The 144,179-nt window shown below is 28.7% G+C and overlaps 4 protein-coding genes across 22 annotated transcripts; 1 reads left to right on the forward strand and 3 right to left on the reverse strand.

Annotated features, from left to right (window-relative positions):
* Positions 1–8,003: 8,003 nt before the first annotated feature.
* Positions 8,004–42,955, reverse strand: LOC107439400 (pre-mRNA-splicing factor SLU7). 3 transcript variants are annotated; one of them, XM_071184388.1, is made up of 15 exons: positions 42,472–42,955; positions 40,556–40,703; positions 37,297–37,377; positions 34,661–34,825; positions 33,728–33,802; positions 29,459–29,587; positions 29,277–29,374; positions 27,949–28,016; positions 23,858–24,054; positions 21,814–21,918; positions 21,176–21,286; positions 20,690–20,773; positions 18,913–19,107; positions 11,355–11,423; positions 8,004–8,091 (listed from the first exon to the last, which is right to left on the reverse strand). In XM_071184388.1, the coding sequence occupies exons 1-13, from the start codon at positions 42,621–42,623 to the stop codon at positions 18,967–18,969; spliced, it is 1,554 nt and encodes a 517-aa protein (XP_071040489.1). In that variant the 5' UTR covers positions 42,624–42,955; the 3' UTR covers positions 8,004–8,091; positions 11,355–11,423; positions 18,913–18,966. The 3 variants fall into 3 exon arrangements, with proteins under 3 accessions (XP_071040489.1, XP_071040488.1, XP_071040487.1); XM_071184387.1 differs by lacking the exon at positions 8,004–8,091 and having other exon boundaries at positions 11,311–11,423; XM_071184386.1 differs by lacking the exon at positions 8,004–8,091 and having other exon boundaries at positions 11,311–11,423; positions 18,913–19,134.
* On the reverse strand, positions 11,625–17,542 carry LOC107454250 (reticulocyte-binding protein homolog 2a). The gene is made up of 2 exons (XM_016071374.4): positions 17,404–17,542; positions 11,625–14,088 (listed from the first exon to the last, which is right to left on the reverse strand). Exon 2 carries the CDS (start codon positions 14,084–14,086, stop codon positions 11,687–11,689), a length of 2,400 nt encoding a protein of 799 aa, XP_015926860.3. The 5' UTR covers positions 14,087–14,088; positions 17,404–17,542; the 3' UTR covers positions 11,625–11,686.
* A 7,020-nt stretch (positions 42,956–49,975) lies between the features above and the next one.
* Positions 49,976–95,568, reverse strand: LOC107439393 (zinc finger CCCH domain-containing protein 11A). Of its 16 annotated transcripts, none has more exons than XM_071184390.1 (18): positions 95,435–95,568; positions 94,736–94,872; positions 81,858–81,957; positions 80,062–80,181; positions 78,402–78,513; positions 74,723–74,878; positions 73,112–73,207; positions 71,521–71,619; positions 70,620–70,688; positions 67,416–67,457; positions 67,271–67,318; positions 63,966–64,016; positions 63,336–63,392; positions 61,651–61,857; positions 59,780–59,820; positions 57,547–57,595; positions 55,546–55,615; positions 49,976–50,368 (listed from the first exon to the last, which is right to left on the reverse strand). In XM_071184390.1, the coding sequence occupies exons 3-18, from the start codon at positions 81,918–81,920 to the stop codon at positions 50,092–50,094; spliced, it is 1,557 nt and encodes a 518-aa protein (XP_071040491.1). In that variant the 5' UTR covers positions 81,921–81,957; positions 94,736–94,872; positions 95,435–95,568; the 3' UTR covers positions 49,976–50,091. The 16 variants fall into 16 exon arrangements, with proteins under 16 accessions (XP_071040491.1, XP_042898742.1, XP_071040493.1 ...); XM_043042808.2 differs by lacking the exons at positions 94,736–94,872; positions 95,435–95,568 and adding exons at positions 82,646–82,827; positions 83,999–84,099; XM_071184392.1 differs by lacking the exon at positions 67,416–67,457 and having other exon boundaries at positions 95,435–95,526.
* Positions 95,569–95,756: 188 nt separating this feature from the next.
* LOC107455685 (endoplasmic reticulum junction formation protein lunapark-A) lies at positions 95,757–115,029 on the forward strand. Of its 2 annotated transcripts, none has more exons than XM_043042816.2 (9): positions 95,757–95,988; positions 99,341–99,382; positions 102,667–102,854; positions 103,821–104,001; positions 105,720–105,786; positions 106,549–106,644; positions 111,057–111,230; positions 112,092–112,229; positions 113,383–114,521. In XM_043042816.2, exons 1-9 carry the CDS (start codon positions 95,962–95,964, stop codon positions 113,619–113,621), a joined length of 1,152 nt encoding a protein of 383 aa, XP_042898750.1. In that variant the 5' UTR covers positions 95,757–95,961; the 3' UTR covers positions 113,622–114,521. The 2 variants fall into 2 exon arrangements, with proteins under 2 accessions (XP_042898750.1, XP_042898749.1); XM_043042815.2 differs by having other exon boundaries at positions 95,760–95,988; positions 106,549–106,737; positions 113,383–115,029.
* Positions 115,030–144,179: the final 29,150 nt, after the last annotated feature.

Below are 144,179 nucleotides of genomic sequence, written 5' to 3' on the forward strand. Positions count from 1 at the left end.
CTTCCAAAAAGAAATATTTCTTCGTCTCTCAATATCACACTAACTATCTGAACTATTTTCGATGCAAAGAATTTAAACCTAGAAAGAAGGTAAACAACCAGATTGTCGCTTGTTGTCAATTAGACATCCAAAATTGTAAAATGTAATCATAATTAATAGAATAAAAACGTGTTTGCGACTCGATCATCAAAATTCTGTGGTACTTTATTCGATTTAGTTCACGAAATTATTTGCTAAAACAGAACACTGACTTTTCAATTGTAATAATATATAAATTTTTTTAAGTAACTGAGTTTCTCTTTCTCTCTAAGTAATTTTTATAGATATGCTGAAACACCAGGGTGCGTAACCCAAAACTTTCAACAAAAAATACGCACCTTTTAAGTACTTTTGAAGCACTCAAAAATATTTTTGAGCACTATATACATTAACAAAATGATTTTCAAAGATTTTACATGATAATGATAAAACAACTGGCAATGTTTCTGGCAAAGAACTCTTTTTCTTGATTACATTAGCCACCATAAAAAGATCGATACATTTTTCGGGTGGAAAATGAAGCCTGAAATCGAGAATATCTTGCAAAATGCAGCAGAGTTGCACATGAGAGTGCTAGAATCTCACCGAACCCAGCTCAATAGACTAGCAAGTATTTCATCAAACACGAAAAATGATTGGCGCTTCCACACGCTATGAACCGACGGGACGCCGAAATGGATTGTGGTGGAATGAACTGTGAAAACGCTGAATAGAACAATGTGAAAAGTACGCTTTTACATAATACGTGGCAAAAACCGACATGGTTAACAAAAAATATCATTTTCAAAAAGGGAAAATTAAGCACTTTTTAAAAACACCTAATGAAAAAAGCACCTTTAAGGGCTTTTAAAAAAGGAAAATAAGCCCTTTTTAAAAAAGCTACGCACCATGAATACTTTAGTTTTTTCAAGGAAACTGGGGTACTGTATAGTTACCAAAAAGTACCTTAAACCCAAACCTACCTGGGGTTATTATTGGGTACCTAACAAAATACATAATGGGTATAAAGTTCTAAGGATACGTTCCTATTATGTTAACCCGTAAATGATTAAATGGGCACTTAGGGTCACATTATGAAAAGTCAAAAATACTTCCTGTAAGTTATTTGTTGAATATCATAGCAAAAAAAAGGGCAACAAAAATATAATAAATTTATATTGACTGCAACAGTTTCCGCACATATAATTGATATTTAAAGAAATTTTTTTTATATTTTTGAATTGGTAAAAAAAAGCATCAAATTCATTTCAAATTTTTATAAACAAGGATTAGGATATCGATTGTATTTTTGGTTATTTTTTTTCCCTTTATAAGACAATATTTATGCTTTATTAGTCATATTTTTTCTTTTTAAACAATTTTTATGAATTTTGAATCATAATTTTCATATTTCTTTTTCAAAACTAGTGTAAGTTTTACATTGAATCATGTTATTTCAAATAAATCCAATACTAAGTGCTACTGTTGAACAGAAAATTTCGAGATTTAAGAAAAACGTTTGATAATGCAATGAAATTTAAATGTTTGTTGAGATTGTAACCAAAAATTGAAAAATTTTTATCTATCTACATCATTTATTTATTAGCATATAAATTTACCCAATCACAGATTACGTGAATATTTTAATGATATTACCTCATTTTTTATTAAATTTATAAATACAAGTAAAAAAAGAAAAAAAAAAAAGAAATTATTAAATATAATTTTGAAAATTTTTATGACATTTTTTATTTTAAGGTCATTTTTGATGGTTTTAGTTTTTTTTTTTTATGTCAACATCCTAGCTTCGGTTATAAAATGCTCTTTAATTTAAAAATAGAGTTTTGAATAAAGAAAAATTACATAGTTTCATAATTTATTTTTTGGCATTTCAATTTATTCAATCACAAATTATGCTTATAATTTGATTATATTACCTTATTTCTCATAAATTTATAAATACAAGTAACAAATTACATTTTTTTATTTTACGGTAGGTTTTGATGGTTTTAGGGGCTTTTTTTTTTTGCTGTTGCTTTAGAGTTTTGAATAAAGAAAAATTACATAATTTTATAATATTTAAAAGGAAAGCTTCAAATTGCTGATTATAGATAAGGCGGCAGATTAGTAGTAAAATGTAAGCACAATCAAATAAATCTATTTCATAGGAAATTTTTTTCTCTCCAGAAAATGTCCCGATTTTAGGGAATTTTCTAAAATATATAAAAACAAAAAGAGACAATCGAGAGTTGGCAGCTATCTAACTAGTAAAAATCAATACGAAACAAAATTCTTTTATTTACAAATGTTTCAAACCTAAGATTGAAAAAATGATTGTGTCTAGTGCACAAAATATTTTTTTACCAACCTGCATATCTATCAAATGATTTCGTTGTAACACATAGTTTGTATTTTTGAACTGAACAATTCTTGTACTTNAACATTAGGAGGTTCGTCACCTGCATACATCCCACTAGTTTATTTCAAAATTGGCGAGTCACACTTCCCTAGTTTCCCTTGTAAGTGCCACTGTTGAACAGAAAATTTCGAGATTTAAGAAAAATGTTTGATAATGCAATGAAATTTAAATGTTTGTTGAGATTGTAACTAAAAATTGTTAAATTCTTATCTATCTACATCATTTATTTATTAGCATATAAATTTATTCAATCACAAATTACGCTAATATTTTGATGATACATTACCTTATTTTTCATTGAATTTATAAATACAAGTAAAAAATGAAAAAAAAAAAAAAAAGAAATTATTAAACATAATTTTGAAAATTTTTAAGACATTTTTTATTTTAAGGTCATTTTTGATGGTTTTAGAGTTTTTTTTTTTATGTCAACATCCTAGCTCCGGTTTATAAAATGCTCTTGAATTTAAAAATAGAGTTTTGAGTAAAGAAAAATTACATAATTTTACAATTTATTTTTTGGCATTTCAATTTATTCAATCACAAATTACATTTATAATTTGATTATATTACCTTATTTTTCATAAATTTATAAATACAAGTAGCAAATCAAATTTCTTTATTTTAAGGTTAATTTTGATAGTTTTAGGGGCTTTTTCTTTTGCTGTTGTTTTAGAGTTTTGAATAAAGAAAAATTACATAATTTAATAATATTTAAAAAGGAAAGCTTCAAATTGCTGACTATAAAGACAGATTGGTAGTGAAATGCAAGCATATTCAACTAACAAATCTAGAGGAATTAAATTCAAAGGAATTTTTTTCTTCAGAAAATGAATTTTAGGGAATTTTCTAAAATATATAAAAGCAAAAAAGAGACAATCGAGAGTTGGCAGCTACCTAAGTAGTAAAAATCAATACGAAACGAAATTCTTTTATTTACAAATGTTTCAAACCTAAGATTGAAAAAATTATTGTGTCTAGGGTACAAAATATTTTTTACAGACTTGCATATCTATCAAATGATTTCGTTGTAACACATAGTTTGCATTTTTAAACTAACAATTCATGTACTTATAACAAACAACAAAATTAATTTTTACAACACAATGGGACTATATACATATCAGAGTTTACATTTTTATCTTTTAAGAGGGTCCAAGACATACAAATTTTGAAAATCAAGAGCTTTGTTTCTCCCTTACAATTAATTATGTTGAAAAAATTATGTTTATATACCTGTCAATATTGGCGAAATAAAAAAACAGATTTTACTATAGTGACATTTTTCAGACTATGAGTAAAGTTTTGATACATCATGCATAAAAGAGAAATTCAAAATTGGAAATAATATGAGCACTTACATTTAATGAAGTAAAAAATATGTATATAAATCTTAATAAAAAGAAGAAATTTTAAACCATTATTTATAATTACTTAAACTATTAACACTCAACATAGTGCAGTACTGGCAATAGCACTATCTGTTGAGGAATAAGAGAAGTATTTTTGCCACCAGTGGATAATTTAAAAAAAAATAAAAAATTCGCCAATAAATATGGAGAAATGTGAGAATATAGGGGTAAACAGGAAAAAGTTGTAAAATACAGGAGTCTGTTTAAAAACTGGAGACTTGGCAGGTATGAGTTTAGTACAAAACTTTTTCAATAAAAAATTAAGTTAATATTTTTTATTCTGAATTTTCACTAGATATTCTGATTTTTCACTAGAATTATTAAAAAAATTAATGTCTTTTTAGCTTTATTAGACGAAATTATAATGAAAAAACTAAGATTTTAATCTCAGTGTTAATATGCAAGTTATGTACATACACTTATGTCTATAAATTAAGGATAATTCAGATTCACAAGAAAATCTAAACTAAACATTTCACCAGTACAATTATTCATGAACAAATGCAAATTACAGGAAGTGGCGTATAAAACAGTTTGAAGGCGGACACTAAAAAAAAAGAAGAAAAAAAAAGATATGAAATACAAATGTTTTTTTAATTAATATTTTAGTTTTTTTTTCTCGATTTACTTAACAAATAATAATGACCCATAACTAAACTTTGAATAGAATTATTCTAAGATGGTGAGATATTTTCTTATAGTATTATATTAATATAAATTTTATTTCAATGTGGTAAGTCTGTAAGTTAATAATTCTAAATTCTGCCTTCCTATCGCAATTATTAATGCATTATTTATTTGAATTAAAATAAATAAATTAAAATGAAATGATTGATTTTAAATATCCAAATTTCTCTTCATAGAGCCAAGTCTAAGATAGAGTCTATGTACTACCCCAGATAGTATGTTAAAATGACGAGGGTGTACGCGAAAATATATATAAGGAATGGTAGCAAAGAAGTAAAATTTTTAACAAGCATTCTGTGAGCTGGTCAGTGCCATAACAGCATAGTTAGGACACATGTGAATAAGTTTTTAAACGGTATAATTAGTGAAATGAGGTATAGAGGAACTTGGAATTGCCCATGGTGTCATCTTTAAGCTTTGGCAATAATTCCAAGATGATGAAAACGTCAGTAGATATTACAGTACCAGGGTTTCCAGTCAAATCTGGAAACAAAATTCCATGTGTTTTCCCTGCACGTATTTATCCACAGAATATATTGAAAGGAAAAAACACAATCAGTGTGCTCTATTATGAGCTTTATTGGGCTAAGTATACTAGTTATAATTGCGGAAAAAACTTAGAGAAAAAAGGAACAGCTGAACATACTTAAAACAAATAATGAACTAGTTTAATATAGCTGAAATATTACCGTTAAGTATCCCATAGATAGCACTTCGAGAGGTTACCAACTTACTCAAAATTTCCTGAATTTTTCCCTGTTATTTTAGGTGATTTTTAAATTCCTCGTGTTTTCCAGGTTTTCCCAGTGGAGTGGCAACCTACGAGTATGGATCACTCCTGAGTTACAACACCAAATGAAGACCAGTATTTGGCAGGGAGCACAGCATTCGAAATGTCTCATCAGTTACCTGCAGCCACAGGTACTAGTGTTTCTAGGCAAACTGTGTACAGACATTTAGGAAATATTGGTCTTTATGTTGGCAGGCCAATCATATGAACGTAAGACACAAAAAAAGCAATTTTTTTTAAAAATAAAAATGTCCTTATTTCCCTAAATATTTAAGCTAGGTTAAACTTTTGTGCAATTGTTACATATAATAACCAAAATAATTGATATAAGTTACAAATTTATTGCTACACGTTTTAGCGTAGGGCAGTGTTTCCCAAACTTATGACTTTTGTGTACCCTTTCTAAATTTTTCGTAACGCTGTGTACCACTAATAACAAAATGAATGTATTTTTTACTATAAAAAATTGCACAAAATTTAAAAGTCACACCTGACTCTTGACACCACTAATTATTAACTGATAACTGCAAAAAATAGCCAATAGAAAAATACGTAATCGTAAATTTTCACGGCTAGCTTTGTTTTTAAATAAAATTTTTTGAAGTTTTTGTTTGTTGCAAGATATTTCGCAAAAGAACGCGTACCCCTGCTAAACTGTTCCCGTACCCCTGGGGGTACGCGTACCACACTTTGGGAAACACTGGCGTAGGGTGTTTAAAAGCACTATTTTCTGTTTGTAATTTATTATTAGTCCCTAAAACCTCATTGGTAAGCATGCGAAATCGCATGATCTAAACATTTCTGAAGTTAAAATGATTCTTTAAATATTTCTTGAGACATATGAAAAAATTTTAGTATACAAGTATTTCTTCCATTATTTTGTCCATCCCCTGCACAATGTATGAGCCATAATACCAACCAACCCTTTAATATTAAATTTTTGTAACGAAGATATTTTTTATAATTGCTTCAGGAAGCAAAAATCATAGTTTTTATGAATAGTATCTTACACACACCATCTTTTATGTATTTTATCTCTTGGTTAATAGATGGGTTTTATGAATAAATCACATTTCCTGAACCTTTATTTGGTTTTATCTTTAATTTATGGACATGAGTACAGATCAGTTAGAAAATGAGGTTTTCTACCCTTAATTCCTTCCCCATGTAATATAGAAAAAATTCATTAAAATATGTAACATGGACATAAAAACATATATTTAACTTCTTGCAATTTTTCCTAACTTAAAAATAACAAATCTTAATTGTATGAATAGATAAGACTGAAAGATAACTATATGAAATTTAAACACACATATATTCATAGCTGATGACATAGATAGAAAAAAATCCAGTAGATTTTATGAAATATATATTTCATAATAATTGTTGCATAATGTACTAAACATTACCATTAGGGATTTTTATAGACATCAAAATAGATAAACTGCAATATTTTCCGCTCATGAACCGCATTAAATATGTTTGAAACGTTGTGAATGAAGTTTATTCATTATTTTAAATATTAATAGACGTTTAATTCATAAGAATAATGATTTTTTCATTAATTCAGAAAGGGAGTTCTGAATAAAGATAAACTGAACAATTTTAAACAAAACAACAACAAAAATTTATACTGATTTCTATATATGAGGTGCTTCCTTAGTAATACTTATTTAAATATTAAATCAAGCAATAATCTGTACAAAAATTCTATTTCAATAGGGATATTTTTAGGAAACTTTCTCAATTTTAGGGAGTTTCCTGAAATGTACAAAAACCAGGAGAATTTTTATAAAACCAGTAGACCAGGAGAAACTGGCAAAATCCAGTAGATTTGGCAGCAATGTATATTTTATGGTCTTCTGGAAATTTGTAAAATATTTTTAGACTATATTTTGCAATTATTTAAAAAAAAATTAACATAGGAAAAGTATGAAATAAAATTTTAGAATATTTTTTTTAAACATTCTTAGGGCTAGATATATAAATTTTAAAATAAGTCAAAAAAATTTTAACACTAGATTGCCAAAGTCATTTTGACTGCTTTTTCCTTTGCAAAAATGCACAAATAATGATGCATACATTATTTTAATTGTTAATATTTACTAATAACTGTAAATAATATTTTAAAAAAATTACATTTCTTGAGACATTAGTTATTCTTTCACAATGCGGTCATTATTACTGCTTTAGGGCAATATAGGTATATCAAGTTTCAGTCTTTCTAGTGTTAATAATGGAGAATATTCTCAGTTAAAATGAGAATTTTTAAAAATGAATCATAGTACTTTTTGTATGATTTAATAGTATAAGAAAAATACATGCATTTTTAAAAATAGTTTTAAAAAATGTGTCATGGACCCCTTTAACTTTTCTTCCTTTGTTTCAAAAGAGAAAAAAACTTTAAAAATGATATGTTAAAAACGACATATTCATAATAAATTGTGAAAAGTATGTACAAAAGATGGAAACATTTGAATATCAGCTTTCTAAAAACTTATTGATTTCTAGCAATATGTCGTCATCGGCAGCCATTGTTTCTTACTCCCCCATATCGTCACACAGAAAGTTGTCTATATCGTCCATGGAGATACTTTTTTTGCTTGATGATCCATTCTGACACAGTTCACTTTGATTTGCAGTCTGTGCAATTGAATCGTGTTTTGTTTCATAATTTTCTTCTTTCGTACCATCCTGAAAGTGATTGGTAGAAGGTGGATCATTTTGCCTGGGTTGGTGCTCCGGGCTGCTTTACTTGTGTTCTGAGAAAAAGTATTGCATTAATTAGACATATAATTCTTCAAAAGCAATGGATAAAGATTTAATCACTTAAGAGCGGGATTTTGAGTTAAATTTTTTATTTTCATCTCAGAATTTTTTCAGGGCCAAATTTTTCAACAAAAAATAAGCACATTTTAAGGACTATATATATTAACAAAATGCAAAATAATTTCTGACTAAGAACTCTTTTCTCGATTATATTAGCCATTGCAAAATGATTGAGAGATATTTCGGTTCGTTATCAGAGTGGAAAATGAAGCCTGAAATTGAGAATATCTTGGGAAATGCAGCAGAGTTGTACAGGAGAGTGCAATAATCTCACCGGACTCAGTTTAGTAGAAGCACACGCAGTATTTCATTAAACATGTTACATGATTGGTGCTTTCATACACTATGGACCACCTATTTGCCCAAATAGAATGGTGAATGAATTGCGAAAATGTTGAATATTTTAATGGCATGCTCTTGCATAATATGTGGCGAAAATCAAAAAAAATCACACTTTCTAAAAGGGAAAATTAAGCACTTTTTAAAAACGCTCAATAAAAAAAAAACTTCTTTAAGGGCTTTTAAAAAACGGATGTCGAAAATAAGCACAGGGCTGCCACTGGATGAAAACATGAAAATTAGTTGCTTTAGTCGCATCATATATAAAAAAAGCCTCCTAAATAGCCTCCAAGATATATAAAATAGTTGCCAACATTATATCCTCTAACATAATTTTAATTATTTGTGCAATAAAAGTATAAAATTCAAATAATATCCAGTTAGATACTCATATTTTATTAAAAAAAATGTACATTTATTTGTGGATTTACCAACAATATATGGATAGGGGAATGCTGAAGGAACTGCTGTAGCCAAACATCCAAAATTTGTGAACATTTTAAAAATATCTATTTTTAGTTTTATTCTTTACGAGGCATAAAGGCTTCAGATATCATATAAGAAACAATAGTTGTAATTAAAAAAAAAAGCAAGAGACTAAAAATTTTAGGCATTATAAAAAATGAAGTAGAAATAACATTTACTTTCATACATAAAGTTTTTTAACCTTATTAAGAAATAAAAATTTAGCATTCAAAATCTGCATTCTAAAAATACTTAAATAATTTTAAACAATAATATGAAAGGAAAATTATTCTATTGGCACAAATAAGTTAAAATTAAGAATTTTATGATTGATTGTTGTTGTTCATTTACGTCGCACTAGAGCTGCACAATGGGCTATTGCGGAGGGTCTGGGAAACATCCTTGAGGATGATCCGAACACATGCCATCACAATTTTGATCCTCTGCAGAGGGGATGGCACCCCCGCTTCGGTAGCCCGACGACTTGCATGCGAAGTCGAACACTTTATGGTAGCACAGTTTAACGAGGACCAATACCGCACACACTCAGTCCCTACGCAGACTAAGAATTCATGTTCTACCGCATTCTGCTCCTCACACCCCCATTCAAAATGAATTAATTGAAAAACAAGTGCAGTTTCAATACTTGACCTTGAGTCATTATTTCTGTCACTATGCTATTTAAAAGAGGAATAGCAGAAATGGGAGGATTTTTAAAAAATAAGAAAAATAGGATATAACAGGGAGGGAGGAAGAGTGCCGAAATAATAGAAAAAGTAGGGAAAATATGCAGTCCCCGTAAACTTCAATATTCCAAATCAAACCGAACATCGAAACAAACCAATCCGAAATTGCAATTAACTGCTGGACCCTTATTCTGTCACACTGCCAGGGGTGATTGTGAGCCCAAGTCGAAATTCCGGAAAATTTTTTGAGTTAAAAAAAAAGTTTAAATTAAAAAATTAGAAAAAAATTTAAACCAGGTATTTTTAATTTTTCTCAATATTTCTTAGTTTATTTAAAATATATTTAAAATTTTACACATACCTATGATAACCTGGAGAAGTAATTAAAATAACTATTTACAGATAAAACATGAATATTAATCATGAATGTAAGCTTATACAGTATCTCTCTGGCTCTCCCTTACAAACAAATCAAATAAATTGTGTTTTTAAGTTCTACCTTTGAAAATTTGATTTCCGGAAACTTCTGTGATCAATGATTTTTTTAAACGTTTGGACCTTCGATCCCCGGAAACTTCCGAATCACTGTTAGCGAAAAATCCGGAAATCCGGATTTTTTCCGGAGCACAATCAGCCCTGCACTGCGCATAAAAACAGGGAGTTTTATTTTTATCTGCTACAGAACAGGTGAATTTGAAACTCGAATTTCCTTTCTCGGCTCTAATTTGCAACTGCTTAGTTTAGACATTTGAAAAAAATATTTCAATTTAATTCATCTATCCAGTTTTTATTTTTCCTAAGTGATGCATTTCCAAATTTAATGCTTATCAAAAAAATTATGATCACAATTCAACAAAACGAATATCCCCCATGTACCTTTTTTTCGATTGTAAATCGCTCTAAAAAATGTAACTACCCATTTGGTGTAATTAAAGACAATTTTTTATTTTGCTACTTCGTTCAAATTAAAAGAGGGGAAAAACGTAATCCTTAGAGATATTACATTAGCTTCCTGAAACAGGAGGAGCATTCACGTAGTGCTAATTCTAATGGTTAAACATGTCTGTCTTGCTTTTGATATCAAACAGTGAGGAAGAATAAAGTTTGGATAAAAAGAAAGCGCATGGCAAAAAAAAAGTGGGGAAGAGGAAAACTCATGAAGCTATTCTAAATTTTAGTAGCTAATTGGCTTAAAAAACTCGCCGATTTTACTCTACTCATTGCAAATTAGTTGTTTTTACTCATATTTCTACTAAAATAGTCGTCCTAGTTGCTATTGCTTTAAAATAGTCGCTTTAGTCGCCAATGGCAGCCCTGTATATATATAAAAAAATTCATTTCGCAAAATCTAGTTGTAAGCGATAGGGTCATGGAGGTTCACAATTTCGTGGCCAACGGCTTGAATGCGGTCAGCACTGCCCATCGATCTGAAACTGGGTGAGAACTCGTCACTGAGGATTGAACCTCAGTTTTTTAGAATGACAGTTCAGTGCCTTAACTACTGAGTCATCGCGGCCTACGTAGGATAATGTCACAGAAAATTTTATGTTAAGTTTTTTCTTCTTGGTCAACTTCTGAAGGATTTAGAAGAGCATTCAATAACACTTTAAGACAAAGGAGAGGTTTTATGTGTGTGTTGCAAATGAATGCAGCAGTGTAATGTATGATTAAAGCGAATGAATTTTATTGTATGAAGTATGTCTTACAGATTGAGAGAATATCAACTGTTTTGGTGGAGACTCCAAATATTCTTCTCCCCCATAAGTATCAACGGGCTGCCACAGGAAAAATACCCCAAAAAAGTTGCTTAAGTAGCATAAAATTTTTAAAAAAGTAGCAAAAAAAGTAGCCTGTAAGCTAAAAAAAAGTCGCAAAGAAGTAGTATAATAAAAATTTACATTAGGTAATAATACAATAGGTAGGCATGAATAAGTAACAAGCCTGAAAAAGATAGATATGAATAAACAAAAATCAAATAAACAAATTATCTAGACTATTTATTAAAAACAAATACAATTTTTAAAAAATAATATACAATTTATGCTTTTGGCTTTTTATTGAAGAAAGATTCTATTAAATTAGATTTTCTCTTGTTGACAACCCTATTTAGCCTATTTTCTTCTTGCTCACACTCTCTCTCTTTTTCTTTCAATTTGAGACTACCTTCTATCATACCCTGTGCTATCCGAATGCTCTCAATATTTTTATCATCAATTGCCAGTTTCAACCTCTTATTTGCCTCTTTAAAAAGTTCATCAGCTGATTTTCCAATTTCCTTTCGTTCTCGGTTGACTATCTTTGCTTTCTCTTCCAATTTTTTGACTGACCCTTTTAAATTTAACAAATTTTCTTCCTGCTTTTTCTTTTCTTTAAGATTTTCTTCATTTTCTCTTTCTACTCTCAGCTCTTCTTCTTTCTTCTTTTTCTGATCATCAAGATAAAGTTGATACGATTTACGAGCACCATAAGCGAAGTTTAAAAGTTCTTTAGTTATTGGTATTTCCGAAACCTTAGAATGAAGTTTAATGGAATCTCTGATAAGTAATCGGTCATTCAGAACTCTCTCTGACATTGAAGATTTATCTTCAGATAAAATTCTACGGGACACTGAAAATCCTCTCTCTACCTCACTGTTTCCATGAGATAGCGATAAACAAACTTTAATAAGTTTACTTAAAGATGGATATTTTAAGTGCCCCAAATCTGTTCTTTTATATATGATATTCCGCCAAAAATGATCAATTCTTATATTACAACTGAGAGAACTAAAGTCACTTTCTGTTTGTAAGATCCTCCACTCATCTTTCACATCAACTTCCTTTACATCAATAAATGCAAAGCTTCTTGCGATTTTGCCTATAGCAGAGACACTTTTTTCAAGAGCTATGCGCCCAATAGATAAACAACGTAAATCTGTCAGCAAACTGTCTCTTTTAGAAATATTATTCCATATATAGTTATAAGAACACATATAATGCCTTTGAATCTTTCGATATACATCTAATTTGTCATTTTCACGCAACTTATTGATTTCTTTTCTTGTCAATTCATCACAATCCAAGGAAGTTTCCTTTCTTAAATTCTCAATAGCAATAGTTCCATTTATTTCTACATTAGGTTTACAAATACGACCGGAAATCTTCTTTAACAAAATTTTAATTTCAGTATCCAATACATGTATTAACGGTTCAGACTTCTGAAAATTTTCCAAAAAAGAACCATATAATTTTGAACTTTCTACGATGAAATTTAACTCAGCTTTTATGTCCGCAATTCTTATTGCTTTCATTATTCTTTTGTATTTTTCAGTTTGAGTAATTCTCTTCTCCTTCTCGGGTAGATATACAGAAAAATATTCAACTACTGCCAACCACTGTTCAAGAAATCTCTCAGTTGCTGGTCCAAGAGTCAACCAACGGTTCAAAACATGCTTTAGAAATTTTAAGCGTGAAACATCTTTTTTTACTTGAATTTTTTCATAGTCCTCCCATCTAGATGGGAATTTTTTGAAGAAATTATATATGTCGGTCAATAACTCACTGGCACAATCTCCATATTCCTCTAATCCTTTTAAAAAGGCATTATGTATTAGATGTATGCTACAAGTACCAATGTCAACCAATCCATGCTTTCTTTCATCGATTAGTTTGTCATTTAATAGTCGCCAAACTTTTTGATTTACACGAGGTCCATCAGAACCCAACATCAATAATCTATTAAGCGGCAAATTTGCATTGTTGAGGACATTCTCCAATTCCCTCACAATGTCATCAGCTGCAGCATGGCCTATAAAAACTGTTTGCAAATGTCGGCACACAACTTCTTTACATTGTTCAGACCAATACATAATTTGAAACTGAAGTTCCTTCTTTCCTGCATTATTCGTAGTTTCATCAAACAACAGGGTGAAGAAAGATTTGTCGATATCAATGCTAAGTTGTTTTTTAAAATATGGACCTAGCGCTTCTGTTATCAAATAACTCAGCTTTGTTCTTCCCAATTGGAAAGTCTCAGCAATCGAACCAGGAAACATTGCACTGAATATGTCTTTCAAATCATCAGATGTACCTGCAGCCATATTGCACTGAATAGACTTCATAGCCCATATGAGCTCTGCTTTTGTTATTGCTTCCCGATCAGAAACTAGTTCAAGATTAGGCTGTTCATTGCTCAAAATACTTTCGCTTATTTTTTCAGAGTTCACTTTAAATTTACATTGAGTAGGATCAAGTTTCGTTGAAGCATTAACTTTGTGGACCTCTCTCTTCACATGCTGTGTAATTGCTGCAAATCCTTTTGCCTCACAACCGATTTTTTTCTCACAAACGTTGCAAAATGCTTCTCTATCGTTTAATTTCTTACACCAAGCAGATATTACATATCCTAAATCATCTGTTTTTTGGAACCATGCTGAAAGCACTTTGTATTTTTTTGGCATTGCTAGAATGAACAAAAAATAAAGTTTGTAAGATTCTTGGAATTACATACCTATACTAACAATACAATACTTAGAATAACCTATACTAACAATAAAATAAAGAACTTTACTGCGCTATATTATTTTTTTCTTAATTACAGCTAGGAAACATGGTTTGAAGGTTGGCACAGAAGGAAAAAAAATGATAGAATTATGAAGAGGAAACTAATAAATAATCACACGCAGTAAAACACTTCTTTTAAAACGCGGAACAGTTGTTGAGTTATGAATTATAAACGATGTTTCTCAAAGGCATTACATTTGTTCATGTCACAGTTTTATTTTTATTTATATTTTAATTGTTCTTCTGGGACCTTTAGCTGAAAATGATGCACATTCACTTTAATCGAGATTGATACAGAGTTTATATTGGAAATACAGGAATTGATTCTGATAATCTATTTGAAGTTTTCCTATCTTTCTTTTTTTTACAGTATTCATTCTTTAAAATTAGTAAAAAAAAATTAAGCCGATATATATATATATATTTTTCCTTTTTACAAAAACGAGGTCCATCAATGAAGAATTTAAAGTAACTATTCTGAAAACAAATTCATTGAGACAATAACAGCGAGTACGGGAGATGTTTCTCCCGTACTCGCTGTTAGACCCCCCCCCCCTCCGTGCACCTTCTCTTTCCATTATATACAAAGAAAGCGTATTTCGTTTTGTGAAGAATGACTGTATTTTTCTATAGCAAAATGTAAATACTGCTAAAAAACATAATAAAATTTAATATCATGATCAGGACTGAGCGAGGTAAGAAATTTTAGATCGTAATACATCGTCTGTAAGACATCGCGATTTAACATATGTTCAAAAATTATCTATCATAAATCTGTAAATGCATCAAAAATAAATAAAAGGAATAAATCTATTACAATGGAAAATGTTAATTCTAGAAAAATGATTCTATAACATCAATAGCATTGCTTAATTTTTAAAATTGAAATAATGAAGATGTCTTAAAGTAAAAACAAACCCAAGCTTTATATATATTTTTTTTTAAAATTACAAATGATTTAAGATTTATTGGTTTAAAAATAATAATAAAACTGTAACAAAATATTCTTCATACATGCATTAAAAATTAAAAGGAAGAAAACCGAAAGTAAAAAACATACCAAAGAAATGTTCCCTTTTGTAAAACATTTTTTAATTCATTTGAAGAAAAAAAATGTGCTTTTGAAACATTGTTACACCTTCTATAATTTAAAATTATAAAGTTATATTAACTAATGGTCAAATTCTATACTTAATAAATGTAAAAATAAATTTAAGTTTTTTTATTCATTTATTATTATTTTCTTTTTTTGAAAATAAAATCGTCTAGAGATCTATTTGTTTAAAAATGACACTGACTATCTAACAAATTATGAAACAAACAAGTATTGAAAGAATTTTTAAGAAAAATAAAAATACTCTAAGTACCATTGTTAAATTATTAAACAGAGTCAAAACGTTTCGTAACTTTCCATTTAATCCAAAAAAAAATAAAAAAAATATTTATTTTAACTAGAAACCAAATTTTATTTTTTTTTAAAAAATAAAGCAAAATTTGTTTAAATTTTATTTAAAAAAAAAATAAAGCAAAATTTTTAAATTTTTTTTTAAAAAAAAAAGCAAATGAAATAAATGTAGACCTTGTTTTAATTTTTTTATAATTAGAAACGACTAAAGATTTATTGGTTTAATAATCACATTAGTATACTTACGCGCATTAAATAAATTAGAAAAAAAAANAATCTTAACTTGTTAGTATAAAAAAAATACTATATTTTACAGTATGTCAAACATTAACATCCTTTGTTAAAAAGCAGAATAAAATCATATAATTAAATTATATAAGATACAAACCTTTTTCAATGTTCAGCACGAAAATTTAAGACAACAGCGATTGCGCAAGGATCGCAGCAGGTTTTGTAATTGACAGAAATCGTTGAATCCCGACAGACCAAAAAAATAAATAAATAAAGTTAACGAAATAATGCACAACGAAACGATAGCTAAATAGCAAAAATGCACAACGATCGCAAAATAACTAAGTCCCGCTGAAAATAATCTTCAAGAAACGTACAATCCCAAAGACAAAAATGGAGCATAAAATTCAATTTGTCATTCAACATCAACATAACGAAACTAACATCGCCTTTGTAGCTTGACGCTATCAACATCTCCGCAGGTAGACGAAATCAAAATTGTCTTCGTCAGCGCGGTGACAGTGTTAGCGTAGGCAAGAATCCTCGTTAAACTGCGAACGTTGTCTTATACCGGCGCCTTAAATCAGATTTCTGATGCATCGCCGAAAACGAAAGTCACTATCTGTTGCTTAAATCAAATTTCTGATGCATCGCCTAAAACTAAAGTCATTATAACGGCCTGCCGATTTATGTGCTAAATCGATATTTCGCGATACATCAATTTATCGCCCAGTCCTAATCATGATTACATTAGGTTGCAAAAAAAAAATATATATATATATCATGGAAATTATTAAAACAAAAACTAAACCGCCTTTCTCCAAGGACTGTGGATGGAGCACCAATGAAATATTTTACTCACAGGATCGTTTTCACCTAGATGCAAACGCTAAAAATTTTATCTTAAATTCGGGGATATTTCTTCAAAAATAATTTAAATTTGTTTAAGCGAAAAATAAAAAGTTAATTAAGTCATTTAAAAATTGTACGATTTCTTTTAGAAAAAGCGCTTTAAAGATGCCACAGCAAAAATTTTAAACTGTAGGAAATTGTTAAAACTCAAATTTAGATTTGTCAAATAAATTAAACTTTTGTTGATTTATGAAAGTAGTTTGATTAGGATTTAGCTGCATATTACATTTCAGTTTAATATAATGGAAATTATTTAAAAAAATATCGATAAATCGTTAAAACATAAAATTTAATTAATAAGTAACACTGATAATAATTAATGAAAAATTATTTTAAAACATAATTTTTAAAGTAGATTATGTTTACTAATTAAAAAATGGTTACCATTAAACTAACCAATGTAACCTAACGGCAGATGCACGTGCAAGTTCTTGTTATAGAAGTATGTTACTGGAAATTTCGATCTCAAATATATATATTTTAGATTAATTTTAAAAATATTTTACTACTGATATAATGCAAAATGTTTAAATTAGAATACACACACCCCCTAAACACATCGATCGTATTCCCTTTTTAACCGAACCAATTTTTGAATAATTTGAACGGCATCATTGAAAATAATTAATTAAACATAAAAATAATAATAAATTAAAATGTACTTACCAAATAAAATGAATTAGCTTCCTCTGCAAAAATATTTTCCAGATGACCATACGTTAGCTAGCCTGACAATGATAAAGAATCTAGGAAAAGATGGCACACTGGCACGTGCGAAATTCGATATGCATCTAGTAAAAGCTGTAAAACTTCTAAGCAATCTCCAGTTACAAGGGTCAGGTCACTCACAAATTACTTCGAATAGGGGTGTGCTATTTTCCGTCTTTCTGTCTAAAGCAGGATGAGTTGATGGATGATGTTGTATATTGAATGAATGCAGTAAAGAAAGAGGGGAGGGGGATTCGCGGAACGGAGACAGAAAATGTGAAGCATGGAGGGATCATGAAAACACCTGTTGCAATTGGCGAGATCGCTAGAAATATTGGGGGGGGAAAGAAATTATCCATTTTGGAAAAAAAAGCAACCGCAAGAAGAAAAAGTCTCCAAAAAAGTATCAGTTGTCAAAAAAAGTCGCTTATTAGCCTCTTTTTAGTTAAAAAAGTCGCTAAAGTCGCCTAGTGTCAAAAAAAGTAGCAAAAAGTCGCCTTTAAGTCTCCTTGTGGCAGCCCTGTATACTGTAACCAATTTCTTAAAAACACTTTTAATAAACGTTGGGGGAAAAAAGTATGTTTATTCAGAAAAAGTACGTTTTTTGTGTCTGCTTTCATAACTGATAACTCTGCCTGCCTAAATTAATTAGCATGTTTGAGTTCTAGAACAGGAAGTTAAAAGTTATTCAGGGTGATCTGTTAATTCTTTTGCGCACTTTACAGTAAATTTATTAACTAATAATGTGGATGAAAAATATAAAATTAAGTAAGAATTTACAGCAAGTATATTAAGTGAATTTAATATAATATCACTAATAAAGCAAAAGGGCTGAAAATATGGCATTTGAAAATTTTCAATCTTTCATGTAATAATGTAATTCATGTAATAACTAAGCTTTAATCAGAAAAAAAAATTATTCTAATTCAAAAAATTATTAATATAATTATAAGAGACATGGATAGCAAACTTTGCCACAGAATGTGCAGCTGAATTGTCGAAATTTCACTAAATTTATAAATGACATCTTGACCTAATCATAATCTAAATTACATTTTTAAAAATAAGTTTTAATTTACCAGTTATATACAGTTTCAAAAACACAGTTCGATAAATTTTCTCAAGTGTAGTTTTCATAGTAAGGCCTTTTAACTTTGAAATTTTAAATAGGGATTGTGAGACTTGAGATACAAAACTAATTTACAAATGTACTAACTTTTAGGAAAACTGCTGGAAAAAATAGGCTTTAGTGGCCACAACAAAATACATAAGGTACATAATAAGTTGATTTTAGATTGCAACAGTTAATTTAGTTTTTGTAAGAACAATATCAAGTGCCTTAAAAATTAGAACACTAAGCAAAATCAATTCAATCTATGACACTTCATGTCAACATATAAAGAAAAAAAATTAAAAGGCTCATGTTTAGATGCTTTTAATCTTAACTTGTTAGTATAAAAAAAATACTATATTTTACAGTATGTCAAACATTAACATCCTTTGTTAAAAAGCAGAATAAAATCATATAATTAAATTATATAAGATACAAACCTTTTTCAATTTCTTTACTTTCTCTGCTTCAGAATCACCTTCGCTGCTCGAAGAATAGTGCTTCTTTTTTTTCTTCTTATCTTTCTTGTGCTTCTTTTTCTTAATTTGATCCTTAAAAACGATTAGAGCTTTGAAACACTGTATGATATAAAAATAAGGTTTTTGAACCACAATAACATAACAAACAGGCTATTTTTATTTAGATTTTTGAATTGATTAACTGCCTAAATATTGACTACAAGTTTTGCTTATGAACTTATTATTCCTTATTTGAAAAAAAATAATTTAAAAAAGAACTAATATATTTATTGTCGCGTCAAAGATAATAAAAATGTAACTCTACAACAACTAAAAGGCTACTACAAAAGGATAGTAAATAAAACTTTCATAAAATAAAAAACTTACTGCCGAAACTGCCTATTGTTAGACAGGGGTCGCGGATGTTTAGTCTCCATTTGTAACAAACAGAATGATTGTGAGAATGTAGTTACAAGCTGTTACCAAGGATCAAATCAAAATTCTTCGTTATAGAGTTTGATATTGGTAAAGATCTTCAATATAAATAAGGACTGCAAAGTAAACCTTAAGCTCAAAAAAATTGCTTTTGATCTGGGTGAAAGCTTTTTTTTAGGAATGATTCAACGAATCATTTTTAATTCAGGAATACTCAGCCTATAAACTGCAGGCCAAAATTGATGTTTCAAATGTCTTAAATAAAAATATGAATGGAAGAAAAAGCAAAATTTTTTTTCTTCCTTTAACAGTAAATTACTGATCAAACAATTCTCAGATTGTAACCCTTTTGTTTTGACTTTACAGTACTCCGCTATCGCTGCACCTAATTTGATATAAATTTGTACAAATAAAAAAGATGAGTGGATAGGACATTATAATTTTAAAATTCCAGTTACAACCAAGAAATTAATCTGATACAGTGTTTATAATATTAGCAATGGGAATTTGTTTTCTGACTTGATTCAAAAGTTGAAAAAATCTCTTCAAGAATGTACAGAAAATCTATAATATAATTTCCCCAAAATGATTGAGAATATTGTTTCTTGGATCCACCACTCATTTTAAATACAAAACATAATTATACTTAAAACCATACAATTCAAGATGAAACAGGATTGAAACTAATCGCTTTACAATGACTTGATTCAAGTTTACGAAATATCGCTATTTGCTTGTATCTCACAATAAAAGCGCAGGTAGAATGGTAACAACAGCGCCAAAACTTCAAGTTAAGAGTCAAATTCATTTAACACATTATACAACTCTTTTGCAAACATATCCATTTGGGCTACACATTTCTCTCTTTGAATAGTTAAATATTTGGTGCAAGGGAATTTTTAAAAATTTTTTTACCAATAAATATGCGTAGATAATTTTCTTTGTAACTTTTAGTTATATTTATTTACATTAAATATTATTTTCAACCACAGCCAAGTAAAAAATTTAGTTAAAAATGTTAATAATTCATATTACTTTCAAATAAAGAATATACTTCTTTGCAACTAATGCCTAATGATACTTAATTTGGCCAAAAACACGGTATTTTCTAGTTCTTGTGTAAAAATGATTGTGCATAGCTGTTTTAATTTTTTTTCCTTCTAAATATATATATAATATATATGAGTAATATTTCCCTGAGTAACAGGGAATATGGAGAATGCTGAGATGAAGAAATTACCTCTTGAGCCAAATCTTCCGCTGGTTCTAGATTACTTGCGGCTCGTTTGGCCAACTTTTCTGTCAACAAAGATATAGATGATACCTGAAACATAGACTGCATGTTTCGAAAACATTCACAAATAAATGAAGGCTAAAAATAAAACATTTATGTACCAGCCCACTGTGGCCAGTGAATTCAGAAATTATAAAAACAATTTTTAAGGAATTATGTAATAAATTATTTCAATTTTTTATTTCTTTGTTATGTAATTAGTTTTTCTGAAATAATTACAGACCATCTTGATGATTATGAAAATTTAATATTTTGTTCAACAAAGCAATTCAAAAACTTTTAGTAATATATTACGGATGTAACAGTTATGCAAAAAATACTGTTCTTAGTTTCAAATTAATTTATAAAAGAGAGAATTATTTTATTTAGTTACAAATGTATACTATATAAACAAAAGTTCAATTATACGGATAAGATAAAATTAAGACTCACTTCTTGAAAAGCTTCTTTCCCTGCAAGTCCAGTGCAATAAGAATTCTTAATAAAAGAATGGCAACACTTGTAACCCCACTGCATATCTTGCCAATAGGATCCAAAAACAGCCTGAAAGCCATTAAAAAAATAGTTATTAAAGAATTTCAAACTTGTAATTTAAATATAATCGATCACTGTTATAGAACTTCTAGGTGTTTGTAATTATTGATTTATTTAGCCAAAAATTGACAAAAATGCAAAGCTAACTTAAAAAAGGTTTATTTAAATATTTTGTAACTCTTGGCGTAATTGGGAGTAATCAGCAAAATTAACAGCTATGCTAAATAACATGCTCCCATAAATTATCATCATGTGTTTGGTACAATATATCAAATTCCACTTTTTGTGTCAAAATATTTTTAATAAAGAGCAAAATTTTTAATTATGTAGTTTATTTTTTTGCATGTATTTAGTTTAGTTTATTAGTTAAAATAATAATAATTTTTTAAAAATTATAAAGTGAAAAAAAAAAAAAACACTTAGTGGGTACAAAGATAGGTTCTATCAAGTGGGTTCAATCTGAAAAACCTGCAATATGCCATATGTTTAGGTTAATAATTTACATAAAAACAAAAGTTTGAATGTAAATTACTTACAGTATGATTATTAACGTGAACATCTTCTTCATATTTAGATCGGATGACAGGTTTTTCGTCTCCTTTAATAACATTTCCTTGCCTTGAGTACTCCACATAGTCTTCCTAGAGAAGAAATTATGATTAAAATAACAAAATATTGGTCATTACCATAATAATGATATTCTTAAATAATAGTAATTAATAAATTCTTCATGAAAAACCTAATTTCTCAAACATAAATCTATTTGCTACAAGTTTATAACAGGCTAATGAAATTGTATTTTGCAACTTGTTATGTCTGCAACATTAAAAACATGACCAAAATAATAAAAAAATTTAAAAATTCTGAAATAAAAAAAAACTTTTTAATTAAAGCATATTTATACAACATAGTAAATAAACTAAATTTATTTTTTAAGAAAATACATTCGTTAACTGCTTTGTTGCAATAAAATTTTAAAAACACATTAAAAAGCAAGCATGTCCTCTTATAAACATATTTAAATACTAAAAGTAAAAATGCAATGTTTTTATTCTTTAACTATGCAAACAAAATACATGTCTTAAAATACCATTTTTAATTACAAGTATTAATGCTACAATGGCAAAAAAAAAATTTTTTTTTTTTTCATTTGTCATGTCTGCAACTATTAAATTAAATTTTTTCACATTTCATGCTATTTAAAGAATTTACATTCTTATTTTAATAAAACAAACTTAATATTTATAAAATGTATTTAATTACCGTTAATTTGATATGAGATACATAGATATATTTTTTAATGCATTAGTGCAAAATCATCCTATAGAGAAACGGTAAATAGGAAAGAATATTTAAAATCACTCTTTAACAGAGATGACAACTTGCTCCGGACAGCAAATAAATATTTTAAAGTGGTAATTTATCAATTGTGATTCTCGTTTTAATAAATTAAATTTAGTACTTTACCATAATTAAGTAGTTTACCATAGTTAAATTAGTACTTTACCATAATANAAAATCATCCTATAGAGAAACGGTAAATAGGAAAGAATATTTAAAATCACTCTTTAACAGAGATGACAACTTGCTCCGGACAGCAAATAAATATTTTAAAGTGGTAGTTTATCAATTGTGATTCTCGTTTTAATAAATTAAATTTAGTATATTTTAATCCAGCACTATTTCTAAATAATTCATAGGCTTATATAATTTACCACTTTACCATAATTAAAGTCTGCTATACCTTTAAGAAAGCAAGCAAAAATAGTAAAATATTTGCAAAATCCTAGTTTGTTGTTACTTACCGCTTTTTTAAATCAATTTGGCATGTCCGGAGCAGTTGGCATCTTTGCTTTAATAGTAAAATACAGTAGGGAACCGATTATCCGGAACGATCGGGTCCGTCGCTATTCCGGATAACTGATTTTTCCGGTTTTCTGAATAGCTACAAAAAGTCGCTTTTTTTTATTGTTAAACCCAACTAAAAATTTTTTAAAAAATCGGAAATGATCTTAAAAAGAAGAAAAAACGATGAAGTAATACACTAATGATTATTTCCAAAATGATGGTAAGGTAAACATCTTTCAAAAAAGAAAGGAAAATCCTAAAATATTATGAGGAGGGGGAAAAAAAAGGAGTGGGGGGGATTTATCGAATTTTGTTCCGGTTTTTTGATTTTCCGAATTCCGGATAACGGGTTCTGTATTGCATAAGTTTCATAATTTTTTATCTAAGCATAAAAGCAATTTACTAAAAATTTATCTTAATGAGTAACTTAAAGTAATTAATTTTGAACAGAAAAAAATCAAGCGAGGTCTTATTTAATTAAGATATTTTCTTAACACTTCATTTACACAAGAACTGAAAACAAGTATGTTTCATTTTCAAAATTGGATTGACTGCTTGTCAACTGTTATAAAAAAAAAATTAAAAAATGGGTTGAAGTTGGAAAAACTATTTTGATGTCATTAAATACATTGTTTGAAAATAGTTCAAAATATAATTCATATTTCTTCAGGTAGTTGACGGTTTACAACACTTTTCAGACACCCTGTACATGTTTAGTAGAGTATTTCTTACAGATTGAGAGAATATCAACTGTTTCGGGAGAGCTTCCAAATACTCTTCTCCCCCATAAGTATCAATAATGCTTTTCTTAATGTTGTCCTTCACTTCTCCCTTCTTGACTTTGAATTCTTGATGAAGAAGTTCTGCTTTTGTGGGCTCTGCCAGTAAGTTCACCTCTACACCCTTTTCATAGGCTTGCCAGGCAAAAGCTGTGAAATAAATATTCCTTATTAATTTATATCAATTAACACCACTTACATTAGAGATTTACATAAGATCAGTTCGGGTGACCGCCTGGAGGCCCGGAATAAATAGGATTACTTAAAGCCCAAACCCAAAATACAGTAAAACTTTGCTACAACAGTATTTGAGGGACCAAATAAATATATTGTTGTAGAGGGATATATTNCAAATGATTATTAAATTAGATGAATGATGATGATTAAATAAATTAGATGATTAGATAATTAAATTAGAATTAACAATTGATTTTACTTAATATGTAGTATACCATACTACAGGGATATATTATTATATCTAAGGCATACATACTTTAGGGACAAAATAAGATTTTTTTTAATTATAATGTTATATATGTATTTACTATGAATCTATTTAAGTATTATATAAATATTTAATTAGCTGAGTGTTAATTATGGTTTAATATGAAATGAGTGACTTTTTGAGAGACAAGGGAGGCAATTCTAAAAATGGAAGGTCTTGGGGTGGTCTATGTCAAGGATGGGATATTGAAATCTGAATACAAAAGCCATTCACTGCGGTGAAAAGAAATAAGATAAGCACATAATCAGCAGTGAGTATTCTCTTCTCAGAAAAGATTGGAGGAAAAAAAGAGGCAAAATATGATAAAATAAGATTTTTTACATTATTTGTAAACCAATAATAATAAATAAGGATGAAATTTGGAAAAAAAATTGTTTTACAGGGGTTCATTGCTTCAGATAATATCGCAATATCGAGAGGAGGATAACATTAATTCATATGCAAGTTTGTCGGGATCACAAAACATTATTGTAATAGAGGGAGTTATTGTTTTGCATATCATAGCAGCGAGAGTTCAGTGCATATGTTGGATAAAAGCCAAATTTTGGGGTCTCACCACTCGGCCTTTTATGCCTAAACAAGAAAATTGGTCACTAAAACTTTCTTATCAAAATTGATTAATAAATTTTACGCTTTTTAAGCTTGATACCTGAACCAAATATTTTTTCAAAAGTAGTAAGAAAGTTTATGAAAATTTTATTGTGAGTACAAGTTTACCCGAAACCTTTTTTCAGCAAAGGAGCTCGAGTCTGTGTCAAGCCGGGTTTGAGCCCGAGCCCATCTCAAACACATAACCTACAATCCTATAATGTCCCCACATGGTCAAGTGGGACTCCAACCTTCTAGTCAAAAGAAAAAGGATTTCTTTCTAATGTGACAAATTTTGATACCATGAACTTTTTAATATCACAAAAAAATTAAATTCCTTTAGAGGTATTTGTTATACAGTGTTAGGGACCTTGATATTACAAATAGGTATCTGGATTCTTTATATAATGAATTTTGATTTTATGCACTTTTCAATAGCACACACACACACAAAAAAAACCTATGCATTTGTTATGTAGCTAGGAGTAAAAAAATCATTTTATATGAATCTCGATTTCACAACATAACGTTGATGATCATAAATTTTATTTACTGATTTCTGAAGAATTTAAAATGTTTTTCTGAATTTTAGGAAAGTTCTATTAATTTAATAAATTTAAAAGAAACTGGTACTTATGTAGTTACCCTAGACCAGGGGTCGGCAACCTTTTGAAATGAAAGAGCCAAAAGTTACAATTTTACAAAATTTCCCTGCTTTTAAAGAACCACTAAAAATTTTTGATTTAATACTACAGAATTTCTTTATGTATATATTTGATTTTTAATTTAAAAAACGGTTTTGAATAGAGAATAATTTTTTTTTTTTTTTAAATACGTTAATAATTTTTTTCAAATTTAGTTTTCTTTTAATTTTAAATTTTTTTGGGGGGGAAGGGGATAAAAATACTTAGGTCATTAAAATTCGATGAAAATTGTAAATTTTCTTACTAAATTCTTGTCAAATTTTCAACAGGAAACACGAATTTTTTTTTATTGAATATGCAACGAAACACAATCTTATCAGATAGATTTTATAATAATTCTTTTTAATTTTTCATAGCAATTCCGCAATAATTTTCATTTATATTATATAGTTGATATTTATTCAATATTATATCAGAATTTTTTCACTATTTTCCTTATTTAAGAAATGTGTACCGTCTATTCTTGTTATTGTTAAAAACAATTTTTAAGCACTTAATTATTAAACATTTAAATAAATTTTACATTTTTTTGTCAAAGCAAACGTTAAATCAACTTATAATGAAGTGCTAGAAATGATGACCACATACTTTTTATATTTGTTGTAAATATAATATAGTCATTATTTTGACTAAATAGTTTAAAAAAATTACATTCGATTAAAATATTCAGGTGTTATACATATATATATGCTTGATATCATGAAGTTTTTAGTATCTCTTATTAAATTCATAATATTGAGAAATGACTGTATATGTATATAAAAACATTACTTGAATTACAAAAATCTACAACTTTTGGTCAAACTCTTATTCTACTTCAAAAATATATTTTTTAGAAAAAACAAATAAATAATAACTATGATGCTGAAACAATTCAAGTGTAAAAAAAACAATAACTTTTGCCCTTTGATAAAAATATTTTTTGAACAAAAATATTTCTAATATAATAGTACATTTAGGATTGAAGTTCATAAGCTGCAAAATAAAGCAAGTTATGTAGTCATTAAAAAAAATAAAAAAAAAAAGCATGAAATTATTATCTTAAGAAAGAAAATAAAAATTGTCACAATTAATCTTATTAAAAACATTATTTTTATAACATGTGCAAAACTTATTTTTTCTATTTTGATTATGATATAAGCCGATAAGTTTGAGTGATTTTTGGTCGAATAGACAAACGAAGGTCGAAATGAAACAAAGTTGGAATCATTGAAATCAAGGTTTAATGTTTTCTAAATTTTGATAATTTAGAAACTATTTTAATCAAATTTGTTCCAATTTCGTATTTTATCATTTAAATATTAACATTATTTAAAATGATGTAAAAGTTTGTATACTTTATAAATAGATTATTAAATTATAAAAAATTATTCAAAATGTTTTGTTACATGAAGTTATCATAGGGTTATTAAGTTTTATAATTGCGTAAAAAATGTTTTGTTTCACTAGTTTCAGAAATATAGCAATTAATGAACTTATCATCAAAAAATTCCAAGCTTTAAACAGCTTCTAAAGACTAAACTATTGGGACCATATTTTCAGATATCACTTATATTTTTAAAAACAAAAATTACAATTTGTCAGGGAAAAAAAAGGAATGTTTATTGAGAGAAAGTGGGTTTTTGTGCCTGATTTTTTAAAATTTGAAATAGCACTCTGTGCTAACAAACTGACATACTTAAAAATTAACAGCTTAAGCCAGTGTTTCCCAAACTTATGACTTATGTGTACCCTTTCTAAATTTTCCGTAACGCTGTGTACCACTAATACAAAAAAAATGAATGTATTTATTACTATAAAAAATTCCACTAAAGTTAAAAATCAAAACTGACTGTTGACACCACCAATTATTATCTGTTAACTCTGCAAAAAATAGCCAACTGAAAAATACGTAATCGTAAACTTTCATTTCTAGCTCTGTTTTTAAATCAAATTTTTTGAAATTTTCGCTTGTTACAAAATATTTCGCATAAGAACCAAACCCCCAATAAACTGTTCCCGTACCCCTTGTGGTACGCGTACCACACTTTCGGAAATACTGGCTTAAGCCATTAAGATTGAGCTCTAGTATGTGATAATTAAATCATTGGATCAAAAGTTATTCCTGGTGTTGTCTATTTGAGCCTTATGCATAACAATTAGTTTTATACATAACTATCAGTTTTTAAGACCATTGATTAGAAAAAGTTTAAAGAGTTATTTTGCATAAAAGAAAAATTGAGAGCTAATAGATAAATTTATACCTACATTGTGTCTGACTATGCTTTGAAGTATCTCCTGTATAACGAACTAAGTTATCACCAGCATAAGCTAACCTAATAAATCAAGAACATATTTTTAGTCACTTATTTTATCATATGAATAATAAAGAAACAATGGGAAAAGAAAATAAACATCATAATTATTTTTAAAAAAATGGTTTAGATGCATTGGATTAAATCATGAAAAAATCTCAAAATTTAGTTAAAAAATTAATTTAAGTTCTCACAATTGTTTGAACTCATATCATTATGAGACAGAATGTCTAGATTAGTATTTACAGGTCAATGCTTTTCATAATTATGATAAAAAGAGATTTTCATATCGGTTTCAATAATAATAAAAGTTAAATTAGAAAATTCTAAAAGCTGACAAATAAACTACACAGATTAAAATGGTGTCATATTTTGCATACCTTGAAATTCAAATTTTTTTAAACACATTATTGAAATAAACAATAATAAATAATTATTTTTTTATTCACTTTGTTAGCTTGTTTTGATATCCGCTGAGTATCTGCTACATTTTAGATTTTCAAATCCATGACTAATTCTAAGAATTTGTTATGACTCAACAAAGTTACTATTTTCTCCCACAAACAAACAATAAATTTAAAAAAGCATTATAATAACATCAATGGAAACGAAACGTATAACCAAAACTGTTATACTCTGCATCTTCATATTTATTTTAAATTTAAAAAACAGAGTAAAGAAAGAGTTGAAGCAATAAAATAGCTGGGGAAAATATACAAAAGCAAATTTTTTCCCGCTTTTTGGGGGGGAATTACATTCTAAACATACTTTTCTAGTTCATCGGAAAGGAAAAAAATACTTCTGATTTTTCTGTACTTATTTTGAAATAAGAAAAATTCGACAATGACTGTTTTGCTTCAGCTAGAATTTTAAATTGAGAAAATAAAAAGTAACAACTCTCAAATGACAGAAGTTTAAAAGATAATTCACTCTAGATGATGTTTTTTCCTTCATCTTCTGAAAGAGCACCATAGTTTTTAAAGAACATGAATAAACATTTTATATTTTATTAAGTATGACTCTGAGTAGGGATTTCGTTAAAAATTCAGATATTCGGAACACCTTGAAATTTTCCATTTTAAATATTAGAATTTTGACAACCTAAATCTATAATTTTTTTTAAAAAAAAAAGTAAAAATCATGACATTTCAAAACAAATTTTGTTACATACTGAAAATTCATGACTTTCCAGGTGTGCAGATACCCTGAATAGAATTTAAACAAAAACATTGTTTAGAAGAAATCTATAAAAAAATAAATAAAAAAAAAAGCTTATCTTACTCTGTAGCATCTTTTCTAGTGTTTTTGTAAGGATTCTCTCTCATCGCTCTCGTCTTGGGATCATAATATGCAGAGTTAGGATCTAGATTTCGGAGATACTGAAAAACAACAAAAACTTAGTATTTTTAGCGTAAGAAATCGTAGAAATAATTTTTTTAAAAAAATTACGATTTTGTAGTTACTTTAGCAGTATCTTCTCGAATTCTAAGATTTCTGACCGTAATTCTTTGTTTGCTGTCTACTTTCGTACCTGGCATATCAGCATTGCCTGTATACTTCTCCTCATCATCATCTATATCAATTTTTCTTATCTACAAAAATAAGAAAAAATTATCAGCAAAAAAACTTCGTAAAATATGAAAAACCATTTTTTCAGTACTGATTCTTGGTCGCTCTCAGAGTCATTAACATTTGTGAAAACAAAACAACTATATTTACAAATTAGAAATTATATTTCGTTCTTATTAATGAAAAACAAAAATTATCATATTAATATTAATAAAATACTGCATATATTACATGAGTTGTACTACATATATGTAGCATTCAAATTCCGATATCTAAATTACCAGTTAAATAATTTTTTTTCAAAACAAAAACTTCATATTTAAATTATTGCATCAATCATAATCGATTAAGTATAATATTTACTAAACAACTTCTTGGAGGAGAACGTCTTTTTCCATCAAACTCTTCTTTATTACATGAAAGACATCAAAGGTGTTTAGATATGAAGTTGAGTTCTTTCATGTGTGAGAAAGAGAAAAGGAGCTTTTCTGTTGCCTAAATGCCTACCCATCACCTATGCTTTAATTATCTACTCTCTTTCCTGCAACTACATGGTATATATAAATATATAGAAGAGACAAAGACTAATAAGAAACATTCTATCGGAGTGGCTGGACATTGACAGTGCTTTCAACAATGCTAATTGAGACATTTTGAAAACAAACATTGATAAGCTTGACCTTTTTGATAATTTGAGTTCTATTATTAACAGTTTTCTCAACAATAGAGATGTTAGTTATATTGATGAATTAGGAATATTGTGTTTTTAATCACAATATTTCTTTGGGTGTTCCACAGGGATCCTCACTGGGGCCGGTGCTTTGACTCATTTATATTAACTCTGTTTATAACCTTTTTGACAATATTGACTTCAGTGACTTTGTCGATTTTAATATGAACGACGCCAAAATTATTGTGTTCGCTGATGACATCCTCCTGCTCTTGAGACATCCTATCCTATATAGGTTTCACAAACTGGCCACCCACTGTCTATCAAATTTGTCCGATTGGGCTAGGGATAATAAACTTAACTTTAGTGTCACAAAGACCCAATGTCACAAGACATTCCCTAAAAGTAATAAAATAGGACGTCACCCGAACATTAAAATGAGCGCCAATCATTCCCATTGTATTAAGCTAGTGCAGAAATTAAAATTCTTAGGAGTAGTTCTCGACCCGGGACTGACCTAGATTCCACATTTGAACCAGGTCAAGGACAGGGTCGGAAATTTTAACAATGCAATTAAAAGGGTGGCCAGAGCGACTTGAGGCCTCAAACCTACCATTCTCAAAATTATCTACCTCAGGGCAACTGAACGAATTATATTCTACGCAGCCAGTGTCTGGTACAAAAATATCAAGAAAATCAACGATAAGTTAAGATCAATCCAGGGATCCTCATTGATCATCATAACTACATACCTGCCAACTTTTACGCATTTGGCGTAAAATTTTATTTCTATATTTAAAGTGGTAGTAAAATGTATGCTTTCTATACATTCCTAGCATTTATAAACTTATTTTATAATCTTTTTGATCCACCACTATTTTCAAAAAAATTAAGCATATATATTAATATGTAATACTGGTTTTGTAGTCCGCATATGCTTGTTCAAAATACAGTGTATGACTATGCCTATAATTGTAATTCGAATTCCATATTACTACCACTGAGGAAAATCATCCTTGAAAGAATTAAAAGTTGGCAGGTGTGTAACTAAATCTTATTCGACTACCAGCTCTGAGGCACTCCAGATACTGGCGGAGGTAGTTCCTATCCACATCAAAATTTAAGAAGATATTTATTTTAAACGATCAATCTGGAACTGGAGGTTAAACGACTTAAATCCAATTATTGATACACATCTAACCTCAATTCAGCTCCCATCTCTTCCAGATATTGATCATCCATCAAATTACATCATTGTGCCCTGGGGTAGGCATTTACCTAACAATAAATGTATAGAGATTTTTACCGATGGGTCAAAAATGGAGGTCGCTGAGGATACTGCTCAGGGTAAACATATTAACAATAGGACAGGGTATGGAATTGTTGACAAGAGTGATGGTACCACAGTGACCACGGCCTCCAATCGGATTTCAGACAACGGTAGTGTCTTCCTGGCGGAGTTGATGGCCATTCGTGATGCTGTTATTTGGCTAGCAAATAGCAATTATCCTGATGCCACTGTCTTTACTGATTTGCTCTTCTTGTTACAAGCCTTAAGCGACCCCAAATCCAGACATTGCTATGTCGAATATATAAAAAGATTGTGGCGACCAAACATCAACTGTCACTGCGTCAAAGCACATGTCGGTATTATTGGTAACGAGGAGGCGGATCAGGCTGCAAAATTGGCCGTCGATCTCTGCCAGGTGGATATTGAAGTCCCGAGTTTCAAAAAACAAATTACGACAATTATTAGAGATAAAATTATGAAGTGCTGGAGATCTGAATGGCATGGTTCAGAGAGGGTCAACAAGCTTTCAGTTTTTTTAAAGACCCAGGTACTAATAGATTACAGGCCAGCTTTTATCTTAATCAATTCTTAACAGGACACAGAGTGTTTGGTGTTTTCCAACAAAAAATGTTTAGAAAAAACCCAAATTGCAGATATTGTGGGGAAATCCAAACCATAGATCACTTAATCAAACATTGTCCCCACTTCCAAACGCTCCGTCAAACTCATTTCTTTAATCTTGATCAACATCAATGCTTTTCTAAACGGGCCTGTAGAAAAATTATTAAAACCATTATTAAAATCACTCTAGAGGACATGATGTCATATCTATAGACCCCGATCTGGATCTGAAACTCATGTCATCTATTTTTCTCCACTTTTATCAACTTTGTCTTTTGCATTATATATATATATATATATTCATTTTAGATTGTGCTGCCGTTCCTTGTACTTTAGTCTCTTAATCTTTGGTTTGGTCTTGCTTTTGAGGGATTTTTGATTTTATACTTGGATTTAGTTATTTTTACAATGGCTTCTTAATTTTTAGTTATATGGTTTTTATCTGTTTTCATATTTTTAAGGTAATTCTATAATTTTATCCTTTTTAACCTTTATTTCAGGCATCTACTAATATTGATTTACACAACCATTCCTCTACTTTTTAACCTTGATTTTTTAAACTTTTGATATTTTTGATGATTTGTTTAACTATTGTTCTTTCATTTAAATTTTTTAGATTTTTAATTATAACGGACTCATGGCCCTTTTTTGTCATTGTACTTCTATTCTCTTTTTTGCTTTAATTAGATGTTGTACAACTATAATACATATTTAGTGGATTAATGTTTAAAGATAGTTATAATTCTGTTTGTTCCACATCATATCTGATTTTATACTTATTGTTGATATAAATTATGGTGTTTTACGTATGTTTAATGTATCTACTCTCGTATGCCCTAAAATAGGGCAGGTCGAGATACAAATAAACAATGTATATATATATATATATAGAGAGAGAGAGAGAGAGAGATATATAAATGCTTTGTTGTTTTTCTTCTCTCTTCAGTTTGTTTTTAAATCTGAAAAGAAGCATTCATAGCATTTGAAGCATCCTTCATGCTTTCCAATATTGTTCTGATAGCATTAGTAGTCTTGAACTAATTGAATGGTCGCACTAAGGAATTTTTAACATAATTGAAAAGATAGAATAAAAAATTGATGCGACTCTAATTACATAAAAAAAAAATTTTTTAATATACAGTGCATGAATAATTTCTTTAAAAAGTAGCAAATAGCGCCCTCACAGATCAACAGAATTGTTTTCTTAAGGTATATGTATATATTTATAAATTGTCATCACAATGTTTATACTTGTATTTATACTATATGCAGATAATACCTTGTAAAAAGAAATTACATCATAATATAAAAAATCTTTAAAGCAACTTAAAGCTTTGGATTATGAAATAAAACTTGATAAAATACACTGCAAATTTACAGTTCAAACTTAATTTCAGGAATGAAATTCTGACTTTGTGACATAGAAATATTTTATACTTTACTAGTTATATTAAAATTACAATTTACAATATTAAAATTACAATTTTAGAAATAACATTTCAGGGTTTGGCTGAAATAGAATCATATAAATAAAAAGGGGAAACAATTAAAATTTTGTTAAAAATGAAAACAAAATAATACCTGTTCTTTAGCTAAGTTAGTTTCATCAGATAAAAAATCTTGCTTTAGTTTCTTTTCCTTTAAATGACGCTTAGCCTAAAAAACATATTAATAATTAGAAAGAAAAAAGATATGCATGTAGAAAATGAAATATAGTTCCTAACAATTAAACAACATAATTTTTAACAAAATTAGAGAAACAGTAAACACAAAAAACCTAAATGTAAAAAAAACTTAAATACAAATGAAATGTGACATTTTTAACAATGAAATAAAATATGCAATATTGGTATATATAGCCACTAGTACTCAGAAACAGAAAAAAAATCTGTCTTTTTCTTAATTTTCTCAGGTGAGTTACATTAAATTTCTTTTATTTTTATAACTGAAGGCATAAATCTATCAATCTTGAATTTACCAATTTCAATAAACTTATCAATCTCTAATAATTTTTCAATCTTGTCTCATTCATACATATAAAATTTAATTCAAATTACTTATTATTCAAATTGAAAATAATGAAAAAATATGCTACAAAAATACTTTTAAAAATAAGCAACAAAAATAAACTTAACAAACTTATTATGTAAAAGGATTCAGGCAGATAGCAGACAAAAGATGTGAGATGCAAGTATTTTTTTTTTCTTTGCTGTTGTTACTATGAGATGTAACTTTTTTTTATCTGATTTTTAAATAGAATAAGGAGAGAAATGTTCAGCAAATATCTACTTTCATTGATATAAATTGAACCAAAATGAAACATAAATTTTTTTCATAATTTGTAATACATCAAACTCAAAAGTACTTTTCACTGAACTTTAGGTATTAGAATAACATTCTGATATCAAAATTCCTTATTTTCATCCTTTTTTATTTCAGATTAATAAGGATTAAAAAATATATATATACTAAAACCTTTAATTCAAGAAAAATGATATTGCATTAAGAAACTACCTCTTCAATTTTAGAAAATTCCTCAAGAATATTGTGGTAGTTGCTTGGGTCATAACCTCTCCAACGGTCCCTTTTACCATCATAATCTAGCATGAGATTCGGAAGTACTGTCTCATCTGGTGCAAAATCACTTTGCGAATATTTAGCACCAACTTTTCTGGGCAGCTGAAAATGATTTAAAAATTGAGAATATAGAAAACAAATAGAGCAGCTAAAAGTACCATAGCTACTATCATTTGAAAATTAAAAAATAACCATATTAGGAATTTTTTTAAATTGAAATAGGAATTTTTTGAAGTATACACTTTTAATATTCAGCATTTCTTTTTAGTATGTTGTTCATTCTTATACCTGCCAACACTGGAGAAATAAAATAACAGAGATTTTACTTAGCAAAATGTTTTAGGCTAAGAGTAAAGTATTTCAATACATCATGCATAATTATGTAAGTCAAAAAGAGAAATTCAAAATTGAAAATAATATAAGCACTTACATTTAGTGAAGTAAAAAATATGTATTTAAATCCTAATGTTAAAAAAAAAAAATTTAAACCATTTTATAATTACTTAAAACTATTAACACTCAACTTTATTACTGGCAATAACACCATCTGTTGAGGAATAAAAGAAGTATTTTAGCCGTCAGCAGATATTCTATCGGCAATTTTTTTAAAATTTAAATTTCTTCAACAAATACGGAGAAATTTGAGAATATATGGGAGTCTTCATTAAAAAACAAGAGACTTGGCGATATGCATTCTAACATAAAATGTTCTTTGATTTTAATCATCTTTTTTAATGTGAAAGTTTTTATTTTATTTAGGTGTAATTAAGTCTTGCCTTAAAGCAAGGTACATCTTTTTCAGAAGTAGGCTATAGAAAATTTTTCTTTTTAGTGGTTGCACTAAATTAAATATTTATGTCAATTAACTATTCTATAACGCAAGGGTTTTGTGGAAGGGTGAAAGGGATTCCAAGAGTTAGGGCATTTTTTTAACGTCACTGTGATGATTTTTGAAACCTTAATTGATTTAGATCTCATTAATCATCTATTATACTTATTGATTTTGGCTGTCTAAATAAATTTTAAAGTAAAAGGCCATTGAAAAAGAAACAGCAAAATTATTTAGAATAATATCAAAATTAATAGCAATTCGGCATTACAATTAAAAGATTAAGCACATGTATGTTTTTAAACGGAAAAAACATTGATATTTTGCACATTTAGTTTTTTTTAATAAAAGTAAATTATGACAGGTTTTTAAATTTCTTTGCAGAAAATATAAATTTTCATTATTATTGCAGCAGAACCTCGATTCACCATATCTCAAATTATCAATCATTGAGAATAAAAGATACGAACTTGATGGACATGAGCTTAAAATAAGCACGTGAAAAAGTATGAAAAGTAATAAAAAATTTGAAAACAGATTTATTTACAATATGTTAATTTTTTAATAAAAATAATAAATGTATTTCTTGCATAAATATTTACAATGTAAATTAAAAATAATGCAAAACATGTTTATTTATGTAAAAAGAAAAGAAAGAAATTTTGAGTTCCACACACTCCTTTCATTTAAATGCAAAGAATAAAACTTCAACATTTCTATTGATTTGCTGTTCTTTTTCTGTAAATTAGTGTGAATACCGGAAGCTTTTAATTGTNAAAGTAATAAAAAATTTGAAAACAGATTTATTTACAATATGTTAATTTTTTAATAAAAATAATAATGTATTTCTTGCATAAATATTTACAATGCAAATTAAAAATAATGCAAAACATGCTTATTTATGTAAAAAGAAAAGATAGAAATTTTGAGTTCCACACACTCTTTTCATTTAAATGCAAAGAATAAAACTTCAACATTTCGATTGATTTGCTGTTCTTTTTCTGTCAATTAGTGTGAATACCGGAAGTTTTTAATTGTTTAAAAAGCTTTGAAGCTTTCTGCAAATGTTAACACTGGTCAATGTGGACAGCACGTGAGCTGGTAGCCTTAACTCTTATCTTCCACGCCACAACCGATGGGATGACACTAAGAAATGACAGATTTAATGTGCACCTTGTTATTTATATAAGCTGGTTGATTAGGCTACAGTCATGACTGAACCGACAGCACCAAACTCTCCACCAGCTCCAGCAGAATCAGTGACCCCTTTACTAACTGTGACACTAAAGGGTTATTAAAGGAGGACATCTAACCTCCATGCTGAAAGTTGTGAACCATTTTATTAAAGCATAAAATAACATAGATAGGTAAAAAATAACTTAACTAGCCTTATTTGACATTTTTCTTTGGGTAGGAACAAAAGAACTATCCTTATTTGATACGCTTTTTTGAAGAGAAAGGGGAATAATTCAAATAAATGTATTCCATTGGTATTTATTGATTTTACAGAATGGAAGCAAGAACATAAAAATATATTCTGAACAACTTTGTAAAAAAAAGCTATTAATTTTACACAAGGTTGACAGACGAAGTAAAATAATTGTATTATATTTTTGTAAATCAATTACACAAAGAGTAAAATGGTTTACAAAGAAGAAACAAATAACATTTCTGATACAATAACGAATAAACAATAGCAAGGAATTAAAGAAAACAGTTCACATAAAAAAATTAGTAAGTGTACCTCTAAGCAATCTTTTTTCTTGTGTGTCATTGCACCACAGTTCTCACATGCACCAGGGCGGTAGTGGACACAAATGGAACCCTAAAAAAAATTTTAAAAAATTTCGAAACTTTTTTTTATAAATCAAAAAATTATTTTTCAATATAACCTAAACTACACTAGATCTTACACTACAATAAACCCTTTCTTTCCAAGATAATAAAAAAATAAAAAGGTTATTTACCAGTTTTCAGCAATGTGGAGTTTGCTAGCTTTACTTTTAAAATGAATTACAATTGATTCAATCATATAAAACAAAGATTTATAATAACAATTTCACTTAAATGCGAAAAAGGATATGAGCATACAGAATGCATATTTATTTTCCATATAGTTTCATATATAGTTTTCATGTTATTTCTTATCAACAAATAGTTAATTAAAAGACAGGAACATTATTTTTTATCTGATAATTTGTTTTTTTCTAGATCCAACAGTTCTTTCTGCTTTTTATTAATATCAATTCTTATAGCATTAGATTTTTTCAAAAGCGAAAAATCTTCATTTTTTTGTGAGCCAGCTCGCTTGCTTCATTGTTCAGGCTTATTATATCTTTCTCTAAATCTATTCTTTTCTTTTTTATACATAATATTTCTTCTTCTTTCTTTCATTTTCTTTTATTTTCACTTTCCTTTTCTCTAGCCTTTTGGGCTTCTAGGTACACTCTATACTTAGCATGTGCACTGCGACATGAAACACGCATTTCAACTTTATGGATCCCCCCACATTTTTTTTTACATTATCATAAATAATTCTCTCTGTGAAATATAGGAATTCTCAATTTCAATGTTCTTGTTCACACTGAACCTTCTTTCCACAGACGCCTGTCCATGAGAAAGACTCAAAATCATCTTAATAATTTCCCACAACTTAGGAAATTTATCACCCTTAAAATAAAGGATGTTGAAATCATCTAATCATGTTTTCTTATGGTCAAAATTTTTGAAGGTACTTGTGTCAGGTATGACAACTTGTTTGTGAAAGTCAGAAAATACCCATAGGATTGTGTCACATTCTTTTTCTTCAGTCTGATTCAGCCGGGATAAAGTTAAAATAATATTTTTCACCCAAAAAGAAACGAACGTAAATCGATACAATCAGTACTTTCCCACATCACTGGTCCAATCCGAATGAATTCAACTTGACCCTGAACTCAGAACAAAAGTAACCTTACCCCCTACATAAAAAGATGTAGAAGTAAAATAAAATAAACAAGAAGAAAGCTAAAATAAATTAAAAAGAAAAACATTTAATAAGGATCTGACATTCTCTATCCGAATTGGCGCACTCGGGTTTCGGTTTCTAGTGCACACGCGTGCGCAAGCCATAACGTGGGTATGACATTAAGTCTGCGTGTATGATTCAGTAATAAACACCCCATTTTTCGTGAAATGCATGGGATCCACCAGATATCACTGATGAAAAAAAAGCACTTTTTTAAAAACACTAGCTGAAAAAAGCACCTTTAAAAGCTTTTAAAAACGAAAAACCCCAAAAAGCACCTTTAAGTACTTTTTACAAACGCTACGCACCCTGATAAATGTTTGACTACCAACGTTTATAATGATATTCGCCTGTAAATTATTAATTAATGGTATTTTCATTTTTTTTATTTTGTTTATAAACAAATAAATTAAAATCTCAAAAAAAATTTATTTATTTATTACAGGGGTTGTAGCAAAGTCTTTCAACAAAAAATAAGCACCCTTTAAGTAGTTTTCAAGCACACGAAAAATACTTTTAGGCATTATATACATTAACAAAATGCAAATAATTTTCAAAGACTTTGCATGATCATGATAAAATAACTAGTCTCTGACAAAGTACTTTTTTCTTGTTTACATTAGCCATTAAAAAATGATAAAAAGATTTTTCAGTTCGATATCAGAGGGTGGAAAGTGAAGCCTGAAATTGAGAATATCATACAAAATGCAACAGAATTGCACAATAGTTTTACTGAAAGCAGCTGAGTAGACGCACATGCGGACTCACAAGTATTTAATTAAACATGTAAAATGATTGGCGCTTTCATACGCCCTGGACTAATGGATTGTGGTTGAATGAATTGTGAAAACGTATAATGGAACAATGTGAAAAGCACACTTTTGCATAATACATGGCAAAAATTAACATAGTAAAGAAAAAAATCTCATTTTCGAAAAGGGAAAATTAAGCACTTTTTAAAAACACCCAATGAAAAAAGCACCTTTAAGGGCTTTTAAAAAACAAAAAAAAGCTCTTGCAAGCACTTTCTAAAAACGATATGCACCATGTATAAAGAAGGTAATTGGTAATATAACCTAATTATTTAATATTTTCAAATATTTAATCACAGCTTTTTTTCAATAAAAAACTTTAAATCGTCTTGAATTTTAAAAAAAAAAATCACTGATAAAGTGAAAAACATAATATAAACATACAAGACACAGTGTTTTCATCATAGAAAAAAAATGGATGAGAATTTCTCACCCTTTCTCAGAAACAGGGTGAGTTTTCAAAAAGTTAGTGATATTTCTAAAATCTAAAAAAATGCAAAAACTCTTGAAAAAAAAATCATTTCTTTAATTATAATACATTTTTAACGTCTTCTATTTTTTAAAGCATTGAATATTTTTGGTGCATCATCATAGAAGATTTTGGTTTTACAAGGTATTTGTCCATCTTACATTAGCACATAAAAAATTTGAACGTCTTACATGAAGAAACCTAACCTACGGTAAACACCTGGTTGCAGAGAAATGTGTTCTGAAAGGGGTTTCGTGGTTGTGTTCTGTTGTTCTAAAAGGTTCTGAACAATACTGGTAAATAGTGAAGCTAGATAACGGGGCAGATGTTGAATATAATGAAAGATCCTGGAAGAAAAGTGAAACGGATTTTATTCTAAATGGCGTAATTCGAAGCTTTTTCCAAAATGCGAGAAATTCGCTAATTTTGAAATTGATTTATAGAATGCTCGAATTTCTCGCGGTAATCATTTTTTAAAGCGAGAAAAGAAAAAAATATGCGAGATTCTCGCGTCCTCACACTGTAGTGAAAACACTGACACATAAATAGCTCATAAAATATAAAGCTGTAACCAAGAGATAATATATTAATTTTCAAGTGGCTTAATTTAAGAAAATAATTACATCGCACATACTGAAGAAATTTACTAATTTGTGAAATCTGAATTCAATAAAAAAAATCCTTTCTTTTTAAATATAATGCTAGGAGTACTTACCTTCAATCCTCGTACATATTCATCACTAATTTGACTGAAATCTTTCCGTCGATCAGGCTGGGGCCTTTGGTGTTTTAAAGTTGCAGTTTTTGCACCAAAATACCATGGAGCAGAAGAAATATACTTTGGTAGATGAGGATTAATGTCCCTAAAATTAAAGATATTTAGAACCAGAGTTGAATATTTGACATGACAAACATGAAAAAAAGGTTAAAATTATCAATGACTGCTTAAAAACAATAAAAATAGTGAATACTCAGGAGCAATGTTATATGAAGGAAAAGCTTTGGAGAGAAATTTTATTCTGATATTAATTTTTGAGGAGGGAATTTTTAAATAGAAGGGTGAATTTCGAAACAAATATCACATTTATAAATTACAGACTATATTACTTAACTAACAAATAAATTATACAAAGAAAATAGAACAGAATTATGGCTTTAATGTTTAGTCAAAAAACATTACTCCTCTATGTTTTAAATTTATTTTTCTCCATATTTACAATTTAATTAAACTAAGGTTTTTAAAATAAAAGGAATTTAAATTTTTATGCATGTTTTTTATCTCTCTACTTAATAGCATGTTTGAAATTCATGACACAGTGGATACTACCTTCATTGGTGACAATAAAAAGGCGGAGGAAAGATAATCTAATTGCTTTAAATCTGACTTTAAGACTTTATTTTATCATGTTTTGCAATTATTGAAAATGTTAGAGCAATAGGCAATATAATTTCCTAATTTCAGAATGCATGAAAGAAGTCATTATCACTCTGTCAAAACAGAGTGATAATGACTATGTAGTTACACAGATTGACTAATTTTCTTTATTTAATGGCAAGAAGAAAAAAAACTAACATTTTTTACAAAACTTTTAGGAGGAGCATTTTCGGTCTCTGGAAAATTTTTTAAGGAGTCAAATTTAAATCTGATGCATGAAACACACGTCTTGATGTGTATTTGAAAACAGAAGTGTGGTGTTATTCATAATAAAGTACAGCCCGCATATAACAAGATTACAGGTTCTAAGAGTGAAATGAAATGTTTTGTGTGTTAAATTTGCACACTTTTTCTCGCATTTAGTAGGAGAAAACATTAAAAAAAAATCAGAAATAATGAAAATCCTAACTAAAAAAAAAATTGAACAGTACACTGTGACTTGTTTAAACTTATTAAAGTAGAAAGAATTATTTTAAATATTACAGAATCACATCTTGTTGAACCATAGTCTAGCTAAAACATGTGCATTCCGTAGTTCACTTTTTTTAAAACTCTTTAAATTATAATAATTCTTTTGATGTGAAGAATTTAATGAGGAAAAAATTTCTTGAATCTGCAATTAAAACAACAATATGAAAATGGGGAAAAAAAGTGGTGTAATTCGTAACTATTTAAAAGAGTCAGCAAACTGCTTTTTAATTGAGATTATCAGTCAATTTCCATATCGTGATCTGTGCCAAAATAATTGCCAAGTCATAGGGATTTCCAGCAACAGTGGTCAGAGAGAACTAAAATAAGAAGATCCCAGAAGAGGATCAACTGAAAGGAGTATAACTCGTAGAAATTCACTGGCAAACCTCAACATGTTAAAGCTTTTTTTCTTTCAAATTTGCCTTTTAAAAGAAATACATTTGAGCCATCCATATCAAAATCCATTTAGGACCTTGGCCATTGCAGCTAGCGAGAAAGATCACGATATGAAATATCCTTGAGATCGATAACATACAAGAATCCGGCAATAAAATACAAGATTCCGGCAATTAAAAAAAGGAAACAGCTAAAGGACCTATTTGAAGAAATAATAAGAATACTATTCAACAAGATTCTGAGCAGAAGCAAGTAGTAAACTTTTCAGGAGATGATGTGCAACACTAAAAAATTCAACTCTATGCATATTTAATTAAAATTACACTTACTTTCCATCTTCATCTACAGCAGCAGGAGCATTACCAGCTTTTCTGGCTTCTTCTAACTTTTTTGCTTTACGCCAATCTTCTCTACTTCGTTTTTTAGGATCATCGATATCTGTATTGAGTTTCTCCGAAACCGATCTACTGGCAGAATTCATTATTCTGCTAAAATTATAGAATTCAATAAATTAAAGATGTACTAAGTGCTCTGGTAAACAAAGGCACGTGGAACTTCATTTGAGCATCATCAGTCATCACATCACTTACGGACGGACCTCATGGTTTATTTTGTGTTAAAGAGTACGCTTCAGACTGCCTATTCTTGTACAGGCTATGCTTTGATTAACGTGCTCTGTTGGTAAACCGTTCAAATATTACGTAAGAATATTTTTGGCACTTTGCACTTTATTCTATTATTAAATTGGCGCGACAAATTAAAAATCCTAACTAATTTGAAGCCTGATCAACTTCAAATTTCCATTTAAGATTTGAATTAGTCCCTTATGCGTCATCGATTTAACTTTTTCAATGGGTTCTAAATTCTATTTACAAACGGTCTCATGCGTCAAATTCTCACAAAGATTATGGTTTAGATCAAAAATCATAAATTTATTAATCATAATTTATATCAAAAATCATAAATTAATCATTAAATCTCCCCATCAGTATGGATGTGGAGATTTATATCATTCTCTAAAAATCAACAGTGCTGAATAGAATCTATTTTTAAATTTCCTCTACAACTGAATAACACATTACCATTATAGGGTTGCTAATGTTTTGCCTTCAATTGTAATTCGTTATTATTTCTCGCTTTTTTTTCGGCCAACACATTTGAATGAGTTAAGGTTAAGAAAAAGAGCCTTGGCTTCAAATTTTGAAAGCATAGAACCTCATGGAAAAACAAAAAGGTGGTGCCATAATGAAAAAAAATTTGAAACCAATATGATTGCCAATTAACAGTTGGGCTGAAAAGTTCGTAGGCTGACGGGCTACTATTATTAAATAAATATGATTTTTAGTTAGTTCTAACCTTCGAAAGACACGTGCATAAATTTGACAGCTGTCGGACTATTAGTTTGTGAGATATAGTATTTTTAGTGAAGCAACTTTTGTTAGATTAAAAACTATGGATAAAAATGAATTTCATGTGTTTATAAAGCATTGCTTTTTAGCGAAAAAAAATTCTCTTGAAGCCAAGGCTTGGCTCGAGAAGCATTATTCGGAAAATCAATCATTGAGAAGTGGTTTGCTAAGTTTAAACGAGGCGAAATGAGCACCGACGACGATGCACACAGTGGACGCCCCAAAGAAGCTGTTACCGACGAAAACATAAAAAAAGTCCACAAAATAATTTTAGATTACCGTAAAGTGAAGTTGATCAAAATATCTGAGACTCTAAAGATATCAAGGGAACGTGTTGGACATATCGTGAATGGATATTTGGGTCTGCGAAAGCTCTAGGCAAAGTGGGTGCCGCACGAGCTCACAATTGACCAAAAACAGCAAAGAATTGATGATTCTGGGCTGTGTTTAAAGCTGTTTAATCGTAATAAACCTGAATTTATGCGTTGATATGTGACAATGGGTGAAACATGGCTCCATAATTTCACACCGGAGTCCAATCGACGGTCAGCCGAATGAACTGCACGAGAAGAACCAACTCTAAAGCGTGGACAGACAGCTGGAAAAGTTATGTCAACAGTATTTTGGGATGCTCATGGTATAATATTCATTGACTATCTTGAAAGGGGGAAAACCTTCAACAGCGACTATTACATAGCGTTATTGGAGCGTTTGAACAACGAAATCGAAGAGAAACGGAACCATTTGAAGAAGAAAGTGCTGTTTTATCAAGACAATGCATCATGTCACAAGTCAATGAAAACGACGGCAAAATTCTATGAATTGGTATTCTCCAGATCTGGTTCCCAGCGACTTTTTCCTGTTCTCAGACCTCAAGAGAATGTTCGCTGAAAAGATATTTAGCGCCGATGAAGTAATCACCGAAACTTGAGGCTAAAGACAAATAGTACTATAAAAATGGTATCGAAAAATTATATGACCGCTATAATTGTTGTATCGCCCTTGAAGGAAACTATATTGAATAATAAAAGGAAATTTTATCAAAAAAAATTTTTTTTTCTATGTTAACCTACGAACTTTTCAGCCCATCTGTTATAATGGAAAAATTGATGTTGATTCATTTGATTGTTGCTCGAGCCAATACCAGCCAAAAATTAGAGGGTGGCACAAATACTGTGAATGTCTCAATTGATTTTTTTTTTTTTAAATAACTTTAAGATAAAAAGATAAGACTATAGCAAGATTCGATGGATTAAACCATTTTGTCGATAAACAATCAAGATTAAGACAAGAAGTTATATAAACTCATAGTTAATTTGCATAAAGAGTGCTTCCAGTTGTATCATACAAAATAATAATTGGAGAAAAAAAAAATAAAAATTTTATAAATAAAATTGGAGAATTGATTATTCCCCCCCCCCTTTATAAGGCAATATTTATGCTTTATTAGACACATTTTTTCTTCTTAAACAATTTTTATGAATTTTGAATCATAGTTTTTATATTTCTTGTTCAAAACTAGTGTAAGTTTTACAGTGAATCATGTTATTTCAAATAAATCCAATACTAAGTGCTGCTGTTGAACAGAGAATTTCGAGATTTAAAAAGAATGTTTGATAATGAAATGTAATTCAAACANTCTGTTGTACAGAAATGTGATACTTCCGTTGAAGAAAACGTTTCTAGCATAACAAAATCTGATGAATGTGAAAGTGACCCTCAAAGTGTTACTTCTCACCCATATGACATTGGACTTTTTTTAGAAGATATTACATTACGGTCTTAAACTTAAAAAATCAAATCAAACTTTAACTAAACAATGTTGTCTAAATAAAAAGTCGAAANGAATCATAGTTTTTATATTTCTTGTTCAAAACTAGTGTAAGTTTTACAGTGAATCATGTTATTTAAAATAAATCCAATACTAAGTGCTACTGTTGAACAGAGAATTTCGAGATTTAAAAAGAACTTTTGATAATGAAATGTAATTCAAATGTTTGTTAAGATTTTAACTAAAAATTGTTAAATTCTTATCTATCTACATCATGTATTTATTGGCATTTAAATTTATTCAATGACAAATTACGTTAATATTTTGATTATATTACCTTATTTTTCATAAATTTATAAATGCAAGTAAAAAATTAAAAAAAATATTGAAAAAAAAATATTAAACATAATTTTGAAAATTTCTAAGACATTTTTTATTCTAAGGTAATTTTTGATGCTTATTTTTAAATTAAAATAACCATCAAAAATTACCTTTTTTGAATAAAGAAAATTACATATTTATTTAAAATTACATAAATATTTAAAAAAGAAAGCTTCAAATTACTGATTATAGATAAGGCAGATTAGTAGTAAAATGTAAGCATATTCATCTAACAAATCTATTTCATGGGAATTTTTTTTTTCCCCAGAAAATTTTCCAATTTTAGGGAATTTTCTAAAATATATAAAAACAAAAAGAGACAATCGAGAGTTGGCAGCTATCTAACTAGTAAAAATCAATACGAAACAAAATTCTTTTATTTACAAATGTTTCAAACCTAAGATTGAAAAAATGATTGTGTCTAGTGCACAAAATATTTTTTTACCAACCTGCATATCTATCAAATGATTTCGTTGTAACACATAGTTTGTATTTTTGAACTGAACAATTCTTGTACTTATAACAAACAACAAAATTAATTTTTACAACACAATAGGACTATATACATATCAGAGTTCACATTTTTATCTTTTAAGAGGGTCCAAGACATACAAATTTTGATAAATTAGGACCTTTTTTCTCCTTTACAATTAAATCTATTGAAAAAATTATGTTTACTTGCCAACATTGGAGAAATAAAATAATGCAGATTTTACTAGTAACATTTTTTAGACTATGAGTAAAGTTTTGATACATCATGCATAAAATAGGAATTCAAAATATGTATATAAATCTTAATTAAAAGAAGACATTTTTAAAACATTATTTATAATTACTTAAACTTTTAACATTCAACATAGTGCAGTACTGGCAATAGCACTATCTGTTGAGGAATAAGAGAAATATTTTTGCCACCAGCAGATAATTTAAAAAAAAAAATTCTTCAATAAATACGGAGAAATTTGAGAATATAGGGGTAAACTAGAGAAAGTCGTAAAATACAGCAGTCTTCGTTAAAAAACTGGAGACCTAGCCGGTATGAGTTTAGTACATAACTTTTTCAATAAAAAATAAATATTCTTTCCTGATTTTTCACTAAAATAATTAAAAAAAAAATATTTTTAACTTCATTAGACAAAATTATAGTGAAAAAACTAAGATTTTAATCTCAGTTAATATGCAAGTTGAAAGTTTCATACACTCATGTCTATAAATTAAGAATAATTCAGATTCACAAGGAAATCTAAACATTTCACTAGTACAATTATTCATGAACAAATGCAAATTAGAGGAAGTGGAGTATATAAGCGGACACTCCAAAAATAAATAAATAAATAACACTAGATGGCTTACAAGATTTTTTTTTTTTTAATAATTTAATATTTTTTTTCGATTCACTTAACAAATAATAATGACCCATAACTAAACTTTGAATAGAATTATTGTAAGATGGTGAGATATTTTCTTATTTTATATTAATATAAATTTTATTTCAATGTGGTAAGTCTGTAAGTTAATAATTCTAAATTCTGCCTTCCTATCGCAATTATTAATACATTATTTATTTGAATTAAAATAAAATGATTGATTATAAATGTCCAAATATCTCTTCATAGTGCTATGTCTAAGATAAAGTTTATGTGCGCTCCCAGATGACACCGACGGTACGTCACAATGACGAGAGCGTAAGTAAGGATATATAAGGAATGGTGGCAAAGAAGTAAAATTTTTCACAAGCATTCTGTAAGCTGGTCAGTGCCATAACAGAATAGTTAGGACACATGTGGATGATTTTTTATATGGTAGAATTATTAGAATGAGGTATAGAAGAACTTGGAATTGCCCATGGTGTCATTTTTAACCTTTGGCAACAATTCCAAGATGATGGAAACGTCAGTAGATATTACAGTACCAGGGTTTCCATTCAAATCTGGAAACAAAAAACTCAATGTGTTTTCCCTGTACATATTATACACTATATATTAAGAGGAAAAAACATAATCAGTGTGCTCTATTATCAGCTTTATTGGGCTAACTATACTAGTTATAATTGCAGAAAAAACTTAGAGAAAAAAGGAACAGCTGAACATACTCAAAACAAATAATGAACTAGTTTAATATAGCTGAAATATTACCGTAAAGTATCCCATAGATTGCACTTCGAGAGGTTACCAGCTTTAAAAGACAAAACTTCCTGTATTTTCCTAGTTTCTAAATAAAAACTCAAAATTTCCTGAATTTTTCCCTGTTATTTTAGGTGATTTTTAAATTCCAGGTATTTCCCTGTGGAGTGGCAACATTGAGGACAGGAAAAGAAGCAGACAGAGCATAGCATTCAAATTGTCTCATCAGTTACCTGCAGTCACGGGTACTATTGTTTCAAGGCAAACTGTGTACAGACATTTGGGAAATACTGGTCTTTATGTTGGCAGGCCTGTCATATGAACGTAAGACAATTTAAAAAAAAAAATCCTTATTTCCCTAAATATTTAAGCTAGGTTAAACTTTTGTGCAATTGTTACGTATAATAACCAAAATAATTGATATAAGTTACAAATTTATTGCTACACGTTTTGGCATAGGGTATTTAAAAACACTATTTTCCGTTTGTAATTTATTATCGGTCACTAAAACCTCATTGGTAAGCATGCAAAATCGATCTAAACATTTCTGAAGTTAAAATATTCTTTAAATATTTCTTGAGACTTATGAAAAAATTTTATTATACAAGTGTTTCCATTATTTTGTTCATCCCCTATACAATGTATTAGTCATAATACCAACCAACCCTTTAATATTAAATTTTTCTAAAGTGGATATTTTTTATAATTGCTTCAGGAAGCAAAAATCATAGTTTTAATGAATAGTATCTTACATACACCATCTTTTATGTATTTTATCTCTTGGTCAATAGGTCATATTTCCTGAACCTTTATTTGGTTTTATCCTTAATTTATGGACATGAGTACAGATCAGTTAGAAAATGAGGCTTGCTTCCCTTAATTCCTCCCCCATGTAATATATAAAAAATTCATTAAAATATGTAACATGCAATAAAAACATATATTTAAGCATTGCTGCAATTGTAAAGATTTTTTCTAACTTTAAAATAACAAATCTTAATTAACTGTATGAATAGATAAGACTGAATGATAACTGTATGAAATTTGAATACACATATATTTATAGCTGCCAACATAGATAGGAAAAAATCGAGTAAATTTTACGAAATAATATATATATCATAATAGTAGTTGCATAATGTACTAAATAATTTATACATAGGGAATTTCAGGGATTTTTATCGATATCAAAATAGAAAAACTGCAATACTTTGCGCTCATGATCGTCATTAAATATGCTTGAAATGTTTTGAATTATGTTTACTTATGATTTTGAAGAGTAATAGATGTTTTATTCATAAGAAATAATTATGATTTTTTAATTAATTTACAAAGGGAGTTCTGAATAAAACTAAACTGAACATTTTAGAACAAAAAAAGTTTTAAACTTATTGCTATAAATGAGGTGCTTCCTTATATATTAGTAATACTTATTTAAATATTCAAGCAAACAATATAAAAATTCCACTTCAATAGGGATATTTTTAGGAAACTTAGTCAATTTTTGAAAGTTTTCAGAAATGTGCAAAAATCAGAATTTTTATTAAACCAGTAATCTACTGGAAAATCCAGTAGAGTTGGCAGCTATGTATATTTTATGGTTTCCTGGAAATTTGTTTGTAAAATATATTTTATAATTATCTTTAAAAAACATTAACAAAGGAAAAGTATGAAATAAAATTTTAGAATTTTTTTTAAACATTCTTAGGGCATATAAATTTTAAAATAAGTCAAAAAAATTTTTAACACTAGATATTGTCCAAGGAGGTCATTTTGCCTGCTTTTTCATTTATAAAAATGTACAAATAATAATGCATAAATTATTTTTTTTCCAAGTGAGGTAAATTTTTTTAATTGTTAATATTTACTAATAACTTGTTATATAACTGTAAATAATATTAAAAATAAATTAAATTTCTTTAGACATTATTCTTTCACAAGGCTGTCATTTTGACTGCTTTTGGGCAATAGGTTATATACTAAATTTCAGTCTTTCTAGTGTTGTCAATGGAGAATATGTTCAGTTGTAAAGAGAATTTTTATAAATGAACCATAGTACTTTTTGTACGATTTAATAGTATAAAAAAATTCATGCACTTTTTAAAATGGTTTTAAAAAATGTGTCCTGGACCCCCTTCAACAATTAAAATTTTTCTTCCTTTTTGTTTCAAAAGAAAAAAAAAAACTTTAAAAATGATATGTTAAAAATGACATATTCATAATACATTGTGAAAAGTATGGACAAAAGATAGAAACATTAGAATATCAGCTTTCTAAAAACTTATTGATCTCTAGCAATATGTCATCATCGGCAGCCATCGTCTCCTCCTCCCCCATATCCTCACATAGAAAGTTGTCTATATCGTCCATGGAGATACTTTTTTTGCTAGATGACCCATTTGGACATAGTTCACTTTGATTTGCAGTCTGTGTAATTGTATCGTGTTTTGTTTCAGAATTTTCTTTCGTACCATCCCCAAAGTGATTCGTAGAAGGTGAATCATTTTGCTTCGGTTGGTGCTCTGGACTGCTTACTTGTGTTCTGAAAAAAGGTATTACATTACTTATGCATATAGATCTTCATAAGCAATGGATAAAGATTTAATCACTTAAGAGATGGATTTTGAGTTAAATTTTTGATTTTCCTCTTGGTATTTTTACAGGGTGAGTAGCTAAATCTTTCAACAAAAAATAAGCCCATTTTAAGTACTCTTTAAGGACTATATATATTAACAAAATGCAAGATAATTTTCAAAGACTTTACATGATCATGATAAAATAACTAATTTCTGACTAAGAACTCTTTTCTCAATTATATTAGCCATTACAAAATGATTGAGAGCTTCATATGCTATGGACCGACTTTATGCCGAAATAGACTGTTGAATGAATTGCGAAAACGTTGAATAGAACAATGTGAAAAGCATACTTTTGCATAATACGTGGCAAAAATCGACATGCTAAAGAAAAAAATCTAATTTTCACAAAGGGAAAATTAAGCACTTTTTAAAAAACCCAATCAAAAAAGGCATCTTTAAGGGCTTTTAAAAAATAAGCACCTTTAAGCACTTTTTAAAAACACTACGCATCCTGTTGTCCTGATGAAAACCGATGATTCTAAAACAATTTTAATGTAAATTACGCAAAAATAAAGATATTTATCAAAATTCTAAAAACAGACAAATGTATATACTATTTAACTGCCATTCAAAAATTGCTGTATTTCTACTTTGTTCTGTTTTTGATATCACATCCACATAATCTGATAAGTAATAAGTTTTAAAAAATACGACTTAGAAAAACCAGCCATAGTTTTTTCCCAAAAAATTAAGATGCACTGATTATTATGTAGCATACACAAAATTAAACTGACTAACAAAAATAATTATTACTTTAACTCTAGGAATTAAACACATTATTCTTAACTTGAGATATTATTCTTAACGATCAGCCCACTGCAGGACTTAAAAACTATGGGGAAATAAATAGCAATAACTGCTAAAAATTTCATAGAATGATAGCATTTAAAAGTAAATACTCAAATGCACGATTCAAATTTTCCATATGATTTGAAATATATCAGGATATTCAAAATCCACGTGAAAATCAATATTAATAACTGCCGAAAATACAATCGAAACATATAAATAAACATAAAATTTCTGTAGAAAAGAAATTTTTTTTTAACTTTTCAAAAGAAAAATCTTTCTGCAGGAACTCTATAAAGTTCTGAGACAATGTCGCTTTGATTCTGCCACAGGGGCAAACAGTGTGTCCCATGATGAAGTGCTGTGTTTGCTAACATACATATTTTTACAATTTCGTTTCTAACTTTTCATTTAAATTGTTCATATTATTTTAGAAAACCATAAAGGTGAAAAAAAAGATGACTTTTTCCCCCTATAAACATTTTTAAAAAATAAGCAGCCATTTTGAGCATGATTTACAAATCAATATTTTAAGGAAAAACTGCTGTAAATTATTGTGATGGAGCAGTAACTAGGAAAGAAAACTCGTGTATTGCAGCTAAGCTATGATCTATAATGTATTAATTTCCCTGAAGAAGTAGATAATGCTACTACTTAGTTATATTATTAACTTGTATCGTTGTAAATACCAGATAATTGCAATAGAAAGTGCCAGGGTTGTCACTCAAATCTTGAGAAAAAAATTTCCTGTACATATTATACACAATATACAATATAGTTATACACAATATAGTAAAAGGAAACAACTGTAAATTATTGTGATGGAACAGTAACTAGGAAAGAAAACTCGTGTATTGCAGCTAAGCTATGATCTATAATGTATAATTTCCCTGAAGAAGTAGATAATGCTACTACTTAGTTATATTATTAACTTGTATTGTTGTAAATACCAGATAATTGCAATAGAAAGTGCAAGGGTTGTCACTCAAATCTTGAGAAAAAAATTTCCTGTGTTTTCCCGGTACATATTGTACACAATATACAATATAGTTATACACAATATAGTAAAAGGAAACAACAATCACTGTGCTCTCATGTGAACTATATTGGTCTAACTACACTATTTATTAGCTGCTGGAAAAACTTAAGGTACAGCTGAACATAATTAAATTTAAAAATTAACAAAAGTAAATATATTATGGCAAAAACTTTCTGAAAAAAAGTTTATTTTGGAAATGTTTGCAAAACAGCAAGACTGAAGGCATGTGTACAGCTGCATTCTACAAGCCTGCAATTCAGATAAAAGAGCACTATAAAAGCCTTATTTGCAGTTAATAACTTTTAATTTCAAATTTTAATTCAAGATCAATGTACCACAATAAATATATATGGGTGTTTCTTTGATAACATGACAATTAGGAAGAACAAATAATAAATTTTTTTTTGTATACTTATTTCGTTACATTTATTAATATCTTACAGACAGCAGTGTAGTTTATTGACATAAGCTCAAGAAAAAAAAAAATAAAATAGAAATTCACTAAATTTTGAATGCCAGGAAAATGACATATTAGCTTAGAAGTTAAGAAAACAGTCATTTTAAGTTAATAGTAAGTAACTCAACTTAAGAAACTCGAAAAGACAAAATTGAAAAGTTAATTTTAACTTTTTATGTAAATAAATTCCAAAAGTAATAATTATGAACAATTTGAATAAACAGTTTCTTCTCGGATTCTCGTTTATTTTTCTTGATTGTTTTTAGGCCCCATGTTTTAAAATAATTTTATAATAATTTGCATCGGAAATTCTTTTTTTATATCATTTAAATTTAAAATATTTCAAATAATTTTATTTTACAACTTTATCACATTCTTTAATGTATACACCCATGTAGAGTTTTTAAGACTATGACAGAATTAAACAGTACATTGATGTGCTTAGCTTATCCTTTATAGCGTTATCTTTGTGTTAGATGGACCATGAATTGTTTAAATTCTTAACTTATAAAACTTAACTTTAATTTAACATTTTGGCCTAAGATGTTTACTTTCCACTAAAAACAACGAAATAACTCAGGTAAATCTATGTAGTTTATGTTATTAATGATTTCTAGAAGATAGGAAATCTTTTTTTTAGATTTTTAAAAATTTTTTAGAAATTAAAAAAAAGAAGATTTAATGGAGATGGTTACTACAACATAATTTGTTTAATTAGGTCGAACTAATTTTTATAACTACCATAGCATTCCTAGGCTGGAGATTTATTAATAGGCTCATAGGCAGCGATTGCTTAATTAGAAAATCAGAATGAGAGATTTAAATTGTAGATGATATAATATTAAAATAAAATCATTTCATTTTAAAAGAAGAAATTAACAGAATTGAAATTTAAGGTGCCTATGAAAGTTTTTTTCAAATGAAATTAATTACCATACTATCACAGACAAATTAAACAATGGCCAGAAAAATGAACATTAAATAAGTTTCCAGCATCAATGAAAATTTCTCCATTTGTTATTTTTTTATTTTATTTTATATCAGTCTTTGAACAGCTGACCCAATTTTGGGTTTGACTACTAATGTTCAACTCCGTAGCCTCGTAATTTTGAACCAATCCAGAAGACAAGGAAACTTCTAGATCAGTACCCCCAGAGGAATCGATTTGTTATGGGAACATGGAGGACTTTATGACTAGACAGATTTAATGTGCATCAGTCACCATTTACTACATGGGGAGTCTTTGGCCAGCGGGGATCGAACCCATAAAATTTTGGACATGGGCCCAGTGCCCTACCAACCAGACTATCCCATTGTAAATATGAGGTGGTGCATAATTTTTAGATGGATTTCTGCTAAAGAGAATCTAGTTATAAGCTGCAAGTCAACAAATACCATGGGCATAGTTGCGAACACATCTCAATACACAACTAGAAATTTCAAAAAGACCCACTAATATTTCAGACAAAAGTTTCATGAATTAATTTAAATTAGCAGATGCAGAAATTTATTTTCTTGTGGGGGAAAAAACTTTATATTTTAAAATCGCCCCCTCAGAAATTAGATGCCAAGAAAAGAATGAATCTTTACTGAGATGTATCAACAATAAAACAGTGAAAGTTAGCGAGAAAAATATCAGTTAACTATGTAAAATTCTGTGGTGTAATAAGAGGCTTATCTTTTAATTAAAAGCATAGTAGCATGACTTTTAAAAACTTCTTTTTTTTCCTCCTAAATATTAATTGCATAGTTGAAATGCACGTGGGAGTTTATAAGGCATTAAGTTCATACAAATTTAAGCTGGAGTTTTTAGGTTTAGAACAGGAAATTTATTATTCTAATCATTTAACATCCATGGATTTTTTCATAAGATTGCAGGGTGACCACAAACACTCAGAAGAAAAAATCGAAACTGATTTTTATCAAATTTCCTTGATAATTGTCATCGTTGGCATAAACTTTATTATTACTTCTTCAGTTATGCCAGATTGTAGTACATACAATATAAGATACTTATACTTGCCATCAAAATTAATAGAAATATTATTTTTTTTAAAAAATTATTACAAGAACAATTTTTAGGTACCTCAAACTCAATTTAATTACTTTAAAACTTTTGGGATATTTAACTTCCCCAATTTTTTCAGACTGATTTTTCTGTTCTGAGGTCACCCTATTTTATTTGAACACAGTCGCCACAAGTTTTCAGGAGAAAACAAAATTCTCCCAATTTTCCAGGCTGATTTTATTACATTTTTCTGACATTTGTAAAGAGTGACATAAATTTATTAATTTTTCAGTTACGCCTTATTTTCACACATAAACTGTGTAACAAAACAGTTATATTTGCATTCGAAGTTAAAAATAAGCAACGAATATATGTTTTTAAATATTAGACTTTTAGGTACTTTAAATTAATATAATTTCCCTCTTAGGATATTTAATTAAATTTCTTGACATTTCCCTGATTTTCAAGATTGATAAACTTCTCCAACCCTCTTCTGTGGCCACCCTTTTGTATCATTATACTTCATCACATAAAGAATGGAAAGTATAATAATTTTAAAATTAATTTAGGTTTTAAGAATTAAAATTAGGGCCTTTGGGAGGTTTCGACAGAAAGTCATTTTAGGGTTCACTAAAATCACATTTGAATTTAGAGTTTATTCAGGCACTTTGTTAAAATAAATAGTGAATGAAAATATAGTTTTGATCAAAATTATGATTTGATATATTGGATTCTTAACTGCTCATGTGAACTAAGTACACTATGTGAATGAAAAAAAAATAATTACTTGTTTTGTTCATCTCTTTTCATCATTTTGTTATTTTTCTCTTCATCAGATGTAGAAATCTTCCTTTTAACTGAGAAGAGAAAATATTTATCTTAACACACTGGTTAAATTGAAAAATACAAATTGTAAGTGATTTATGAGGCATATTATATGGGTTTATTCATTCTTATGTATAGTGAAAAGGCAAACAAAATTACAGTATCAGCTGATGAAAAAAAATATATAAAGAATATATATTGATAGATGAAGAATATATATCGAAAATAATTACATATTCCTCCCTGTTCGCACTTTCCAAGTCATCATTGCATAGAAAAAAGAAAAAGATTTCAATAACCATGAAATTCATGGCAATTACGGAAAAATGATTCATGATAAAAACCACATGCATTTGTAATGAATTTTAAAAAATCAGAGCATCAAAAGGGGTGAAACATACATTGGAGAATAATGTTGCGTTAAATAATTTCATATTCAAAACTAACGAGACTTTAAAAAGTATGCGAAAATCGGTGGAATCACGCGAAAGTAACAACTGCCAAAAATGTATTGAAAAAAAATGATAGAATTATAGCGTTTAATAGTGAATACTCAGGAGCATGATTCGAATTTTCTGAATCGTAATTTTTTAAATCATGGTGAAAATTAACACCAACAGCTGTCAAAAAAGTAAAAAAAAAATTACTGAAACATCGCATGGTTTTTATGGTAAAAAGAATTTCTCAAATGTATAATTCAAATTTTGCTTATCGTGATAATATCCAATTTTTAAATCCATGAGAAAAATCAATCGTATAACTTGAAAAAAAAGAAAAAACATTGAAAATTGACTACGGAAATCACAATTCTAAATTACCACGTTGTAAAATCATATAAGATATTAATTCTATCTAATTGCAGTCAAATAAAAAAGATGGCAAATATATCACATTAATTAAACAATTCTTTTGCTACAAATCAGAATTTTCAACATAGTTGGTACTTTTTAAAATACAAGTTTAAAAAAAAATGAGAGAAAACACAATTCTTTTAGTGAACAATGTTCTAAATGTTTGCCATTTTGGAATTACTTTTTAGATTATCGATTTTATTCTTTTGTGTTTGCCTCAGTAAGTTATTGATTTAAGCCAAAGTTACTTTGAAATTTTTTTTCAGTATTTTGATCTCGAAGCTTATCGGAAGTGTACAAAACCTGCGCAAAAAAAGTCGTTTCAGCGTTTGATTGAAAACTTATCGAAAAAATAAAGAGGAGAGGGTACTGGTAAGGGTGAAATAAACGTCTCAGTGACGAGATTTCGCAAAAAAATAACAAAATTTAAATTTACGGAACTCCGAGAGAATTTTGCTGCAATATAAATTATTGATTCGCGGAACACTGCAAATAAGCGGAAGAATCACATGCCTATTATTAATTTTAATTTTTAACCTCTTATGGAAAGCTAAAAAATTTTTTAATAATAAGCAAGATTTTGTATTCCTACTTTTTTATAAAATTTTTTTAACTTTTTGAAAATTTTTTTTAACTTTTTCAANGCGGAACACTGCAAATAAGCGGAAGAATCACATGCCTATTATTAATTTTAATTTTTAACCTCTCATGGAAAGCTAGAATTTTTCTTAATAATAAGCAAGATTTTGTATTCCTACTTTTTTATAAAATTTTTTTAACTTTTAGAAATTTTTTTTTAAACTTTTTCAAAAAGTTTTTTTTTTGTTGAAAACAATATATTTAGTAACAATTTTTCTTCTCTTTAAAATATTTTTTTCATGTTTTTTTTGTATTTTTAACTTATTTTATGAGCTCTATGTATTTACAGCTTATATGCAGTAAATAAGACTTATTATTTTTTCTTCATTTCCTTCCTTAATCTCTTTTCTTTGTGCACATATTAGGATGAAACTTATGTGTAATTCCAGATTGGTCACAAATTTCTTTGGCCGAACGAAGATTAAACATGATAAAGTGATCATAATTGAAGAGTTAAAAATAAAGAATGAAACCTTTAAGTAAACTTTCAGGATCTTTACAATGCAAGCCAGTGTTTTCATCCTGCAAAGAGACAAATCAGTAGACAGTCAGAAAGTGCAACACAATGTGAATTTCTATTTATAAAATACGAATTTCTATAATATGAATCAACATAATGTGAATAGAAGCACAAAATTTAACCATTTTATTTCAATGCATTAATATTTTTAAATCATTTAACGCAGTTTAATTAAAAAATGTAAAAGTAAGTAAGCAAAATAAGTAGTAACTATTAAGAGGACGCCATACAGCAGAAGAAAATTTTCCTCACAAATTCTCTTTCTTCTTCATTACTCATTTAAAATTTTAACAGTAGAAAAAATGACTTCAGACAAACCTAGAGTACAGTGTTTTCACTACAGAGCGAGAACGAGAGAATCTCGCATACTTTTTTCTTTTCTCGCAATAAAAAATGATAAACGCGAGAAGTTTGCGCACTCTATGAATCAATTTCAAAATGCACGAATTTTGGAAAAAATTTCGTCTTTTGCCATTTTGAATAAAATCCGTTTCATTTTTCTTCTTTGATCTTTCATTATTTTGAACATCGGTCCTCGTTATCTAGCTTCCCTATTTACCAGTATTGTTCAGAACCGGCACGAACAGCAAAACACCCCCCCGAAACACGGAACCCTTTTAGAGCACATTTCTCTGCAACCACGTGTTCACTGTAGGTAAGGTTTCTTCATGTAAGACGTTTAAATTTCTTGTGCATGAATGTAAGATGAACAAATACCTTGTTAAGACGACATCTTCTACTCCGTAGTGGACAAATGAAAATGAAACAAATGTCAGTAGAAACAGTCAAAACGAAACAAATATGGATATTTTTTCAACCAAATAAATATAATAGCTGTTGAAAAAGTAGATATAGAACTTTTTTCATATGATGATGCAGCAAAAATATTCAATTAGAAGATTTTTAAAACGTATTATAATTAAAGAAATAATTTTTTTCCAAATCTATTGGTGTTTTTTTAATTTGTAGAAATCTCACTTAACTTTTTGAAATCTCCCCCTATTTTTGAGAAAGGGTGAGAAATTCTCTCCCATTTTTTTTCTGTAATGAAAACACTGGAGTAAGTCGTGAAGTTTCAAATACTGAAAAGAAAATTTCAAAATAACAAAATTAAAATAAATTATGAGATGATAACTTAGGATTATGCAACGGAGTAATAATAATTGCTTGCATCTAATAATTGTTTGCATTTTAATATTATAAAGTATTTTTTTCAGCACTTTAAGCTTCATGACTTACTCTAGGTTTGCATGAACTTACTTTTTCAGGGTGTGTAGCCATATCTTTCAACAAAAATAAGCACCTTTTAAGTATTTTTTAAGCACTCAAATAATATTTTTAAGCACTATATACATTAACAAAATGTAAAATAATTTTCAAAGACTTTACATGATCATGATAAAATAACTAGTTTCTGACAAAGAACTCTTTCCTTGATTTTATTAACCATTATAAAATGATCAAGAGATTTTTTGGTTCGATATCAAAAAGGGTGGAAAATGAAGAATGAAATTGAGAATATCTTGCAAAATGCAGCAGAGTTGCATATGAGAGTGAAATAGTCTCACGGAACTCAGCTCAGTAGACGCACACACAGACTCGCAAGTATTTAATCAAACATGTAAAATGATTGGCGCTTTCATACGCTATGGACCGACGGTACGTCAAAATTGATTATGATTGAATAAATTGGGAAAACTTTTAATAGAACAATGTGAAAAGCACGCTTTTGCATAATATGTGGCGAAAATCAGCATGGCAAAGAAAAAAAATCTTATTTTCAAAAAGGAGAATTAAGAACTTTTTAAAAACTCCCAATGAAAAAAGCCCCTATAAGGGTTTTTAAAAAATGAAAATCGAAAACAAACACCTTTAAGCACTTTTTTAAAAATGCTAAGCACTATGTTTTTCTTTCTTTTAAATTAATAATGAAGGAGAAAGAGAATTTGCGACGAAAATTTTTCTTCCACGGTAAGGCATCCTCTTAAGCAATATTTAAAGTATGATGAAAATAAAAATTTCATTAACAAGCACATTTAAACAATAATTTAAAACTGTTAAATTTTTTTTTTAAAGAAATTAAATTTTAAAATAAACTTTGTGGTTGACATGACATGTTAAGTTCAAGAGTAGAATGCTTAAGGTTCAACAGCAGTAAAAAAAGGAAATTTTGGAAAATAACTTACTGTTTCCATATTTGCTCTGGTTGACAGGTTTTCTTCCATGCCTGTAAAAATTGCCAGAACCAGATAAGTCTAAAACACATATATGCACATAACAATGCTCTTGAAAATAGAAAAATATAATATTATAGTGCAAATAGAAATTTTGATTTACAATAAAATATTCAAATTGATACCCTGAAATTTTTTAAAAATTATTGTGTGATGAAAAAAAATTTTTTTTTATCATGAAAATAAATATTTACGTGAAAAATATTGTTCAAGATTGTGAAAGTTTATGAATAGAGAAAATAACCCTTGATAAAAACAGAATTGAGCAATTTTCTAACATAAAAAAAAATTAACAAGCCGTAGACTTTCTCCTAATAATTTAACCCTCTTTTTCAAAGCCAAGGAAAATAAAAAAAAACAAGAGTTTAAGTGCCTTACACAAGAAGCAATGCAATGATTTTAAACTATATAATCTTGTGGTTAAGAATTATCTAGGCTTTAGAACAGACAAACAACTTAAATATTTTAAAAGTTATGAAAAATTCTTAAAGTCGCCAATTTGGCGAAATTTTTTCACCTAGCCAAAAATTATCAAAATCACTGCCTTATTCTCAGTTTTTGCAAATTTTTATGAGTCCAGTTAATACAGAATTGGAGTAAGTTTCTAAATATAAAAAAATTAGAACACAAACGCTTTTCATTTTCACAAAACTGTAGCTTTTCTCCATATCGACGTTTTGCATTATTTTCAAAATAAGCGCAGACAGCGCTAGCTTTAGATAAGCTAAACTTAACCTAACAGACATGAGTAACAGTATCAAACTCATAGCATTTATATAAAAAAAAAATTATAATATTCACAAATAAGCTTAATTTAATTAGGAAAAAACGAACCCAAAAATCAAATAAATGTAAAAGATTCGGATTATTTATTTTATATAACTAAGGTAAATTGTTACCTTTTCTTAAAAAAATGATTGGGCTTTAACAGCATATAATTATTTAAATTGTAAAAAAAAAATAAACTTATGCGTAAGACATGTGTTCTTTATTTGCAATTCACACTTTTTTTAATAACAGCAAGGTAGAGGTTCCACTACAAATAAAATTTATTTATGACTGGTAAATTTCTATATATTTTCCCCCATATATTCAAAAACAATTTTGCCATTGTAAAATTTTTGGCTAAATATTGTATCCAAATTTCAAAATCCATAAAAACCATTGTCCATACTTCAATTTCAGCTTGAATTTAACAAAAATAATGCATTTAACAGTACTAATACAAAAAGATATTTTAATGATAAGGACATTTTTAACTGGGTCATACAGAAAGAAGTTTCACAGAGAAAAAATGGTTCATAAAAAAATAAAGGTTTGTTAGAATAAATTTACAATAGTGTTTAAGATAATGTTTGAATATAGATTTCCTGTAAAGTTTATTGACGGATAGCCTTGTCGTTTCATTTCTAAAAACTCAGCAGGAAACAAAATCATTTTGATATGGCATAAGTGACCGGTTAAGAATACCACATAGCACTAACTGACCAAACATGTGCTACCTTTTTGTAGAGGACAGCTAGCTGGCAAAAAAGCTACTCTTTTCCATAGATTGCAACAAGAGCGGAGTTTGCATGAGAACTTGCTTTTTTATTTGAGAAACTGCAGTTTTTCCTAGAGTGGAATTTCTGAAGGTACCACTAAATGGTAGTAAATTTAGCCTGGACAGACCCCTGATCATAAAAGTAAATTTTTTACCTATGTCATTTAGAAATAACAATTAATTGGGAGAATATGCATTATGATTTTTTTTTCCAAGTATGCATGTACCTCAAAATGAAATAAAATTATTAGATTTTTTTTTTTTAAACTAAGAATATTACCTTCATTGACAGTTCCACCACCTGAATCCAAAGATTTACGGTTAATTTTCAGTTTTCTGGACGTTTCTGAAGGCTCCTTTTTAATTAAAGATGTATTTAGTTGATTTTGAAGACTTCTAGTTTCATTTTCATTACTTGGTGCTTCTTTTTTTATCATTTTCTCCTTTCGAATTTCATCCAATGTTTTGATTTTAAATCCTAAAGTATCTGAAAAAAATATAAAAAAATAAAACATAAATTATATTAGTTTTGAGAAAATGGATAAAAGGATCAATTTCAAAGAAAACATTACACGTACTATAAATATATTATTATTTTAAGCTACTTTTTGTCTCTGTTTCACTTTCAATGTCTCTTATTTATAGTTTAAAGCGTATAGTTATATTAAGTTGCTAAAATTAATCTCGGAGGTCTACGCATGTGAGCTTAATCGCAAATCAGCTAGGCGAATTTGAAACTTTGACAGTTCTATCAATTTAAGTAAGTTTTCTAAAATCCAGAAATTTCGGAAATCCGGATCACCTGAACTGTCAGGTTTTTCGAGATTGCACTGTATAAAATATATGATCGAATACTACCTACATCAATTTTGTTTGAAGATAATTTTTCAGTTTACAATAGAACCTTCATTATCCAAAGTAGGAACATGATTTACTCAAGGTTGCCACTCAAATCTGGAAAAAAACTCTCTGTACATATAATACAGTAAGAGGAAACACAACAATTACTGTGCTCTTTTGTGAGCTATATTGGGCTAACTATACTAGTTTTAATTGCTAGAATAATTTAAGAGAAAAAAAAGAACAGCGGAATATAATTAAATAATGCTATAGTAAATGAAATAGTTTAGTATAGCTGAAATATCATCCTTAAACATCCTATAGATTATGCTTTGAGTGGTCACCATTTTTTAAAAGACAAAAATAAGGAACAAAATTCCCTGTATTTTCACAGTTTGCAAAGAAAAAAACCAAAATTTTAGCATTTTAGGTGATTGATTTTTAAATTTCCTGTATTTTCCAGGTTTTCCCTGTGGAGTGGCAACCCTGTTACTTTGTATGGCTCGTAATTAATGGTTGCCATTGTCCTGGACTACCAAAATTTGACTAGGAGCAGTGAAAAATTATGAATAAGTGCTTTCTTGTTCCAGAAATCAATGTAAAGGGATGCTGCATTTATTTAGTTTTTTTACTTTCAGTTTCATGTTTTTGTCTGTGTTATTGCCACAAAATAGCATATTCATTATAATTGTGAACTTAACACATTCTTTGTATTGCAATTATTCATTTAAATTTACTCATTTACTTTTGTTTAACGAGAAAACTTATAGTGAGACGTGTACAGACCAGAGAAAATGTATATGAAATTGTTAGATCATTTACTCCCTAGTCAACAAAGTAGTGGCTAAATGTTCCTAATTTTTATCACTGACATTATGACATAATTTGTCATTATGTAAGTTTGGTTTCTTTTCTGGCACTGATGTTAGCCATAGTAAAAGCTTTTATCATTAATAGCATTTCATAGTTTACAGTTTTTTTTCCTCAATAAATTAACTTAATACATAATTAAATAACTTACAAAATAAAAATAAATAATTTGAAAGAAAAATTAGTTTAATTTAAAATTTCAAGACAGTTTTTAAAACATCAAAATAAATTAGAAACAATTTGAAGGAAACATACCATTTGCTGGATTGATTTCTCTCTTTATTGAAACAATTTTATTTGGTATTTCAAACACTGAAAACAAAATTAATCAACATTTACAATCGATATTCTAAGAATGATATGAAATTTTCAAAGTAACAAAAGTATTTATTGTGTTAGGAAAATTTCAATTTGAAAATATAAAAATTTTAAATTTTATTTATTTTCTATTTGTAGCAATAAAGCATTGAGTGTGTCTGTGGGCTCAGTGCTATATAATTATATGTACAAGGCACAGATTTAAAAAAAAATCAGCACATATTAAAACCTTGAATTTGATGATTGAATTTTCACAACACACGACATTTTCCTAATGGTTAAAAAAAACTAACTAGAAATATACTAATTAACTTGTACAGAGTAACACAGGAATGATATTCTACAAATTCTGATTAACATGAAGAAAACAATCCCCAATTAATTTCAGCTTATAGCTGCAGTTTTCAAACTTTAAATTTAGCAAAAGATAAAAATATATCCCTAAAAGATTGTACAAACATTCAAAAAATGATTTCATTAATTGTGAATACATTTTAACACACACAATTAATTATGAATACATTTTAATAAACACAAAAAAAAATTGAAACATTTTATCAAACATACCTCTTGCAACTGGCGGTTCTTTTGATTGTACTAAAAGCGTTCTTAAATCACCTAAAAAGAATAATTGTTTTAAAGAAATGAAAATACTAATGTAAAAAGCAAAACAGAAAATAATGAAACTTATTGGTACGGGTTACGAATGTTAAAGGTTTACTCTGATATTATAATTCTATTTACTGCCTTTATCCAAAGTGTACCAAAACTAGAGCATAATAACAATGATAAAAAGTAACTTAACTGTTCTTTATTTAAAAAAAATCTAATCAATTTTGAGTATCAAAACACAAACAATTTAGAGTTTGAACACATAAATCCAATATTGTATTTAAAAAATTTCAAGTTTAACACTTGGGCATAAAGAAATCCTATTAATGTTGTACTCAAATTTAAAGTCTTTGGGCTTCCAAAAGTGAATTCATGCTTATTTCTAAAAGCTGGCCCACCTAATTACTTTAAAGGTAACAAAACTGAAGAAGTACGACCTTGAATCAAAAGATCGAGCTCAAAGCAAAATTTAAGACACCAGACAAAAGTTAAAGTAATAATAACCAAACATCTAAGAAACAACATAAGAGATAACCAATTGATTAACCAAAAAATAATCATGCTCATAACGAGGCTGGAAGAGAATTGGAAACAAATAAACTTAAAATAGATCTCAGATGAAAATAAGGACCCAAAGTCAAGTACCTATGATTTTACAAATCAAACAATCTCAATTTTAATATCATTTTATAAACAGTTGAATTTCACTTTGCCACTTTTATGACTTGCTGATTTATTAGGGATCCTTTGATTCCAAAATCATGTTTAAGCTTCCCCTCCCCCCAAATGGCAGAGGGTTGACGGTACAACAGTAAGAGCCGTGATGGTTCAGGGGAGAGATGGCTCTTGATTTTCTCTCAAGATCAAAACACTTCTCCATTCTTCAAAAGTACATGATGGTCTAAGAATTCAAATATTTTTGCATCTTCAAAATAAAAAGTTTCAGGTATAAAAGGGACTTGTCAAACAGAAGATATGAAAGGGACATGTTATACTGGTTCTAAATCAATTATACAAAAAAGGAATTACAGATTACGTAATTTCAGATAGGTAAGTGACAATAAATCTATTGTTCCTTTAAATTTGATAATATTCTTCTAAAATATTGATTTGATATTTTCTACATGTTGAGTACAAAAAGATCAAAATTGTAATTAAATGCAATTTATTGCATTTATTNAACAAAAGTACCCTTACCCCCTACGTCAAAAAAGTGTTAGAAGTAAAATAAAATAAACAAGAATTAAAATAAATTAAAAAGAAAAACATTTCATAAGGATCTGATATTCTCGATCCGATTTCAAGTGTGCGCGCATGCACAAGTCATAACATGGGTACGACATGAAGTCCGCATGAATGATTACGTAGCAAACACCCCATTTTTTGTGAAATGCATGGGATCCATCAGATATCACTGAAGGGAAAAAAATTATTCGTGAAAAAAAGCACTTTTTAAAAACGCCTGTTGAAAAAAGCACCTTTGAAAGCTTTTAAAAACGAAATCCCCAAAAAAGCACCTTTAAGTACTTTTTACAAACGCTATGCACCCTGGTTTAAGCTCCCCCTCCCAAATGGCAGAGGGTTGACGGTACAACAGTAAGAGCCATGATGGCTCAGGGGAGAGATGGCTCGTGATTTTCTCTCAAGATCAAAACACTTCTCCATTCTTCAAAAGTACACAATGGTCTAAGAATTCAAATATTTTTGCATCTTCAAAATAAAAAGTTTCTGGTATAAAAGGGACTTGTCAAACAGAAGATATGAAAGGGACATGTTATTATACTGGTTCTAATTCAATTATACAAGAAAGGAATTACAGATTACGTAATTTCAGATAGGTAAGTGACAATAAATCTATTGTTCCTTTAAATTTGTTTCTGTGAGCTTCTAAAATATTGATTTGATATTTTCTACATGTTGAGTACAAAAAGATCAAAATTGTAATTAAATGCAATTTATTGCATTTATTATTTTTTTTTGCAAAAAATTCCAAAGTAACAAAAAAAATTTGGTTAATGTTGAGATTCATAATATCTATATAAAGAATTTTCGTTATTGCGTAGTGATTTCTTCGGTCTCTAGAAATTTGATAAAACGGAATTCCATCGTAATACCATAAAAATCCGCTAATTGCGAATCAAGTCTTTAAATAATCACTTTATGGCATGCTCTAGTAGTGAAGATTTCATCTCAAGTACACAATTTGTTTCAAAACGCTAGAGCTTAAATCCCCGAGTACAAGATCCAATACCCGCATCTGCTGTTTCATAGAAACTGCTTGCAAATATCGGGATTTTTAAAAATTCTCCGTAAAAGTATCTTTTTTTTTAAAAAAAGTTACTTATTGCCCTGTTAAAGGCGCCGTGTAGTATAAAAAAAAAGAGCTAGAGCAAAAAGCCGCTTTCTGGCAGTCTTGAATGTTGTTGCAATTTAGTTTCAAAATTTAGTTACAGTAAGATTAAAAATACAGTAAAATTATTTTTTTTTTCTTTCAAAAAATAAATGCGACCACTTTTTATTTCAGCAACTTAAAAAACTCAATTTTTCTAGAAAAAGCATTAAAAATTTTACCTTAGTTATGATATAAGTGTAAAAATAATTCAATCCTATTAATAATAATTTAAAGGTTTGTTCGAAGTCAGCATATTCCTATAACTAAAATATTAAAAGAAATAATTAAAAAGCCATGCATGTCATGCAATTTTTTTTCACTTACTAGGTACAATATTTTTACAAGTTTAAAGTATATAAAAAATTTCTTTTCCTTTTAAAAAAAAAAAAATCTTAATTAAGAATGTTTAGGTTTTGGTTTAAACTAGAAAAGTAAAAAAGTTTTGGGAGATAGATAAAATAATCAATAATAATTTTTTAACAAATAAGAATTTTTTAAACTCTAATGTTTTTTAAAATTTTATTATACTAAAAAAAAAAAATCTAAAAATGTAAATAGAAAAAATTGTAAAATGTAATGTATAATGTCTTAAGAATTATGAAACAAGAGTTGAATAAGACTATTAAGGACCACTAATACTATATATATATATATAATTTAATAATATAGTAGCTAATATATATAATGGTAGCTAATATATATACTAATATATATATAATTTAAAAACTTCTCAGGATTTTAAACTTTTAAAACTTTCTAGGAAGGCAGTGGAGACCCTTTGCTATAAATAAATATTCTATAACAAAGCCAAGGAATGAGCATGAACATTTTATAATTAAGCAAAAGATGAGGAAAATGTAATTCTTACTAGTTTTTTTTACTGATGCTTGAGGAATTTCTTTTATTTGAACAGCATCTGAAAATATATATAAAAAAATAATATGATTTATTTCAAATTATATTATTATAGCTATTTAACATGCTGTTTTAAATTTTCTTTATCCAATACACACCTCGTGGACTTTCAGCCTGAAGCAAAAGGAATTCTGAAGAGGCTAAAAATGTAACATACAAGATTCAAGTAACACATTATTCCTCTTGCTTACATTTGTAAATATCAATCAATCACTATCAATTAAAATCAATTATCAATCAATTAAATACCAATCTACATACAGAGATGATTCTCCAAAACATTTCAAATCACGCATAGACGTTTTCATATCACTAATACAAAAAAAACTAAGAAATCTTTTTTAAAAAAAATCATACTTTAGGTGTCTCCTTTATTTTCAAAAAATTGTATTAATTTTTGTACCAAGAAAGTCTAGGTTTTTGCATCAATTTGTATGAGATAAATTTAGGGGTTTTGGCCCCCTCATATTTTATAGATAACAGGGCACAATTTTTCAATAAACATTTTTGGTATACTTGAAAAGATAATTTCTGTACATAAAAATCAATAGATTTTTTTGTCTTAATTCTAAAAAAAAAAAGGAAAGAAAAAAATGACTATTTCAAGAAAGCTTTAACGTCTTGGCAGGAACTGCTATCAATCTTTGGGGATACAGAGGCTAAGTACATCCCTATGTTGACCAATAAGAAAATTCTTTAAAAAAAAACAGTGGAGAGCAAAAAAGAACAGCGTGTGAAGGAGGAGAGAAGGGACAACGTCTCCCATGAGAGAATAATTTGAGCACACTCATGGAGTTGAGCTCGTCTGAAGAATTTAATTTAAGGTCATCCAAACACGAGACACACAGAATTACTTCCGAGCACAAAACATACAAGTCCACACAGAAGTCCGAGCTATGCATCAAATGAAGGTCTAATTTTGCAGTCTCATCGTTTGGTCTTTGATGCCTAAACAAGAAAATTTGTCATCTGTATAATTTTTCTCGAGCTTATTAAAAATATTTATGACAGGAGATTAATTATTAAATATTTTTAATAGTCTACAAATACAATATTTTGAGCAGTTATGTCTTTGTTAACGGAATTCTAATTTTCAGATGTCTTTTTTTAAAGCACAATATGCTTTTTCCCCAAAATTAATCTCTTCTTTTTTTTATTTTCTGAAATTTGAAATTCTAAAGAAGTTACGAAACTCATACAGAGTTATGTACAAAACTTCAAACTTATTTCAAGTAAATAATATATTTCAGAAACTATTCATCCTATTTCTATATTTTTTTTTTATATAGAAATTTAGGTACTTTACAAAGCAGCATAGACATTTTTTATATCCCTAATTTCTAGCTTCTTATAAAAAAGAATTAAAATTTTGAAGAAAAAAAAATTTACAAGTAACATTGTTGAGAATTAGATGCTCAACAGTTTTTGGACAAATCAGTGGAAAGTGTTTAAAATATGTCTTCCTAAAAAATGCAATTACAATTTGATATTGTTCCACCAAGAATTTGCTATTAAAAAAAATTATATTAGATAATTGTAGACAAAATCTGAACAATAAGATTTAATTATAAAAATATATATTTTTTAAAAGGAATTGGAAATATGATAGAAACAATTTAAATTTAGTTTGAACCTACCTGCAATTTTAATCATTACTTACTTGGAAATAAATTTCGTTGGCCATTTATATTAATCCTTTATTTTAAGTACATGAAGGAAATAAAAACTGTGCAGAAGGAAATATACTTATTCTATGATGAATCGTTTCCTGGGTTTGTAGTAGGATTTTTCTGAACAGTTCATTTTTTTTTAAACCAAATTTTAAATTTCCAAACAATTAGTTGTAATATTCCAGGGAAATTTTCCCTAACAAGTGGGAATAATGTTTAATTTATCAATTAAAAAACTGAATCTATAAAGGAAATGACGATTTTATCCATGACTACAATCTACCAATTTTATGAAATATTGTAGCATTTTTAACAAGTTTGCAACAAAACTTATGCCTGTGAAATAATATTCCTTTTAAAACAGAAAAATTTTTTCAACCAAAGCATTTTTTTCATGTTGTTATTTCAATCAGTTTTAAAAATACGCTTTTTAAACTTTTGAATAGTCTGGTTTCTAATTCCTTAACCTTTTCAAACCTTACGGGACATACGTGACTCTAGTAAACTGTTGAGTTAAATAGATCCAATTTTAACATTAGATTTGCATTCTTTTTAACAGCCCTCCTTCCAATTGGATGTTTGCCAGGATTTGTAAAACTGTCATGATGGCATAGCTTGAGGAAGAAATTAACAGAAATTTTTTCCCCCAATGCATAACTATTTTTAATACTTATTTCATCATAATTACTTTTTTCGGTACATAAAAGACTGCCATTTTTTATCTGATAAATTACTTTCTTTACAACACATGAGATAATATATATGTTGAAAAAAAAATACACATTCTTCCTTTTTTTGCACTTTGCAAGTCAACATTGCTTAAAAAATATATTTTAAAAAGTGTGAAATTCACAGAAATAGCTGAAGAAAGTTTTATGTTAAAACCAGGTGAGTATTAATGCTCAAACCACGTGAATCAGACATGTCAAGAAAGGGTTGGCTATATTCAACTCACATGGTTTTAACATAGAAAGTTTTATGTTAAGACCATGTGAGTATTAATGCCGAAATCACATGAATCAGACATGTTAAGAAAGTGTTGGCTAAATTCAACTCACATGGTTTTAACATAGAAAGTTTTATGTTAAAACCATGTCAGTATTAATGCCGAAAGCACATGAATCAGACATGTCAAGAAAGGGTTGGCTAAATTCAACTACCACGAAACTTTTGAGATTCATATTGTAAAAAAAAAATAATAATGCTGCATTAAAAATATTGAGATTTTTAAAAGTATGCGAAAATCAGCTGTGATAACCCTGCAAAACTCTATGTGCGATTCAAGCTTTGAAGGTTGTAATAATATCATAATTTTAAAAACCATGAGAAAATCAAAACACGAATTTATGACAGTATTTAGCATGTTGAAAAGTGCAAACTGAAATATGTGAATTATGAAAGGCCTGTAAAGCCTCTCTATAAAGCCTTATGAATATATGGTTTACTTTGAAAACAACATTTGAAGAAACTTATGACTAATTTAAAAAACAAACAATTATTTATTGATTTTAAGAGGCTAAGAAAAGCTTAATATAAGATGTCTTTGCATAACGATTTAAACTTTTTTTACAATAAACTTAAGTTGTAAAATCATACTAAAAAATTTATAAATCCTTTTAAAAAAATACTTACGTGGGTAAATTTGGTCTTCATCTAAAACTCGTTTCTTCTTATAATCTTCTAATGTGGGAACTTCATAATCTGTAACACATTATTTGAAATAAATTGGGAGCATTTTTGATGTAAGTATGCAAAGAATGGTCAATTTAAAAAAAACTTATTTGCGTTATTGATTTTTTTTTAAAAATAGAAAGCATTTGTACAGAATTTTTGAATGTAACTTTCACATTTATTTATTTTTTAGTTAAATAGCAATTTCTCAAATAATTGACAAAAAATAGAGTAACTTATGTACATCTTTATAACTTTTAACAAAATAAATAATGAAAACACATATACATTTTTTTACTGAAATATTTCTCATGATAATCGTATCAAAATATTTTAAAAATTTGTTAAATTATAAATATTTAAAATGCATTCATCGATAAGACAGGGCAAATTAGAATATAAAAAGTATTAAAAAGACGCAGACATGTTAGAATAGGCTCTCAACAATAAAAATAGCCCATTTTCTTCCTTTAAAACGTGTTCCTTCTGATGGTGGCAGTCACAGCTGTAAGACTTAAAATATTGTAATTTGCATTCCTCACATTATTTTCTGTGTTATATTCCAGCACAATGATAGGCCCTCATTTCTTCATAGATTTGCTGCATTGTTTAAAAAGAATTCATACATAATTTTAAAAATAAATTAATTAATAATAAATAAAATAACCACGTGAAAATTTTGAATCCTTACTTTTACATAATTAAATTTGCTTACACTCAAAACTTAACTACAGGGATTCATAAAAAAAATATTATGCTTTAATTAAACAAAAATTTTAAAATTTAGGTTTAACAGAATATTTTTTTAAAAAAAATTCATCTCAAATACAATATATGTGGCTTATTAATTTTAAAAACATACCTGTCTTGTAAATATTTGCAGACTCTTTATGAATCTTTTCCAATCGAATCTGTTCCAATGATTTTATTTCAAAATCTAAAGCCATTTCTGAACTTTTTGCTAAATTGGAATACAAAAGTAAATTTAAGATAAAAAAAATTTTATGTTCTCATAACTAACTTCCTTGTTGCATACATTAATTTCAAGAAGAGAACTTCTGAAATTTAAACAAAACTGATAAACTTTATATGAATTTTAAAAGAAACAAACATTATACAGTCAATTCCTGATTTCAACCTATCTTAAAAGCTTGACTTTATCCAAGCCTCAAAAGTTTGACTTCCAAGCATCATAGTCAGCAAAAATATATCAGGACAATATTTTTTTAAAAAAAATCAGGACAGTAATTGGAACAGTTTATAGATGTGGGATAGATACCAGACTATAGATGTGGGATAGATACCAGACTATAGATGTGGGTTGGATAAATACTCAGTCAGTAGGCATAATTTTTTGACATTTTCAAAGCATATAATGGAGATTGGCCCTAAATTATAATTCTGAGAATAAAATAATTATCTTAAACTTTCAAAAATGTCAGGTCCAGAAGAAATATTTCAAAACTCTATAAATACCAAATAGAGGAGCTACATTGTTACATTAAAAAGGTAATGTAAAGAGGTTTGCATAGTTTTATCAATATAGGTATTAAGTTCAAGGTTTTTCAAGAAGAAGACAGTTGTATGAACTGGAAGAGATTTGAAATTAGCTCAGAGAATAAGTTTAAAATTCATGAAATTTATTGAAACTTAAGTTTTAAAACAAGTTATGTTCATTAATACTAATTTTGTAAATTTAACATAGTTGCTTAAACTAAAACGAATTTCATATCTGAATTTAAAAAGAAATTTTATAATAAAACAATTTCATTTAATCAAAAATAAGTTTAAAAAAAACATGTAATTAGATTAAATTTATTAAATGCTGCAGAAAGCTTCTGCAAAATGAAAAAGATTTTGCCGTTATGAAAGTAGTATTTCCAGTATATAGACTTAAAAACGTGAGAATAAAACAGAACAAATTTTCCTGTTTTTTAAAAAATTTTTTTTCTTTTACAGCACTAGATTTTTTTTCACGTGCTTTATTTGCCAGACTTAAATCTAATTGATATTTAATTAAGTCCATATCAGACACAGGGATATGTACTAAACCTCATAAGACTTGAACATTCCTAAAAATATCTTGAAGCTCTGCAGGATGCTTGAAAATGTTTATGCAATGTGTTGTTGATTGAAATGTTGATGCAATGTGTTGTTGACTGACATGCTGATGTAATGAAGTTAACGTTGATGTAATATGTTTCAAGCTCTGCACGATGACTAAAAGTTTCAACTTAGAAATATTTGTTAATATGACACCGACAGAAATGTTTTCAAGTTTATTTGTAGGGTGGTTGTGATATTCCAAGAAAAATTAAAAACCAGAGCATGAATGTGGCCTATTTATTCTTTGCCAACCTGTACATTAAAGAAACCTCATACTGCAAAAAAGCACTTGTTGAACACCAATAATAAATGATTAATCTTGCTAATAATATAACAAAAATACTTACCTGAAAATTTAGATAGTAAATTACTTCCTCTAATATTTCCAGATTTTACGTCATTTGATTTTACAGGAGTACTTGAAATAGATTCAGCATCTGATTCTAAAAATAAAGTAAAAGATGTCATGTAATTTTCATAACAGTAATAAAATTCTTAAATGCAGGCAAGCCAGAGAAAAAAAAAGAAAAGAAAAAAAGCTAAACCTTAGAAAAGAATTATAAAAATTACAAATTAAACTATATTAAGAATAATAAGTTTTTACAATTTTTAAACAAAATCTTAAATAAAAATTAGTTTCTTTAATAAAAGTTTGAGTTAATTAACTTCAAAATATACTATTCTTTTGATGGTTGCTAAAAAATGCTATATCTAATAAAAAATTCTACATACTATATATAGGAATAGTTTCTTACTAAAAGTAGACATAGAATTACTGGGAGAAGAAATTATCTAAAAAAAATTTTTCTCAGAGTTTTCTTTTGAACAAAGGAGAGAAAAATAATTATTTTAAATTGTTTTTTCACTTATAATAGTCAAGAGTTATAAAAATTTAGAAACAAAATATGAGGTAGAATAGATATGATACTTCAATAACATTTCTATAATTTGTGGATGATCCCACAGGTCAACATTTTAAATTTTTATAAATTAAAAAAAAAAAAGAGTTTAAAATAAAATTCTCATGGATCTGTCTAGGTCCTTTTGTGTGGCACCTATTTTGTGAAAATTTAGACATTATTTGTGAAATTTAGACATTATTGTGTTATTTGTAAAAATTATATTAAAAAGTCAACACAAAAATAGGGTAAGGTAAGAAAATATGTTCAAAAATTATCACAACAAATAAAAATCATTTATGACTGGTAGATTTGTATATACTTTTCCTCATATATTTAAAAATAATTTTGCTATTGTAAAATTTGGGTCTTAAAATTGGATCAAAATTTAAAAATCCATACAAATCATTGTCTATAGTTAAATTTCAACTTGAATTTAATAAAAACAAGCATTTAACAGTACAAGCACTAAAAGTTATTTTGATTAAGAGAACATCTTGGACTTGGTCATACAAAAAAAAAAAATTCCACAGAGAAAAAAATGTTTCATAAAAAAAATAAAGATCTGTTAGAATAACTTTACAATAGTGTTTAAGATAATGTTCGTATGTTTAGAATAATGTTTGAATTTCAACTTCCTGTACAGTTTATAGAGGAAGAGCCTTGTTGCTTCATTTTAAAAAAACTCAGCGAAAAAAAGCTCGCTTTCATATAGTGTAAGCAACCAGTAAGGCTTACCACATTGCACAATTTGACCAAACATGTGCTATTTTTTCGTAAAAGGCAGCTGGTGGTAAAGCTCTTCCTTTCCATAGATTGAAACGAGAACAGGGTGTGCATGAGAACTTGCTTTCTTAAAAATATTTTGTGAAACTGAAGTTTAACCTAAAGTTGAATTTGTGAAGGTACCGCCAAACGTTAGTAAATTTATTTTGGACAGACCCCTGAATCTGATGAAGTGGAATTCTACGAATCCAGGAGAAACTGGAAATTTGAATTCTATGAATCAAAGGAAATATGGAACATCTGTTAAATAAGTAAAAAATAGTGAAAACAAACCTTCATTTTCATCAAAGCTGACAACGAAAGGTTCCAAAGAACTTCGAACAACCTCTTCTTTCTCTATTTTTATGGAAGGATCTTCAGTTTCAATGTTCTCAATTTTGGCAATGGGTGTAGATGAATTGAGAACGGGTGAGGATACTGGTAATATTACTAAAAAAGAATGATTAAAAATAAATCAGAAGATGGGAAAAATGCATCTGATTTTGTTTTGATTTCCAACTAGAGTTTGGCAAAAATATAATTGCTTACAATTATTAATTACTTGCAAGTATGATTAAAACAAATCATAATTTTGATAACAATTGTAATTGTTATTACAATAATCAATTATTGAATTAAATTTCTCAAAATTCTGATTACAACTGTAATGATTACAAGTAATTAAAAGATATGATTACAAGTAAACAAAGTATCATATATTTAGATTACTTTAAATCATATATTTTAATTACTTGTAGGGTAAACCAACCAGTGAAGGAACACTACCCAGTGAAGGAACATTTCATATGTATTGATTAAAAATAAGAATTTGAAAGTTTTTCTTTAGATTTATTGGTAACAATAGTTTACTGCCAAACAATAGGAAGTCATCTAGCAATGTTTTGGATTACCTGGTCAAATAGACTTCTCTGGAAAATTTTTTGAATTTGTTATTATCTCTGCAACACCTTGTTTCGGTGAAAAAATTATAAGGTGAGTGTTTGTATTTATATGTTTGAAGTTATAGTTTTATTTTTCTCTCTGTGAAAAAGAGAATTCAAAATATAGTTATTGAAGTTATGTTTTATTCTTTTTTAGTGTTCCTTTACTGTTTTTTTTTCTAAGTTAATCAAAATAAAAGATAAACTTTAATTTTCTTGTACCTTCAGTGATGTTCTGCATCAAAAGTATGTTAAAAATATGAAAAACAACTTCTAACCAGTGAGGGAACAGTTCCTTTAATGCTCCTTTAACAGCTCCTCATAATGTTCCTTTACTGGGCATAGATTTCCCAGTGAATGAACAGTATGTGTTAATATGTTGACACTTTAATTTTTAATTAATGATTATAAAAAAAAGTTAACATTTTCCAAGTATTTATATGTTCTAATTTCAAGAATAGGCTTGTTTTTAAATATTTGTATGGCTTATAAACTCATAAAGAGCATTAAAAATAATCAAAATTAAGAGTTCCTTTACTGGGTGTTCATTCACTGGTAAGAGCTGTTCCTTCACTTGGTCCTCTTACTACTTGTTATTTGAACCTCCAAGACTTTAAAACAATATTACGAAAGTTCTCTGCAATTTTTTTTTACACAATTTGCAATTAGTAACAAATATGTTGGCACTGTCATTTAACTAAAATTACGAATTTTGAAATTAATATGATTTTTTAAAAGGCAAGCGAAGCTTAAGTGTTCCTTCACTGGTTAACTTACCCAACTCATGAATACATGTAATGAAAAATCTTGATTACTTGTAATCACGATTATAAAAATTTATGATATAGTAGTAAATATCTATCGTCAATTACAGCTGTAATCAGTTTTTTCTTAATCAAAAATTTCATACATAATACAGAAAACTCACAGTTATCCATCATTGGATTAACGAAATTATCATGCATTGGATTTTTTTAGGAAAATAACTTTTTCAAAATATTTTTGGAAAGTTTATATACCATTAAAAAATTTTAATGAAAATAAATAGAAATAAAATTTTGATAAATTCATTTTATTTAACACAATTTTTAAATAAACAAGCATATGTAATAAAAACAATAAAAATCAAAATATATTGAAAAAGTAATAATTCATTGAAGGTCTCACTTGCAAACTTAAAGAATTCAAACTAATAAATACACAAATTGACATACAATGTTTTTTTAACAAGGAAAAATTTTGCAAAGCAACAAATTTTTTAATAACGAAAGATTTGTTAGGATTTTTTTAGACCAAAGGTTGCCTGAATTTCCCCCAAAACCTCATTTGCTTGATTGGACACATTCTGCCCCCTTGTATACAAGTAATAAAAAATATTGAGAATCAAAAAAATTTTTTTTACAAGTTAAGATCAGACAATTATTGGGGACCACTTTAGTTTTATTTAATATAATATATCTGCCTAAATTGAGGCATATAAGAATTAAAATTAATATTTAGATTGATAATAACTAACAACTCATAGTTGTTGTCTGCTATATAAACTGAATAGTTATAAAATAGCAAATAATATTGATCTTAAAGTATTAAGAGTGCCATGCTCTTAGAAAAGTCAATTAATAGTCTCCATAATTTTGGCTATATTTTTTTAACATTATATATATTGTAAATCATAATTATAATAGTATTTAATGAAAGTATTGTGCATGACTTATTGACAGAGTTGATCAGTTCGGACTTCTCACGTCTAAATCCAAGGCCTAAATATGACAGATACACACATAAATATATCTACAAATTAAACTCTCGAGTCAAAATAATTTCCATCCACTCATAAATAATATATTCATGTTTCAATATAAATCATCTGAAGAAAAATCTTATGCTTAAATTTAAAAAATAAATAAAAAATCTTCATTAATTGACAATTTTGAAGAAAGGGATGGATGGCAAAATTAAGGACTATTTAATAAAATTTTTTTTTTTCTTCAAAAAGTGAAAAAAATCCTAAAATATTAATTTTTCCAGGTTTCCCCTAAGGTGTATGAACCTTGTATTAAGTAAAAGATTGCAAAGAAATTATTATGTCAAATTTATAAGGTATATCAGGGCGTGTAGCCACATTTTTCAACAAATAAAACCACCTTTTAAGTACTTTTTAATGACTCAACACTTTCCAAAGAAAAGATGAAGAAAAAATCATAATTAGGATCTGTGCAGTTATAATTTTTTTTTGATCGTTTTAAGTTCTTAATTTATAAACATTAAATCAATAAAATTCAAAAACATTTTCAAAAACTTTACAAAATCATGATAAAAAACTAGTTTCTGATAAAAGTTGCAGAGAAAATTGTGAAAATCATGCATTTTTTTGTAACTCAGATCGACAAGGCAAAGAAAAAATCTCTTTTTCAAAGATAGAAAATTAAGCACTTTTTACAATCACTGAATATTTACAAAACGCAAATAAAAAATAAGCACTTTTTAAAAACCCTGTATATAAATAAGAAGACTAGAAAATCAAACAGTTTAATTTATCTTTAAAATTATTCAGATTCAATTCCATTATTCAGAAAAGAAATTGTCAATAAAGTTAATATAGTGTCAGATTAATGTGATAGCCGTAATTTTTTGAATAATTAACATTTAATTTTTGAATTTTTTATTCCTTTCTTTTTTTTACAAATTTATAAGAAATTACATTTCAACCTAAGAGCAAAACAGATTATCATTAACTGAATTTCAGAAACAAAATTGTTAGAATCAAGGATTAGCACCAAGACTACAAGTAAACAAAAGAGAAGAATGATTCATATACAAATGAATTTCTTAATATAGCATTTCCCCTCCCAATTTCTTGCAATGAGGTCATAAATTTTGGGGTCATTTTTGATGTGTGTGTCATAGCTTCTGCTAAGCAACAACATAATAATACACATGTCTAAGTTACAACATGATACTTAAGCAACAGCATAAGACTGTCACTACAGAAGTTGTATTCATTTCAATTAGAATAAATAAAATAATCTTACACTCCTGATTCTCGTTGCACGCTTTTGGTTTATAATGGAAGAAAACACAGTGGGGCTTTCTACATCCGCCAGGTTTATTTTCCCAGTAACATGGAATGCTTTTCCTATCAATCTGCAAGACAGAAAATATTTCTTAGTTTTCTCTCAGTAGAACGATAGAGATCCCTAAAATCATCTTTATTTTATAGCAAGGGAAATATTGCTAGAATTTTAAAAACATATAAAATATTAATGTTATACAGTTAATTAAAGTACCTATATATTTCCTACTCTTTACAAAAAAATAAATAAAATAATAACAGATGCCGACATGGATAGGAAAAAATCCAGTAAATTTTACAAAATATAAATTTCATGAAAATTGTTGTATATAATGTACTAAATATTTTACACACAGGGAATTTTAGGGATTTTTAAAGTCATCAAAATAGAAAAACTGCAGTATTTTCCAGTTTTGACTGTCATAAAATATACTTGAAATGTTACGTATTATGTTTACTCATAATTTTGAATAGTAATAGGCATTTAATTCAAAGATAGTTTAAAGATTTTTTTTACTTATTTTAAAAAGGGAGTTTTGAATAAAAATAGACTGCACTTTTTAGAACAAAAAATGTTTTAAAACGATTTCTACAAATGATGCTCGTTTCATAATGTATTAGTAATATGTATTTAAATATTCAAGTAAGTAATAATTTGTGCAAAAATTCTATTTCAATAGGGAATTTTTTAGGAAACTTACTAAATTTTAGGGAATTTTCTGAAATGCATGAAAATTAGGAGAGTTTTTATTAAAACAGTAGACTACGAGAAACTGACAAAATTTGGTAGTCTACTGGAAAATCCAGTAAAGCTGAAAGCTATGTAATAATAAAATCTGAATAAAAAAGCTATGCCCATGTTACCGAAGAACTCAAGTTATGNAATAGGCATTTAATTCATCAAAATAGTCAAAAAAAAAATTTTTTTTAATTAATTTAAAAATAGAGTTCTGAATTAAAATAAATTTAAAATTTTAGAACAAAAAGTTTAGAACTAATTTCTATAAAAGAGGTTCGCTTCATAATCTATTAGTAGTACTTATTTAAATATGGAAGCAAGCAATAGTCTGTACAAAAATTCTATTTAAATAGGTTCTTTTTTAGGAATCTTACTCAATACTAGGGAATTTTCTAAAATATACAAAAACCATTAGAATTTTAATTAAATCAGTAGACCAGGAGAAATTGACAAAATCCAGTAATCTATGTTTTTGGTATCTTTATGACCAAAACAGAATTGTCTGATCAACCCGATATTTTACAGCCACTTTGCAACCAATATAGGCAATATATAGAAATGTCAGGATCAATATTAAAAAATGCAGACATCCCAATATTGGTCCCTCGGTGCATGTTCATATAAAATCCATATTAAGCCAATTTTGAGCCAAAATGGAGTCAAGATAAAATTGTCAATAGGTAATAAGTTTAGACATTTTTTAAAATGCATTTATAAAATACAAGGTTTTAGAAAAATTTTAGTATATATGTCTAAATCTAGAAGAAAATGAAAAATTAATAAATAATGCATCACAAAAAATAACACTTTTAAGAAAGTCATAGTCATAAATTTCATTTTCCAGAAACAAAACAGTGAGCAGAACATAAATAGAACTAACTCTACTCTCCATGTGCCTGAATTTGCAATCACTTCGAAGGCAGCGACCTTCTTTCCAAAGGCTGCATACTCTTTCAGTACCCAAGGCCTGCTCACAATGTCTATAAGGACATGCATCTCCCTGCAATATAACACAATAGAATAAATAAACAACAATAAACACAAAATTGCTCATCATGTCAACGAGCTTTTTATTCTGGAAATGCTTGCTGAAGAAAATGGACAAATGTTCTTTTTTACAAAGAATAAACTAACAAATTCATGATGTGATGTCATCGATTTGCCAAAATCATTCTGTACTTTAACCCTTTAACAATCGGTTAATTTTCAAGAAAACGGCCATAAAAGTGCCTATTTTTTTAGCCCTGAAAATTTGATTAGTGCTGACATCTAGTTTAAAATAAACTAACTATCTACAACTACCTTAAAAATATCCTGGTACTGCCATCTGGTGTGTAAAATGAGAAATAAAATGTTTTGGAGGCAAAAGAAATGAATTAGTTATGTTCTTATTGGCACGTTACTACTGAACACTCCAGCCTCGAAATATCATGGGAGCGAAGAATAGAGGGTGAAACCTCACCCAGTCATTTTCACTGGAGAGAGGAGGAATAGGTTTAAAAAATAAAAAAGACTATATGTCAACAGTATTTTTTTTTTCAAAACTATCACGGATTCTATAAATTTATAATAGTGGTATTAATCTTATGTAGTATGAATTTATATTTTTAAAAATAATTATATCATTTAGAGTTTTGAATACGAAAAATTACATGTGTAATCTAGCCAGGACTACTCTGAAGTCCGGGATTTCGCATCATAATGATCATGCTTAGTGTTTGAAAAAGTAAAAAATTCCTCACTTAGTTGTTAAATTTAAGTTGAACATTCAAAATGGTAATAACAAAAGAAAGAAATACGTTATACGGGCGTTATACGGGAACACAATCACCCCCTGGTATTGCAATCACCTCCTAACTGCAATGTTTTAAATAAAAAATATCATTAAATAAATATTTCTTCATTTGTTCAAAAATGGCCCAGGTATGTTCAAAGGTCCTTCCTTGTGGGACATGATTGATTAAAAATTTCAAAACTTTTTATTTATTGAGCTTTTTTATTTCCATTTAAATTTATTCCATTTATTTTTCAGTTTTATATTGAAGAAAAGTATAATTTTTTTTTGATGTGTTTAATTTACACTAAATAAATTTTAGATAAGATAAATACAAACTTTTCTAAAAAGTGTTCAAAGCGAAGGTAGTAGGTTCCACGAAGATAAATTTCTCCCAATACTTGATCAGGAGTTCCCTTGTCTAATGAATAAGGGTCAAAATTACGAGGCTATGGAAAACAGTAGGAGTCATAAACCCAAAAACACTGGGTCGGCTGTTCAACAAAGTTATAATAATATAATACTAGGTGTTAAAGCAGGTGTGGAACAAAACTTTACATGAAAGATATTTTGTTTTTACTATGTTGATATCTTCTGCCCAGTCTTTTTTAAAATGATCTTGTTTTTTATTAATTTGAGAAAAATCTTTTTTTAATTTTGTGATTCCGAAATTAATGTGCTCTGCAGAACAATGGAACCTGCATTAGCCACAAATGCCTAAGGACAAATCCAATTTTTTTCTTCAAATTTTTACTTTTAAATTAGCATGTAACTCAAAACTAGATTGATTCATTTTTGTATCATCAAACAAAAATACAACAAGACATATTTTTAATTTAAGATTACCACTTCATCAAAGCAACAATACAATTTCAAAGCAAACAAAAACAATTTAAACTTACTTTTGTGCAGGAAGAGTAGAAATAAAAATAACAATCAGAGAGAGTTTTGAATTTTTCTTCCATGTTGTCAGTATTAGTGCCCCAGTTCCTTTGCTGTCAGCTATATGAATTGATAAAAATAATGTTGGAATTATTCCCAATTTTTTATTTTATTTTCCTGAAACAAAAGCGATTAAATTATGTCTGCAAAACAAATAACTTCCACGGTTGAATAGCTTAAATTTCTTTGTTTCTTCATTAAATTAAGCTTAAAAAATATTAGAATACTGATAATTTGTAATGCATATGGTGCATAATAATGCAATGATAAATAGAATAGTTTTAAAGCAGCTCTATAGTTTTCTTTTTCTTGAACAAAATGTATCAGTAGATATTCACCATTAAAACAAAGTCACACCATTATCAGTAGATATTCACTATTATTTTGCACATTATTACATTGTAAGGTTTCATTGAATTGAGGAAATTCTTCCTAGACACAATGATTGAAAAAACAAACAAATATTGTGACCAGGTGAGCCAATGTATTTAAACCAATGTAATTTAAATCTCGGTTTAAACAAAATGTTTTTTTTTTAAAAAAAAATTCATATAATATAATTTTAATGATGAAAATCACAGTATTCTAATGTTACAGGTTACTATTATTATCGAAGAAAAAAGTAACAATAAAATAATTAAGACTATTAGAAACATTTTGTTAAAATGCAGTATTATAATAAAAACAGAAGGGAAAAAAAACATTCTTAAAACGAAATAAACTCAGCCAAAAGAGAGCCAAGGCTTACTGTGCCCATCTCAGTTTTCATGACCTTGGGCTCTGGGGTGCAGAAGCAGATGTTTTGGTTGGGTCGTCAGCCGAACGTGGAACCCCAAGTGCTTAGTTCCCAAGAACACTAGGTACTCATCTTATCTAGCCACTGAAGGTATAAAAGTCAACCTTGCCCCGTCCAAGTACCAAACCCAGGACCTGTGACACAAAAAAGAAGATCTACCACTTGGCCGCCGGGCGTTAAAACAACAAAATTGCTTTAATATAATTTTTAAGAAAAATCAGCAGTACAAAGCTTATATTTAAATTTAAAGTAATCTAGTTTCAAGTCTTCGAATTTGGCTTTTCTATTTGTCTATCAGAATATGAATTTGCAAGCTTAAGAACTTAACAAATATGTGTAAAACTAATTCCAAAAATGTGTAGGAAAAAATATGATTTAAGACTTCTGTTTATTAAATCTACTTAAATTGCAGAAAAAAACTTTAATGTAAACTACTTAATCGAATACTTAATCAAACACTCAGCCCACCGAATATTCGGCTAAGAGTTGGAATAGTGGTTGAATATTTGCCATAACCCTAATATCTAGTTTAGTACATGAAAATCTAATCATTAGATTAAAAGTTAACCAACTGAAAATTTTTTTTGGCTCTCTGTAAAAAGGTAATATAATAAATAGGCTCTCTGTACCATTAAAAAAATGAAAGGAAAGCAAGTATTAGAGTAGAATATTTGCTACATCATTACAAAAAAAAAAAAAAAATAATTGACACCATTTCTTATAGAGTACATTCTAATAATGCTTAGTTAATATGCAGTAACACCTAGCAATAATTTCAATAACTATAAATTACACCACACAAAATTTTAAAATTAATAAATAACGTAGTGAAATGTATTTGCATAATTAGATTACATAATAAAAAAAAAAACTATAAGACTTTGTGAGGTAGTATTGTAGACTCAATTACAAAATAATTTCAATTTCCAACAGAAGTCAACAGTTAACTTTTTCGTTTTAAATAGAAGTTCTAACTTTAGATAGTCATATTAATAAAAATACTTTGCTATGAAACATACTCCTGGTTCTTACAGAAATTTCATTATGGAATTTAATGAAGAAGATATTACTATATTACAAAACTAACTAACGTTTGAAAGAATCATTGGCATACGAAAAGTAATAGTTGTTTTTACAACAATAAAAAGTATTTCATAAACATTTGAAATTTTATTTCCGTTTAAATTGAACAAAATAAATTATCCAAGGACACGGAAACATTTACTAATTATTTAACTTATGATAAAAATTCATCAAACTGAAAAGTAATAAAAAATAACAAAACCAGATATTTACAATACTAACTCAATTTCAATTTAGGAAACAGTTCTTTCTAGAATTTAGATAAAAATGTAAATAGACAACGTAATTTAAAATTGATCTATTGATTTAATCAAGCACGTCTTTCATTGCTTACCTCTTTCTAGAAAAAGTCGCAAGCTACTGCATTAGATGTTGCTTATTATAGCCGTTTAAATCTGTTTATTCGCGATAGCAACACTCGAATACGCCATCTGGGGAGAAGTACTGTTCCATGTTTTGAACCTCCCCTCATCTTCTCAGTTGTATAGGAATGTACGATGACATTTCCCCCCTTCTTTTCTAATTAAATTATCAAAAATATTTTTTAAAACTTCCACTTTGCTTTCTTTGAGAACTATGTTCAATGTAGTTTTCAGTTCCATATAGTTTCGTAGCTAAGAAGTTTTTAATCTATTTGAAAACCATGACAGAAACTAACGTACTTCCTTCTTCCAATACTTTCTACACGCTAATGGTGAAAGCATGCAAAGTGTTGCCTAGGTACATGGTGGAGCCTCAAGTGTGCTTGAGATAGAGCCATGGAATTGGAGATGCGCTTTGAAACATGTGATTGACTTGCTGGACTTGAACAACCGTGTGTTGGGTGTCAGATCCATAACCACAAAAAAAGTTTTTCAAAAAAGAGATTGGTCTGCCTCATATTCGTCGAGTGAAATTCGAGGGACGCATAATAAAAGTGTGTTTTCACAAGCACAAGTTGCAGTAAAATTTGCCTGTACTGCCACAGAAGGCGAGAACGATGACTGTGGAGCAACTCTGGGCTAAAGAGGGAACTGCTGTAGAGTGTTTGTACGAAACGAGGAATTTATTGAGCAAGATGTTTTGGAATGAACTGCACAACGCACCCGAAATCAATCGGAGCGAATATATTTAAATGAAACACTGATTTGAAAAGCCTCAGATTTTTTTAATGACAAAAATGGTTTAAAAGCTATCGCCGAATCTAGCTAGCTCTATTTTAATTTTTTGCTAGTCATGGATGCGTGTTTACAAATCATTTGAATGTACTTTGGGCTCGACTGGATTTGAGATGCTCTGCAATCACAACCAACATTGCATTTTTCGTCCATTTGATTAACATGCAAAACAATTCCTTGAAATTGCTTTGCAACGTGGAGTTCTTTCGAAACATTTCTTGAGATAGTCTGGAGTAAACAGGTTCTTTGACGTCACAGCGGATGCATTTCCTTCCCGAGAAGTATAAGAGGAGGTGCGATTCAGAGCTCCAGCATCATTCATTCCCGATCGAGATTTCACTGAGTACGGTTGTTTTATAACCAAGTTCAAACTATCATGTATTCTCACTGTTCCGGAAGGGGAGGTAAGACTATGTCTTCTTCTTCCACTAAGAGCAGAGAACCTCCAATTATCTATTCCAACTGGCGGTTGCCTGATGTAAAACCAGGCAGCATCTACGAAGATTGATATGGAAGATTCGTAAAAGTCCACTGGGCCTCTAGTCATTATCTCGAGACCGTATTTCTTGAAGAAACAAATCAAAGATCCTAAACCACCCATGCCTGACACGCCGAGCTCTACATTGGAAAGCCCCACTACGAATCCAGAGGACGGAGAACAAGTCTCAGAACCTAATTGTGTCGATGCCCCAACTGAGCCTGAACCGATGGAAGAGGCGAGAGCCTCATAAATCTCAACAAAAATTGATCCTGATTCTAACAGAACGGAGATGAGAAGGAAAAAGAAGAGAAAGCCCTCTGCCTTAACTTCCGGATCCCTCCCAACGCCAAATTCTCAGATGCCTGAATCTAAAAAAGAGATCTCCACTAATGATAAACCTAATGCAATCACGAGAAATAGAAAATTTCTCGTTCGTGGACTCCCAATAGACTTTGATTTCAGTAAAATTACTCTAGAAATAGAGAAATTAAACATCGAAATCATCAAGATCGTCCAGTACCAGAAACGTGAGGGCGGGGTCTATAGGCTCTACCCACTTTTCCAAGTGATCGTTAAGGAAGTGACAAATCAGCATCTAGTATTCCACATCGAGCGGTTCCCGGTCAAAGTGGAAAGATTTCACGGCGTCAGAGGACCACTCCAATGCTTTAGATGTCAGGCCTACAGCCATGCTCAGAGATCATGCTCGGCGCCGCCGAAAGCCATTTCTCCTACGAGTGCCAAAAGAAAAGGACTACTCCTCCCAAATGTTGCAACTGCAACATGGAACACGCAGCTAATTTTTCTGCGTGCGAGGCCCGCCCCAGGAAAAAGTTTCAACAACTCTCCGACTCGTATCCATTATCAAAGAGCTACAGGAGCTCTTAAGGAATGAAGAAGCCATCTCGCTACTGAATTCTATCCTACAGGGAAAGACCTCTGAACTCTGCTGTTCCACTTTACTCCAATGACTGTTTACTATCAGTTCGTTAAATTACTCTTTACTCCTAGCATCTCTCGGACCTTCGCTCCGAACTTTTCACACAGATGAACGAGATAAAGCCATTAAATTGGCTGGTGCTCAGATAAAAAATTCATATAGGTATAGGTAGGTAGCTCCAGCATATTGCTTTCCTTTCTGCTCAGAGTCATTTCCAAATTATTCAATCATGTCTTTTGTATGAGGTGTTTTACACCTTAATGGTTATGAGATGGGTGGCCAGTTTCGCATCAGCGAACTGGCTGCCGTTTCATTGTCGGACGATAACACAACGATTGGAAATGTGCCCAACACAGCTACTACCGCTTACATTGATTTCCAGTCTTTCAAACGCCAAACGAGTTTCCGTTGGATCGGGAAGACGTTAGAGACATCCTGATCGATGCGTATCTGCTGTTGCGCAGGAGCAACACTGGCAGAAGTTCTCTAGCAGTTAAAGGAGCTGAAGCGGAGAGCATTGTCATATGATTGGGCATACCCTACGTTAATCTGACGATATAGGGTTGTCCAAGAGCCATCAGACTTTTTGATCGATGATGTCAAGTCGTGCGGTCATCATGCCTATGGCACGGAGATGGCTTGCAGTTGCGTCAAAGTCATGATGTACCGCCAGTGGCTGAAAACATATTGTTTTGTTTAAATTACAATATGATGGTTTCTCATTCTTTTTCCAAAAAAAAAAAAAGAAGTGTTAAAAATGGGAGAGGCCTCTCCCATCTTTTCCCCTACACTCTGCTTGGCAATGCTGGACATTTTGGTTTTTGCAACTTGTGGATAAATGCTCTGTGGATCAAAGCGTTTTTGTGTTGTAATGTTTTTTTTTGCATACTTGACATGTTTCAATGCTTTGAAAATTTCATGAACTAAATGTGTCATACTTAATGTAACAGTGACTCCATAAATTAACTGATTGAGAAAAAAAAAATCATTGTTTGGAAGTTCATTTTTCCGAGTCGAGTTGATCATTACACAACACTGTGAATTTTTTTTTTATTTTTACATTGTAGTGTTTGCTTTGAGCTCTTTCAAATTTTTTTCACTGCTCGAGATTTTTATTTTGGAACAAGATTTGATTTTCAAAAATTGTTGACTTAAGGCCTGTTTACACGGTCCAATTTCTTGAATCCGAGAAATTGGTCGGATTTCTCTGTCCAAGAAATTGGATGATTCGTTGACACTATCCAAGTTCTTGAATGTCGCTGATTCATTGAAGGAAAAACTTGCGTATGCGCATTGTTCATATTCAACATTTTAAAATAATACTTACATAAGTTTAAAATTACTAAATAAATTCAAATAAAATCATAATAACACAAATAAACCTCAACAGATCAATTTATTTAGACTAAAGTATATGAAAACACACAACAAAATGACATAATTTGCTGCCAGCTNTATAAGGTCTCGCACGGAGAGGAGCTGTATCATTTGACATTTAGTCAGATAATATGACAGATTACATTTCTGCTAATCTCATTGAGTTAAATCCTAGTGAGCTGCCGTGGCAAAAGCTTTCAGAACAGGTGCTGGCAATGGAGGAACCAGTGGTTGTTGACATGACCTCCGGTTTCTGGATCCGGATGGATATCTCCAGGCATTGAACATGAAAGAGGATATCATTAAATTCGAGTTGCATTAAAGCACTTTCATTAAATGCGAGTTGGAGCAGGTGGAGTCCATATCCGGATCAAAATCTAGAATTTTCAGGATCAGAAAATGTCTGATAAATTGATAATCCGATTGGCAACCAAAATTAGAAATTTAATCTTTAGTCATCGATAGGTTCTGTCAAAAGACAGTCACTTGTTCCATTTGCTTGGAGGAAAATGTATTGATGCCTTTCAGCACTCCTTATAATCCACTTTCACAGGGAGTGTTTGAAAAATTGGCTTCAACAACAAAAAACCTCATGTCCATTGTGCCGGCAGGAGATATTGGACAAAAAATCGAAAACCAATAGATAACTAAAAATAGGGGACCTATTTTATTTTTTTTAAAACACTCGAGCCACCAACATTGATTTTTTTTTTGTTTTAGTCACTTCAGGGTTGACACTCAAATATGGGAAAAAATTCCCTATACATATCATACACAATATACTAACAGGAAACAACAATTACTGTTCTCTTGTGTGAACTATATTGGGCTAACTATATTTATTAGTTTTAATTGCTGGAAAAACAGCTGAACATACTTAAATAATGCTATAGTAAATGAAATAGTTTAGTATAGCTGAAATATCATGCTTAAATATCCCATAGAGTATGATTTGAGTGGTCACAGTTTTTCATAAGACAAAAATAAGAAACAAAATTCCCTGTGGAGTGGCAACCATGCACTTGTTGAGAGCAAATGGAGCAAGTTAATGCTCTGCCTATGAAAAAAAAAAAAAAAAAAGCAATAGATATGTATTGGCGCCATGAGTTTCAACACTAGTGCGAAATGAATACAAAATATGTTTCATTCATTTTTTTAATACATAAATTATTTACAAAAGACTCTATACAAAATGAACATTTACAAAAATGATTACAAAAACAAATGACTCACATACGGTAAATTCGTTCCGGCAGAAATCGCGAGATGCCTCCCAACACAGCAATCCATTGATGACAGTCCTCTCGATAACTATAGACGCACCGCCCCAAGGATTTCACTGAGGGTTTTTTCAAAGTGACAGTTTTAATTTCTTTGGCTAGGTGATAATTGGGCAAAATTTCAACCAATTCACTCCATTTTGTTTTGGTGATGGTATCTGTTAAAACTAAAACACTCACCCTCATATTGAACAATTGCTGTGAACACAATTTTTTGTGAATACAAAATCTCAATTTAAAAACTTTCTGCCAGCAATCACAAATAACTTTTACATATTGCAATATTAAACAAATCTTGAAATTAGTAACAAACCCTTTATTGCCAGCTATTCTTGTGAAATTTGAAAATCATAAATTTTTTAAAAAATGCTTAAATTTTTATAAAACTCTATATTGATTATTATACTTATCAATCTGCCTGAAATTCAAATGCAATGATGTAATCACTGAAAAACATGGCTGTGAAGCAGAAAAAGAAATTCTCCTATGAATCGCTGCAAGATTGACTTGTGGGTTAGGATTGAGAGCTTTTGGCAATTTTTCTTTAAATATATACATGGGTACCACTCTAAAAAAATTTATAGACTGAACTTTCATTTTAACCCATCAACACAGTTTAGCGTGATTTTAGCATCGAATGGCCCAAATATTTTTATTATTTTTTTTCTTTAAAAAAAATTATTTTTTTCTTTATTTTACTTACTTGTTTATTTTCTACAGAAAACAAGACAAAAATAACAGTTTGTCTCATATATATTTTTACTCCCATCACTCAATCGTACCACTAACTTTTCCTGGAGCCATTTATATCTCCTACTTATTTTTCACTTCATCATCATTGATGTTTTACCCTAAAATAACCTTATATTAACCTTGCACAGTATCTCAAAATGTTGGGGGTAATGCTTATATCAGGAGATTCAGATTCAACAATACAAATTTTGCGTACATAAGCAAATGTGCTTATGTACGCAAAATTTGTATAGTCAATCCCATTTTTTCATTATGATGTTCGTTATCATTTTTTAATAATTATGAAAAATAAGAATGTTTTCATAAAAAGTAAAAATTTTTATTTATCAGAAATTAATTGTTGAATTTCTTTAAAGAAACGGAAAGTTTCATTTTTTAATAACTTAATTTACAAAACCAATTAGAAAGAAAACATTAATTGGAGACTGGAATTCAGTACACTGATCTCTTCTCAAGATAAGGACTGGGCAATGTAAGAAATTTTACATCATGATAATAATAAATTTAGTCTGTTAGACATCGCGATTTAGTAAATTTTCAAAAATTAGCTATCAGAAATCTTTTAATTAATCAAAAATAAATAAAAGGAATAAATCTATTACAAAACAAAATGTCTTAAGTAAAAACAAACCCAAGCTTTATTTTTTAATTATAGAAATTTTATATATAATATTAATTTATGTATAATATACATTTTTTAATGATATAATATAAATTATTTTTTAAAATTAAAAATGACCTAAGATTTATTGTTTTAAAAATAAAACTAACAAAATATTTTACATACATGCATTAAAAATTAAAAGAAAAAAATATGAAAGTAAAAAAAACAAACTAAAGAAATGTTCACTTTGGTAAAACATTTTTAAAATTATTTGATGAAAAAAACTGATTTTGAACCATTGTTAGACCTTCCTTAATTTATTTATTTAAAATAATAAAGTTGCATTAACTAATGGTCTAATTCAATACACAATGAATGTAAAAATAAATTTAAGTTTTTTATTTATTTTTTATTGTTTTCTTTCCTGAAAATAAAATCTACTAAGGATTTATTTGTTTAGAAATGATACTGACTGTCTAACAAATTATGAAATAAACAAGTATTGAAAGAATTTTAAGAAAAATAAAAAAAACCTATTTAAGTACTATTGCTAAATTATTAAAAAGCGTCAAAACTTTAATGTCATTTTTAACTTAAACATGATATTTAAAATTATTTGTTTAAAAAAAAACGTGATTTTGAAGCATTGTTAGACCTTCTTTAATTTATTTATTTAAAATAATAAAGTTGTATTAACTAATGGTCTAATTCAATACATAATGAATGTAAAAATAAATTTAAGTTTTTTATTTATTTATTATTATCTTCTTTTTTGAAAGTAAAATCGACTGAGGATTTATTTGTTTAGAAATGATACTGACTGTTTAACAAATTATGAAACAATCAAGTATTGAAAGAATTTTAAGAAGAAAAAAAACTTTTAGGTACTATTGTTAAATTATTAAAAAGCGTCAAAACTCAAAACATTGCTAACTTTTTATTCAATTAAAAAATATTTGTTTTAACTAATAGCCAAATTTTTTTATAATTAAAAAACGACTTAAAGACTTGTTTAAAAATAATCAAATTCTATCAAATTATTATACTTACGTGCATTAAATAAATTTTAAAAATATTAACTTTTTATAACGAAGTTAAATACAAAATTAAATTGTATTGCTTAAAATAAAAAACAATATTTGAAAAAAAAAATGAAGAATCTTTTTTTTATTCATACTTTCTTTTCATCATCCTGCTCTTAAACGAAATAACCACGGCCCAAAGAATTTGCATCCTTCAATGTATACCAGCACACATCGACATCGATGGTAATGAGAAAGCTGATATCCTGGCCAAGGAGGTCCGAGATAACTCCCAACTTTCCAACAGCCAGCCGCAGACTACTTTCTGCTACCTCTCAGAAGCACTCAATCCCTGCCCTAAACTGTGATTGAGCCATTTCCGCAACCATAGCTATATTGAGGATTAAGCACTTCAAGGGAATGAAAATGTCTCTCGATGGCCATCGAAGCAACAGAAGTTGTCCTCACTGTATCCACACCAAACTCTCTCCTGACCATATCTTTGATTGCCCAGCCATATTGGCGAAGCTCTTCAGGATCCATCTGGATCCCCCGCAGCAACTCCTCTATTCCATAGAGATTATTGTGGCCAAAGCTGTTTTAGATACTTTTGGACAAATTTAATTTTCCTTGCACTACTGGACAAGACAACAACATTAATAGATTCAGTTCAGAACAAAGAACGGAAATTTAAGATAACAGCTATTGCGCAACGATTGTCATGCAACAGTAGGCAGGGGTGATTGTGAGCCCATGTCAAAATTCCGGAAAATTTCTTNAAAAAAAAAAAAAAAAAAAAAAAAAAAAAAAAAAAAAAAAAAAAAACAATTACAATTGAAAAACATTTAAACAAGGTTTTTTTTTCCTTTTTCTCAAAATTTCTTAGTTTGCTTAAAATATATTTAAACTTTTACACATACCTATACCATTTACACATACCTATGATGACCTGGAGAAGTAATTAAAATTTACAAATATGTCTTTCTTTCTTGAGTTTATGATTATAACAACTGTTTACTGCTAAAAAATGAATATTAATCACGAATATAAGTTTACGAAGAATCCCTCTGGCTCTCCCTTACGAACAAATAAAATAAACTGTGTTTTTAAGTTCCACCTTTGAAAATTTATTTCCAGAAACTTCTGTGATCTATGATCTTTTGAAACGTCTGGACCTTCGATCTCCAGAAACTTCCGGATCACTGTTAGCGAAAATTCCGGAAATCCGGATTTTTTCCGGAGCACAATCAGCCCTGAGTAGGTCTACTAAAAATAATTGACAAGAATCGTTAAATTCTGACAGAAAAAAAAAGTAACGAAATAATGCACAATGAAACGATCGCCACGTAGCCAAAGTCTCAAGGAAAATAATTAACAAGAAACAATAAATCCTGACAAAATAAAGTGCACAGCGATCACAAAATAACAAAAGTTCAGCTGAAAATCATCTACAAGAAAAGTAAACCTCCAAAGACAAAAATGGCACATAAAGAAACTGTGCATAGCATTCTATTTCAACGCTGATCCGCGCACGAAATAGGGACTTTTCACTTTTTGTTATTCAACATCACAAAACTAACATCGTCTTCGTAGCTAGACCGTATTAACAGCTCCGCAGTTAGACGAAACCAAAATAGTCTTTGTCAGCTCAGTGACAGCGTAGGCAAGGATTCTCACATGTTAAATCGTTAAACCGTGAGCGTTGTCTTATATGACGGCTTAAATAAGATTTCTGATGCATCGACTATAACGAAAGTCTTTATATCGGTCCGCTGATATATGCATTAAATCGATATTTCGCGATGCATCGATTTATACTGAAGAGTGGCAATCACGTATATATACATATATAGAGAGTAATTTTAAAAACTTTTGAGTAATTTTAAAAATATTGACTGCAGAGAAAAATAGAACTTAAACTTATTTTGTTTTATCATAAGTGATACTGCAAAATTGTCCTTGAGAGTGATAAATGTTCAGCAAACAACATGTATATACTTATCTAGCCTCAATAATTTGGAAATGCAACATTTCTGGGAATCAAGACCAATTTTTGGGAGCTAAAATATTTTGAATAAAAAATAATGCAACAGCTTTTAGTTCTTATGGTAAATTTTATGAAAATGTTAGATCCTAGCATACATTCCTTGAACTGCCTGAAAACTAGGATCTTTAAACCCTATCCAACAACTTAAACAATTTTATAACTCATTAGTTTTTCAGTTTAAATATAGATAATTAGAAGATAGTTCATCATCATATTTGTGCAGACAGCTCAATGTGGGCCAATGTCTTCCTCTGAAGATTTCTCCATAATGACTTCTGATTTACACTTGATCTTCAATTCCTTTCATTAATTGCAAAAGAAAATCAGGCTCGACCGAGTCGGCCCAGCTCAACCACGGCCTTCCCCGCTTTCTTGTTCAAGTGGGTCTAAAAAGCAGTATCTTCTTTATTGTATTGTTATATCACTCATTCATCCAATTCATTCCATTTATTTGTATGCGTATTTAATGATATTGGGTTGTTCATAAATCCTGAACAGTTCGAAGTCAAATCTCCTTTTCGAGTTATTGTTTTCATTTACACCACCAAGTATACTCTGCAAAATCTTTCTTTCAAATACTGCGATACAATTTTCTTCCAGTTTTGACATTGTCCAAGCTTCAGAAGCATATGTCAAGACTAGCTTGACAAGAGTTTCGTAGATTAAGAACTTTGTTTTTCTAGAAAGAAACCTAGATTTAATAAATCTTCTCAGCCCATAGACAGCCCTATTTGCCAGATAGAGTTGATTTTTTATTTCAGGAGTCATTACAAAAAATGGTTCACTAATAGTAATACTTATAACATCATGCTAATAGATTCTTATCAATAAAATGAATTATACAAAATTTAAAATAGACAAATTTGCAAAAAGTTTACTCAGTTCAATACATTGTAATAAAAGTTTATTAATTTTAAAAGAAACAAGAGTCTCTCTCAGAAACTTGAAAATGAAAATATTACCAACTTGTATGCTCATCATAGATTCTTATCAATAAAATGAATAATGCAAAAGTTAAAATAGACAAATTTGCAAAAAGTTTACTCAGTTCAATACATTGTAATAAAAGTTTATTAACTTTAAAAGAAACAAGAGTCCCTGGCAGAAACTTGAAAATGAAAATATTGCCTACTTATATGCTCATTATAGATTCTTATCAATAAAATGAATAATGCAAAATTTAAAATAGAGAAACTTGCAAAAAGTTTACTCAGTTCAATACATTGTAATAAAAGGTTATTAATTTTAAAAGAAACAAGACTCCCTCTCAGAAACTTGAAAATGAAAATATCGCCTACTTGTATGCTTCTCATGGCATATTCAAATCGGCTACAGAAACATGGATCCTTGATATCTTAGCGGTGCTATCTAGAAGATCTGAAGTTGATGTAAAAGCCTGCTTGAAAGTGACAGTACCACCTTTTCTTCAGTAATCCTGAAACACAAAACCATAGAAATGATCTTAAAACAAATAGAATAAAAATAACTTTCTGAAATTTTAAAACTGTAAGGGGCATCTATTGTTATTTTCTTATACTCTGATGAAAACATATTTTACCACGAAAATTTTGAAGATGTTTTTGCTTATTTTTTAATGCTAACAGGGCACGAAATTAACAGTAGCATGTTTGTGTGACATCGTTAATATTGCAAGCAGACCTAAAGAAAATAAATTATCCTTCCTTCCCTAGATTAGCAATCAATATAAAAACAATATGCCCTTTTCTGTTTTTTTGTGTGTCAGGCTTGTGGTTGTCACAAAATAGCATATTTTAAGATAATTTTGAATAGGTATGTAACGAATATTCGGTGGGCCGAATGTTTGGCTAAATATTCAGTTACGTATTTTCTTTAAAAAAAATTTTTTTTGGCTAAATTTTTCTTAAGAGTAATCTAATATTTTATTTTTAGCCATACATTAGTAGATTTTTTACACATATTTATTAAGCTCTAAAATTTGCAAATTTATATTCCGAAAGGCAAAAGTTAAATGTTACCAATTTAAAGTATTAATTAAATTAAATAATAATAAATTAAAGTATGACATCTATTTGTATAATTTAACTAGACCCGATAATAAACAAAAGGCAGAAAAAAAGTAGACAAACAAAACCATCAGCTAATGCCGAACAATCATGGTTACGATTACATGTTCTGTTTCGAGGATACGATTATCTAAATAGTTATTTAAGTTACTTTCATTAAATTTTACAGTTAGAGGCTTTTTCAAATGTAAGAAATAAGTTTAATACATATATATATTTTTATACCTAAGAAAAGTAATTTCCAGATTGTTTGTTTGTTTATTTATTTTTCATTATTAACTGTAGATGGCTCTTTCTGCGTAGTCGGCGTAAAATTCATTTTATGGTGGCGGAAAAAGATAAACATTGCTGAATAATTATACCTCACGTCATTATGATGGTTACTAATTGCTGGAAAATAATATACACGACTTTCGAAAATATTTATGAAAATTCTAGAACTTCTTTCATAATTTTTTAATTGAATTCTTTTTATAAAAATGGGGGTTTTGTTTTCTCGATTTCGAGTAAGTATGAAACTTATCTTAGCAATATTAGCTGTCATAAACTGGTACATTTACTACTGACACACAGACCTTGGAAATATAACACATTGTAAAATCCTCAGTGATTAACTTCAGTAAAATATCTGTATTTTCTTATTTCTTTACTAAAAAGACATTATTTTTTGCTGTGTCAAAGCAAAAACAATCAAAAATAAGTAAAATTTGCATGTTTGCTTACACACTTTCTTTTATAGATTTAAAGTTTATTTTTATAACGAAATAATGACCATCTTAATATATATTATATTTGTAACATCTTGTCTTATATCTATAAGCTGATCTTGTTTACAAATATATATAGTTATGCCCATCTGAAATAATTAAGCTAATACTTTTTACTTGACTAAAAAAAAAATGTATAGATTTTTTTCCCCTCTCATTATAATATTTAAATTTCTCTGATGAATACTAGACACAGTTTCTGATGACCTTACAAACACACCTGACACTCTGCCAAACTGCTTTGTAGAACTTAAGTAGTTTGGATTTATTCCAGGTCCTATCTTTAAATAACTGGTCTTCTGCCTTGAAATGATGGTCCTTGTTTATTTAAAAGATATATTACTACAGATTAAATAAATAAATTTCCTTCTGGATTATTGCATAAAATATATATTTGTACAAAAATAAAGAAAATTGTTTTACAAATTATGAAATGAAGAGAAAAAATAAACATGCATTTGAAAAGTGATAAGATAACTAAAAGTAATTATATAGATAAAGATTTTATTAGAAAAATAAATCGTTACATCAATTTTAATTAATTATATCCATGTCTATAAATATATATATGTGTGTGTATTGATATTTTAAGATATAATTATTTTATAATTGTTTTTTATACTATATATATAATATAAATTAAATCTTACCAGTATATTTGAATTGAAAATTTAAAATTCTGACAGTGTAAGCAGTTATTTAGTTTCGGAATCAGAGTGGCACCTAACTTAATTTTTACTCCTTGAGAAGGGGATAAGTACCGAAATAAAAAATAATATGGGTTATAAATTTATTGCTTTGCTGTAAAGATAAATTGTACACTGAAAGAAAATGCGTTAAAGATACTGTAGAGGAAAACAAAAATCTTTGTTAAGTTATGTTAATTCTTGTTCAGGTGCATGTGAAGGAGTTTCTCATTAAGAGAAATACTGCATGTAAATGCTAGTTTTTCTCTATATATTTCTAACTAGGACCTTTCGTTCAAATATTTCAATATATTGTTAATTACTTCTTATATAAATAGTCACCGCCACGGGTAAAATATTCGTCTACCATGGTTTCAGTCGTGGTTCGATTCCACTTGATAAAATGTGGATGTCTAATCAAACTGTATTTTTTCTTGTCGTATATTAATGGTTCAGATTCCTTTTTAACAAATTGTCTGTAGTGGTATCTGACCTATAAAAAAGCTTTAATGTCCCAAAGCTGAGAAATAATTTGCTATGTTTTCTACTCTATTTTTGAAAAATTTCTAGCCTACTGTGAATATTTTTCTGTATTTTTCCAGATATTTTCCTTTTTTAATTCTCGATAATGTTTCTTGAGACTCCGGATAAATAATTTTTTTTAAGTTATGTATTTTTACCATCAAGTAATTTTTTGGTGTAGTTATTTGTTTATCAAAATAAATAGCAAAATTTTAATGTTTTTTTTGTTTGTGTTTTAATAATATGTTTACATAATGTATTTGTTGAAACAAAATTTAAGTAATTAGTCTGTAGTGTATTGATTAATTATAAAAAAGTCATATTTTAAAGTGGTAAACTAAATGCAAAAGAAATTTAATTGATTTCATAATAAAAAATTTTTAAGAAATGACCAAAATTCTTCTGTTAAGTTATCTATTTAGCAAATAGTTTAAATTTAATTTATCACTTATTTAAATGGCTTTAAAATTTTCTTCTTCATGCTGGAGATTTTGTTGTAGCCTATTAGATCCTGCCAATGTTCCATGAATTAAGTAAAAATGTTCTGAAGGTTTTAGCAGAACACGGTTTCGGTATTTTTAAGGTTTTGCATACATACATTTTTATATCACAAAATTACGCAATTTATATACTGGAAAACGTGTATTTTAAGTAAAACTGATGTAGATAGAAAAAATTTGCTCTGCCTTTTTTATTGACTTCCGTATAAAGTTTGCAATACTTTGGCTAAGTTTTTTTTCTTCAGAATAATATTTATCAGATGCCTTTCTTGCGCATTGTAGTGGAAAAAAATACTTATGATTTTTCTATTCTCATTTGAGAATAATGAAAAATAAAGAGTAATGAAGTAAAACATTTGGTTTTCTTTTCTGCAGAAATATTTGTTCTATTTTTTTATGCAGTAATTACTACTGATTTCCACATAGATTTTAAAATTCTATATTTTTAATATTTTATTTATTACAACAACTGAATAGAACATGCATTTGAATAGAACATGCATTTAGGTTCGCCTGATTTTGCTGTCAGTCTTTTTTCCCCCGATAATAACAGCTGCGGATTTCAGAATTTTTTATTATTATTATTTTTTTAATGTGATGAGTATATACAAAATGGGAAAAAAGAAAAAATTATTCCGTTTCCCCTTTACAAAATGTGAGAACATCGCCCATAATATTAGAATAAAAATATATTGCATATTCAATTAAAAGATAGTTTTATTTTATCCAAAAGTTTTTTTTTTGTTTTAAAGTTGACGCTTTTGTTACTTTAAATTAGTAACATGTGTATTTGTTTTTATTAAAATCATCTAGCAGAAAGATATTAGTACTGGACAGGTATGTCGCAGAAAACCTGAAAAAATTCTGCCATAGGGGTTTTGATAAATTTAAGATTGAGTAAAAACAATCTTTAAAAACACAAATCTGTAAGATTAATTAAAACTAATATGTGTTTGGGTGCCACAAGATACACTTTCGTCAAGGGGATAAAATGGCCGCATCATCTCTATAAACTATTCATCACATTTTAACTTACTAATGAAGTTGTACTTTGTAACAATGAAGTACATGTAGGTTCATGTGTTTTTTAAGTACACGTGTTTTTTATTTTATGATTTTAAATGTTTTTTCTCATGCTTGTTTTTACTAAATTTTTTACTGTTAATACTTACTATAAAGTTTTTATAAGTCTTTATGTTTGTGATTTTCAGTGCACATCTTACAATATATAAAAAGCATAGAACATATTCAGGGGTCTGACCAGGCCAAATNTTTATTCTTATTCCTGTTAATCGTGAACAATTAATATTTGTATTTTTTACTTGCTTTTTTTATGTTCTTTTTTTTATATGAATAATAATTTGTATTATTTTTTTATTTTAGTCTAAAGCATCAACTAAAGATTTGCTGGATGATATCCAGAAAGTAAATGTTACTTTTACTAATTTGTATTTTGATTTGTTTTATTCATAATGCTATTTATCAATGAAAATATTTTTTGCTTGTTTAATTGTGTATCTTTGCTTTCAAGCTACTTTTAAGTATTCCCTAATTTTTGATTTAAACAAATGAATAATTGGTTATTTTTACTACAATAGCAAATCATTTTTAAGGTCATTTTCTGCAAATAAGGCTATTCTTGGTGGGTAATGAAAACAAGAAAAGAAATTATGTCAGTAATTTCTGAATTTTTGTTCAAAGGTTCTAGACAGAAAAACATATATCAAATATTAAAGAAATTCTAAAATTATTATACGTTTTTACTGAAATGAGTTTTAGCTAATAAGAATAGAAAAATATATTAACATGGTGCATAGCGTTTTTTAAAAAGTGCTTAAAGGTGCTTATTTTCTTTTTTCATTATTTAAAAGCCCTTTAAAGTGCTTTTTTCATTCCATGGTTTTAAAAACTGCTATATTTTCCCTCAACCAAAATAAGATTTTTTTTTCTTGGCCATGTCGATTTTCGCCACATTTTATGCAAAAGCGTGCTTTAAACTTTGTTCTATTCAACGTTTTCACAATTCATTCCACCGCAATCCATTTTGGTGTACCGTCGGTCCATAGTGTAAGCACCAATCATTTTATTTGTTTGGTGAAATACTTGCGAGTCTATATGTACAACTGCTGAGCTGGGTTCGGTGAGATTATTGCCCGCTCATGTGCAACTCCCTGCATTTTGCAAAATATTCTCAATTTTAGTCTTCCTTTTCCACTCTCTGATATCGAACCGAAAAATCTCTTGATCATTTTATAATGGCTAATATAATCAAGAAAAGAGTTCTTTGTCAGAAACTAGTTATTCTATCATGATCATTTAAAGTCTTTGAAAAATTATTTTGCATTTTGTTAATGTATATAGTGCTTAAAAATATTTTTGCGTGCTTAAAAAGTACTTAAAAGGTGCTTATTTTTTGTTGAAAGATTTGGCTACACATCCCGATTAAGAATAGTCGAATAATAATTTAAGTGAATATATTTAAGTACAAGTCAATTCGTTTGCTTTAAAATTAACAGAATGAAGCAAAAATATCTTTCTTATTAGTTTTTAAAAACATTAAAATCAGAATCAGTGATGAGATTCAAGTCATTTAAAAATCGGTAATATTAAAATATTTTCGGGTTTTTTTAGAAAAAAAAAGTAATTATTATCAAATTTAATAGGAATATAAAATAGGATAAATAAACATTTATTTTAAATTTAAACTAATTATTTTTAAATATTTCCTAATAACTTTTTGATTTTTCACTTGCTTCTTCTACTTTTTTGTTGTTCACTGTGCTTGAGTCTAAGTCTTTCAGAAGTAATCTCATTAAAGAAATTTTCATTATATTCTAAATGTTTTCTACAGTCAATCTATTTCTTTTGTTCCTACTAATAGAATTCATGAGGCTAACCTCTTTTATCTTTAACAGATCTTGCGATGACAGGTCTCAAAATATTCTTTGCCTTCTGAATACTCTTAGGAATTATATGACTATCCATGTTTCCAAAAATAGTTTCAATATAATCTCTATAGTCTGTTACTTGAAAATGTGAATAAAATGCAGAGTCAGTTGATCTTCCGCTTCTCTCTAAGTAACAACGACATCTTAAGTTTTCGAATATTTCGTTTCTGAATATTTTATGAAATCTAGCCGATCCTGATCAAACTTGTTATCTCACGTTAGGGAATAATTGGTATTGATATACATGGTTTTACAATTTTGAATTATGCTATTTAACATCTTTAACCTGTAGCAAGCACTTGAGTTTTGTGTTCTCAGTAGTGAAAAATTCAGATCAAAAGACCAAGCCTGTTTAAAATTTTTTTTTGGTTTGAATATTGTGAATCGAAAAAAAAAATGGTTTTCTCCCATTTTGCAGAAAAAAGTTATTTTGAGTTTAAGTTTAATTCCAAATAGTTGTTGATTTTAAATTAACAGTGCAGTATTTAAATGTTTACCTACAATTAGAGTTTTTGCAAAACTACCAATGTAAAATAAATTAATTTGAGTAAATTTAACATAAAAACATAAAGTCTTTTGAAACTGGTTAAAATAAAATTGAAAATCATTAATTCTATGTTCTGTTAGTATTTAAAATTAGTTAAATCAAGTAGGTAATTATTGAAAAATTTAAAGTTTCTCGAACATTATTTTTATATATTTGTTAAAGATACATAAAACTTGCTACACTCAAAAGTATACCAAGAATGAGATGCTTTTCTAAATTTTATTTTTTCAGTTCAATTTTAGATTTATTTTCTGTTAAGTAAACAAATTAGCATTGTATGTATGCAATATGGTATATTCATTATTGTAACATTTTTAAATTACAATTTTTATATACTATATTTAAAAAATAGTTTGAGAAATATTCAAGATTCATTTAAACTATTTTTAAAGCTTTTTTTTCTTAATAATGCAATATGCCAATAAGAACATTGTTATTTTAAAGCTCTATTATGTTAAAATAAATGACAAAAAGGTAGTTTATTCTTTGTTTTTCTACCATTGGAACTGAAACATACCTTTACTATTATTTGTGTGTTTATATTTATATAGCCCATTTATCAATTTTTATTATTTTCATCATTCTATTATTTTTAATATCTTAATTGAGAAAATTCATTGTCTTGAATATGTCATGCTCCTTTATATTAATATTTGTAACAATAAAAAATTAATACAGTAAGTAATGTAAATACTGCTAAAATAGAAAATTTTTAAACACACTAACTATCAAGGAGGAAACTTCTTTTTCGCATACACTTCTAAAATAAAATTATATATTAAATGCTTATTTCAGTGTTAAATGGAGTTGTAAAGTAATAAATAAACTTACTTAAAATCTTTAGTTATTATACTGTTTTATTATATGTGCCTATGCCTATTTATGGAAAAGTGAATATTTTTAGTCAAATATCAATAGTTAAAAAAGATGTATGTTAAATACTTTTCAAAAGTTTAGTTGCTTTTAATTTGCGGCTTAAAATAAAATCTAACCTTTTGTTTTAAGTTAACCTTGTAATAAAAATCCTAGTTTAAACCACAAAAATCTTGGTTTATACCAAAAAAATTTTTTTTCTGACCCTGAATTTCAGTTTTGATAGTTAAAGGAGGGTCCTATCCACCTCAAATTATCAAAATTCTATTGCAATACTGTAGTTTATAAGTTTTGTTGCCCATCTTAGTAAATAATTAAGAATGATTTTCTTTTTCTTTCAGGAAATTGATTCTCTTTTGGAATACAAACACAGCACGGAACTACAGCAAAAAACACTGATACGATCTTTAGTTTTTTATTCAGTACTATTTTATATTATAATTGCGGGTTTTTTCCTGTTTTATTCATACCCAATCACTACAAAAGATAAACTAGTTTATGCCATTCCTTTTCTCATATTCCCAATTCTGTAAGTAAATTTTAACATTATGATTTCTATTTACTTGTATGTTTTATGAATATTTATTAAGACTTTTTAAAATGTTTTCTGCTGAAATATACTATACCATGTGTTTAGGGAGGAACAAGCTTTCCTTCATCAGGTAGTTAAAAATAGTAAGGGGAAAAAAATGAAGAATGGGAGGGTGAAAAGATTCAACTAGCAACGGGAATTAGAAAGACAGATATGTCTTAAGAAGTTTTGAAAAATATTCATGTGTTCTACACAAGTTTTGTATTCTAAAAGTTCTATGTTGTAGTTTTTGCTTATTTTTCTAATTATTTTTAGTAGTAGTATGATTTATAACCACTTCTTTTTAAAAAAGAATTACGAATCCTGTTTGTTCTGCTAGACTTTGAAAACTGTAGGTCCTTGAGACTGAGGACTTTTTGATTCCTGAGTTTTTTTTTCTAAATGCGGGTCTCTATTTAAAATAATACAAACTTCTAAATACACGGATAAAAAATAAAAATGTTTTATGATAAAAATGTGATTATTAATTAATTCTGTTTTAATAATTCAACATTGAATTAAAACTAAAATTTCTATGCCAATTCAACTCAAAAAATTATTTATTTTCATTTTCACTTTGTGCTGTTTTAAAGTTTTATTTAATTTTGCCTGCAGTTTTGCGCTATTTTTTATTTTTTTAAAAAAATTTTATAATGGTGAATTACATATTCTGAGTATTCCATGTAACTTTTTTCACATTCCCATTCAATTTTTGGCACAATTAGCGTGTTGTAGTGTTTAAGCGGAATTGCTTGTAAACTATTTAAAATGTTTTTTTTAACACAAATTCTAACTGCATGTTTTATTATTAACAAACTATTTTTGCTCTTTGCATAAGAGTGTTAATTTTCTTTTATCAACTTCTTCAAATACTTATGTTTTTATCATGGAGTTTGTGCTTTAAGTTTTGATATTATATTTTAGGTTGTATATTTTGAAAAAATTTCTCCAGTGGTATTTTGTTCAAAAAATTCGTAGAAATGATGAGAATTTATTTGATTTGAAGAAAAGAAAAAAGTCTCTTTTAGAGTTTGCAATGGAGACTGAAACATATAAAGTTGTGAAGGAATTGTTGGAAAAATATGATCCAGAATATCATAGAAAGGTAAAATGTAATTCCAATAATGTCAGTTTTGCTTTCATTTGCTGCTAATGACATGCAAAATGTCTAAAACAATAATCAACATTTGTAAAAATATTTCTAATTGCTTAAGCATTTGCATGACCCTTGAAGCAATAACTTACGAAATAAAAGCAAATATATCTGAGTTTTTAAACTCTGCAAACAAACAAGGTCGAGATAATTTATTCAATTTAATGAGTATGCAGCTAGCTTTGAATAGTTCGTAATTAAAATATTTTAATTAAACTGTAAATATATTAAATATAAATATGTTTATATTTTATTGTTTATTCTGTATATGCTATGGTTCCTTACATAATTTTGTTAAAATTTATACCATTAAAAACATCTATGCAACAAAAATACATCTGTAAAACATGTCTGTTTGTGTGCAACTAAACTCTACATTTAAAGTAAATTCCTTTGAGTGCTCTCTAAATTAATGAGAAACTTTGATACTTTATGTTTTAATGGAATTCAAACATTACCTAAGCATCTAGCAGACTTCTGCTTGCTTATTTTTGCAGACAAGTGGAAAATATAAGACATGATTAAAGAATTTGCTTGCTTATTTTTGAAGACAAGTGAAAAATATAAGATGTGATTAAACAAGAAAAAATTCCTTTAAAATTATGAAATCAATTACATTTGCGAAAAAAATTACATTATAAAGTCCAGTTTAAATGAGTGTATAAGGGTGATTTTTTTTAAACAGCAAATTAGTCTGCTAACATGGTTTTTCGAAGTTCTTTCGTGAAGGAAAATAAAAAAAAAAGCCACAATTTAAGTGTGTGACACTTGATTGATAAGTGCTTGACCCTTTTAAGTAACACTTGAAGCAAAGCTATAATTTTATATTGTGTGTACCATCTTGCTGTAAAGCATTATCTGGGCTTTAGAACAGACAAATAACTAAAATATTTTAAAAGTTATTAAACATTTTTAAAAATTGCCAATTTGACAACATTTTCCCACTTAATTGAAAATTATCAAAATCATTGCCTTATTTCCATCTTTTGCAAATTTTTAAGAGCCCAGATAATGCAGCATTGTTGTAAATATTTAAGTATTAAAAAATTTGACACACAAAAGCTTTACATTATCTCAAAACTGTGACTTTCCTCCATATTGATGTTTTGTGCCATTTTCAGAATAATGATAGAGGGCGCTGTCTAAAGATAGTCCAAACTTTACCTAACAGTCTTGAGTAACTGTTGCAAAATCACAGCAGTTATGCAAAAAAGCATCATTTCATGCTACTGCAGGGTCTTCAAAAAACAACCTCAAGTCTAAGGTCCCTAAGTATATGCTCATTTAATATTTGGAGATCCCTCAAGCACTTCAATTGGGCTGTTCACTTATCAATATATAGGCTATATACTATAGTTGCTTCACTGGTTATCTGTTTAAAAAAAATTTTCTTCCAAAATTGAGTTATTGTCCAATTTAACCACTCTAACAGCTTTCATTTTCCTCTGATAATAATTAACGCTAATTTTAGAGCTACAAGCTACTATAAAAGTCAACATGAACACAAAATAATGTAATTTTTTAAATTATTTTTTTTCAAACTTGTAAATGTTAATTTCTTTTATCTGAAGCTCACAAATATTTCATTATGTGTGTCATTTAAATGAAATTGGAATGAGGCTATTTATATTGACTTTCTAGCATAACTAATATTACTTTAATACTTTCAGGTTTTTGAACCAAGACCTGCAATTCAAGCAGCACCACAATTATATAGAGGTTCTTTTACAGAACTTGGTAACAATTTCTGCTTTGTAACTTTTTTGTTTTAATAATATTTTCTATTGATGTTTAAATGTTTTTGTTTCACTTAGCAGAAATCTTCCTAGAATTAATAAAAAAAATGGAGCTTCTCTTTCTGAGCTCCATTACTGTGTTAAAATTTTAAATTTAAAAATGTGTTTCTTCTCCTTTTTTTTTATATTTAAAGTAGATAAAATTCAGATAACAATATTTCCCTAACTTTTACAGCATTTGTATAGGCTTTGAAAAAGGTCTAAACTCATAAATCAATTTTTAATATCTTTAAAAATTGTATAATTTTCATTTTTGATTCACAGAATCGTGGTTACCTTTAGGTTTTTGAAATGCTCCATTTTTTTTTCTTTTGTTTCATATTTACATGTTCATAGCATTCATATTTTTTTGGTATCTTTCACAAGAGTTATTTATTGTTTTAGAAAGTTTAGTAATGTCAAAGTTGAAAAATTTAAAAAAGTTTTTTTTTTCTTTTTCATTCTACTTTTAAGCATGAAGTCTGATTTAATTTTTTTGTGCAAAAATAAAATTTTTTAAAGTATCTGTACAGTAAAACAAATTATCTAGTAAATGTTTTCACTCTATTTAATATATTTTTATTAAATAACACATATATTTGCTCGATTTATACCTTATAACTTTTGATTTCTCTAGTACTATTTTCCCTGAATCTAAATTATTTGTTAAATAAAATATTGTATTTATTAAGCTGATTTTCTTGTTTATATATTATTATTTTAGATTTAAGGCGTCGAAACACATCTCCTAAACAGCCATCTCCTCCTATAGCCTTAGGAAACACTGCTGGAAAAACGATTACAGTTAACAACACAGCAGGTGCTCCAAATATTTTTCCTATGTTTACAGCCAGACCCCCTACTAACCAACCTTACCCCCCTGCATATTTTCAAAGGCCTGGCCCAAGATTCGGTATGTTTGTGTGCTAGATATTTGACATCATAGTTTTGCATGCGTCAGAATAATTTAATTACTAATCCAGTACACTTTATGCATCTCTATAACGAATCATATACTGATAATTTTACTCCTTTTTTTACCAAAAATATTTAAAAATTGTATCAATTATCAGAATTTAATCTTATAAAATAAGTGATAATTGTGTCACTAATAGAATCTTTAGGATACCATTTTATTCTTGGAATGTATGTAACTGTGTCTAGTCTTAAGAAAATTTCTTTATATATATTTTTTTTTGTTGTTAAATATACATATTTCTATGTTGCATATGCTTTTTATTATTTATTGTTATAATATCTGTGATAAAAACTTACCCTCTTGAGTTTTTTCTTAGTATTTAAAGAAAATTTTTTAAAAAAGATTTAGACATTTAAAATTAGACATTTAAAAAAAAAATTTTTTTTAAATGCCTTTTTATTGATTTTTGCATGTATTTTTTTATTATTTTATTGTTTTAATACCTAACTGCTTCACTCTGTAATATCTGTGTGAATAACTAATTCTCTTGAGTTTTTACATATTATTTGAAGAAAAAAAAACATTAAGAAAAAGACTATGCATGCTTTTTATTATTTCATTATTTTAATATCTGTGTAACTCTGTAATATATGTGCCAATAGCTAATGCTCTGCAGCGTTTGCTTAGCATGTATTTATTTCGAATCAAAGACTATTTTTTAGACTTTAATCATTTAAATCTAAAGAATATTAACCTGTTGAGAGCTGGCTAAATATGAATTAGGTTTAAAATAAGTAAATAGGTGTTGAATGAAATGTCAGAATGGTGTTGGACAAATATCTTCTTCCTAATCCCCAAAATTAGCAGGGCTAAACAATGTCCATGAAATTCATGACCCGAAGAAAGTCGGTCACCAAAAGTGGGTTTTCTAGAATGTCCCTCTTGTCCAGTCCAAGACAGTCCAGGATATGTTGGGGAGAAGCCTGCATGTTGTGACACCTGGCGCAGTTTGGGAAGATTTTAGCGCTAATACAAATATAAATGTATTAAGTATTATAAACTTTGTTTTAATATGAAGCACTCATAAAATGTTGATCAAAAAATTCGATTCATATGGTAAATTTTTATTTAATGTTATAATTGAAAAAAAAAATATTCTTGATAAATAAGTTTTTGCATGAGTGGTAGATCCTTTAAATTAGGATTCAAAGTATTTTAGACTTCTTGATTTCCAATTCTATACTTAATATGTTATTAACTTATCTAAGTAATTTTTTAACTTGTTTATTTAATTAAAATAGGAAGTAAAATAAATGTAGAAATAATTCTATTCATAATGAATAAATATACTCATCAATGTTACTAAAATAAATGTAAAAGAAAATGCAGAGCTGTTTGAATATCAGTTTAAAACTAATTAAATTTAAAAATAAATTTTATATTCATGGTTGAATTTTTAATAATTTTTTTTACGCAAAGACATTTTTATGTTTAAAAAATTAGTTTTTATCAATTATACTCGTTGTGACTCAATATGTTATTTATTTGACTAAAAAAATTTTTGAAAAAATATCTATCTCTAAATTTAAAATAATTATTAGTTCAAATTTAACATAAAAACATGTTTTAATGCATGCTTTACATACATAGATATTTCTAAGATTTTAATTTTTACCTTAAACAAGTGTATACCAAGATTATGCTGCCAATTTTTACTGTTATAGAATTTCAAAATTTTGTGACTGGTGCCTTAATTGTTATTTTATGAAACCTTTGTCTTTTCCTGTAACAATAGTATCCAGTTAGACTTATTTGAATCTCAGTAGAAACAATATATATATTTTTTTTTAATTAATCTGAAAATTTAGTTGTAACAGTCTCTTACTCTAAATTTCAAAAATTCTACTGCTTGACTTCATTTAACTTCCCTATTGCATTTTGTAACTTCTGTCTTCGGAAGATTTTAATCCAGTATTATGAAATTAAGTAAGGAATTAAATTTGAAACTTGTTTAGGATTTTAGATTTTTGTAAACTTTTAATGTTGAACTTGTTAAGAACTTGGTAAGTTTGACCATGAATTCTGAGTTTAAATTTTTTTCCAAACAGGAATACTCTTGGACGCTTTTAGTATTATTTATGTATTTTTTTAATGTATTATTAATAATTTTTTTAAAATTGAAAACTGCATACTGTTTTTCCTTTTTACTTTTTATCTCCTTTTAACTAGATTGTACAAATTAATTGACTTACAGATCAGAAGAAATATTACCCTTAATGACTTTTAATCTAATGATCATATTTTCTCTTACTAAAAACAAATTTTAATTGCATAAATGATTGATTTTAAATAAGTTAACTTATTTAATAGCTAACTTATTGAATAAATTACAGAAACAGACATAAAAATGTACTTTTTCTGAATAAACATGCCTTATTTTCATCAGATTTTGAATCTTGACTTTGAAAATGTGTATGTAAAATGAGGGTGTAAGCAGCAAAATATTATTAAGAGAGGGATTGAAAGTTTGAACCCCAGAATGTTAATTTCACTTTTTGTGTATTTTACCTTATCTCGAGTTCAAAAAACTCTTGTATGTAATTATGAAATTTTTTTATTCAGAGACATTTCTATGTTAAATAATAAAAATAAAATTTATAATTATTTTATTTAGTGATAGTGAAGCAAAATTTGAATTAAAAGGTATATGGAGTTTGATTTTTCCCTAATACTTTCCAAGTTATAAAATTTCTGAAAAGCTGTACTTTTAGATTTTCATTTCTTAAGAACTATTTGATCAATTTTGTTCAAATTTTGTTTATGGCATTTAAAATTATATAGTTTGTAAGGTTGGGAAAATTTGAGTTTGAAATGGTGAATAAAATTTTATACAAAATTTAGGAAAAGTACTTTTGAGTCTATATTTGCTAATTAAGGATTAACAATTAGTCTGTGAAATTCCACTCATTAGAACAAAAGTTATTTAAGGCAAGCTTAGAAAAAACTGAGTTTTTCTTTTTCTAAAAAAAAAAAAGTTTAAAAAAAATGTTTCTCTGTGGTGTAAACCAGGTTTTTTTTCTTCGTTTGTTTTAATCATTCAAAGTGAATGGTTATATAATATTTTATACTCTAAATTAAAAGTAATTAAAAACTGTTTCATAAAAGCTTTTACAATTGTTAATCAATAATTTCAATAAATAATTGCCCATTTATGTTCCATGAAAAAAGAATAAATGAAAATTTTGAATATGCTGATATTATTAGTTTTAAATTCTGCTTAACGTTGAAGATCTAAGAGTTGTACTAGTAATGTATTTAAAAGAGTACGTTCCCCTTTGCTAGCTAATTATGTATAAAATGTCTTATTTCAACATTGTCATTCTTAAGCATTATAAAATTATAACATTAGTATAATTTAAAAAGGAAACTTGTTTTAATTTTTTTACTATTTTTTCAGTTATACTTAAACTAAAAGTATTGATATTAATTGGTTAAAATTTAAGTTTTTATCCATTATTATTAATTTATTAATATTAGGTTTTATTATTAATATTAAGTTTTTATTCATATTATTAAGTTTATAACATTGTTCTATGTTGTTACCTTTGGTATATTATGTCTTTTAGTTGGATGCGGTACTGCAGACTCTGACTTCTGTATATTAAACTCTGGAGAGAAGCAGAATGCTTATATTTCTCCCTCATTCTTATTTTTTCCTCACTTTTGTATTGTCTTTACTACCTTTAATTACGTATATTATTTTATGAACAATTATTTATTTTTTCTTACATTAATTTAGTTTTGTTTTAGTAGAATATAATATAGCTTAGAACTGGCAATTTTGCTATAAAATAATTCTAAGTAATCAAAAGTTTAATTCATATAATTATATAAGCTGTAATGGCACATTTTAAAGAAAAAATTATTATTTTTTTTTTAATAATATATTCACTTTAATTCTTCCTCAATTGATTTTAATAAAGTTTATCTATTAAAATCTATATAGTTGAAATATCTGAATTTAACCAGCTAAATTGTTCCCAGATAAGTCTTATATTTCAATTTAACTTTTGGCTCTTCTGGTTGAGAGTGTAAATTTCAAAAACATTGATAATAAATACTATTGTTTCATTTAAGTCTGGAAATTTTTAAATTTAAATTCGCTATCTTTATATTCTTCTCATAATGTAAATATTTCTTAAAAAAATCTATATGGTCAAATTGCTATTAAGCAATTCTAATGTTTCAAGTAAAGATGATTAATGTAATAATGTTAACTTCAAAACAATTTTATTCAAGCATTTTTTTTTTAGTGAGGCCTCCAATGCCACCTATGCCAAGGCCTGTTTTACCTCGGGAAAGGACCATAGTAGATCGCTTAGTCGATTATGTTGTGGGAGATGGTCCTTCAAATCGATATGCTCTCATCTGTCGGCAGTGCCTCTCTCACAATGGAATGGCTCTAAAAGAAGAGTTTGAGTACATTGGTAAGCTGTATCTTCCTTTCTGAGCTCTAGTTTATGCTTTATTTGTGTTTATCTTGTCAATTTGTTTTTATTTTTACTAGAGTTATTTTTCCTGTGAAGTAGAAATTCAGTAGTTTTTAGTTGATGATTACCATTTTATTCTATTTTATAACCCTCGTTGAACAGCCGACCCAATTTTTAGATTTACGACTACTAATGTTTTTAGATTTACGACTACTAACAAGGGAATTCCTGGATCAAGTGTAGGAGAAATCTGTCTTCTTTTTTTTGTTTTTTTTGTCAGCATACATAACTTAAGGTTTTAACCGATTACGGTTTGTTATCTCCTTGAAATTACAATCCTCACCAGTTAATAAATCAAAGCTGTTTTTTACTTTTGCTTTATCTGTAATACTCCGTATACATTATCCGTGCAAATCTTTATTTTTTCTGTATGTAGATGATGCCACTAAATTAAGTTAAAATATTTTGTTCTTAATAGAATTTTAATGCCAAAAGCTAAGATTGTCATGCTTTTCTTGAAAATCACTAAAAACTAATTCTATATTTTGTCTGTTTTGTATTGACTTGATACGAAAAAAAGTTAGGAAAAATTATTGATCAATAACTATTAGTTTATTTTTAAAATATATTTTTATCACAATGATAGTCTTTTCAGAAATCATGAAACTTGCAAATTGATTTCTCTAAAAAATAAAGCACGGCGTATTAAAAATATTTTAAAGCATAGTCTTCTTCATGAAATGTTCTTTCTTATGTGTCATGCTGCATTTTCTTGAAATAATGCAGTGTTATAAAATAATGCAAAATTTCTATATTTATTTTAATGTGAACATTAATTCTTAATGCTCCAATGAATAGCTTTCAGGTGTTGCTACTGTTTTCAATTTAACCCACCTAGAAATCAGCAACCACCCCCTCCAAAACTGACTTTGCCTGCTCCTACAGCTCCCCCAGCAATAGAAGCTCCTTTATCTGGAAGGTCATCTACTAGTGGGGGTAAGTCTATTTTTATTTTCAATTAAATGATGTCAGTGTGTTTGTGTAATAATTATATACTGATTGGTGTAACTTTTTTGTCCCCACCCTTCCTACATTTTTTGTATGTTTTGTTTTGATTACTTTTTTAGTATGTTCTTTTTCAATCATACCTAAGTAACTATCTCGCAAAACTGAATTTAATGTAATTCAATGTATCAATATTATTTACTAAGTATCAATATTATTAACCTAGCAGAAAATGAAATTATTTGCCTCTGTATCATTTGACTTTTTATGGAGAATATACAACTGCAAAGATGATTGTGTTCCGGGAAGAATCCGGATTTCCGGTTCTCTTGCCAACCTAGATCCAGAAATCCAGGGTTCAGAAGTTTCAACACATCATCAGTCACATTTATGTATAAAAATTCTTGTATATTTTATTTAAAAATATTAGAACTAGAATTTATACTTGGCATCTATTTTATTTGTAAATATTTTTTTCTTGCAGAATAGTAAATGGGATTCAAGATAAAAGTAAACTTATACATAATTATTAATTTAAATTATGCTGCATATAATTTAGAATTTTATGTTGTGAAATTTATAGAGACATTATTTTTTTGAAATGCGTCATTAATGATTTTCCTCAAGAAATGTTCAGCATTTTTGAGAAGGACTCACAATCACCCCAGCACTGTTTTTAAGAATTATTTCAAGTGTAGATAGGTGTTGTTAGTTGAATTAGTTGTATTTGGCAAAAGATAGTTTAAACTAGGTATGTGACAGATATTCACCCTATTCACCATATAATCAGCAATAGCCTAATTTTACAATTATTCAACATCAAATACAGCCTAAAATTATACCTAAGAACAAGGCACATCTGGCAAATAATTTTAACACTAAATAATTAGTAAAAAAAAAAATGTTTGTTTTAAATATTAAAATGGATGAGCTAGTTACAGAATTAAATGCACATTGATTGTTGTTTAAATAGTATCAACCTTTTCAGATGAAATAGTCCATTTATGTATTTATTCTTTAATATTCATAAAAAGCTAAATCCATGAATGGATTTTTTTATTAATTTAAAATGGATGAGCTAGTTATAGAATTAAATGTCACAAATGCACATTGACTGTTGTTTAAATAGTATGAACCTTTTCAGATGAAACCGATGCTGGGAACATTAGTGATAACGATAGTTCTCCTATCATTACACCGCAGGAAACGAGTGTTGCAGATGATAGTCAAGAATTTACTCATGATTTAACTAACCAAAGGCTAAGTATCAGCTCAGATGTATCTGAAATACAAGCTAACTTAGTTGAAGATTTACCCCAAACTTCGCCTGATAAAAAAGATGAAAGTTCGACTCACGAGGAAACATTTGAAGCAGAATCTTGAAAGTATCACTTGAGTGCTTGCTTACTTGCTGCCAAATTGCACAGAGAAATATTTTTTTAAATTTCTCAAAATAGCAAAAATCTTTTTATGAAATTTTTCACTTGAAGTGTTTGTTATGAAAACGTTTTAAAAAAAAGTAAATTATTTTTTCAACCTTTGCTACAAGAATCAGTTTAATCCCGTGTTTTTAACCTGACATTTATTTAATAATGGGGTAGGTTTTTCTGCTAGTGTTTTTAAATTTAGATACCTATTTAATTTTTAACTTTAATGTATATGATATAAATTTATTCTCTGCAGTAATATCATATTGTAAGGCTGCATTTGTTTAACGTCACTAAAATGTTTTTTTAATGCATTGAACTCTCGCTACTACGATATTCAATACAACAACTCCCTTTATTACAATAATTTTTAGTGGTCCCAACAAACTTGCATCTGAATCAATGTCATGCTCCTCTCAATATTACGATATTCTCTGAAGCAATAAACCCCTTTAAAACGATTTTTTTCTTCCAAATTTCAACTTTATTTTCTCCATTTATTATTTGTTTTCAAGTAATGTTTAAAAAAAATCTTATTTTATCATCTTTTGCCATCTTTTCTGACAAGACTAACTCCTGACCACCCCCAAGAGTTACATTCTTAGAATTGCCTCCCCAAACTCTTAAGAAATCACAGGTGTAACATTCCTATTTGATTTCATTTCCTTTATGATAAAAGCTGATCATGAGTCACAAATGACCACAAGCATCACATTAACACCTGAAAGAGAATTTTTTCTGTAGAGGGTGGGTTGAGTACCATGAACAAACGAAAATAATTTTCGTGTGTTGGCTTCAATGCATACTTTGTTGGTTGACTTGATAGTAAAAAGAAAAAAGAATAAACAAACAAAAATATCAGATTATTTTCAATAAAAATGGTTTTCAGGTATTTTTACAATTTAATTTCCGAATTTATTTCTGTTGTTTTTAACATTTAACCAAAATTAATACTCTGCAAATTAATTTTTTATATAATATATAAATATATTTATAGTTAATACATATTACACAGTAAAGTTTAAAAAAAATCTTATTGTGCCCCCAAAGTATGTAGGCCCTCGATATAACAATATGTCCCTCTATAACAATATATTTATTTGATCCCCAAAATATTGTTGTAGAGAGGTTTTACTGTATTTATTAACTTATGAGTATAGATGCAAAATTTATCTCTGTTTGCAATCTTAGTTTGTTATGTATTTTCTCATCTAGATTAAAAATAGTATTTATTTTTAAATTATAGTGTAAATAATTTAGCGTTGTTATTCTTTTTGTATTTTGATTATGAACATTTTATGTTTTCAGTTTTAACCTAGTTTATGATACAAGCGTTTCAAAAAGTATATGAGTTAAAAATAAAATTGTGTTCACAAAAACACAATGTTTCATTTAAGTATTTGTATCTTAAGTGAATGTCTTGTGTGCCACTTCAAAATATTTCAGGAATTCTAATCTCAGAATTTTAATAGAATGTTTTTTATCCCATGTTATTAAAACATGTATTTATTAGTACAAAAAAAGATATTCATCGTTTATTACATGTAGAAACCACTAATTTAAAAAAAATTATGAATCAATTTACAAAAACTGCTTCAAAGGTTTTTAAACTTTATAAAAATACTTCATTATGTGTTGATAAATAAGAAAAGGAAATTATAGGTTCATATCAATATTAAATCATTGCAATTGTAATATATTTATGTATCAGACAAATACCTTTAATCGATGTTTTATGTGTCACATAAATAAACTGTTTCCTTTATTTAAATCTCAGAATCAGTATTTATTGTTACAATAATATTTTATTCATTATGAATAAACTAATTTTTAGACATTTATTGTTACATAACATTTAATAAATTTTTTTAAGTTAATACATAATAAACATAAATATGTTATATATAACCCAAATATGATATTTACTTTTACTTATTAAAATAAAATATTTTGTATTCCAATAAATGAAGAATGGATAATTATTTTTATTAGTATTTTCTATACCAGTTTTTATATCTAATCAATAAAGTATTTTACAGTAATGTGAGTAAATATTTATAAAAGATGCAAGAATTTTTTCTTTTTCAACTATTTGTGTATTTTTTATAAATGTGTCGAATCCAAACTAAAATTCTTTAAACCCACTTATATTGTATTTTGTGAATTTTTATTACAAATCTTGTTTTCACATTTTTAACTTACATTGTTAACTATTTAGTCTATTTTGTGAAGCTTACCTTATGAACTAATGGTGAATTACTAAAATACCTTACAGTTTGTTTTTAAGACTTTTTTTTTTTTTTGGAAGTTCTGTCATCACTTGAATGCTTTTTTGCAAATTTTATGCTGTTTTCAACTGATGTGCCTTTGTAGCAGTTATTCATGACTCTTAGGTTAAGTGTAGCCTATCTTTAGCCAGTTGCCACTATACTAACTCTGTTAATGAATGAGTTTGTGAATTTGGCAATAGGCCACAGTTTTGTGAAAATGAAAAATATTTTATTTTGTTTTATTTAAAAAAGTTACTCTAGTGTTGCATTATCTGGGCTCATAAAAATTATCATCTAGGTTGAAAAATCTCGCTTTAATTCAGTATTTTAAAAATGTTTAATAACTTGCAAAATATTTAAGCTATTTTTCCCTTTTAAAGTACATATAATTTTTTTATAGCAAATATATTATCGATATTTTTAGCTGAGAATTATAGCTTTGCCTCAACCATAATATACTTAAACTGTGGCTTTTTTATTTTATTTTTTTGAAGATAAAGCTTTGAAAAACACTTAATAATTTAGTAACAAAAGAAAAAATAATTCTTGGGAAGTTTTATTATTTATTTTGATAATTTTATTTTTAAAAGTAAATCCTATTTTAAATGCATTCAGTGCCCCTTGGAGTGGAGTTTAGAGCTGAGATTGACAGATCAGTTTAATAATTAGTTACATCATTAGATCTTTGATTACTTAATCATTATTTTGTTTGTTAACAACTTGCTCAGATTGGATGTTTATCCTTTATTGAAATGTGTGTTCTAGTTATGTTAGAATAACTATTTATTCTTTTGTTATTTTGTTGTCATTTAAAAAAAAAAAAAGACTGTTTATTTTTGTCTTATAAAATGTTCTTTGTTGATTGATTGTGCTTTTCCGCATGTAATTTGAATATACTAAAACATGTCTCAAACTGTTATAATTCTAATCTATTAATTAGCTATAATTTCAACTGGATTTTCACTGCTTCCCCTGGTTACCTGATTTGATCAAAAATTTCCCTGGTATTTATTTATTCTTTAAATTTTCCTTAATAGTTGGGAAAGGTCTAAAAAAAATCCCTGCAAATTCTTGACTTTTATTTTTTTTACTTTTTTCATTGAAAACTCTCTGTTTTTAAATTAATTCAATAATGTTAACTAAAATTAATTTAATGTATTGCTGCAAATTTAAAGTTGAAGTTTTTGATGAAATGTGTGTTTTACCTTTATTTTTCTTCTTTTAGTTCACAAACAATTTATGACATAGCTTTTGTTAAAATAATGCCAAAAACTAATGTCAAAATCGTAAATCAATCACATAAATTGCCTGTATTGAATTGTTGATGAAATAGTTAAAAGTCTCTAAATTGGTTAAATGCATTAGTGTTACCAGTTTAAAATTTCTTAATCAAATCTTGCATACCCAATTCTTGTATTAATATGTATTCACTTTAAGAAGATGAATAAAATTTTTATTAATTTTTTTAAATAAGGAAAATGCAAAATATTTGACAATTATGTTTTCCAGAAATTAGATATCTAATTTATGTTGTTTATGCCAAAAGTACCCGAGTGAAGTTAAATTTTTTCCCCCGATGGAACAATGTAACATCAGAAGAAAATGAAGTAGCAGTGAAAAGATAGAATGTAACTAAAACTTTAGTTTAATGCACTGTTCTGGTATGTATAACCAATATAACAAATTTTTTTACACATTAAAACACAGTTTAAAAAGAATTTTTAATTACATATTTATTTTTATACAAATGAAATTTGCTTTTAAAATTACTTTTAAATCTATTCTGACATGACTAAATTATTATACTGTTTTGATACATAAGAAATGCAAATGAAATTCTAGACTAAAATAACATAATTAAAGCTCAATCAATCATGTGCAGTGTGATATTTTCAAAAAATTCTGAGATTAAAGCCTCCCAATTTTTTCTTTTTGTGTTGTTCGTTTAATTTGAATATTGTCTATAAAAGTAATACAGTCTTATCCCGCTATAATGAACGCATGGTACAGTGAACACTGTTTTGTAGTGGAAGATTTTTAGTGAACCCGTCTGAACAATATGCAATTATTTAAAATTACAGAAAATTATTTAGCTATTGTTATTTCATTGCTTAAAGGGAACAGCTGAGAAATTGGTAGTTCATTTATAATAAACTCAAATTTCCTTTTTACAGGTCTTTGAATATATAAATGCTTTCTTTGTGTCATAAATTCAAAAGTATAATATGACTTCTAATTAAAAATAAAGCAATACGCATTATGAAGGAATGATTAAAATAAGTCATTTTGTTAGAATGAATGATGCAAGTGGTTCCATCAATATGTACATGGGAGAAAGAATTAAACACACAAAATTGCAACAGATTTTAAATGTGAGTTTTTCAAAAATAATTGATAAGCATCTGAAAATGAAACATGGTACGTAGCATTTTTGAACGGTGCTTATTTTCGTTTTTTAACAGTGCTTTTTTCATTGGGTGTTTTTAAAAAGTGCTTAATTTTTCCTTTTCGAAACTAAGATTTTTTTTTTACCATGTCGATTTTTGCCACATATTATGCAAAAGCGCGCTTTTCACATTGTTCTATTCGACGTTTTCACAATTCATTCAACCGCAATCTATTTTGGCATACTGTCGGTCCATAGCGAATGAAAGCTCCAATAATTTTACATGTTTGATTAAATGCTTGCGGGCTCGCATGTGCGTCTACTGAGCTGGGTTCGGTGAGATTATTGCACTCTCGTGTGCAACTCTGCTGCATTTTGCGAGATATTCTCAATTTCAGGCATTATTTTACACCCTCTGATATTGAACAGAAAAATCTCTTGATCATTCTATAATGGCTAATTTGATCAAGAAAAGAGTTCATCATCAGAAACTAGTTATTTTATCATGATCATGTTAAATCTTTTAAAATTATTTTGTTAGTGTATATAGTGATTAAAAATATTTTTTAAGTGCTTAAAAGGTGCTTATTTTTTGTTGAAAGATTTGACTACGCACCCTGTGCAAGCAATAGGTAAGCTTTTTTTTTTCTTCGATTGATAAGCATCTAGAAAATAACAAAAATCGAAAAGATAATGCCTAAGAACTTCGTTGGAGGAGACTATTTTGAATGTTCTAATTAAAAATTTAGCTATCGGAAGAAATTCGCTATTAGGAAACTTCATTGTAGACTGACTCTACATATTTAACTAATTAATTTATAAAGCAAATGATATTATAATCATTATTTCCAACCATACAACCACAATTTATTATAAAAGATTTTTGATCTAGTGTATGATTGTTTGTAGTGGACTTGTAGCTGAGTTTATATAAACGGTTCACTATAGCGGGGTCACACTGTGTTTGAGATCAAAGTATTCTGCACTGTATAATTTAAGGTACTTGCCATAAATTTAATAATATCATATTATTTATTCCCTTTCATTTTCCTTAAAAAAAATTACCTCATTTAAACTTGCAAAACAATAAATTATTAAAAGTGGATTGTTAATAATTTGTTTTTTTGCTTGTCTGCTTGTTATTCATTATTTGCAGTTCATTTTATTTATGTTAACATGTATACAACTTTCAAACAATTGTTTGGTACCTTGTATAAAATAACAGCGCGTCAGTTATGTGAAGAATAATAAAAATTTTAATGAATGTGGTGGTCTAGCCTGTATTGCTATTTTTCCACTAAGAAAAAACTTATTTTATCTAAAGACCAAGGCCCAGATTTTGATTTTGATGATATTTCCATTTTTCAAAACTTTGCTTTTTTAGTATTTTTTTTAGTTACTTTATTTTGGGGCATTTATTTTTTTGAATTTATTAGTATTTTTTTTTTAGTTATAAGATTTTTAAAAAAATATTTTAGAAGTACTAGCTTTTTCATGCACTTTAGCTCTGGTAGAATTTCAGGAATAACCTGAGTGAGCTTCGTTTGATTTTCAGTTATAGTTACGAAGGAGGGTAGTTTGTTTTTAAAAAAGTACCTAAGTCTGAAGAACCTAAGTCACAACAATAATCGTGTTTGTTTTTTTAAAAAAAATTGCTTCCGTTCAATATTGCTCTATTCCCTAACGCTCACAGTGTCACAAAAATATTTTAAATATTAAATTCCCTTTGTCCAAATATCGAACGATATTTAAACAATTTTATTTTAATATTATCTATTTGAAAGAAGAAGTTGGATGCCTTTTTCAGCTGTTTTTCAAAGAGATGTTTAATTTTCTTTAAGATTCATGTTACATGTTTCAAATTTTCACGACTTATAGAGCCACAAACAGTTCATTCAAAAATAGAAATACAGAGGAAGAAAAAAACAAAATTTTTGAGTGAGAAATTTCATAAACTAAGTAATTATTTTTGCAATTCAAATTTTAAATGAAATAATTTATTCTAATTTTTGTACATTTGGACTAATATTGATAAAGCTTACACTGTTAAGATTTTTTAAGCAAGAAAGCGCAGCTTAACCCTGTCCCGCCCCGTAGGGGGGCATCCAGGTGATACTGAAGACCTTGTGCGCGTACGTGACCTGCATCAGTAGAGAATTGGCACTTTGGCTTGGCAACGTCGGGGTGGCAACACTTACATCGACGGGGAGGTCCGCAATCTGGAGCACAGTGTGATGACGGGTACCAGGATATTAAAATGTAAAAGCGAATTTTAAGAATTTGGATAGTCCGGCTGCTGCACGCGCAGAGCAACCACCAACCCACCATCTACCGACCCGCCCCGTCCCAGAAGGCTGATTTATTGATCAAAAAGTGTCAAGAATGACAGTACAGAAACACACATACAAAAAAACTGCAAATGTTACAAACAAGTATTATACAAGTTCAGTATATCCACCAATAATCTATGTACATTTTCTATACATGTTTATAAAGTAATTATTGTGTTGAATTTTACAATTTCGTTTAACTCATGAAATATCACAACGCGGTACATATTTGCATTGACGTTGTAATGTATATAAGGCTATATCTAGGTATTTTAAGTTGCAAATTGTTCCGACGCATCCATGGAATTACCAAAACGAATACAACAGAAACACACATGATTTTTACAATTTCGTTCACAATTTTGCCCACAATTTTGATCACAAGTGTTTCAATGCATAGTATCATTATAATACAGTTATTTTAAGAAAAAAATACAAATCAATTTACAAACATCAACAAACAGGTTTCTATCAATAGCCACGAACACACTATGTATATTTTATGCGTGTACTTACAACTATTATTTTGAAGAAACTTGAAAATTACATTCAGTGACTCTTGTTAACAATTTACCCTCAGTTATGTTTACAAGTGTCTTCATATTTTACAGTAGCAGTACATTACATTTCCATTGCAATACAGATATTTTAAAACATTAGTACGAATCTATTCAGAAATATCCCACAAGCAGGTAACAATCATTATATGCACAAATATACTATATACATTTTACGTGACATTACAGCAACAATACAAAATTATATTATATTTACGTTATTTACATTATAAAACAATTATTTGATAAATATAGTACAAATCTATTTACAAAAATCACACATACAGGTATCTAACAAGAAATACACAAATATTCTATATAATAATATAATATACATACATAATATACTCAATTTTACATAAAATCATTAATAGGAAGAAACGTAGACAAATTTTCCGTAGTATATAACGCATTTTGTATTAAAGTATAAAACGTGTTCTGACACTTTAAGATTTGATAAAAATTCGTAATATAAAATGCGAAATGTTTGAAATAATTTGTGTAAAAGTTTAAACTTAATTTTACATCTTAAAGAATGCAAAATACAACATAGAAAAATCATTAATAGAAACACCGAATTGATGTTTCATGGGAAAAAGCAGACGATTTTAAAAGTTTCCGAAAACATCTGGCGTCAGCAATTTCTAAATTTTTTTTCTTTTTTGTATATTTATTTTTTTTTTGTTTGGCGACGATTGACTGTAGTGGTTAATGCTGTTTAATAAACGAACGTGGTCATCTGTAAAAGACATTTTTCATGATTAAAATTCTATTTTTTTTGGCTGAGTGCGTTGTACATGCTTAATGTTTCTGCTCTAGAAAAGTTTCGTTACAGTACAACAATTAAATGTTATTGGTTAATTTGTGATGAAATTTCATTATTTGGAGGAAAGGACGAACCACTGGTTTACGCTATATTAAAAAATGGTGACGCTTATTAAGATTGTACGGTTCGTTAAATCAAAAATATCATACCAAAATTAAGGAGGATATCACGAAAGTGAAAAATTTTCAAAAATGATTGACGATTGTTTTGTTTGGATTCGAATAAAAGAGGTGAGTCCTTGTTTTTTTTTTTTTTAAGACAAAGAATTTGATGACTAAAGAATATTGATTTGTTTTCAGAATTAGGCCAATTGTGGATTTATTAAAAAAAAGTTGTTCACATTCTGTTTTTATTAAGTCAAAGTTGTTTCATTATTAACCCCTTAACGGTGACATTTATTTCAGAAAAATTGACCAAAAATGGAATTTTTTTTTTGACTGTTTAATTTTGTTCGTTTTATTATTATAAAAGTTAGAAAATGGTTTTTTATTGCTAAAATAACATTTTAAATACAATAACTACTGTACTTATAATTTTTACATGCACATAAAAAAGTTGTGGTTATACACGCACATATTATTCAATTCGAGCAAATTAAACAAAATTTTGAAGCTAAATATAATATAACTAGTATAATATAATATAAAATCACAACAATATGATTTTCAATACATACAGTTTACAAATATTTTACAGTATGGTATATCCCACAAACCCCACCCACATTTCCCTCCCTCGACTGAAGACGTAATCGGTGAAAAACTTGGACCACTAATGCCATCTATTAGGAAAATAGCAAATTAAGTATCCTAAAGTAGAAACGAACACAGTTCGGGCTTCACAAAATAGAAACGTTAATTTTTCTCCGAAGTCAGTTCGGGCAACACAAATAATGCACGTAGTAGTTGCCCTAACTGGATTCGGGCAACACTGGCAAGGGGTTAAACTGTTCTTCCGTTTTTAAATACTCATTGAATGCTTATTTTCGATTACTATGTCAATATTATTTCATTGTGATCACATTTTTTAGTTTTCTCTTCAATTTTCATAAGAATGTACCTTAATCAACCATGTTGGCAATCGCTGTTTTATTTATAATTTTTATTTCCTAACTTTGATTGTTTGAGTTTATAAATTGTAAAATAATTTGCTTGCAATTTTTAAAAAAAAAATTTTAGGCTTTTTTTTTTGTTAATAAAATTCTTTAGTTTTTGAATAGTAAAGAAATTTAAATATAAGTTTTATAAGATAAGTTTTATATTAATTCAAAATCTTAATNACTAAATAAACAACAACTAAATTCCATTCGTTTAGCATTGCGTCATATGTTGTTCCTACTAAATCGAAGTAGTTGTGTTTTTTTCATATTATACCCAATTGTAAAGTAATTTGCTTGCAATTTTTAAAAAAAAATATTTTAGGCTTTTTTTTTTTGTTTTTTTGTTAATAAAATTCTTTAGTTTTTGAATAGTAAAGAAATTTAAATATCATAAGTTTTATAAGATAAGTTTTATGTTAATTCAAAATCTTAATTTTTAATTGCAGTTGTAAATTATGCCCTTCCGACATAATGTGGTCTTATGTTGACGTTTGGGTGACGTCACCAAAGACGGATATACGTCGCAGAAGTCACATGAGACTTCACAAATCAGTTTCCGTAACTGTCGCTTTTTCTTCTTCTAGTAACGTTGCCATTTGGGTAATAACCTTCTAGCAGCTTATATCCGATAAATAGATTATCGTTCATTTTTTTCCCATCACTGTTTGGGTCCGATCACTGGACATTAGATCACAGAAGACAAGCATCACTGGCAGCTGTCATTGAGCTTGGGGGTGACCACTTTGACCAGCCTACAAAGAGGCCGAGGGTGTGCAGTATTGGTCCTCTGTTCTACCGTGAAGTGCTTGACTTCGCACGCTGGTCAGCTGACTACCAAGGTACGGGAGCCATCTCATCTGTTTAGGATTGAAATTGTGATGGTATGCCCTCGGAACATCTTCAAGGATATTTCTCTGACTGACGCCAATAGCCTATTGTGCATCTCTAATGTAACGTAAATTAAGTACTACTACTACTATAGCCCGGTTTGGGAAAGTCACTGTGACTAATGTAATGTATATAAATGAGGGTTTGGATTCCTCTGTTCTCTTTTCAGAGCTATAATTAGCTGGTTTTCCTTTAATGGATGACAACGCATTGCCACTAGTCGATGTTTTTATGAAAAGGGAAGATACTAATTTATCTTATAACTGTCGTTCAACAGTCGACCCAATTTTGAGTTTACGACCACCAATATTTAACACCGTTGCCTAGTAATTTTGAACCCAATCCAGAAGACAAGGGAGCTCCATGGATCAAGTATTGGAAGAAATTTGCCTTCATGGAGGACTTTTTCATGAAACTAACCCGTATTTGAGTTACATGGAGAGGATACGGTAGCCTGACAGCAAGGTGGACTCTAACCCATGATCCGTCTACCACTGAGGATATTTTACGTCAGCACTGAGGTTGGGGGAAGTCGAGTACGGAATTCGTATCGACGAGCCATCGCTTGTATTCGAACCCGGGTCACCGCATTGAGTGGCGAGCGTTCTATTCCCTGAACCACCACGGCTTTTCCATATGGATTTTTCAGCAGGGCTTTTTAGATTCCAACCCTACTGAGCCTATCTGGGGAGCAAGCGCAGCCATCGAGACCCTGAAAACAGGGTTGATGAAGAAGTGGTACCAAATTGCTATTATTTTTTTTCTCCAATGGCAGGCACTGAATTTGAATCTTTGCCTATGAAGATGCCGGAAATGTTACTCATTTAGCGTTACCCAGTGGGTACCTGTGAACCAAAGTCACACTGCCACGAAGCCTTTTATAGGGTGGGCCACATTCACACACACAACAGAGGACAGCACAGAGAGACAGAAACATCCATGCCCAGAGCGGGATTCGAACCCGCAGCCAATGGCTTCGCAGTCAGGCGCGCTAACCGCTCGGCCACCTGGCCGGCGGTACCAGATTGTAACAATAACTATTAAACTGGCTTATTCCCACATGAAGTTACGCTGCGTAATCTGTAAGTGTAAAATATCCTACCATTGGCCAATTTTTTTTTTCTTCTTCCGATTAACCATGTTTTATATTTTCCGACTTTGAATATTACTTACGATCATATGTACTTAAGCGCAGGATAAGAATGATGTTTTTATATTATACCAACCTATATTTAAGCCAGACTTAATTAAAAATTTAACCGGAGTTCTGGAGATGGATGACCATCGTTTTATACCTTCTGACTTATCTGGATATTATTCGTGAACATGCGCGTGTCCAATAAGCAGCACATAATCAAAATATTGATGTTCTTGTAATATAACTACCAATCTATATTCCAGTCAAGCTTCATTAAAAATGTAACCTAGAGATAATCAACCAAATCGGACTATTCTTTTAATTTCAAACACCAGTATTGTTATCGAGGCTCGATTTATTACATTAAATATCCAGAAATAAATGACACTTCATCCTAATTACACGAACAGAATCATTATTAGAATAATTTAAATACACTTATGAAAGTTAATTGATTCCATTTACTGTTCATATCCCATCCAGCTTAAAAAATCTAGGTCACATAAAATCCCTCGGGACGTTCATAAAAAATATCCAAATTTTTCAAGCCAAAATCTTTGATGGTAAAAAAAAAGAAGAAGGAAATATGAAAAACACGGAGAGTTATCCGGCTGGACATGGCCGGTGCAAATGGATGAGGAACCTTTGCGAGGCAGTCCGGCCCTCTCATTCATCACTGTCAGGAAATCTCCCCTCTACTAGTTCCGAACGAATAATTATCGACCAGAGAATGGTTCTTTTATTATGAAGAATACAGGATCATGTTAATCGGTAGGTCGAGCCTAGGTTCTGCAACGATGCACTTACGTGGAATGAAGTTTTCTCTCTTCCAACGTTTTTCGCGGTGCAACTTCTCTTGAAGAAGAAAAATAAACTTAATTGGTCTTTGACATTCTATGCTGGTGGCGAATACTCGGCAAAGCAGCTGCGTTACACACCACATCGGGCATTGTTTTCGTTTATATTGTTTTTGTCTTCTGTTGATTACTTTTCAGTCACTTCATTTCTTTTCTAATTATTCAGTTCAAAGGCGAATAAATAAACTTTTCTGTTTTTCACTTCTATGGACAATTTATAACAGACTTTTAATCCCTGAGCCACCACTGCTCAATTCTTGCATGTTATAATTAAAATTTTATGTGCAGACAAAAATGTAATTTTTTGTCTTTTTACTTTAACTCGTCTTTATGAAATGAGATCGACCCCGTAGCCTCTATCAGACGATTGCTGAAGTAATCTTTGTCAATATACAGCTACTACTTCGTTTGCCAATAATTTGTTTAATTAATTTTAACTATAATTCGTGTTTTTTTTTATTGGTTAAAAGTTTTTTTTTCTCCTGCCGCTGTGGTTATACACACCGACATTTGTTATTGTTCAAAACTGTATGTGTTCCGCAGTGGACTGATCGTTAAGACACGGTTCCCAGCAGATCACCGAAGTCAAGCATCACTGGCTACGGTCAGTGTGCGGGTGGGTGACCACTTGGATCAGTCTGTGTAGGGACCGAGGGTGTGCGGTATTGGTCCTCGTTAAACTGTGCTACCGTAAAGTGCTCGACTTCGCGCGCAGGTCGTCGGGCTACCGAAGCGGGGGTGCCATCCCCTCCGCAGAGGATCAAAATTGTGATGGCATGTCTTCGGATCATCCTCCGGGATGTTTCCCAGACCGTCGCCAATAGCCCATTGTGCAGCTCTAGTGCGACGTAAATTAACAGCAAACAAACTGTATGTGTCATAAAAACTTATCTCACTTTAGATTATATTCCTGTTCAACCAACTCATTAGATGACAGTACAATACAAACTCTTCGCAACATTCATAACAATCATTGTAAATTACACTGAAAAAAATTTTAGTACCATTCCAACATTATTTATTCAATTATTTTCTTAACATTCGTTAATGAAAAATAACATTGCATCTTGAAGTGCCCATAGTTTAATTTCAAATAAATGAAAAAAAGTGTAGTTGATTGCGGTTTATTCCATGTTTTGCCAACATCTTTAACTGACAAAAAAAAAAAAANAAAAAAAAAAAAAAAAGGATAAACTCTTTCATGTGCCTTATTGGGTATCCCTTTGTCATCCCCTAAAAAGAGCTTGACTTAATATTCTCTTGGCTATTTTCTCTTGGCGCTTACCTGATAAATAGGTTCTTATCTAGCCTGGTATAAAAAATAAAAAAAATTTCCCTTAGCAGAGATAGATTGAATTGTTAAATTTCAAAGGGAAAATTTCTTTTCTAAAAATTAGCAAAGCGAAGGAGCAATTACTTTATTTTGCCTATTACCCACCATTTCATGAATAGCTAGCTTGTCTCGCGAATTAAGATGGATTTCTGTAGTGTTTCTGCAATTTTAAAATAAATATTAGAATTAAAAAAAATTTCAATCATCATAATATTTTTTCTAAACATTAAAAATATTTTGACTGAAGGAGTTAAAACCTACAATTATTGGATTAATTAAAATGAATGAAATCAATCATAATGTTCTTCTTATTATTATTATTATAATTATTAATTTTAAACTATGCAGTTCATAATCTGTATCAATGAGGTTTAAAAATCAAACACATATAAGGATTTAACATAATAAGGTGATTTCTCGGTAAAAACATAATTAGAAATTATAATTTTGTTTCAGGATTTTGTGTGATTATGAATAAAACTATTTCTATATACAGTCAAACCCCGCTATAGTGAACCTTCAAGGGACCGAAATTTTGGTTCACTGTAACCGGGAGCCGTTACGCAGGCAATTTAACTAAGGGTTCCCAAACTCTTCCCTTTTATTACACATTATTTAAATAAATTACTGAAAAATATTATGTAGTAGCGAAAAATGTGTTATTTTTCATTACTCTTCGTCTTGCTTACAAAAAAAAAAAAAAATTAGTAATCCTCAGCATCAGATATGGAAACATTTCCTGGCTCTCAGATAATTTTTCCTGAATTTCTGTTATTCCGCTTTTTAAACGTGTCTAACTTGCCATTCGAGCACTTAAAAGTAGTCTCATAAAATCGCTTAGCAAATTCATCGACATTTGTTCAGATACCGGAAGATTGCGGGTTTTTTGAATGCTGAAGCACTTCAGTAATGCTTCTTCAACATCCTTGTGATCTGCTTTTCTCAACTTTTTTCTGCCATCTAAATTTTTTTCATGAGTAGAAATAATTAATTGCCTATTTTTCCTTATGCTACAAACTGCAGATTTGTATAGTTTATATTCCCTGCAAATATCAGCTTGATTGCATTCATTTTCAATTTTTCTGATTATGCCCATTTTATCATCAATGGAGAACGTTTTACGTTTACTGCTCGCCATTGTTAAATTTGAGGCACTTGTTTGCAGGCTTTTTTTAAGCCTTATCAACGCACATTAGTGTCCAACCCTTTGACCAATAATGAATAATTTACTCATTCCTTCTGACAGAAAATGCATATTAATCCCACTGACACCTTACAGGTGCATTATCTGCCTGGGTTGGAAATTTTGACTGTATTTGTTATTTAAGGCATAATGAGGCTTGTGAAATATTTTTTTAAGAAATAAATTATTTTCATATGCCATTGGCTTTACAGAACTGTGAAATCTCCCAATAATATATCATAATAGTTTTATTATAATATGTTTATTAATAACATTTTTGTTAATAATATTGTCATAATAATTTTATTTATATTTATTATTATTAAGTACTACGTTGTTAAATGCGGTTTTATAAACAACTCACTTTTTCTTCTAAACGAGCATTTTTTTTAAAAAAAATATAAGTCTTGATTCGGAAACTTTCCTTTCCTAATTTTTGCCTTCTTTTTCACAAATAAATTTTTCAAAAATTTATTAGCTTTCAGAAAAATCTAAAAATGCACAAAAAGTAAAATTAACATTAAGGAGTCTAAACTTTTTACCGCTCTCCTGGCCAAGCTATGGAGACCATATTTCCCAGATTGCGGCTACCTTCTATATTATATCAAATACGGGAATCCGTTGAAAAAAAAGGTATGTTTATTCAGAGAAGTACGTTTTTGTGTCTGATTTCGTAACTTAAAATATCGTTCGCATTAATCACCCCTTTAAACCATTAAGAATGAGATCCGATTATTAGATCAAAAGTTATTCTGGATGGTCCATTTTTAATTTTGCGCACTGTACGCGTATATTTTATGTAGTACATGTATAATGTTTTTCACAATACACTGCAGGTAAATCCCGAATTTAAACGTCCCTTATATTTTCCCAATATACTGCAACACAATATTTCGTTATCGATACAGCTGTCATAAATATTTTGATTACAACATTCTTTTATTTTATTTAATTATTTATTATTTTATTACGGTCACTGTGAAATCATTGCTAGCCTAACGAATGATAAACTTTCACAACTAAAAAAATACAATCTTGTAAATAACTTCGATTTATATTTTAACAAATGTACATCTTAACCCCTTTTTTATAACAAATTATTTTTCGATTAAAGCTTTTCGATTGTATAATTTGCAATATAAATTAAACTAGTTATCCGTCATGGTCTTTCTTAATCATATTTTTAGTTAGTTAATAACAAATTCCATTATTTATATTTCTTTATTAATTTTTTTTTGCATTGTATTTTCTTCCAAAACCTTTTCAAAAGTAGTAGACATAGTTATAAATAATATATTACCAATTCTATCAAAATTCCGAAACAATTTCCTTGGTTATTATTAATAGAGTACGCTAGGTGAAATAACACTTTTTATAATTACTTTTTCCCCCATTTTCCAAGCCAATAGGATTATTTTTTTTTCCTGTCTCTTTTTTATTGACATTAATATAAAAATTTATTGATCCTTCATTAATAAGGACGTGGCGACAAAAAATCGTAAAATCTTTTCTAATTTGTCTCTTTAATAACGTTTAACCAAATATAGTATTACGTTTATGAACCATTTAACAAATTCGTAAATTACGTTCAAAAAGTGTTTTTAGTGATATTTCATCTTTGTCTTTCATATTTTAACGAAAATATTTAATTTTTAATAGAATCGTTTTGCTTTTCTTTCATTTTTTTTAAAAAATCCTGTTTACAAACTGTAGTTATTCTCTCAAAAATTATACATTTTGGTTTAGAGCTTTAATTTATGATTTCTCATATCGTAATATTCTTAGAATTTAATTTAAAAAAAAATGTTTTGCTTATTACAATTTTTAATTTCAAAAAATTTTCTTATAGGCAATGAATTTAAAAATAAGGAGCTAAACAACGTGTTCGTCAATAATTAAATTTTAAACGTAGTTTTAGAATCCTTGTGAGAAATGAAGTAAGAAAAATACACCCATTCAATTACAAATTAATATTTTAGTGAGGAAAGATCAAAATATCTGTCAAATCACTGGAGACAAATGTAAAATGTATAACTCCAAAACCAGTTGGATTTTCTCATAACACTTGAAGGGATTTCTAAAAATCGCCTTTAAGCTTTTCTGTTTCCTCCAGCAGTCAAACATGTTTTGACGCTTTCAGTTCCGCATTTCTCAGTAGTGATTTGGAAGGTTTCGAAAACATTTTTGTTTTTCTCGTTCAAATAGTAATTTATGATTCTTAATGTATCTAGTTTTTTTTTACTTTTAAAACCTTTAATTAGCTTAATATTATGCTTAATATGATAACATAAAGCTACTGGGAAAGGCAACAAATAATAATAAAAAAATGCAATTGTTTTAATTAATTAGTTTTAACCGTATATGTCTTTCAATTTTGTGTGTGATTTCGTAGTGTTGATTAATTCTGATTCATTCATTATTTATTTTTTTCACCCCATACTAAAATCGGATTTTCAGCTAGTTTATTTATAAAACTTATAAATTGATCTGCTTTAAGGCATTTAAAAAAATTTCCATACTGAGTAATGAGTAATTGTTTCACTCTTTATCAATCACTAGTTCTAGAAACAACTTATAAGCAAATAAAATAAGTATAAAAATCGCAGTTGAAAAATCTAAAGTTACAATTTCACAATTGTCTAATTGTGTTAATTTAGCACAATAGTTTTTTAAGCAAATTTAGAATTCATTTCTTTATAACTGTCGATGAACAGCCAACCCAATTTTTGGGGTTACGACTACCAGTGTTCAACTCCGGAACCTTGCAATTTTGAACCCAATCCAGAAGACAAAGAAACTTTCCTGGATCAAGTATTGAAAGATTTTACCTTCATGGAGGACTTTTTGATGAAATTAACCCTCATTTGCGTTACATGGAGAAAAACCTCGCACGGTTAGCCCGACGACAAGGGGACTCTAACCCATGTTCCGTCTACCACAGAGGATATTTTACGTTAGCACTGTTCTCGGAGCAAACCAGATGCGGAATTCGGTTCTAGGAAAAAAAGGTACGGAAAGAAAAGGTTCTGAAAAAAAAGGTACCTGGAAAAAAAGGTACCTGGAAAAAAAAGTACCTGGAAAAAAAGGTCCCCGTAAAAAAGGTACCTGGGTAGGGAAAATTCTGTAGGGGAACATATTTGAAATGAGAAGATTAGATTGAAGCGCTTTTTGCTGTTCCGTGCATGGTTTTTTTACTTTTGTTTCTTATTTATTCAAAAGAAATAAAAAAAAGAATTTAAAATAGAAAATAACACATTTTTCACTTAAAAAAATTACAAAAAAAAGTAAAACATTTTTGAAAAATTTGAATAATATCTTCCCGCTTTAAAAAATAATCAAAGAAGAATAAATAAATGAAATAAAATTAAAAAAAAAAAGCGTAATACAACCAGCCCAGAAGCATTCATGCTGCCCAGAAAGCGAGAGGGGAAATATCCCTACAGATTTTCCCTATGGAGGTACCTTTTTTACCGGGACCTTTTTTTCCAGGGACCTTTTTTTCCGTCTACCGCGGAATTCGTATCGACCAGTCATCGGCGGGATTCGAACCCGGCGCACCTTATTGGAAAGAGAATGCTCTAACCTCTGGGCCATATTAAAAATTCCTTTTTGCTTTCAACGCTGATTCACTAATATTCATCAACAGAAACAAACATTCGCCGTTATATATGTATGTATGTTTTTAGTTGCGTCATAAGAATAATTATAATTTAATTTTTAAATCTCTAAAAACTGTATTAAATGATTTTATAGTGCATAATTTCTATTCGCTTCCATTCTTTTAAGCCTAGTTTGAATCTGTCTTAATACTCTCAGGGGTCTGTTTAGGAGAAATTTGGGTCTGTTAACGGATCCTTCACAAAATATCTTTTCATAAAAACTGACCCTTCACAAAATATTTTAACTTAAAAACGGACCCTTCACAAAATATTTTGGCTTAAAAACGGATCCTTCACAAAATAATTTGTCTTTCAATCTGACCCTTCACAAGAGACACTCGATAAACAATTGCTTATTATTGTAAATGGGCGGGAAAAATTGACTGATACTGTGAGTGTTAAGCTATTATAGTTATTTACAAATCTACTGGAAATCGACGAATATTGCTCTAATATTTTGTTAATCATGTTTTTCTGCTTTTATTCTAAAGCTAAGTTTGATCTCATTTCATTTATATTATGTACCTCATTTATGTACCTTAACCTCTTCGAAGTAAAAAAAAATAGTACGTGGAGTCCCTCCGCGTGGAAGAAGTTAAACTTCGTAACCTGCGACGTTAATTGTAGAAGAATCAGCAGTCGTAGAAGGATCACTAGTTCTATTCAACGACTCTTTTTCCTGCTCCTCTCGCTTCCATGCTCTGTAATAACGGTAATAGTGTGCATTTTTCCCTCGTGGACCTCTTGAACTAGTGGAAGTGCTTGTGGTTGCCTCATCGTCTCGCCATGGAAAATGTATTTGTATTAATAATGTATGTGAATGCTTCATAATGTAATTTAAAAAGAGAAAACCTAACAATCAAATGATATTCACAAGAGACGTACCTTGACATAACCTTAAATTCGTCGCATTGTCCGTGGGATTGTTTTCACTCATTTTTTACAATTGTTATGCACCAAATTTGAAAATAAAAAATACTACCCTATTAAATTATATGTATATCAAAACAAACTAAAAAAATATTTATAGAAAAACAATANAAATTATAAGTATAGTTTTTTCACAATTTTACAAAAACAGGATCTTTCACAAAATGTCTGGATAAACCCCTGACTTTTGTCTGTGATAAGCGTATGTTTGATTTACGAACTAATTTTATCTAAAATATTAGTCTATATATGCATTCTAAACTAGCGATTCTTACTTTATATTGTATTATAAAAATAATTTTACTGACTCTTATGTTTATCCTATCTAACTGCAATTATAAATTTTAATATTGTATAATAACTGAAATGATGGCTGCTATTTTACTCCAAGTATTGTTAAAGAACATTGGCTCACGGAAATACTAGATCCAAGAGTTAGAGGAGATACGAGATACAAAGTAGTTACCACCATTTTTGGCGATCAAAATGAAATAACCGTTTGGCACGCAATGATCATATTAAAAGTCCAATATTTTTATAATTTATTTTTTGACTTACGTCATTATAACATAGTTTCTTCGATCAGAGCAAGAAATTAACACAAATATAAAAACTAAAGTCCTTCCCAGTGAAAGAGGAACACTACTTCTGTATTTTAATTTTTAAATTTCATTTGACTCTCAGCTCTTTTTAACAATTTGTGAATACTTAGACTTACTCTGATATTATTTCGAACCCTTTAACTACACTGTAATTGAAACAAAATTTACATAAACTATATCGTAAAGAGGACAAATGAAAAGTTATGAATTTTTATTAATGACAATTTTGCCTTGAAGGATTTCAGAACATTGGTACTAAAAACAGAATACGAAGTAAAGAGAAGGGAAGTTCCGCATTTTCATTAATGCCGATTTTGCATTGATAGATTTCAGTTATTTCAAATTCAGGATTTCAGGAAAGGTAACAAATTGAACTAAATACCAGGTATGTAAAGAGAATAGATAAAAAAGTTTGGAATTTTCATTATTGTTAATTTTTCAATGAAGGATAAATAAAGATAATAATTTAAACTGAATTTCAAAGTAAGGAAGAAGAAAAAAGTTCCAAATTTTTATTAAAGCCAATTTAACGTTACTAGATTTAAGGACAAAGCTAAAAAAAAAATCAATTATAATAAATAAATAAAGTGAAGCATTTTTCTGTAGAGATATTTTAATTTTTATGGGGAATGTGACCTATCTGTTGTCGTCTTCAGCATAAGGATTTGTTGAGTGAAAGTAAGTATTTAGACTCTAACTAAAGAAGCTTAAAAACACAATCAAATAAAACGATAAGTTTCCAAAAAACAATTCAAAATGAAGATTTATTAGCTTTCAAAACAAAACCGAACGTAACATCGCATTTAAATGTTTTATTACCCTCCAAATTCGCGGTAAACTCAACCCATCATCTAATTACAGAAAATGAAGTACTCTCTCCATTCATCTCATTAATGGCGATTACAAAAGAAAATGGCAAAATAGAACAAAAAAAAAATTGGAATACTTCTGGAACCTTGTAAGGTGACTAAAGGCAAGTTGCTGTGGAGACACAATTCCTTTTATGCATACACATTTCGGTGAATGGGGGCCCTCATCTCTATGGCAACGTTGACAGAAGATAACGGGAGGCCAGGAAGGGCCTGTGGCCCTCCCGCCATGGCATCCCAGTGGGTGGTGCGGCCCTTTTGCCCCCACCCTCGATTCATCATATCTCCCTTCAGATGTCATATTCTGAAGCTGTTGTAGGAATGAATGGAGGATATTATACAGCAAAAGAACTTTTCTTTGTTGTGCCATTTTGTCGCAGCCACTTTTTAATCAAGGAATTGTTGCTGTTTAACAGGAGTTAGGTATAACAAAAATAGCTAATGCAAATTTGAGTGTAACATTTGCTTGTGGAACTAGTAATAGTTTTTTTGTAGAAAAGTTAGTATCATGCAAGAAAGTACTTGAAAAAGAAATACAACAACAATGACAGATTTTACCTTTTCAGATAAAATTATCAGAAGTCAGAGTTACAAAATAGATTCTCCTATAATATAGATTTTACCGGTAAAGTTTGAAATCCGGCATTCTATAGAATGCCTAGGCATTGTATATAATGCCTAAAACTAGCCGGCAATGTGTGGAACGATTTATATTTCACACATTTCCTAGGCATTCTATAGAATGCCAAATGAGAAACCGGCAAAGTATAAAATACAACTCCTGTTCGTCAAAATGTCATTCAAGCCTGCCATGTTGCAACAAGTAGGTTAATTTCTTATTTTTTATTTGAACACTTTCTTCTCCCTTAATAAGAAAGGCATAAATTATGTTTGGTACAACTTTCATTTTTCTTTACGCATTTTTAATAAACTTTTTTAATTGCACTCTATTTTTTCAAAATAAAATTTTATTTTTTTGAGAAATGAATATCACTTACATAATAACCTCATCAGGACGTTTTTTTTTTTCATACTTTGCCTAAGTAGCATTAGTCATTCTATAGAATGCCTAGGTATTACATACAATGCCTAGGGAAAGTATGCAATACTTCTCATATTTCATACCTTGCCTAAAATCCTCCGGCATTATATACAATGCCTAGGCATTCTATAGAATGACGGCGTTTCATACTTTGCCGGTAACATATATAATAAACATTTACTCTTGTAATATAGTAATTAAGTAAATAGATACTCTTTGATATCTGTAAATACAATATCAGTAAGATGTCACCCAATTTTTTCTGTTTTAGGAATGTGAAGTAAATATTGAATAAATTAAAATGCATCGGTAGGAAGCGCAATTTTCCACTATATGCGCGCGCATCTCATAACCCGTTTATATCTAACAAAAATAGCTATTATATATTCATAGCTTCCGCACAGCAGAGGTGTGAGACAAAAGCTTACGAGGCACTTTGCCTCATTTCCATCGATTGATCTCTCCTATATGTTCAATTAATATTTTGGGCACTTCCAAGGTGTCTGACATAAAAAATGAACGTAAATTTCTCAGAATAACTCATAAAATATAAGTTGGGTTCAAAATTATTAAATTTTTATAACAAATAATTAGTATATCATAATAAACTATCAAAAACCAATTCGTTTTATAAAAACTGAATAGAATAAGTTCAAATTATATGGATTAAATTGTTGGTGTTGAATGTAAATCACACGAAAACAATTTTAAAAAAATGTTTACTCATTAACAAAGTGTCTAAACTCTGTGAATTAGTAATTTAAACGTAAGCTTGAATGAAATTCGAAGCTGACATTTGGATAAAGAATTCTAGGCTGTTCTTAACTTTAAAATGTGATGTGTAATTAATTAATTAAATTTTTTTTACTTTAGTGTCGAAAGTGAAATTTTTGGTGCCGGACGTAAATTCAAGTTGGATATAAATTGAGTTAATGATAGCAATCATAAATACTGAAAGTTTCTTTATCTTAGTATTCTGTTTTGAAAAATAATTAACAACTCTCTCTAAAAAATTTTATATTTTTTCTAAAAACCATTGTGGAAAAAAAAACTCGTGAAAATTTCACAATTTTCAAATACAATAAAAAAAAACTATTGAAAAGTATGTTACTGTTCATTAGAAGGAGAAAAAAAAGAAAACGTTTTTTATTTAGAATATTATCAGTCTGAAAAAAAAAAAATTGCGAAAACACGCTCGGGTAAAATTATAATTTTGATACCGTATTTTTCACCTGCATAAAATTAAATTGCTGTTTCAAACAGCTTTTACAATTATTGAATTTGATGTATCTAGGCAGATGATGATATTAACCCATACACCTTTTACTTGTATTTAGTTGTGTAGCATTAAATACAAGTAAAGGCACTAAATACAAGTAAGAGGACAAGAAAAAGTACATGTTCCTGGTTGCTACCTTAGAGATGCTCCAAATTTACGAAAATTAATTAAAAATGAATTCCAGAATACATTTTTTTCTGGTACATGGATGAGCTCAGAGGATAGAGCGTTCGCCTGCCATTGAGGTGAACCTGGTTCGAATCCGAACCCGACTCGCTACAACCACATGTGCTGACGTAGAATATCCTCCGTGGTAGACGGATCATAAGTTTGAATCCCATTGCCGTCAAGCAGACGTTGTGGGGTTTCCGTGGCGGTTTTCCTCTCCAGGTAACACAAAAGCGGGTTAGTTCCATAAAAAGTCCTCCACAAAGGCAAATTTTACCCAACACTTGATCCAAGAGTTCCCTTGTCTTTTGTATTGGGTTCAAAATTACAAGGATACGGCGTTGAACATTGTTCGTCGTATACCCAAAACTGGTTCGTCTGTTCAACGACGGTTATAAAATAAAATAAAAAGTAATTTCGTCACTTTGAAGAAATGTTCTCTCGGAGCATATACCAAGAAATGGTTTCGTCTAAAATGAAGAAAATTTTGTGACATTTGAGTATCCATTTTTTCAGTGCTTTTCAGCAAAAGTATGAAATTACGACCAAGGAAAGAAAACCGTCTCCTCTTTGTTTTTTCTTAAATTTTGTTTCGTATCTTTTTTTTCTTCTGTTTACTGTAACAATCTAACTTTGAGAATTTTAGGATTAAGTTTAAGCAAAAGATGAAACTTTGTAAAAAAGGAACAACATTAATATTGAAAATTTAATTTTCTAAAATCTTAATCTCTTTGGAGAATTTTTTCCAACTTTATATCTTCCCCAATTTTTTCCCAATGTAATTTTGTTTTTCGAAACTTTTTGTTGCATTGATTTAGCTGATGGACAAATACGTCAAACGACAGAAGCGAGAGAATCAAATTATTTGCTTAAAATAGCCTTTAAGCCGATTGGTTTCGAGGATCGTTTATCTTAAATATCAGATCAGATGACCCACGCCTTTACTATATAAGTATTGACTTGATGAAGTCAGTAGATCACTCCCCTATGCTTAAGCATAAACTCTGCAAGTGTGTTAAATAATTTCAAGTTGTTAATAATGTTTATATAATTCCTTTATGTTCCGATGCAAGCTCTATACATTGACATTTTGTTCGGAAAAATCCTTTAATTAGCTTTCAAAACCTACAAACTTTATTTATACTGTGGAATTAGTTTGTTATTCAAATATGACTTGATGTATTTTATTTTATTAATCAGTGAAAGAGAAAAAGACGACGAATGAAAATGCAGTCAAACCCCGCTATAGTGAACCTTTAAGGGACTGTAATTTCTGTTCACTATAACCAGGAGTTCGCTATATCCGTACTGAACAATTGCAACTAATTTTTCCGAACTCCTCCCTGTTATTACGCACTTTTTAAATAAATAACCAGTAAAAAGACGTACAAAAATGATTAAAAAGCAATATGTAGTAACAAAAAATGTGTTAACTTTTATTCTTTATTATTCCTCGTCTTGAATACAAAAAATTTAGGACTGGGAAACTGAGATAGAAGATTGAGAAGATTGAACTGAGATATAGCCACAAAAAATAATATTATATGTGTATAGCAAGGCACGGGAGTGAGCATTTCGTTCACTATATCCGGGAGTTCACTATAAACCATGGTCACTATAACGGGGTTTGACAGTATAAACTGTTTAAAGAATCGTTTGCTCAGACAAAAAAGGCTATTCTTCTCTTTAAAGTATTAACATTTGAATAAAAGATTAAGAGTACCAAGAATAATTTCGGTAAAAAGTATTACGCAGCAATAGTTTAAGTAATTTAATAAAAAGAAAGAAAAACCCAAATGCTTTAACGTCTGAGGAGAATAGCATAAATGCAGTGAAACATTATTTCACTATAAACAATTTTTATCCTGCTTTTGAAGGGAATTCAAAAATAAATAAAATCTCATCAATTTTAATACTGTGGGATTACTTATTCTTAAAATACGGTGGAAAAATTTATGCAAGCGCATTTATAAACCAAATGTTGCTTCTTTGGCAAGTGAAGAAGGTATTCAATTGTATGAATATTTTATTCCATGCCCCGTTCGGAAACTTAATTAAATTCACTACGATCGTTCAGCGCGTTTATTCGTTTCTCAAGAAATGCGTTCAGAAATGATGAGAAAAATTCAATGTTTTCGCCTCTCCTCTTTTCCATTTTTCCCAGAGGTGGTCCTAAAGAACGGAGTGAATTTCTCATTTTCGTGAACTGATGACGGTCTCTTATGGAACAAATTGAGTTCACGCGATGAAGCAAACGATAATACGAAGAACGAAGAAAATTAGAGTGAAAAATTAATTTCATGCGCGCATTTTTGTTACGCGTATGCGCTGCAAGGGACGTTTTTGTGGGGAGGGAATATAAAATTTTCCTATCTACTTAGAATTTGCAATGGTATTAGGAAAAAAAAGTAATTACGCGCATGCAAATTAGTATGGTTTTTTTATCGTTTGCTTTTTATACGATTTCGTTTAGTTTTTATTTTTGGAATTTTTTTTCCCTCTTAAACCTCAGTTGTTTTTTAAGAAATGAGAATAACATATTTTTGCTAGACCCTTTCCATTTTTAGATTATTTCTTTAGATAAAAATTGAAAAAAAAAATCTGCGTTTAGAAGGCTTCTGCCAGAGTTTAATTAAATTTCTTTTCTTTTTTGTATCGTTTTCTGCTTTTCCACTTGTAGAAGTCGTCTCTCGTTTACTTTTTTTCGATTCTCCCCCTTTTTTCTTATTTTATTTACTTTAGATAAATAACGAATTTGTTCCTGGACTATTAATAACTTTCTTAACAGCCCTGGATTTAATATTATTTCTTTAAATATATTTTTTGAATCACTATTTTCTCAGTGGAAGAAAGCTTTATTTTTTCTTTCAGTGTTATGATGTTTTACTAGATTTTTCTCCACTATGTAGTACTTGTATAAAATTATTAATTTAGAACAAGAAATGTAATGGAAACTGATTAAATTTCATCATTTGTATAAATTTTTTTTACGAATGAATTAAGAAAAAATTATGTTTGATTAGTTTTAGTAACTAATGTAATTTATAAATCTTCAACGTTTCAAAAACGTTCCACGATTTTAATAAATTAAAAAAAAGCGAATAAATGATTTTTGCTCTTATTTTTGCAAGGTTACATAGACTTTCGTGGTTCTTATATGATTACGAAATATTCTAATTTATAAACCGTGAAGGTTATATTTTCCCTGGCCAAATTATTAGACGCACATGATTCTTTGCAAAATCTACTTATCAAATGAAACTATATAGCTTTATTGTTTTGCCGCGGCTAAAATTATTTTACCACTTGTTTACGTTCGTGTATCAATTGATTAACATTGCAATGCAATACGTTAAAAAATAAATACAAAAAGGAAGCATATAAAAAATCTCATGAATAAACACCCATTGCATGTATGTTTAAATATAAAAGTATTGTCTATAAACTCGTGCAAAACATGTAATTGATAAGAAACTGCGGTGCGTTTAATAATTATAATATGCTACTATAATACCTGACATAATTGATATTCTATATTTATGTAATATATTGTCTAATTTATCCAATCGTCGAATTTATGTTATATATCTTCTAATTTATGCAAGTGATACACGAACGTAAACAAGTGCAAACCGGTTTTAGTCGCGTAGAAGCATTAAAGCTGTACAGTATCACCTGGTAATTAAGATTTTACACATAAAATCTTATAGTGCGTCTAATAATTTGTCTAGGGCAGTGATGGACATCATTCACGAAAATTTTATTCATGACTAAATTTATTCAGAATAAATTTATTCTGAATGATTATTCATATGAAATTTTTGTCATTATTCATCATTCATTATGCAAATGTATAAAAATTTTTGAATAATGATTGATGAATAAACTCATTAGTCATGACTAATTTCTCTGAATAAAATTTAAAAAATGCAATCGATATGTCTTTGTCTATAACGAGATGCAAAACATCGTTTGCTCTTAAACGTCTTATTTTAGGAATTAAACTATAAAACTAAGACAAGTATGACCATTTATTTTTATGTTATTTTAACTTACTCCTGCGTAACATACTTAGTTGCGCTAAAAAGTAGGTTTATAACAGTTTAGTTACTTAAGTTCATTTTGAAATTTTGGTCTAAAATCTATAAAACGCATTTTTTATAGTTTTTGAAAGCAAACGGTAATATTATTTTAAATTTTTAAATAAAATTTTAATTTAAAAAATTAAATTCTTTTTTGCCATGTAACCATTTCTCAAAAGTATGCATTATGCTAGACAAAAGTAAATTTTCTCAAACATTATATAAATATACTTGAAAAGGATTAACGTTTTATTTGTAGTTGTCATAATCGTAGTCAATTAGAGTATTCCGTGCCCATTTTTGTTGACCAGTGAAATTATTCAGTTATTCTTGACTAATGAATAAAGGATACTGAATAACGAATTATGAATGATTTATTCTTTATTCAAAATATTTCTGACTAATGAATAAATCTTTATTCATTATTCAGATTTTGAATAATTATTCATCATTCTTTATTCATTATTCTGAATGACAAATGCCCATCTCTGGTCTAGGGACTGTGTAAGATTATATAAAGTCCTAAGTAAAGAATTTTCAAAAAAAATTTATTAAAAAAAAAAAAGGATTTTTTTTTCTTTTAATGCTATAATAAAATGATAATCTTTTCAAATATACGAACTAAATAAACTCAAATGTTCGTAAAAAAATATTAAATTATTACAATTTCCTTTCACTGTAAACAACAACAATAATAATGAAAACAACTATGACTACCAAACAATGAGGTCGATTTATTTCTTCCTTCAACTCATGTATATTAAATGCGATTACTGCATTGAGTAACGGTCAAAAAGTCAGCTTCTGGTTATGAGGTCCAGCTGTGAGATTTTCTAGGATTATAGAGTTAGGTGCATAAAGGGGGGTGTTAGGGTCTGAAAAGGATATTTGGTACAAAAGAAGTGAAAAGAGTTGAAGGGGTGACGAACTAAATGGGGATAAATTAGGTGAGAACTGTGAATGCGAAACTATAATAATGGACTAAATTTATAGGCTTATGTCCTTTTTCTCTAAATGCATCAAAAATCCTTTTCAAGTAATAGTTTAAGTTCTAAAATTAGTCCCCTTTATACCAAATACATTCTCTGATGGATTGATGCAAAATTTAAAGCTTTTACTCAGAATAAAAAATAAAACGGAATTAAATTTAAAGAATGTACACCGTGAACAACTTTTGATTTTATGAGTGGATTTAAAGGTTCTAACACTCACTTTTAACATGGTTTTTCGAAGGTTTTTCTTTCTTTTTTTTTTTTTCTTCCTCAGGTTAAGTACCTTGAAACCTTTAAGTACTCTTGAAACAAAGTTATAGTTTTAAGCTATATTTACCATCTTGCTGTGAAGAATTATCTAGGCTTTAGAACTGGCAAAAAAACTTAAAAACTGCTAAACTTTTTTATAAATCGCCAATTTGTCGAAATTTTTACACTTGTCAGTTTTTGCAAATTTTTATTATCAGTTTTTGCAGTTCTTATGAGCCCAAATAATGCAGCATTGGAATAAGTTTTTAAATATTAAAAAATTAGACCCCAAACGCTTTTCATTTTCCCAAAACCGTAGCTTTTTTTTTTATTTTGAGGTTTTCCGCCATTTTCAGAGTAAGCATAGGAAGCGCTGGCTATAGCAGATAGGATAAACTTTACCAAATCGTCACGAGTAAATGTTCCAAACTCACAGCAGTTATGAAAATAGCGTATTATTCGCTAAAACGCATCATTTTATATGACGTCGGAGTTTTCGAAAAACAGCCTTAATGGTACAAGGGCCTAATCTAAAATATGCTAGGTTATAAGAAGCCCGGCGGTATTTTTACTGAAGCAGACGCACCGTACTTTCTCGAAATAAACATACCTTTTTTTCGGCAAATTTAAATTCTTGACGCTTAAGAAAAAAAAAAAAAAAAAAAAAAAAAATGGAGGGCACCCGCAATCCAAAAAATATGTTCCCAATAGTTTAGGCAATTTTAGTTTGGCAATTAGACAATTTACGTTAAAATTTGACTCTATTATTCTATTGAGTATATTACATCATGTCTAATAAGTCGTATTTTTAAATATTTATTTCTTTAGTATTTAAATATTTATTTAATCCGACTGATATCCTCCTAATTTTAGATTTGGCCATTGATTAAATATTTATAAAACTATTTGTACAATTCGAAATCTGTTCATGAAAACTATAAGAAATAAATCTCTGAAATTCAGCTGGCCTATTGTATGAGCCAAAAAGAACTTTAGTGAACTCATATTGTCCAGTACTATTGACAAATGAAATGTATTTTTAACTTTCTTCATGTACGGAAAAATGAATGAGACACTGTTTCAGATCAATTTAACTAAGTACTTAAACACCCTATAATTTTATTTTATATCCGTCATTGAACAGCCGACTCAATTTTTGGGTTTACGACTACTAATGTTCAACTCCATAGCCTTGTAATTTTGAACCCAATCCAGAAGACAAGGAAACTCCTGGATCAATACCCTCAGAGGTATTGATGTGTTATGGGAACATGGAGGACTTATTGACTCAACAGATTTAACGTGCATAACTCACCATTTACTACACGGGGAGTCTTCAGCCAGCGGGGATCGAACCCACGAACTCTTGAACATGGGCCCAGCGACCTACCGACCAGGCTATCCCGGCCTAGCACCCTATAATTGATCCGAAACATCATCTTTCTACAGCTAAATTAAAACGATCTTTTCTCATTTTCTAATTTAATTTTCCATAATTTACACAAAGACGCCTTGTACCATTTTGCTTTTTATATAAAACTACGTGAGAAGCGAAACCTAAATTACTGTATTTATTATTCCCTTATTTAACCCTTCATTAAGTTGTTTATATCTAATCATCATTCATTTGTTTCCCAAAAGTGAAAATGAAATATTTTAATTTCTGGAGCATATCCTGTGGCCAGAGCTCTCCCTCCCATTTGTAAGAGTGGCAGAGGAAATTATTAACTCTAGATTCAAATAATCACACATAGATTATGAATAAATAATAAATG

This window comes from Parasteatoda tepidariorum, chromosome 8 (genome assembly GCF_043381705.1).
Source record: "Parasteatoda tepidariorum isolate YZ-2023 chromosome 8, CAS_Ptep_4.0, whole genome shotgun sequence".
NCBI lineage: Eukaryota > Metazoa > Arthropoda > Arachnida > Araneae > Theridiidae > Parasteatoda > Parasteatoda tepidariorum.

Excerpts from the sequence above, each read along its gene's own strand:
- LOC107454250 (XM_016071374.4), bottom strand. The coding sequence starts at position 14,086 with ATGCCAAAAAAATACAAAGTGCTTTCAGCATGGTTCCAAAAAACAGAT.
- LOC107439400 (XM_071184386.1), bottom strand. The coding sequence starts at position 42,623 with ATGAATTCTGCCAGTAGATCGGTTTCGGAGAAACTCAATACAGATATC. Across the intron at positions 24,055-27,948 it reads AAAGCATAGTCAGACACAAT|CTTTTGCCTGGCAAGCCTAT; the intron begins GTAGGTATAAAT and ends TTTATTTCACAG. Across the intron at positions 20,774-21,175 it reads GGAAAGAAGCTTTTCAAGAA|GTATCATCTATATCTTTGTT; the intron begins GTGAGTCTTAAT and ends TCTATGTTTCAG.
- LOC107439393 (XM_071184390.1), bottom strand. The coding sequence starts at position 81,920 with ATGGAAGAAAAATTCAAAACTCTCTCTGATTGTTATTTTTATTTCTAC. Across the intron at positions 70,689-71,520 it reads TGCAAATATTTACAAGACAG|ATTATGAAGTTCCCACATTA; the intron begins GTATGTTTTTAA and ends AATGTGTTACAG. Across the intron at positions 64,017-67,270 it reads AGCATCAGTAAAAAAAACTA|GTGATTTAAGAACGCTTTTA; the intron begins GTAAGAATTACA and ends TATTCTTTTTAG.
- LOC107455685 (XM_043042815.2), top strand. The coding sequence starts at position 95,962 with ATGGGGGTTTTGTTTTCTCGATTTCGA. Across the intron at positions 95,989-99,340 it reads TTTTGTTTTCTCGATTTCGA|TCTAAAGCATCAACTAAAGA; the intron begins GTAAGTATGAAA and ends TTTTTATTTTAG. Across the intron at positions 111,231-112,091 it reads AGAAGAGTTTGAGTACATTG|CTTTCAGGTGTTGCTACTGT; the intron begins GTAAGCTGTATC and ends TCCAATGAATAG.